The sequence below is a fragment of the Myripristis murdjan genome, chromosome 10, assembly GCF_902150065.1.
Source record: "Myripristis murdjan chromosome 10, fMyrMur1.1, whole genome shotgun sequence".
Lineage (NCBI taxonomy): Eukaryota > Metazoa > Chordata > Actinopteri > Holocentriformes > Holocentridae > Myripristis > Myripristis murdjan.
The window spans coordinates 3,850,701-3,994,879 of NC_043989.1; the positions used below are offsets into that span (position 1 = coordinate 3,850,701).

General features: G+C 41.9%; 2 protein-coding genes across 4 annotated transcripts; both read right to left on the reverse strand.

Annotated features, from left to right (window-relative positions):
• Window positions 1–32,601: 32,601 nt before the first annotated feature.
• On the reverse strand, window positions 32,602–93,910 carry npm1b (nucleophosmin 1b). The gene is made up of 13 exons (XM_030061881.1): window positions 93,826–93,910; window positions 93,458–93,540; window positions 91,823–91,942; window positions 91,435–91,528; window positions 90,434–90,525; window positions 89,528–89,595; window positions 89,008–89,080; window positions 81,551–81,646; window positions 74,740–74,835; window positions 74,584–74,658; window positions 41,434–41,611; window positions 35,634–35,740; window positions 32,602–33,220 (listed from the first exon to the last, which is right to left on the reverse strand). The coding sequence occupies exons 1-13, from the start codon at window positions 93,872–93,874 to the stop codon at window positions 32,942–32,944; spliced, it is 1,410 nt and encodes a 469-aa protein (XP_029917741.1). The 5' UTR covers window positions 93,875–93,910; the 3' UTR covers window positions 32,602–32,941.
• Window positions 93,911–100,152: 6,242 nt separating this feature from the next.
• tlx2 (T cell leukemia homeobox 2) lies at window positions 100,153–113,772 on the reverse strand. Of its 3 annotated transcripts, XM_030062849.1 has the most exons (5): window positions 112,644–113,772; window positions 105,524–105,748; window positions 104,319–104,556; window positions 101,055–101,235; window positions 100,158–100,522 (listed from the first exon to the last, which is right to left on the reverse strand). In XM_030062849.1, the coding sequence occupies exons 1-5, from the start codon at window positions 113,161–113,163 to the stop codon at window positions 100,511–100,513; spliced, it is 1,176 nt and encodes a 391-aa protein (XP_029918709.1). In that variant the 5' UTR covers window positions 113,164–113,772; the 3' UTR covers window positions 100,158–100,510. The 3 variants fall into 3 exon arrangements, with proteins under 3 accessions (XP_029918707.1, XP_029918710.1, XP_029918709.1); XM_030062847.1 differs by having other exon boundaries at window positions 100,153–101,235; XM_030062850.1 differs by lacking the exon at window positions 105,524–105,748 and having other exon boundaries at window positions 100,154–101,235.
• Window positions 113,773–144,179: the final 30,407 nt, after the last annotated feature.

A 144,179-nucleotide genomic window follows, 5' to 3' on the forward strand; every position in this document is an offset into this window, starting at 1 on the left:
TGTCTGTGTTTTATTTAGACGTACATTCCATTTAGAGAAAGGTTTATCATACCTGTCATAGTTTCAGAGCCGTCTCCCTCCCTCATGAAGCCTAATATGCTCACTCTCGTTCCCGGGAGGAGACCACACAGCTCCTTATACAATACGCTGCGCTCCGGCCAAGCCGTCCGATTGGCCGACGGCGCGTTCCAGCCGTGCCGATGATTCCCACAATGCACAGGTATCTGTGTTTTATCAGTGGTGAAAACGGTTGCTACGCTAACTCACGGTAACACCAGAGCTAGTCAGCAATATTTCTTGCTGTACCCCTCCCCCCTTTTTATTTCCTCACCCCGTGTAATTTATACACACTACATTCATTTTTCATTTCTCTTGGAAATTATTGCCATAATTTCACGAGGACTGCCAGTAAATTTCAACACTCCGTTCACTGCATGCCATTTCAGTGAACTGGTTCAGCACCAGCCCACTTTCCGAGGTGCTGCACCCCGTTTTCATTCCCAGGGCGTCAGATACCAGCAGCTTTGTCTCGCCCTGATACTGCGGCTCATACCGACGCCAAACACGCCCGCTGGAGGCCGGAGGGACCCTTTGGCGTCGGCATGAGGCGTGTAAGCCACAGGACATTCACACACGAGAACCGAGTTCGAGACCTTCCATTTTGTTGCCCAAACCGAACCTTTCTCTAACCTTAACCAGGTGGTTTTGTTGCCTAAACCGAACCACGTGAGGCTGACGTGATAAAAGCGAGAAAATCTGCTGGGTCTCATCCTATCACTGCAAAAACTCAAAATCTTACCAAGAATATTTGTCCTATTTCTAGTCAAAATATCTCATTACACTTAAAATAAGACATGATCACCTCAGAAGTAACTTGTTTTTAGACAATTTTCACTTGTTTCAAGTGAATTTTCACTTGAAAATGTGCTTGTTTCATTGGCAATGAAACAAGCAAATATTCTTGGTAAGATTTTGAGTTTTTGCAGTGTAATGTATGTTGGGATCATGGCTGTCTAAGTGACAATAAACAAGCAGCAGAAAACAACAAAAAAACACGTTCACAGCAGAAAACATAAGTAATACAAACTATGATACATTACAAGCCAACAAGACAGTGCAAATTTATCTTTAATATGCATTCAAACTATGAACAGGTTGATCCATGAGTAAGCAGAAGTCCATTATCTTTCCATAGAGATGAGCAGCCAGGGAAAGTCATGTTATTATGAATCCCAGAGGAGTTCTGGGCACTTTGTGGGGCCTGTGCCCATTTGATATAACCATATATCTTGCATTTCTTATCCAGAACTCAGGTGGGATTCAGTGTGTGAGGTCAGTGTGTGAGGATCCACAAGAAAAGTTGGTGACTTTTTAACTTCTCGTGGTGACCGGCCATCTCAAAGATTTTCAAGCTTCTCCACTTTGTTTTTCATGACCAGTAGCTCCTGAGACACTGATCTCTGCTTTCTCTATGGTTTTTGATGGTAACCTCGTACGTCATGTAATTAACTGTTTTCATATTCATTTTTGATTGATGCTGTCCTGTCAATGCCTGCCAAATAGCTAGGTCAGTAAAACAATTTAACGTAATGGCGTGCAGTTTTGGAGCATCTCAAATGTGACCTGTGTGCTGAAAACTCTGCAGCAGCATGAGAGAGGCCGAGCCGGAGCCCGTGGCCAGCGCAGTGAATCATCCGTCCAGCTGCTCGCCGTGCCGAGCCGCCGCCGCCGCTGGAACTTGTGAGCTTTGTGCTGTGATGCAATACGACTTCAAATGAAAGATATAATCCCAGGCAAAAAAAAAAAAAAAAAAAAAAAAAGACTCCAGTTGGTTTGCCATTTCTGTTGTTGATTCTGACACCGGTTGCTATGGTGCTGCTGTTGCTATAGTTACACATGCATCTTGGCCAGGGTCCCGTATGTTCAAAATTGCAATAGAAAATCAAAGGGTATTGATCGCGTGCCAGAGTGCAGCATGGGTACAGCTTGTGCGGAGGAAAAGCATTTCAACTGGCAGTGTTTGCATGCCTCTTGTCAATAGTTGTTTTTAATTTTAAGGCCGTCACCGTGCTGTCGAATTCCTGGATGTCAGTGAAATTCACACCGGGCTTTGATGCAATGACTGTCATTCAAATGGGCCTGGACCTAATGCCGCGGAGTTAAGCCGTGACTTTTTCACATACCAATCCAGCAACAGAAAGCCGAAGATCAGCCCGACAGTGTGCCATTAATTTTGTATCACAGCGTTCTGCTTATCAAAATATTTTGCTCCCACTTTCATCAAAATACTCCAGTAACCTTGGAATCTGTCAAAACATTTCGGGTGCACCGAGTTTACCTGATGGCAGCCGATTCCATCAAAATAGATGTCTAAAATATTCCAACGTCACAGATTAGTGGTTGTTTTGTTAAACAAAGGCGCGTTTGATTCTGAGCAGAGCTCGGCTCTCCACCTCCCAAGCATTACATAAAGCGTGAGCTTCGACTTGGCATGGGCCGCCTGCAGCACGGCGTGATGAGAACATGGCTGAGCAATGCTAAACCTGTGACCCCACTTACACATGTGTCTCCCCCTTCTCTCTTCCACTCTTTCTCTGCTATCGCTTTCCTTCCTCCCTCTCCGTTTTCCTCCTCAGCTGCTCGTCGTGTCTTCTGTTGTTGTTTCAAGCTTTATGTGATCCTGTTTTGCAAAATGCATCATGCAAAGCTCTTCATTTGTAGTGATATTCATTATTAGTAATATTATTTGTAGCAGTGGAAGTAGAAGTAGTGATTGCAGTAGTAGCAATAGTAGTTATGTGCTGCAAAAAAATAAATAAATTAATTAAAAAAAATCCCTCTTAAAGGTGCAAAAATATCCCAGTGTTGACTGAAGTGTGGCTCAGCTTGCAAAAATATGGGGAAAAAAATAATAAGCAGAACATAACTGATTGTGATGATCATGATTTGTTTTTAATTGAGGCTACGTGGTTCTATTTGTCGCCTGGAGTCATTGATAAATTAGTTTCTTCCATATTTTTGACAGCTGAGTGACGAGTGAAAAAAAAAACAGCCTGTGGGATGAGATAATCCCACTTGTTTCCAATGCTAATCAACTTGTTTCCTCAATTTTCTCTTGATACCACTGAGTTGATGTGTGTTATTTCAAGACATTTATACTTATTTAATACTTTTTTATACTTTTTTGGTTCACAAAGAGAAGGTTTTAAGACTCAATGTTAGACTACTGACTTTGACTGACTTAGATTTTTTTTGCTGTGTATTAGTAGTACAATAGTAATAGTTACAGTAGTAGTAGTAATAATACTAATAGTAGTAGTATTGCTGCTATCATCATCAATATTATTGTTTCTATGCCTGTCTCTCTGCTTGCTAAGACTTGCAGCGGCTCTGCAGCGGGTAGCAGCACGTATCGATCCTGCAGCTTCAGATCTGCCTCCTCACAGCTGCTGCATGTTGCACTCTCACCCTCTCACCCTCTCACATCCTCTCACATCCTCCCTGTCCCTCTCCGACCTGTTCGATCACACACAGAGACGCTGCCGTGCTCGCTGATGGCTAATCAAACCCAATCCAAATATCAGCGCTGTCGCCGGCGCTGCTGTCGCTGGGGAGCGATGACGCTCTCGCCCCGCGCTCTTTGCATACTTTCAGTGGAGCGTGGCCAAACGAAGCAGCTATAGTGAGTGATCTCATTTAATGTTGTTTTCAATCACCCACGCGCTTGTAAGTGCTACTCCAAACATGTAAAATACACATGTACCGAGAGGGGAAATTACACACTGGCAGTCGCACAGGGACGAGGACAGAGAAGAGAAAAAAACCTGCACTGGTGTTCAATATTTTAGTTTATTTTAGTTTGAAATCATATCTGCTTGCAGCTGGGAGAAACTAAAGAAACGGCAAAGCTCCAGTGAGGGGCGCTGGGCTGTGGGAAGGTGCTCTTACTCAATCAGTGAGTCAGTCAATTGATCAGTAAATTAGCTGATCAAAAACTGGCTTGTTTCTATACTTTTTTAAGGTGTTAGTAGAGTAGAACTTAGAAATTACAATCATATTTGGCTTTTTGTGCACATTTTTGAAATCAGTTAACTTGAGTATTTTTTGACTGAGGCATTATTTGACTTCATATTTGCAGAAAACAAACCAAGAACTGGTCGGTGTAAAGGTGATGAGCATGAGAAACACGGTAAGGCAAAGTAAGTGAGTGTCACACAGCGTGAACCTGTGTGTGTGTGTGTGTGTGTGTGTGTGTGTGTGATCACGGCGTGGTTTTCCTCTCGGGCGGCCCTGAACACATCGGCAGACGGTTGTGTCGATCTGTGCTTTAACTTCGTTCTTGCGCTTTATTTCATTTTTTAATTTTTTCCCCAAACTCCAAATAAAGCCTGGTTTGACCTCAGTGCACGGAAATGATCATTTGCAACATCTGCTTTGGATTTTAAAGGGGCATTAAACAACACGTGACCTTTATCGACCTCTATTGGTGGCCAGAGGGAACTGCAACAACACGGACAAATCTTCACACTCCGGCAAACCCCTAAAATTGAGATTTTTTTTTTTTGAATGTGCTGCTGACTCTGTATTACTTTTAATACTCCGGGGTTGCATAATAGCCTGGACGGGAAGCTGTGAAGGCGATTAAATAAGTGATGAAGTCAATGCATGACAAGCCAAAACATTCTAGTTTCATCCGTCTCGTGTGGATATTACTCTCCCGTTGCCATGGCTTCCTCCGCTGATGGATAAGTCCCCCATCTTTGCTTTCACCGCACAGTTCAGCGTCCCTGTCAGCTCTCATGATCGTCGGTCTTGTCGGCGAGCGAGTTCACGCTCTCCATCACCATCGAGGGAATGACAGTCTTATATTTCCCGCGGTTCTCCATCAGCCTGGCCTTTATTTTAGCGCCAGCTCCGCCTCCAGCGTACCGGAGTGCAGAATCTGCTTCCCGTTTACACCGTCACACGCCATGCCCGGTGCAGGTGAGTGGTCATGTGACATTTTCAGACAGATATTGATGTGGACAAAGATGATTTTACACTTTTTTTTTGCTGTAAATCGAATACCTCTGGCTATTATGGGGCAGTAAAAAAAAATCTACTTATTGCCCTGAAATTTGATCCCACTAATGCAACACAACCGTCAATCTATGTTGTGTTTTGGGGATATTTTCTTTTTTTTCCGAATTCCTACAGGCAACTGGCCAATCACAGACGATGTGCCGCTTCACCCTGATTTTTCCAGCGGCTGCAAAACGTTGTAGGAGCAGGGCAGCAGCTCATGGACCAGAATGCAATGCAGCAGCAAGTCGCACGACGGTTTGAGCGAAGGACACATCTTTCACTTTTTCTCTGCTGGCAAACTCTCACCGTCTTCTTGTCGGTGTGTTCCTCTCTCCACCTGCACGTACAGCCGGCAGCTGGAGGCGGCACGTTCAGACACATTACGGGGAGCGATGAAAGGCACTCTGGGAAATGTAGGAAATTAGCAACCAAAGCAGAGGTTAGATTAAAAACCAACACTTCAGCACAAAATAGCCTTAGAATGAACATCACAGATTGGTGGGAGGTTGTTTCCCTTCAAATGATCTATTTCTTACTTATGCTCACATTGAGTTTTTTTGTTTACCTCCATATTTCAGCGATTTTTGACCCCTGTACCTGTGAGTGTCCCCTCCCACCCTGCGCCGCAGCTCTGCTCCGCTGCGGGTTTGCGTCGGCGGGGTTAAAACGCGTCTCACCCCAGGTCGAGGCTTCCCCGCCCAGCGGCACGCTCGGTGACAGACTGATCATTGTCTCTGCACCTCTGCAGCCGCCGAGGATTCTTTGGGGATTGAATAAACGCAGGTGAGTTACTGCTTTGACAGCTAAGTGAAATATTCCTATATTGTATAAACATTACATCACCCTCCCTATAAGCTCTAACTGGCAATTGTCCACGAGTTATTAGTTCCCTCCTGCGATGGAGGAACCCTTGGCTTTGTCTCCGAGGCCTGGGTATTCCCCTCCTGAGAAATATTAATGCAGCTTTAGGAGAAAGATGGATATGGTAGGTGGAGAGATAGACAGATGGATAGATGGATAGATTACCTGTGACCTTCTGGCTGCTTAAAGAGGGATGGGAGCGTCTGCTTTACGTTGAAATGAGTACTTTAAAAATGAAAATGCTCATTCCTTACTCACCTGTATGCCAGCTGAAACAGAGGTCAAAACACACAGGCAGGTAGCTAACGTAAGTAATCAATAAAAATGCAGTATGATCCATGTTTTTCAAAGCCGTATGATTGCACTCAAAATGGAAAAGACCTGGATTTGCACTGTTATTAATACAAATCCTCGCCGTAGTCTTTTCTGCACTGAGGTCCTTGGACACTTTCGTCTTTATTTGTATGTCTCACAGGTGATCAGTCAGTGTTCAGGCTGTGAGTCAGTGGCTGTTGTGTGGCGTTGCACCTTAAGCATAGAAATGCAGGCGTTTGGTGTGAGTGAGTGATTTCTGCCACTAGGGGTCTCTCTGGAAATCGATCTGCCCTGACTCAGGCAGACGAACAAAAGAAACAGGCAAAATTATGTTCACGGACAAGGAAAAGCATTAAAGTTTTATTCACATCATTTCATTTTATTCTAATGAAATAGACACAAGTAATGTTAACTAATGTGATGTTAACTTGCTTGTCCTGTGGGCTGCTCGGTTCACTTTGTGCTTTACGGCGTCAGCTTCGGCGACACAACACGCAGCAAACCTCCGTGGATAATCGAGCTCCATCGCGACTGAGCAGCACAAACAGCAACAGAGCGGCTAACCGGCCACAGCAGTTCACCAACGTCCCTCCTCACTTTCGAGTAACCGAGTGACTTGCTGCTTTGGGCTGCTTGATATTGATAAATAATTGATAAATAATCATTGCAGAGTTGTCTCGGTAGTTCACTTGTCGAGTCCTGACTGCAGCGTCCTGGGTTTGAATCTGAGCCTGGCCCTTTGCTGCAGGTCGTCCTGTGTCTCTCTAAAGCAGACAAGCCAAATAAATAATCTTTAAAATAATAATAATAATAATAATCACTGCAGCCCTACGTTGAGATCATCTAAGTCAGGGGTGTCAAACTGGTGCCATGGAGGGCCGAGAGGCTGCAGGTTTTCATTCCAACCAGAAACTCCAGCAGGTGATTTCACTGATCAGCCGACCTCCAAGCAGAGAGGAGGGACCAATCAGTGAAATCACCTGGTGGAGTTTTCGGTTGGATTGAAAACCTGCAGCCTCTCGGCCCTCCATGACACCAGTTTGACACCGCTGATCTAAGTTATGGGAGTGTCTTAAACATTTTGAAGCAGAATGTACAAATTTCTCATTCTGCTAAATGGCAAAAGTTTTCCTAGTTTCAGCTTTTTTGATGGTTTGGGCTGCGATATTTCAATGCACGGCGCTCTGTCAGTCCATGTCCTCTATTAACACGAGGCTGTCGGTGAACATTTTCAGTTTCATGGCGGACGTCACCGACACCCATGTGAACGCTGCATGGATACTGGTGAAACTGATGAAGGCTCCAGATAAAGGACTTCTTGGGTTGATTTTGCTTGAACCCAGGGTGATGGTGCTGTGTGGTCTGAGCTCGGCTGGGAGTGGCTCTCAACAGCAGCACCAGGGTTAATTAAGCTTAATTGGCTCAGGTGTTACCTGTTGTTTAATTAGCCCCTGTCTCCTCATGCAGCAGCGAGCTGGACCTGGAAAGTGTGTGTGCAGAAACTGAATAAAACTAACCAGCAGCCAGCCGTGTTTGTGTCTGAGCAGAACCCACATGTCTCTTGTTACACATGCACATTACAACTGGAGCCGGTGCATCAGTAGCACATCAGAAACCGATTGGAAATTACACTGAATGAGTCATTATTAATATATTTTATTTTGTTTATGCGCCTTATTACATCCATTTTTTTTTTCAGGAAAAAGTAGGTCAAAATCCTTTTAGCTCTCCACAATAAAGGCCACGCATGTCAGTGTCTGTTTTATGTAACTTAATAATGTAAACTCTGAGTACATCTTGAATAACATACGTCTTGTTTTTACTAAAGTGCATGTTTCTCATTGGCCGTGCCTGTGTGTCTGTAGCCGTCGTCTCTCTGAAGCTGTTAAACCGAACGAACACTGAGTGACAGCGCCTGCTAGGTATCACATCTGCCTGCCGGGCCCGATGACAGACAAATAATATTATCACATACAGGATAAGCTCTGTTGAAGACCGAGAAATTTTCTTTTATGACCTCTTGGCACTCTCAAAACATTCCACTTATTTTGTCCCTCCTCCACTCAGCCATAAAATCTGATAAAATAACCAGACTTAAACACTTTGGAAGCGACCTGATGTTGCGATTCTATTTCTGCTGCTGGTGAAAGTCGGATTTCTCCCTTTCTCTTTCTTTTTTTTCTTTTTTTTTGAGGAGGTGGGCTTGAATGTAAACCAGGCTTTTATTAGATTGAGATCATTTGTGGGAAAAGACAAGACGCTGCAGAAGACCACATTCAAAAACAAAAAAGGTCTCAAATCTCTTGTCGCGTCTCCGGCACAAACGACAGAGCCGCGCGAAGACAAAGACATTTCTATAATATTTTCCCTCCCCAGACGGAAGGGGTTGACACACAGACACATCTGCAATGCTTTTCTGACACTGTTAAGTGATACTTTTAACACTGTTATGGTTATACTTATATTTGTGCCAAGGAATCTGTGAGAAAGGATTTCAGCATTCATTCTCATGATAGTTGGATTTAGCTGGAGGAGAACACAGGAGGCTGCCAGTTTTTAAAATATGTATGTATATAGAGTGCATGTTGGATATTAAGCATGATACATTTGCTACAAAGATCTATCTATCTATCTAACAAATTAACACTGCAACAAAAAATCCATTGTATAAGTCACTAATAAATTAAAATTTCACATTTTTTTTCTGGGAACAAGTATTAATATGGTGGAAAAAAGGAAGAATAAGGCAGATCAGCCCACAAAATAACACTTGATTCAAGAAAATGCAGGGAACAAGTTGATTAGCTTTGGAAACCAGTGGGATTATGTCATCCCTCTGGTGGATTTTTTTTTTTTTCTTACATTTTAAAGGTGCATTACGTAAAGGGTGCACTGAAGCGATGACCCTTCAGACCAGGTCAAAGCCCTAAAGTGGACTGCACATTGATTTGAGGGGGCTACAGGAATGAGGGTCCACTTTGTAAAAACAAACAAAAACCTCAGTGTGTTATGTGCACAACAGTATCGGCAAACACTCCTATGACAATCAAAGCTAAGATGCCATTTAAAAATGAAACATTCAACGTGTGCAAAAAGACCACAGGATGTTTTTGGGGTTTTTTTTCCCAGAGAATGGGCTCAGAGATTCGTTTTGTGCTTTCACAGTGTGAGGATGATTTGTAGATTGCTGCATTTTTCATGTTATAAAGTAAAACTGAACAGCTCCAGTCTCTCTAGACTGATTCTGAATCTGTAGGCAAGGGGTAAGATTTTGACATTGGAAGTGTTTTGATTTCCATTGGTTTTATGCTGGTAAACAGTCGGTGTGGGGAGTTAAAGACGCATCGGCCATAATGTCGCCTGAACTGAAGACTTTTACAAAAGGTATCAGTGATGTGTACTGTGTGGAGAAACTTTCGACTCGTGTAATAAAACAAATGGAAACAAGCAGAAATGGAAGCGAACAGCCAGCACCTACACCTGAAGCCCCCAAAAGCTGGCGTGTTCTGAGTTTGAAGTGGCTCCTAAATTAACACATGTGCACTGTGACTTCATGACAAATGATGAATGTGGACCCCGAGGCCTGACCAGCTGAGAACCGCTGCTTTACACCTGTTCCACTCCTGAAGCGAGCGAGCAACAACCCGGCAACATCGCCTCGGAAAGTGTCCTGACAAGATCCGACAACGTCCCGGACGCAAAAACAGGAATCAGCTATCTTGAAAAATGATAGGGTTTTTTTTTTTGCACTTATTTCACCTTTTAATGCCAGATTTCATGTAGCAGAAATGGTTATAACTTTTATACAAGGCATGCATCAAGAGGTTGTTTTTCCACTTCCTGTGTCAAAAACTAATGCAAGGCAGTGTCTTGTTGTGTCTTGAGGAAGAAAACTGTGGTGCAGCCATCAGACATCACACATCTAACAAGCAAAACTGCTTTTCAAAAGACGTTGAAGACAAACCTCAGAACCTTGAAGGTCTTCTGCTGGATTACATTATATTGAGAGGTGTTTCTGATTTTTTGTCCTCCCTGTTTATATACAACGAGGGGGGACAGAATAGTGGAAACAGCTGCCAGTAAAATGCAGTCCACTCCAACAGCAGCACTAACTATGAGCTCAATGCCAAACATAGAAGTGAATGAACACCTCTATTACCGTGACAACAAGAAAAGCTGAGCATTATAGGCAGCAGGAAAGGACACTTTATTGCACAACAGCTGGATTGGATTGGATTGGATTAGATTAGATTATGCAGGTGGAGCTGATAAAGTGGCCACTGAGTGTATAATTTACAGTATATTCAGAATATAGCCAAGCATACACATCACTTAGCTTTGATACATTTTATTTCATGACAGTTTTAAAAGCAAAATAATGATCTGAAGACATTTTGCTTATTCTATTTATACCCAAAGGAAAAGTGAACATGATGAAGTTTTGCTCTTTTAAATTAATGTATTCATATATTCATTCACAGATGAAACGGACTAGAAAAGTGGGAGGAAAGAGTTTTCAGCGTCCTACAGCAATACACACTCAACACACACACAGAGTGTGGGCGCTCTATTAGGCATTGTTATAATTATCGTTACTGAAAGATTTATTGTTGTTGCTTCATTGTTTTTATGTGGTTGGGGTTTCTTTTAGCAGTTGCTAGATAATTATTTTTTTCATTATGATGTAATGTTTTGTGTTATGATGTAATGTTTACTTGTGTGGTAGTGACTAATGGGGACCCAAATAAATAAATGATTAAAAGAATAAATAACTACTAGAAAAGGGCGAGCATGTATCTTTGGAGGGTAACGTTAATTTACTTGAAACCAAAACTTTTGCGTTTTCCACCCAAGCCTCTTTTATTTTTTTCAGGTCCTTGTAACTTCTGCTGGAAACACCAGAGAGGTGGACACTTTTTGGTAAGATAAACTAAATTTGCTTCTACATTCATCTCTATGCAGTATTGACAGCCAATCAGAGCACTTTAAAGGCCCAATACATCTGTGATATGTCGCTGAAATAGAGGCAAAGTGATTGATTTTGATGACCTACAGCTGTCCACTGTTAGTTTGTACATCGTCACTGAAACTACTGGCTGCTATTTTCTTTTTTTCTTTTTTTTTTTGGTGCCTCCCCTGTAAGCAGCATTTGATGGTTGAGTCCACATGGTTCTCCTTGTCAGACTGACTCAGCAGTAGATTATCTGCTTATTCCACAGTTTTGTCACTTGAGCCTGACGGGTCCTCTCTGCAACGTCGTGCACCTTTACCAAAAAACAAGATTTTTTCCCCGCAGCCTAATTAAATTGCACTGGACTGAGGCGGGCTGCGCTCCCACTCATAACCACCGCAGGATCAGCAGGAGTTGCTGTAATCTGATCAAGGATAATCTGGGGATTACCTGTGGGTCATACATCACAACGGTATGAAAACAGTTTCAGTCAACGTCTCGAGCTCCTTCGCTGACAGTGAACACTGCGCAAACAAAAATGCTTCGACAGGCAATTCGTCACAATCTGCGCAGCCTGCACATGACAAAGCATCGACAAATTGCCTTTGAACGGCTTGCTGCAGGTGAAATCCCGGCTCCAGGGGAGAGTTTTTCTCCCCCTCGCTCTCTACCTCGGAGCAATGAATCATTAAAATGTGGCAAATATGGTTTTGCGTCGCTGTTTGGGGCTGATTAATGAGCGTAGCTATATAGTGGCGGTGGAAAGTCCCACACAGACAGGTTTGAAGGTTGCGTCAAGCACCGGAGCCGTGAAGAAAAGCCTCTTCATGTGTGTCCTGGCATTGAGCAGAGGTTGGCTGGCTGAGATGAAATCAGGCTATTATCCTCATGTGAACCTGAAAATTCACTGCAAAGCTCGCTGCTGTCTTTTTGACAGCCTCAGCTCTGCCTCCAGAAACAATAAAATGCTCAATTGGACATTTATATGATCCCCACTCTGGTAGCAGCAGCAGTAGCAGGAGTTGTAGCTCTGGAGCTGATAGCTGGGTTGGCGGTGGTGAAAATAGCTGGAGTAATACTAGCAGTAATATTAGAAGTATTGGTATGGGGTGTTATTACAGTAATACCAGCAGTAATAGCAGGGGGTGTAGTGGTACACTGCAAAAATATCCTTCTTAATAAGTTATGTAGTCATAAATTCAGAGTTACAAGTTCTTTCTTTTTCTTAAAACAAATGAAAAATAAATCTGATCTGATGAGAGGAGTACGGTGTCATATTAGGGCCACTGTGGGGAAAAAAAATTACAGAGAAAAAAAAAATCTCTGAAACGTGGATATTCCCTGAGAGTAAAGTGTTACATTTATGAAAAAATCCTCACAAATTTATGAGAAAAAAAACTTAGAAATTCTGAGATTATAAAGTCACAAATTTTACAAGAAAAAAATCAAAAATTCTGAAATTAAAGTTGTAAATTTGTAAGAAAACAACTCACAAATTTATGAAAAAAAAAAAACCATGGATTAACGGTTCTTCCGATGCTCTTGGATTAAGTAATACAATATTGTGATTCTAGCTCCCCAGCACCGTAAAGCATAGTGGCCTATAGTGGCCCTTATGTGCCGACATAGCTAAGCTCCTTTATTTCCAATGCAGTTTCATTAATTTTTCTAGGAACAAGTATAAATGTCTAGAAACAAAGCAGAATAAGGCAGATGAGCCAGTAGGATCCAGATTAGTGTTGGAAACAAGTGGGATTATCTCATTCACTTGATTTAGGGGGAAAAAAATGTTAAGACTGAATATGAAACTAAACTAGTTAAGATTAAAACCCATTTATGCCCAAATTTTTTTCAAAGGTTTCATGTATATAATTATGTCAGTTGAGTCACTAACAATCATGTTATGTATGTATTTTTTCCATTTTGTACTCTGCTTGGAAGAAAATAGCAGTTTAATGACTGGCAACTATAGTTGCCGGTGGGCACATACCTTGTATCAAGGTCTAAACCAGTAAATCAATGGCTGGTAAGCTGCCAATGTATCTCCTCAGTTTGGCTTGAGCAATTGATCTAAAACTGTACATGGATATGAATTATTGGCCCAGGCAGATAGTGATGGGGTCACCCAATGATCATAGGGTTGCCGGTTCGAATCCTGGTTCCTCTAAGCTACATGTTGAACAATGGTCAAATCAAATCATGAAATAAAAAAAAGTATTCCAGCAATTTTCTTTATGATAAACAATCTTTATGCTGGAGCTACATGTAAGCTCAAATCTGTTTTAGCACAAAATTGAAGAATAAAATATCAATTCAAAGGTTTAAAACATTAAATAACACTTTGTCAATCCAAAACCTACAAAAAATGTGGGAACAAGTTGGATACATCAAAGCACCAATTGCAGCAAATGTAAACCAATTACAAGAATTTCATAAAGGGTCATTAACATTTTTTAAAAGTCCATAACAAGTTTAAAAAGCACTTAAAAAGTTAGAAATGATAAAGTGCATGTGAAATAGATAAACATCGTATAAAATATAAACATTATGAATTGTAGTTCATGTTAAAACAGTATGGACTTTTTATTTTTCAAACATGACCCAAAACCTCTAAAAACTGATTTTCCTCTTATGTCATCCATGGATATATACATGATTATTCATTTGGTACCTGATTATTATATGAAAAGTGCTAACATTTAGCAGAGGAGGAGACTGGGGGGGACTGGGGAGAGGTCCTGGGGAGAGTGTGTGTGTGTGTGTTAGCTACCAAATGGGGGGATTGGGTCAGGGGGTGGAGGCATTGGTTGGGGTTAGTACTTGTGTATGAAGGGAAAAGCATCTCCAATTGGACAACAGTCTTTTTTTGCCTCAGTTCAATACTAAAGCAAAGTAGGATTGATTATATTAGCAGCGAGCAAGATGAGGTGTGTAAATGTGTCAAAATCTAGGGACATGTGGCTTTTGAACACCAGTGTACTTATATAGTTAGAAAAGGTAATCTAAGAGGATTAAAATGAGCCATTGTACATCATTCTACAATTTAAAATAAGTAATTCATGAGCAATACTGCAAACAGTGTTTTCCCATGGTAGTTACAAGCTATGTGCCCACCGGCAACTATAGTTGCCGCTTGCACAAATTTGCCCATAAACAAAAAACTATTCATCCCAGGTACAAAATTCTTTTTTTGGCTTATTCAAGAGACTTGTATGATTAAATACATATATACATATCAGGGTTGAAAACATCATAATTTAAAGAAAATGAGCTCTTTCTGGGAGGGTTTGCTGCCGCCATGTTCTCGGGAGGAAGGGGCAGGAACTCGATGATGTCATTTGACAGGAAGCACTTGCAAACTTATTTTTTTTTCTTAAAACCTTTGTCTAAGTTGTCTACTATCATATAATTGAAGAAAACTATATGAGTAACATATAGATTTTTTATTTTGAGTAGAAAATGACAGGCATAGACTTCGGCAACTATAGTTGCCGGTGGGCTTAAATGGGTTAAGATTTTTGTTTCCTCTATTGAAACATCATACCGTCTTTCAATAGAAAAACATATACCTGCTGTCTTCCAGTGTTGCTTAAATACCTGTATCTTGTGTAAGTCACCCTGGTGGATAACATGTAAATGCAAAAATGAGAGTGATTTTGACTTGATAATGAGTTATTAAGATGTTGAGACATTTTTTTTTTCTTGTTTTTACAGTGCAGTAGAACAGCAGTGGCAGTGGTAATAGCAGCATTTAGAGTGATAGTGTCTTCTGGGAACCCACATGAAGAGGGAAAGGTCACGTCCACCGTGTTGATGCCAGCTGCTCTCCACACAGAGAAACCACAGCTCCCAGATCAGCTCCCAGATCAGCTCCCAGCTCCGCCACAGGAGAGTTGCAGCGAGGTCACAGCGAGGTCACGGCTCAGCGTCACATCAGCGTCCTGGGTCCCAAACGACGGCTGCTGGAACCCAGACTGCATGGCCGCTTCTTATCTACCAAAACCCTCAGCGGTTTATTTTATTTTTCACCTGTAAGCAGCGTGTGCTCGTCTGTGTTTTATTTAGACATACATTCCATTTAGAGAAAGGTTTATCATACCTGTCATAGTTTCAGAGCCGTCTCCCTCCCTCAAGAAGCCTCATATGCTCGCTCTCGTTCCCGGGGAGAGACCACACAGCTTCTTATACAATACACTGCGCCTCAGCCAAGCCACCTGATTGGCCGACGGCGCGTCAATAATTCCCACAATGCATAGGTACCCTTATGAAAAAAATAACCACATGTGGTTTTGGATTTAACTATTACACATGAAAAAAAAACATGAAAAACACATGTTCCAAAATCACATGTGGTTTATTTCACATGTGGTTTCATGTTGTTTTCACATGTGGGAATTCTAGTTCCAAAGCCAAATCACATGTGAAAATGCTAGTTCCACATGACGTTGTGTTTTTTTTCACATGTGAAAACTGGAAATCACATGTGAAAATATCTAGTTCACATGTGACAGTTTACTTTTCACATGTGGAAAAAATCAATCCTGTGAAAATAACAAATCGCATGTGAGAAGTTCAAGTTCACATGTGAAAAGCAAATCACATGAAAAGTTCAAGATGTGACATTGTTTTCTTTTAACATGTGAAAATGTTAGTTCACATGTGAATATTGCAAATTTTCACATGTGAAAAGGCATATTTCACATGTGTCATTTTGGTAAGGGATTTAACTAATTAAGTTCATTTTGTCTTCTATTGCGATATACAAGGTTTTCTTCTATTCAGACAATTGAAAAGGTGAGCTGTTCGTACCTGTCATCCGACGTATTGCTGACGTGTCATTTATCGATCAGCTGATAAATGACACGTCAGCAATACGTCGGATGACGCTTCTGAGGAAGACTGGAGCCACAGTCGAAACTGTCAAGCAGGTACAAACAGCTCACCTTTTCAATTGTCTGAATAGAAGAAAACCTTGTATATGGTAAGGAATCTGTTCCTTATTGGAAATGAAAGTGGTTGCCGTGCTGACTCATGGTGACAAGGCAATTAGTCAGCATTACTGATTTCTCGGGACTGTTGCTCTTTTTGTACGCAACACTAAAGAAAACATACAATGCTGTTATGAAACATCCCTGCATTATTGTTGCACTCAGTCACATAAAAAAAATACTTTTTGGGGTGTATTTTGTTGTACAATTAAATATTTGTGCTGCAATTTTAACATCTAGACAACATTTTTTTTCTGATGCCTGTGGTCAAAAAAGGAAGCCATTACCAAGACTATTTTTTCCCCCACAAAGTCACAGATAACTTATATTTATTCCAATATGCTACATTTTCATATTCAATTATTTTCATATAAAGATATTACTAATAATCAGTGTTTCCCTGCAGAATTTCATTTTCGTGGAAAACACATTTTGGAGCACAAAACTCTCCAAACTCCAGACTAATGAAATCTAGCTCTGTATTCAGTGTGGTTAGATAAACTCTGGAATACATTAGGTATTTAAATCAATAATTACAAAAAAAAAAAAAAAAAAAAAAAACAGCACTGAGAAATTTAGTTAATGAATTAAAATGTGTCCTTTTTTAATTTGTAATTGTTTTATTTCATCATCACTGGTTTTGTTCAAACTGAAAATTTTCAGGAGCAGTTTGAGGGGAGGGACAAGGAGCATGTGATTTACATATAATCTGCATATAACAGGAGTGTGTTCAGAGGATCATACTATCTTGTTTTCTTTCTTTTCCTTTTTACTACATGAATGCAAGTGGTTAGAGCGCACTGAAAAAAAAAAAACTCACTGAAAAAGTACAGACATGAAAATATCTGAAGATTGACATTGAAAAACAAACCAAAATGCAAAAATATCAAAATAAAATTAGATAATAAGACTGTATTATCGTAATTGTGTTTTTCAATGCCAGTGCAGCTTTTTCTAATACAAAAGTTTCAATGAAAAAGTTTCCCTCTTCAGTTCAGGTTTCGCTTTCACTGCCAGATTTTCAACGCCAAAACAATGAAGCCACTTTTCTGGCTCCATACGTATTCTGCCTCCTTTCAACGTATTTATATTTCAAAAATCCCTGAAAAAAGTGAAACTGCAGGGGAAACAAGTGGGATTATCTCACCCCACTGGCCAATTTTTTTCCCCACTCCTTTTAAGCACAACAAAATATCACAGACTAACAGACCAGATATTTTTTGCAGTGTGGAAGTTATTATTAGGAGATGTTGGTCATATTTTTTTTTCTGTGGTTTATCTTATCAGCTGTAGCTGCCATGAAGGAGCAGAGGAACTCCAGGCAAGTTCAAAATGCAAAAATTTAGGAGAAAAAAGAATCTGCCGTTCTTTTCTCTCTCTTACTTGCACTGAAGGTTTACTTGGTCCTTCCTGCAGCATGTTGCGTGAGTTTGCATGACATTTGGCCATTTGAAACCTGTTAAAACAGCCATTCTTGTTTTTGTTCTTGAGAAACTCTGAATATTTTTGCCGATACCTGTTTTGTTCGTCCCACAGCTGCAAACGTGTGTAATAACTGCTGCCCGGTTACAACAGAGGTGCAGCCGCATTATTTGGGAATTTCCCTTGTCGAGGCTTAATATTATGATACAGAATATTATTAAGCCACAAGATTGCTTGGCAGAGTTTGCCTTTGGAAAAGGTAGAGTCAATTTGTCAGATGATTCAGCTGTTACAACAATAAACATTGACATTCCTTTCTTTATCTTGCTATCTAGAGTTTCACACGGCCTGCCAAAATGATCAGGCTTTTTTTTCTGTCTGATATGTTCGTTTACACCCAGGAATATTTAGTGCATTTGGAACATCGTCTGCCAATTTTGCAACTTTATTTTACTGTTGTTTTCATGGCAAATCACTAGATAATCTGGAGAATTGATGCAATACTCTACAGTTTGTTTTTATAATCAGCTTTATAAGCAATCAGGATTTCACATCTTGAGTCAATGATTTTTTTTTTTTTTTTTTTTTCCGGAAATGAATGAGGTCTTGTACAGCGTTCTGACATTCAAACTCCAAACTGCAGAGTACAGCTTATATCTATTTTCTGTGTTACTGTGTTCAAGTAATTTTCCCCCTGAGACATCATGCTCAAAGCTGCACTAGGCGAGATTTTTATTTAAAAGAAAATACATATGCAAAACTAAGGTGTCTCTTTTTATTGTGAACTGTTTAGCTCCATTGAGCCTCTTGTTTCCACTATTTGGGATTTTTTAATGTAAAAATACAGCTGTGGGGCTGAAACAGACAAGAGAATGCCATCTTTACTAATTCATAAGGAGGAGATTGACCTCATTTGTCCAAATGAAATGCTAATGTCGGGTATGGTCACGTCTCCATCCACAAACTCCTGTAAACAGCAGCGAGGAGGCGAATTGCTCCGTCCACAGAAAGCTGGACTCACCAACATGAGGTCTTTTTCCTGTCTTGTCACCTTGATGTCTTTTGACAGGAAGTATCACCAAATTCTGGGTTTGAAAGTCAACAAAATCCAGTCAGTTACCTCTCACGTCCATCTAGAGCCACCAACGTGCAAATGTTCCTGGTGCAAATGATTCAGCGTCCATCTGTTCAACTCTTTAATCCAAGGCAATGGATCTCGAAATCTACTGGGCAGACTGTCATGAAACAGTAAAATTTGGTGAGTAAATTCATAATTCCTAAAGTCAAATTCTTTGGCATTGTGGTGACTTTATGATCTTCGCTCTAGCATCACCTTCAAGCCTAATATTCAACACAACATGTTTTTAAAAGTAATGGATGGATTAACAAGTAGTTTGCTGAACGTACTCATGCTTCCCAGAGGATGAATCCCATCAGTTTTGGTGTCATTATCTTCTTTCCCCTACCGCCACCCTTAGACCAAAATTCAAATCCGATCATTCGAAATCCATTTGGTCAGATTATCATGAAATTTGAAAAAAAAAAAAAATCACCCATGCTCCCCAGAGGATGAACCCTGTCAACTTTAGCGATCTTAATAGCAAACGCAAAATTGGACACAACATGTCACAAAATGTAATTAGTGTAAAGCCATGATAGCTGGTGAGTGCCGTCACGCTCCCCAAAGGAAGACTCCTGTTGATTCCTCTTGACCCTGTTACCTTCTCTGCGTTCACCCAACATGCACCAAATCTACAAGGCGCTAGTGCCACAGCGCCCTTTTGGCACCTGTTGGCCTCTTTACGTTTCCCTTTACAAGTCTTTTAGTTTGATATGAAACCAATATTGATTTCCTTAAAACAAGTGAAAAAAATCAACCAATTTGATGAGATAATCCCACTTGCCTCCAGTGCAGTTTCAGGATTTTATGTGGGAACAAGTATAAATATGTTGAAAAAAGGTTGCATGTGCCCAATAGTAGCAGGAAAATGACCCCTGACTCAAGAAAATTCTGGAAAAAGTTGGCAAGCATCGGAAACAAGTGGGACTATCTGATCCAACTGGTCGTTTTTTCGCTTGACTGAAGAAAAACACGATTATAACACTGCATATGAAACTGAATGACTTAAGATGGAGATATTTCACAGTGCAGTGTGCTCGTATCTTATCTCTAAGTTTTGTTTTTCTTCATCCAGGATCAATACCTGCAGATAAATCATTCCTGTGTTTTCGTGGCGTTGGCAGCCCCGCTCTGTCGCGGCCTCCCAGGCTCCTCTGGCTGTCCGGAGAGTTACTGGCGGTCGGTGTCGTTGTGATCGGTGGCGTTGATACGTTTCATTAGGAGGAAACTCGAGCCGCTCGTATCTCTGCCTCACCTTCACAGAGGCTCCTGTGAGCGTGCAAGACAACAAAGGCTGCAGGCTCCTTTGTGGGGTACACTCAGGACCGGTTCAGTTTACTGTAAACACACTGGCAGGGGCATCGCAGGGGTCACGTGTGTGTTTGTGTGTGTGTGTGAGGGAGTGTGTGTGGAGGCCTTTGTCAGGGTGCTTTCATGGCGTTAGGTTGCAGTTGGTGATGGAGAGTGAAAAGGGAGAGACAAGGTGCACTCACAACTGCCATTTTACCTTTCTGCCAACCAGCAAATACGTTGAATGCTGGTGTTTCTGCACCAAAAATACATTTCATATCAATATTTAGATTGATATGCAATGTGGTAGAGCCTGCATCAATGTCACGTAGCCATTAACACTACTTTAACTACTTGACCAGTTAGACTATGGCTTTTTGTGGACCGCCACCAGCAGTGACATTCCTCTAGAAACAGAGGAATGCACTTTGCACCTCCTGTCTGGTCAACAGAGGTGAAGTGTGATGTGTCCGTCTATAATAATTTAAAAAATGATCCTAAAGCACTTCCCTCCTTAGGAAAAATAGATCCTGTGTCTTTACTTTGAGGCGACACCCCGCCCTCTTCCAGGTGTAACAAAATAAACAGTGCTCATTACATAAACAGGGTTATGTAATGAAATAGGAAATATCTGTTTTCATCTTCCTGTCCATAACAATAAAATCAAATAGAGTGCTTCAATGTAAGATAGCAATAAGGAAAAAATTGACACTTCCTTTTCATTAAATCAATCAATCAATAAATAGATCCTTAGATTACTAGTCTTCCAAATGGAGTATGACAATTATTTTATTTTTACTATGGACCCTTTTTTTCCTTTTTTTTTTTCTTTTTTTTTTTTGTATTGAAGCTGCAATTCCTGTTTTTTTTTTTTTTTTTTTTTAATATTCTGTATCTTTAAACATGTTGTTTAAACTGATAAACATGTTTCCTCCAGAATTATAGTCTCATCAGGAGCCTCATTTAGACCATCACACAAAACTAAAACTGCACTCTGCACCCCCCTCCCCCCCAGCAGATTTTATCACTTGCATGAAAAAAAAAAAAAAAACGAGGAACATAAGATTAAACAACATATTAAGATATTTTTTCTTTTCTTTTTTTTTTCTTTTTCTTTTTTTTTTTTGCAGTGGGATGGCTTTAGTTTCTCGTTACTTTGCAGAAGCAGCTTTTCCATGCAAAACAGCAAATGTGCAAACCAGCCAACAGGATGTGGACTCAGAGCTGCAACATTGAAAATACCTCTTCACAATGACTACTTTTACTTGTTATTCTGCATTTTACTGATAATGTTTGTGTACTTTTACTTAAGTTTAACATTTTGAATGCATGTAACTTAAAGGATTTCAGGACGTGCTCCACCACGGCCTAAATGTTACGGGAGTTTAAAGAGGAAGTTAGTTAATTGTTGGCTGACTGGTTAGTTAGCAGGCGTTCACCTTCAGGAAGATTTATTTGGTGTCTGTCTTTTGTCACCTTGACCCTCAGCCGTTGTACAAACATGAGCGCTCCTCTGCGAAGAATGGGATTAAGTGAGCCTCTGCATGTGTGTGTGTGTGTGTGTGTGTGCGTGAGGTTTTTTTTCCCTTCCTAAACGGGGGTCGAACAGTCAACTGGGTGGTGAGAGAACGATTTTTCAGGGACTTTGATTTGCCCGTGAGGAAGCTGGCAGGTATGCTTTCAAAGTCCAGTAGTCTGCGGCACCAGCAGAGCGCCACAAAGGAGCTAATCCGCCTGATCGCGGCCAGCGCAAACACATTAGCCACACAACATCAACACGGCACTCAAGAGCCCCATTGACAAATCCACTCAGCTTCCTCAATGAAACCCGGCGGGTGGAGGTTTTCTTAGTGGCGCTGGGAGAATCGTAACAGCTGCAAAGTGCAAGATTATTCAGAATTAAAATAACGTTATTTTTTAGATTTGGTCCATGTGTGTCTTTATGTGATCCTTTGTGTGCATTTTCCAGTTTGCTGTGGTGTGTCATGTGGGCGGGGCTAAAGTGTGCTGCCAAAAGCTGCTTATTTTAGCTTTAATTAATGGTGCAATTTGCGGTCTACTGCTGAAATAATCTGGAATTACATTATTTATTGCAGAAGACTGTCAATTTTAAGACTTTGTAGGACACCGTGTACTAAATACTAAAACATTGTGTGTGTGTGTGTGTGTGTGTGTGTGTGTGTGTGTGTGTAAACATATACAGCAAATTAATATCCTTAAATATCTGTCTTTAAGTTACTTAGTCTCATATTCAGCCAATCTTGTTTATATCTGCCAGATAATCCCACAATCCCAATCATGCAAGTGAAACTGCACTGGACACAAGTGGGATTATCTCACTGGCAGGTTTTTTTCCCACTTGTTTTGAGAAAAGCAAGATTATTAGACTGAATGTGAGACTGAATAATAAGTTAAATATTTTTGCAGCATGCTGTGTGTGTGTGTGTGTGTGTGTGATCTAGGTATTGCTAATGTTGTGGGGACATAAATCTATTTACACAGTCATGTTGTGGGGACTCGCCTCCCTTATGGGGACAAAAAGCAAGTCCCCATAAGTGAAAATCATCAAATTTTAGGGTGAAGACTTGATTTAAAGGTAAGATAACTTTAGGGTTAGGTTAAGGTTAGGGTTAGGGTTAGGTTAAGATAAATCTCCAGGAAATGAATGTAAGTCAATGTAATGTCCTCTGAAGTGATGGAAACACGACTGTGTGTGTGTGTGTGTGTGTGTGTGTGTATCAGAGCAACAGATTAGAGGCAGTTGCTGTGCATCGAAAAGCAACAGGACAAATTTGTCCCTGGAGCTTCTCTCTTCCTCTCAGCTCATGCGGACTGCTCTCGTCTTTTCATCTCATCTGCTTGTTCGTCGGCGCGGTGAAGATGTCTGCGGACATTTCCCACCGGCGGCCAATCACGCGCCAGCACCGCCACATGTCCCGCCTGCTGCTGCGCCACCATTGGCACCACACCTAGCAATCAGCCTGCCCAAGTCAGGCCATTGAAAAGTAGAACGGCGATGCGGGTGCTGGTGGCGTGAACGCAGAATTAGTGTGGACCTGTTGAAAGGCTGTCGTCCCGGGCACAAAGGGGAGCGGGCAGCGGGCCCTCGGGCCCCTGCGAGGGCTGTGGGCTCCGAGCGAGAGCCCCGTGGACTCCCAGCTGTTCTATGCAACATGCTGAACAGTAGGGGGTCGCCCTGTGTTTGTTTAAAACTAACAGGAGTCCCATTAAAGCCCTGACTCCCCTCATTTAGGACTGCCATGGGGACACAAAGGACAGCCCTGGGAAGCGGCACGTTGCAAGGGACACCAATTACCGAGGCGAGGACACAGGCCAGCTTGTTCGTGCTCAGGGACATGTCAACTCGTTGGATGACCCCCTCCGTCAAACCCATTGACCAGAGCGCACGGAGAGGCATCTTAATTGGTGTTGGGCAAACAGATTTTGTCACAAAGTTGCAAAGGAAGCTAAGTAGCTGAATGTTCACATTGTCCAACCCCTGACCTGAGCTTCGGGGGCCATTCTGAGACATCATTATGCTCCATTACTTTGAGTAATCGTCTCAGACTCGTCCTTTACCGCAGCGGGGAATCCATGACAGCAATTAAAAGCAATATTCTGGCAATAACGGCGGCGTAAATAAAAAGTGAGCCCTTTTCTCTGTGTCCAGTGATATGATAGTGGCGAGGGGTAAGATTTGGCAGAGGAAATGGCTGGTGGGGTCTTTGGGGCGCACCAAGTTCAGGTTGTTGTCCGGGCTTTCCGTCCCCCGCGTCCTCCGGGGCCTCCTCTTCTTTGCCCCAACCTGTCCCCCCTCCCCTTCAGCGCCGTCCCCTCGCTGGACCCCCGGAGCCCCCGCACTTCCCTCCCTCTCTGCCTCTTTCATTCTGCTTTAAAAGGGGATTTTGTTAGCGGGAATCACTTGACATCATTAGTTTTGGAGAGCGGCCACCATGGCAGGGTTGCTTGTCTTGGCTTATGAAAACATATGTCAGATTAGCGGTGGAGGACCTCAGGTGAAAGGTCCAGGGTTTTTCTTTTGCTTTTGTTTCCCTGGCCTCGGTGGCTACTGTTTTTCCTCTCGTCCTCTTTCCCTCCCTTTCACCAGCTCTCCCTCTCTCTCTCTCTCTCTCTCTCCCCTGACTGCAGACCTACATTAAATAGTATTTGGACGTAATTCTTTGGGTTTGTTTGAAGCTGATTGGCGAGCGGGATGGGTGGAGTTTGGCACAGTTTGGGCAGTAGAGCGGCACAGGGTGCACGTCACACTTCGGGGAAGCAAATCAGACCCATTTCAAACCATTTCTTACAGATTTGTGATTTCGACTCCGGGATTGTAGTTTATTATGGGGTCTTAAAGGGATGCGTCACCCATAATGCATCATTCTTGCATCAAGTGCTCACTGTGTGCTGCCTTCAATCCCTGATGAAGGAAGTTTCCTCTCAAGATTCAATTTGTATTCCAGAAACTCTTATCAGCTTTGGTCCAGTGGGGAAAAAATGGGTTCATAATTTCAAAATTCTGCAAGATTTGAGCAAAAACACACACTTTTATTGTTCAGTATGATGAGTGTGAGCTTTTTAAACGGGACTTTTGACACTGTTTTGCTGTTGTGAAGCCCATTTCTATCCGCGACTGGATCAGACATTAGTTTGGTTTTTGGAATATGAATTTACCAAGAAGGCTTTCTTCATCAGTGTTTGAAAGTAGCACATTCTGAGTTCAAAAATAGCGCATTATGTTTGACGTGTCCCTTTAACATTCAGTTCCTCTGGTCAATCTCCAATAATAATTTTTATTTTTTTCTGAAGACTACATGTCCAATAAATGCTCAGGTTTATTGTACTGGTTGATTTGTAGTTTGTGAAAATGGACCACAAATAGGGCTAGACATCTTTAAGGATTACACAAGTCCAGGTTTATTCTCACATCACACAGGCTAATCCAGGAGCGACTCTGCTAATCTCAAATTCTCATAGATTATGGCTGAAGTCTTCTAGTCGGACTGAGGAAGCAATTTGACATAATTTTGAATTCTGCTGACTTTCCATGAGACCTTGTTGTTATTTTTAACATTAGCATTGATTGAATAATTATTTTATCAATTGAAAACATAATAAAAGATTAACTGACAGTGGAAATGATCATCAGTTGTAGCCCTGTTCCTACCTCTACCACTGTTACCTCTGATATTATTACTACTGCTGCTACTTGCATCACTATTAAAATGAGTTTATCTAATCTTAATTTAGCCGGAGTGGCGCTGAGATTAAAAATAACTGTTTAAAGATAGACCAGGGGCAACATGGAATAAGGCTGGCCTTTTGTTTTCTCATGTTTTCTCATTGGACTAAGCGCTTCTGTGAGGCTGAGGCTTAGTTTGGGTTTTTACGCCAGACTTTTTCTACCTTGTAGACTTTTTTGAAGCCAGCGAGGCTCTCTGCACACTTTACAACATGGCTGGTTTTCGAAAATATTTTGAAAAATGTAAACCTCTTAAAGCTTACATCAAAACTGGTGTCTAGTCTTTCAAAAACTGATAACATTAAATGGAAAAAATGTTTTCCTCCTCTGCATCCTTTATTTGTGCACTTCTTGTCACATCAGTGCAGTGGAGTGTACATATATATATATTTCCCTTCTGGCATCTTGACAGCTTGCGAGTCGCTTCAGGATTTGATTTCTTCTACTTCAGCTGTTTAGATATGCAAAACCGCTTTGCTCTTACTTTGCATTTTAGTGTCTTCACGGAGACGAGCTGAGGCAGTATCCTTACAGCGAGTGAATACCAGAAAATGTAGAATTACTTCCAAGTGCCAGGGCTAATTAATTTGTTTTGCATCATCAATAATTGAAACTGAACGGTGTTATCCCTCTGGTGGCCCGAGCAGATGAGCACAAACACCGGGAAGCACCAGAGGCTGTTTTCGGGTCCTGGTCTGGTCGACGAGCCGCCATGAGCCAAACCTCGTTAACCCAAATAAGAAATGGAAAAGGTGACGATTAGACCAGCGGGAGCACAAAAACATCACCGAGATGCAGGAAAACTTGCTTGTAAGGGTGACCACCTTCCATTTTTATTTATTTCTTTTTTTAAATATTTATGTATTTTTAACTTTTTTTTTTTTTTTTACATTTTACCGTTGCACTCCTGGGTGTTTTATGCCCAGCCCAGCTCTTGATAAACTGCTCAGAGAGAAATCACAGAAAGTGACAACACACAAACTTTCATCCTGCCACAGGATTAAATGTTAATATTTACCATCTTTGTCAGATTTTCTGAATAATTTCTTCTTTACATACAATTTTCAGCACAGATTTTACATCGAGTGCCACCTCACTCTGTAAATTATCCTGCTCAATATCATTTTTCTTTCTTTTTTTGAATTTTAAAGTCACTTTTTGTCTCGTTTTATTTTGAAACACTGCAGTACACTCTTCACATAAAGATTTATTGACTGATTGTTTGATTGACTGATTGATTGACTGATTGATCTGGTATGCTCAGGAGAGCAAAGCAAACATTAAAAATGATTTTCAGGTACTATTTGATTCCGTCGCTCATGTCCTCTCTCTCTCTCTCTCTCTCTCTCTCACACACACACACACATACACACTCTGTGCTGTATCTTGGTGTTGTTTGTCTGTTTGATGCTTTTACGCAAATAAGAGAATAAAAAGAAGCTCATCTACCTCTGTGACAGATTTATGGCAGCCCAGTGGCAGTGATGATCACACAGATCACAGCCGAGCGGAAATAAATAAACAGAGAATTAAAGAGGAGGGTAAGAGATGAAGGGAGCGATAATGAGAGACGCAGCGGCTGAGCCTCGTTCACCTGAACTCGCCGGTGACGCCGCTCTCAGAGTCACGGCGGCGTCATCCGCCTGCTGTCAACAAACGCGTCCACGTTAGCCACGAGGAGACGAAATCTGCAATTAATTCTTGGCATTTGTTTTAACCTGCAAGCCCTCCCCCCACCCCCCACCCCCCACCCCCCGGGCGGGTGGAGTTTACGGGATCAGGGGTGTTCGGATGCCAGGTGAGTTTCCGCTCACACAGAGAGGCAAAACTAATTAGACGCTGCTTGATTGTCCAAACTTTCTGGCATTCATTTTGGCATTTATGTAATAAACACACATGAATCTGCCACCTCGGCGAGACAAAACAAACCTACTTTGTCCATGTCTGACCACGGCGAAAAAATAAATAAATAAATAAATAAAATAAAATAAACTGATTCATGTTCAGCGCTTTAATCCTTTAAAAGCTCCTGGTGATTTCACAGTCAGGGGAAGGCGTCACAACTTAAAAATTTGGCCTTGATAGAGTCATGGGGCTTTTGCGCATTGGTGGGAAAATGCTGATTAATTGTGTCGTAGCCCTGTGAGAAAGTACGCCCAGCGCAAAGCACTAATTACGGGCTCTGGCTGCCCGGGAGAAAAAAAGGGGGCAAAACTCTCAACAAAGGCTCATCTCATATCTCAAGACAATGAGGAGCCCAAAGAATAGGAGAAAGGAGAAGTTAATGAGCTGTGTCACCTGGCATCTGTTGATGCTGGGACAAGGCCTGACCAGTGTGTGTGTGTGTGTGTGTGTGTGTGTGTGTGTGTTGGAGAGAGAGGGGTTTCATGTGTGTGTACATGTATTCAAAGTGGCTGAAGTCCCTGCAGAGCTCCTCTCTCCTGCTGTGACGCTCGCTGACAAACTGACCCCTTTTCGCTGCTTAAATCAAATTTAAAGTGGATTTTTTTTTTTTTTTTTTAAATTCAAAGCTCATTGCTGTTGTGTTTCTGCACCGCGCTTCCCAGAGATCACCTGTCAATCAAACAGCGTGGGCGGGGCTTGGGTTTCCTGTCGATGGAGTTTCGTCTTGTCTTTGTCTGTTGAGTTGCGGTGGCTCAGGCTCACCGCGCCGCTCTTCTTCTTCTTCTTCTTCTTCTTCTCCTGTTTATCTCAAACCAACTGGACATGTAAAATGCATCACTTCATCATCATGCATCACGTCAGACGCTGCGGTTTAGAGCCGTGAACCGCTGCTAGCGCCGCCGTCCTTTTCAGTTTTGCAGACAGACTCCAGAATTTGTTCTCCTGCGATGTCGTTTTCACGTTTTTCTACCCAAAAAAATTTGACCAAACCTCAAAATCTGCTTGTTTACTGTGAAAAACAAAGAAACTCTGAGCCCTGTTTCAGAATACTAAACAAAATACGACATATCAAAAGTGTGTTTTAGTAAAAGTATAAGAGTCGTAAATCTTCTAAAGGTAGCAACGTCAGACCTCCCATTTCCTCCCCGCTCTTTCTCGGTGCCGAAACTTTGAGTCCATCCACGAACAATTGATCAAGTGTGATTTTGATTTACCATTTTAATAATTTATCAAGTAGAATCCCAAACATTTGCTGATTCCACATTCAGTAAGATGCTGAGATTGTCTTACCTTAAAATTAATACTTTTTTTTTTTTGTCTTCTAGTCGGACTGATGAAGCAATTTGAAGACATAATTTTGAATTCTGCTGACTTTCCATGAGACTTTGTTGTTATTTTTAACCTTAGCATTGATTAAATGATTATTTTATCAATTGAAAACATAATAAACGATTAACTGACAGTGGAAATAATCATCAGTTGTAACCCTGTTCCTACTTCTAGTACAATTACTAGTACTACTACTGTTACCTCTGATATTATTACTACTGCTGCTACTTGCATCACTGTTAAAATGAGTTTATCTAATCTTAATTTAGCCGGAGTGGCGCTGAGATTAAAAATAACTGTTTAAAGATAGACCAGGGGCAACATGGAATAAGGCTGGCCTTTTTTCTTTTTTCTATTCTTGTCTTTTCTTGTCTTTTTTTTTTTTTTTTTTGACCCATATTCACAACACATGATGACATCAGGAGGAGAACAGAGGAGGTCTGGCTTTCCAGAAACAGGCCATACAGTAAGCACATTTGTAATCCTGTAAAAACAGCGCTCAGCCGCGTGTGCTCAGAAATACTCTGGGGATCACAGTGTTTGCCCTGTGGATTTCACCGTCGTAAAAACAGGCGACCAGTCAACTGTGGTTTAGCATTTACCAGGAGCGAGACGGGCGGCCGCGCCGTGTTTTGACAGTAAATGACGTGACGTGAGGCTGCATTTAATGACACGAGCTCATATTCTCGCTCAGACTCTTTATTATGTTTGGCTCTGGAGTTTCTTCACTGACCCGACGGACAATTTAGGCGACATCCAGAGAGACAAAAGTTGTTTCACGTCTCGAATAGAACAAGTTTCTGTCGACAGGGCTGATTGCTAAGTGTGTGGTTGCTGATCCCGAGGCCAAAGAAGCACTTTTGGTCGTTCCACTGAAATTTGTTTAACTTCTCGTCGGACCACAAGGTTTTTCTCTGCATTGACACGCCGCTCTCAGGTCATACTGTATCCAGCGGCGTGCTGGGATTTCTAATAATAGAATATAAACTACTTGGCAAGGAGGACTGCATTTAAAGACCCCCCCTCGCCCTCCCCCTCCTCTGGAAAGGGGCTGGGCTTTGCAAAAAGGGAATTTCTATGTTTCATTTTGAAGCTGTTGGTCCAGTTCCAAGAGCATCCAGCCTCCAATGATCAAAGGTTACCTCAGAGAAAAGCCTGGCGGGAGGCTTATGCAAAAATGTCTTCGCCTTATTGCGGATCGGGGCGACACGTTTGAAACCATCGGCGCTCGTTTCAATGTCAATATACCCCAGACGCAGTTCGGCTGTGCTTGGTCAACTTTGAAGTATGTGGCATGGGAAGAAAGAGGGCGTCTCGCTCGCATAAATAGAATTGGTGAGGGTTTTGATTGAATCCGTCTACCTTAAACAATAAAAAAAAAAAAAAAAAAAAGTCCTCGACGGGTATCGCGAGACGGGCAGCCGCTTTATTTCCAGCATGTTTGATCGAATCGGTTCCTGCCAGGACTCGTTTAAATCGATTTTTCTTTTTTTTTTTTTGGGGGGAGGGGGGGTTTGTTTGATTGATGAAGAGAAACGGTGTGGATCTCCTGCAGACGCCTCACCTTCTCCCTGCAGGATCCCGAGCGCCGAATCAGAGGGTCACCCATCACGCTTCACCTTTTAAAAGCAGCTCCGACGTCGGCGTCCCGTGACGGAGCAGCGACTTCACGACGCTCTGTTGTGGGTGGCGAGCGGCGCGCCCGTGGGGGGGGGCGGGCGGGCGGGCGGGGGGCGTCCGATAGCATCGCTAGGAATTTAAACACAAGTATCCTCTCTCTTTTTTTTTTCACCCACAACCACCATCTTTCAGTCTGACGGCTGCTGTAAACATCATTCCAGCGCGCAGCATTATGAGACACACTACTCCACATTCCTGCAGCCTCTTCGGAGACGGAAAAATGTCTGAAATATTCGACGTGGGGACGGAGGGAGATTCACATCAAAGCCGCTCCGCGCGCTAAGTGCTGCAGACGTGAGGTGTGAAGCTCAGATCGGCCGCGCTCTAATACATTATCTTAACTTTTAATGTTTTTTTTTTCTTCTTTTGGTGCCGTTACCCACAACAACACAGGCTGCATCAGGAGGTTTATGATGTTTATGATGTGATAATTCACCCAAATATGTGAAGTTTTGACCCGGAAACAAAGCAAAGAAAAGACAAGTAGGAAAACACAAACAAATCTTCACTTTTAGTTTGTGTGAGAAGGAATAAAAAAAAAAAAAAAGCCCTCAGAGATGTCGTCGCCGTGCGGCTTTCTCGATTTAAAATCGACTGACCTTAGAAGCAGCGCTCACACTTGGGCTTTGTATATAAAAATGCATACCTTGGCAGTATGCGCAGAAGGGAATGTACTCTATGTGCAACCAATCGCTACCTGCCGCATTACTCTTTTAGGCATTAACACCGCACATCATCAGATTCCAGTCTGAGTCGGGAGATAGAGGATATTTTCTTGCCGTGCATGAGTGAAGACATAAAATAGCTCTCTTTTGTTTTTAAATATAGTCCTCATTTTATTAACAGAGGCCAAATAAAACTCATCACATTGTATTTACAAAGGGAGGCAATAAATATCTTAATAATAGTCATAAAATTATTTTTTGCTTACATTTGTTTTAAAAAAAAAAAAAAAAAAAAAATCAATAAATGTGTCATGTTGTTAGTAGCAACTCATACAAAAACCCGCCGTTAGACAGGTGAATATATACTACTGGTGAAGAGAGGCTGGAGTTTGTCGTCAGAAACAGAGGAGCGGGCAGAAGCACGCGGGGCGCTGAAATCTTCCCTGAATCCTGGATCAACTGCTCGTCTTGGGGGTTTTTGAGGAGAAGTCTCAATTGTCGAACGTGGAATTATTCAGCGATTTAAAGGGAGGGCGAGCTATTCCTGTCCTTGAATCACACTGTCAACACAGCGCAGGGCGTGGCGAGGCGAGGCGAGGCGAGGCGAGGCGAGGCGAGGCGAGGCGGGCGGGCGGTTTCCCCCCCGGAAAGCATCCCGAGGCTTTCGATTTTCCTTTCTCTTTCTCTTTTTCTTTCTCAAGCTCCGGTTCCGGCGAGGGCGCACGGACGGAGCGAAGCCTGAAGATGATTTCGGGGCGAAAGCGCAGAATAAAGAGAGAGAAAGAGAGAGAGAGAGAGAGAGAGAGAGAGAGGCCGTGGAGATAAATTAAACCTGGCAGCTTCTGTGAAAGTCAAGACTAGGCGGGGGGGGGCGGGGGGGGTCAACACAAGAACAAGGAGGTAGAGGAAGTCTTCATCACCAACCCCGAAATATTAGCTAGCTCACACTCAAAAGAATCACAGGATCCTTTTTTTTTTTTTTTTTCATTTCCTGGAACGACGTTAACACTTGCAAACCATTTGAAAACATGTCCAGTAGTGATTCATACTCTGAGAGGAGAAGGGGGGGGGGGGGGGGGGGGGGGGGGGCGGGCGGGGGGTAGAAAAGGGGGATTAACATCCATCTCCCAATGTGATGAAGTTGGAAGACAGTGTGGAATTATGAATCACATCAAACTCCGCGCTGTTGTGTTTTTTTTTCTTTTCTTTTCTTTCCTTTTTTTTTTTTTTTTTTTTTTTTTTTTTTTCCTTTCTCGAGTGTTTAAACAAGACGACGACCACGGCTGATGCCCGACTAGTCAAAGCATGTCGTGTTTTCGCTGAATCATACGCCGCGTGAAAATGTCAAGGAGATCACACGGCGCTCGGAGGGTTCAGCGTGTTCCATCCACGGGTGAAGCCGAAGGTGGAGAGACATTGGGAATGAAAGAGAGAGAGAGATAGGAGAGAGAGAGAGAGAGCTGTCAAATATTGCACTCAAAGCTACACAGTCGTCTTGGCGGGGCGGCGTCACCTGCGACCGCCACCTCTCTCCTCCTCGCTCTGCGTCTCCACGGTGTCTGATTCCAGTGGAAAGTATGGGATCCGCGTTGTCAGGGGCAACACAAACAAAAACCGACAGGTATTCCAATAAAACTCTAGCCGGCTGATTTTTATAACGTTGCGTCAGCTCCTGCTTCAGCCGCCCCCCTCCCCTACCTCTACCCCTACCCCTCCCTCCCTCCCTGCCCCCCCATTGTCAAAAAAAAAAAAAAAAAAAAAAAAGAAGAAGAAGAAAGGTATGCCTTCAGCTTGCGGTTCAAACGTAGCTGAGAACGCCGGCGACGAGAAGTCTCTCAGAGGTCCTTTAGTTTATCCAGTATAAATAACATGACAGACACGAGAGCACAATGACATTAAACCCAGGAGAATCCAAGAGGTGGGAGATATTCAGTCGTCCTGAAATACAAAAATAAAACATCTTTGACTCTTTTTTTTTTTTTTTTACTGTTTTGTTCTTTTCTTTTTTTTGAGTGTGTGAAGTCTTTTAAGGTGATTCTTTTAAGACAAGGAGCTTGAGATTTTTTTTTTTTCCATGGAAAATAGTGCTGCGTCCCCTCGGTCCCGTCAGTTCCTTTTGGGGTTGGGTTTTAATCGCCGAGCCCTTCGTGTCCGCTTAGTTACTGTGGTGTAACGAAACTCCTCCAGCGGGTCCATCTTGCCCTTCGGGCGGCGCTTCATGAAGTGGACTTCCTGTTGCGTCTGCGTGGTCCGCGAGCCTTTCTTGGGCCGGCCCTTCCGGTTGAAGCCGAGGTACCATCCTTTGTACTTGGCCGACACCAGAGCCGTGTAGTTGTTCTCCAAGAATTCCTCGACAAAGACGCACTCCTGCTTCCGTCCGTCAGGCTACAAGGAGGCAGAGAAACCACGTTAGTATAAAGATGTGGGGCTTTTCCCACCGCGCCATGAGCGTGGCACGTTTTTCTTTTGGTTTGGTGCACCGTTCATGTTTACGACGGCGTACCGGGGCCACTGCAGGGCGAAAAAAAATACGGAGCCGGGGGAGGAAGGGTTAAATTAAAGTGGTAAATTTGTGAGAAAAAAAAACTTGGATATTCTCTGATATTAAAGCCGTGAATTTACAACAAAAAAAACTTGGATATTTTCTGAGATTAAAGCGGTAAATTTACAAGAAACAAATTTATGGGGAAAAAAACCCCAAAAATTCTGACATTGTAAAGTCAAAAATTTGCGACAAAAAACAGAGAAATTCTAAGATTCAAGTCGCAAATTTACGAGAAACAAAAACTTGGATATTGTCTGAGATTAAAGTGGTAAATTTACCAGAAAAATTACTTGGATATTCTCTGATATTAAAGTCGTAAATGTACGAGAAAAAACTCATGACTTCATGAGAAAAACAACTCAAAAAAATTTTGACATTATAAACTCAAAATTTGCGAGAAAAAAAGCGAAGAAATTCTGAGATTAAAGTCGCAGATTTACGAGAAACAAAAACTTGAATATTCTCTGAGATTAAAGTGGTAAATTTACGAGAAAAAGGTCCCACTTTTATAAAGAAAAACTCAAAAATTCTAATTCTAATAAAATTCTAAGCTTATGAAGTCACACATTTGCAAGAAAAACCCCAAAATTGAGATCGAAGTCGTAAAAGAAAAACTTTTTCTGACTTTTTTTTTTTAATAAATTTGTGACTTTAATCTCAGAGTTTTTTTCTCAGAATATTACCCCCCCCCCACACTTTTATAAAGAAAAACTCAAAAATTCTAATTCTAATAAAATTCTAAGCTTATGAAGTCACACATTTGCAAGAAAAACCCCAAAATTGAGATCGAAGTCGTACAAGAAAAACTATTTTTCTGACTTTTTTTTTTTTTTTTTTAATAAATTTGTGACTTTAATCTCAGAGTTTTTTTCTCAGAATATCCCCCCCACCCCCCATCCCCCCCACCCCACCCCTCCGGATTTTTTGGTTCAAACTGAATGATCCGTCTCCACATTACGTGATGCAACAACATCATGATTCAACAGGAAACGCATCACATCGAGGAGGTTTGGATGCCACGTCATGAGGTCTTTCAGTGGAACTGGATCTCACAGATTTTCACATTTGAAAAGATTAAAGTTGAGCAGGTAAATTAACTTTGTGTTCGGTTGAGTTCAGGTTCATCTGGTTAAAACTTTAGATAAAGTCGGGGTAAGGACTGTTATGTGAGAAAAACCTAGTGTTGGGGTTAGAGAATTTCACAAACTTAAGATTTCACAAAGTGGATCTCACAAATTTTCACATTTGAACAGGTTAAACAGTTAAGGTTGAGCCAGTAAAGTGAATTTGCATGAGGTGGAGTTTAAGTTTTGGCGGCTAAAACTTTGGAAAAGGTCGGTGGACGGATTTGGTCGTTACATAAGAAAACTGATGGTCACGGTCAGGAATTAAGAAAGAAAAATTAAATCAAAGTAGAAAACATCAATAACAATCAACAAGCTGGGAATTGAACCTGACTTCCTAACTAAATTCTGGCCGAAGCCGTGCAAAATCTTCGAGGGGTTTCATTTATTCTCTCCAGTTTCGCTGCGCTCTCAAACTAATTCCCACCATCACTCACGGCGGGAAAACCACCGACATCATTTTAATGGAGCCTAGAAGAGAACGTTTTTTTTTTTTCTCTCCTTCTCCTTCTTCTTCTTCTTCTTAAACAAATGAGGCCCCAGCAACTAAAACTCAAAAATGCATGTTCCTAACAGATGATCACGACGAGAGAGGGAAAGCGAGTGTGAGCTGCGGCCCCGCGGACGCTGTCAGCCCGAGTTATTAATGCAGCACAATCACACATGTGCCTCGCCGAGTGTGTGTGTGTGTGTGTGTGCGCGTTTGCAGATATTAACTGGTTTTCCACGTCGAGGCGGTCATCCACACAGCCGCATGCAGTCATCCTGCGCTCGCGGCCACCTGGTGCGACTAAGTGATATAATTGCAATGGCATTTCTCCTAAGTGACCATTAGTCTCTCAATGCATTGTGGTGATTGCAGCCTGTAATTGACTGATCGAGTGTCAAAGGAGTAAGCAGATTACGTAATGGAAGAATGGCTGTGAGTTATCAAAGGGGTTTTGTTAGGGGGCGCACAGAAAACAGCAGGCGAAAGGCAGATCTGAGGCTGCGCTCGCTGCAGCTCCGATTAAGAGATCCCTCCGAAATATTCATTTTCATGGAGAAGTCCTATCTGTAAAAATGTCGAGCTTTGTGCTGAGCTTTTCTTGTCTTTTCCCAGCCCCCTAGTACGGAGACAGATACTTACCCTTCCAACTATTTTGCCCTTCTCGTTCATGCAAATGTAATGCTCGCTCTCTTTTCCTTTTATTCGGATGTGGCTCCCGAAGGTTTCCGTCTCGACGACGAGGAGAGCTGAAAGGCAAAAGAAAAAAGAAAAAGGATGATTTCATTAACTTCCAGGCAGATAACCCAATCCAGTTCTCTTTTTTTTCAGGGGGTGTTACATTCATTATGAAACCTCTAATTTCTGCAAGTTTTTTAGCATCTCCATAATCAATAAAAAAAAATCACCACAGAAACAAAAAAAAAATCAATGAATTTTTCCAGGTATTGAGGTGATATTTCATGGACACGGTCCACCTCAACCATGAGCTGTCTGGATGTTTGCTTTCACCACTGGCATCAAGGATTTTCTCTGTGATTTTTAATATTAATTACAAACCGTCAAAAAAAAAAAAAAAAAAAAAAATCTGATCTAAAAAGTTAGATTCAGGCTTAAATAACATTATGAAAGCATAATTTTCTGTTGAAACTGCATGTGATTGATGGTGGCTGCCCCTTCAAGATGTGTGCACTTCAACAAACTGTAATCCAAAGTGTAATATGACTTCGCTATTAGTATGATGTGCACCACAACAATCAGTCCGGCCTGACGCAGCACTAATCCGCATCGCCGCATTTTTCCGCACACCCTCCCCCCCTCCGTCCCGTCATGACCTTAACCCCTGCGAGGTCACCTTTGTTTCTGCTCGCCCCCTCGCGAGCCCGAAAAAAAAAAAAGATCTGCCAAACATTTGTGGAGCGGTTACGAGCCCCTCAGGATTGGGTTTCAAGTTCCCTTTAGTCTGTGCTCACTCAATCAAAAAGTTAAGATGATCCATTTGTTTAACACACTGGGCCATTCAGTAGCGCTCAAGGGAGCAGAGGAAGAAAAGGCAAAGGGGGTGCAGCTACCCCCCCTCCGTGAAAAAAAAAAAAAAAAAAAATCCTCCTTCAATCCGACCTGGAGAGAAAAGTGGGCAGGAAACGTGTCTGAACGGGAAAACCGAGCGGGAAGAAGCTCTATCATGATGTGGATTTTAGCATCGAAAATAATAAAATAAGGGCTAAAATAATTTGATTGGCTATTTTCTTGCAGGATTTTCTTGCTGGTTTGCCGAGGAAACTAATTACTTTTCCTCACGTTAATGCCATTGAGTGGCTTTTTTGTGCACTTGGAGTATTTTTTTTTTTAAGTCAGTCATTTCACCTTTACTTCAGTTCAGTTGCTGCCTGAGTCACTATGACAGATTGTGGAACCTTTCACAATAAAAGCTCAGTCAGCAGAGATGAAAAGGGGGAACCTGCTTCTGCTTTGTTGCTTCTACTTTCTGTCATTTCCCAAATTTCACAATAAAAGCTGAACCATGAAAAACTGCACTTGCATCTGGGATTTCATATCGTATAATGTCATGATATGGCATAAGTGATGTCTTGTCCTGGTTGTAAAGGCTGCATTATAATGAAGAAATGCAATTTTCTGAACTGATTAGACTGATATTATTTTTATTTTTTATCAAAATTTTTATTATTGTATTATCTCTCCCTGCTTGGTCATCACATCGGCATTACTGGTGATTATTTAGTAAAAATTTCTCATCTGTATCTTATGAATGCACCAAAGTCATTCCTACAATATCATCGCCATATTGATATCGAGGTTTTTGGTCAAAGATATTGTGATGTTTGATTTTGTCCCCATCGCCCAGCCCTAATTTAAACTCAAAAATGTGGAATAAGAAATAAAAAAAATCAATCAACCCTTGGCAATTTCGCGCAATGCCCCTTTAAAAAGCATGTAGTGTGCAGCGGATTCTCTCCTCCTTTTCTAACTGCATGGAAAAGATCCCAGCTAACACAGTTACTGCAGTCACATACCAGCAGAGGAACAGTACTTCTACTTCTACTGCAGTCAAATACCAGCAGAGGAACAGTACTTCTACTTCTACTGCAGTCAGATACCAGCAGAGGAACAGTACTTCTACTTCTACTGCAGTCAGATACCAGCAGAGGAACAGTACTTCTACTGGAGGTACAGTTTGTAGTACTCTTTCCACCGCTGCTGGTTTGTTGGGACAGTGGATGTAGGAAAATGCAGGCGGGGACGTTTTGAAAGTTCAGATATTTCGATTCAGAGCAGCAGTGATTTGACGGCAGCTTGGCCTTTCCACTGTCAGCTGGTTTTTGCAGCGGCACCAAAAATTCAACCTCAGGTATGAAGTCTCGCCCCAGAACATCAGATAATGCAACATTTCCCCGCCAAAGTTGTTCTTTGTCCGCGACCCTGTCCAAACCCTATCTTTACTCTCCTGAAATAAACCCGTTGATGGTTTGATCCTTGAAAAACTAATGCGCTGGCAGCGACGGGCTTCAGCAAACTTAATTAGATACTTGAGTCATCGTTCCCCTGAAACACAAACACCGGGTGGAATCTCTCTGTCATCAATACCACTAACGAGTGGCGCTCCGTTTACAAAGGAGGCAATGTGGTACTTTTATTTACAGTGTAAGCACTTCAAAAACCATAATCCACATAATCCGCAGCCCTAAAAAAAAAAAACACAGTAAATGTATGAACAGCGCAGGGGAATAATCTCTTGGAAGCCGCCTGAGTGCAGGAGTCGTGCAGACGGCTCAGCGCTTTTGGTGCAAAAGTGAAATAACATAAGTGTCGCTCTTTGGAAAAGTTTCTCCGGCTGGTTTCTGGGTTTATCAGAGCCGCAGCCACAAACTAAAACCTGACGCTACATTTCCTGGAAAACCAGCCTCATGACTTTCTGACACTATTTTTTTTTTTTTTTTTATTTGTATTTTTGATTTAAATCAGCCTTTTCTCTCAGCCTAACTCACTGAAGGCACCCAGGATAGTTTGTGACCACTGGTGGCGCTATTGTGCACCAGGTCCTCCTAATGTTGACATGATGTGTTGTTCCAGCAGGGGGCGACATTTTACACTCGCTCATGTAAACTATGCAACTTTCAAAATAGTACAAAATAAGGATTTGCAAAGGCAGAACATACATGCAACATATTTACTGAGCCTCAAAGCCGCATGTAGTGTGTTATAGTGAGAAAAACTTTTATGCAATCATAAGGAAAACTACATGAGTTATCTTTAATATCCATGTTGGAAATTTTTTAAAAAAATCTTTACGAGCTGAGGTGAGCACAAATCTGAATTTTTAAAGTCGGTCAAAAAGTTGAATTTTTGAGGCCAAATCACCAAGTTTTTGATAAAATGCTCTTTTCAGTCGTCAGTCACAAGAGCTTTCCAGTCACCATGACGTCCAGAAGGGTTTTTATGAAACCTGATAAAATGAGAGATTTCTTGTGACTAACCACGAAAAATAATAAAACACCTGAAATAGCTGCATCTCAAAAAAAAAAACTACAAGAAAATTTGTTTTATCGAACGTTTGGTAATGTAGGATTTAAAATGAGCTGAATTTAAAGAATGTTTGCTGGCATAAATCTAATATCTGGTATCTTAAATTAATGTTAAACTTACATAAAAATGCAACTTTACTTTTTGTGTGTGTTTAAAAAAAAAAAAAAAGTATCCCAGTGAAAGCATGAAATATATGAGAAAACAAAAATTTAGATTTTGGTATATAGCCGCATCTTGAACGCTCTGACAGAAAATTTTCCAACTCTTACGGAAAAAATAAAAAATAAAAAATTTCCTTAGCATGCCACATTTAGTAGCTGGTCATTCCTGGGGTCCCTTTATATCACTGAGGCATCTCTCAGTGCAAAGTGAAACTGTATGATGCCTGATCAATACTTGGACATGAATGGGTATCTCCGCTGGTTTTTGTCCTGCTCAGCTGCCGTAGAAGGAACATGTACACAGAGGAGACTGAGGATGAGCAGCAGCTGCATCTCCTTTCCTCTGGACGTTGTTTTCCTCCTTGTCGAGGAATCATCGGTGCGATATGAACGACATTTATCGACCTCGGTCAGAAACGCTGCTTTTCCTCCACACTGCAGCCTTTATCAGAGTAAAAGCCTCTGCAGAGACCCGCCATCTGCTCCTGGGCAACAGGCAGCGATTACGACGGATTGTTCTGGATGTATTCTGGTAATTAATATGCTACACCACCACCGAAGAAGAATGATGACACACACACACACACACACACACACTGATACGGAGTGGCTGACCTCAGCCGTCACAAAGCTGCTGGCCGGCGCGATGTATTTCCTCTGCGGTGGTTTGTGTTTGTTCGCTGTAAAGCTGCGCTGACTGTGTGGATTAGTGCGAGGGGAAGAGAGAGAGAGAGAGAGAGAGGGAGAGAGAAGAGAGAGAGAGAGAGAGAGGGAGAGAGTATCTTCCTGAGCATGAAGCATGTTAGTGAGTGTAAAGGAGTTCACAGGTGCCAGGTACTGCAGCTGGATGGGTTAGGAGGAGGAGATGGAGAACCGGGGGGGCGGCGGCAGGGGTAAAGTTGGCAAGGCCTCATGGGAAAAATTGGATCTGCTTCCACTCAAGCTCTAACAAGCAGTGAGGAAACTTCGCCTCGGCGCATCTGTGACTGAACACACTCACTCGAAGGCATCCGAGCCCGGGCGTTTCAGAGCCGTGAGTCAGCTGAAAACCAGGAGGAAAAAAAAAAAAAAAAAAAAAAAAAAAAAAACCCTCTGCAGGACGCCGCGCGCCGCAAACCCCCGCCGCTTCCCGCCCGCGCCGCCGCTTTACCTCGCCGACGTTTGATTTCGACCGCGGTGATCGAAATAATTCAGAGGGCAGAGTTAAGACGATTTGAGGTGACAGCGTGCGAAGCGGCGGATCTGAAAAGGTCAAATAAAACCGCACCCGTCACATACAATCAGCATGGTTTTGCAAATACTTCACAATAATCATTATTCTGCTTTTTTTTTTTTTTTTTTCCTGGGAGTTTTACCACCAAGTTGCCAAAGCATTTAGCATGTGTGTGTTTTGAGTGTTTGCATTGTTTTTTCCCCACGGCTGGACGAACCAAACCACCCCGACCGGGAGAGCAACTCTTTTATATGCAAATGCACATCAGTAACCATTTTCTATGGTGCCATAAGTGACAGATTATACTAATAAAGTGGTTAAACACTTAATCTGACTCAGTGGATTTGGATTTTAAGGGGGATTCAGCTGAAATTTGAGTCTAGGTTGTAGTTCAGGGAAGAAAAATTTTATGTTTTATGGTCTGAGTTGCACTTTCAATATAAAAAACTACCATTATATGACGTTATTGATGTGCTTTGCCTCATATGGACAGTCATATCCCCATTCTAGTGGATGACGGCGTGTTTATAGATGCGGCGATGCAGTTCAGGTTGCATCCTCCTGATATTAAAAGGTCATGACATCAGGCTCACAGGGCAAACGAAATCCCAACGTAAGGCGCTCTAGCTTGGGCCACGTTAGGTATTCATGAAAAAAAAAACAAACAAAAAAAAAAAATCACATCACCGGGCTAAAAATAAAATAAAAAGCAATAAGCGCAGAGACTGACTCAGGATGCCCGAGTCCTGCGGTCAACGTCCACCTCAAAGTCGACCATTTCCAAACACTTTCATCCTCCCCAAACAGAAGCTGCTCACCATCCACTCTCTCACCAGCCAAGCACGAATGGAAACTAGAAATCGCCTCCAAACCGACGACTGGTGACTGACCAAACTGCTAGAGAGAGAAAAAAAAAAAAAAGCCAAACTTCATCAGCGTTTGGTGGCCGCTGGTGATTTCCCCGCCTTGCCGACACAACGGCTAGCTAAAGCGTGTGGTGTGATGCACAGGAATCCTCCCGTACCGTACTTGCCCCCATCGTCTCCGTTGGCGTTGATCTTCTTCCCCAGGATCTGCACGTGCTTCCCGGTGGTTCGGCTGTACAGCTGGTAGATCCGGATCTGCTTCCGACTCAGGTCGTCCGGATTCCTCGTGTGGTTCTCGATGTAAAACCTGAAATCAGCCGAGCTCTGCTGAGATTCCTGCATGGGGGGGGGAGCGAGACGAGAGGAAGCAGAGAAAGACACGAGATGGAGACAGATGGACCGGAAGAAAAAGAGAGAGAGAGAGAGAGGAGGGGGAGAGGGAGAGAGGAGAAGGTTGAAAGAGAAAGAGAGAGCGAGATCATCATGGCACAGGTGTTGATAGTAATGTGTGCTGCAGTTTTTATGGGCCATGTGTCAAGACGTTCTGCTCCAGGGCTGAAAAACCGAGATAACAACCTGAGAATTGGAGCCGCGGCGCTTTGGAGTTGCTTTTTCCTGCTTTTCGAGCGGCGCATTTCATCAGGACTGCCCCTAACCAGCTGCAGGACCGTGTTCTCGGTGCAGCCATCGGAGTCCAAAATCTCACAGGACAAGTGCAAAGCCTTCTGTTCATACGCCGCTGCACGCTCTGCATCGAGACAGCGGCGTGCTCCGCGCCCGGGGGCGATATTGGGAAACCAGCACTCCATTTCCACAAGCAAGCAAGCCACTAGCAATTATACACCTGAAGCATCCAGACCTGTTGCACTATCATCAAACAAATATCTGCCCGCGGGCCAAGTATGGTCCATAAATTAGGAGACGCAGCGGGTGGAAGACATGACAGCGACGGCAAGAGGATTCTCGCGCCACGAAAACACTCTTGCAGGAGGAATTTTTTTTTAAATCAAATTGCACAAACCCGTCTTCCACAGCTCACTGGCCCCGATTCCCGTGGCGTTTACGAGTCACCTTAGACCCGACGTGAAACGGGGGGGGGGGATCGCGACCGTGTCACCCAACAAGGGGAAACGTATACTTTCAGAAGCCCTGGAATCTCGGTTCGAGCCAAGATCCCGTTTCCCCAGCTGTATGGTGTGGTAATTGCACAGTAATGGCTTTTTATGTGGCTGTTCTCAGGTGGCTAATTATATACACATTACATACCCCGACTCCTTGTTATTCTAACCTCAGCAAATTAATGACGTTTAGCGAACACGATGGGAAATTATGGTCACGGCAGAACAAGTCCTGAAACAAACGCCGTGTGCGGATCTGACGCAGATCCTGTCGCGGCTCCTGCTCAGCCCGGCATCATGCAACACATCGACATCCAGGACACACGCCTGCAGTGTCGGGACAGTTGCAGGAAATCAGAAATCTTCACACCACGAATCAAAGCCTGGATATCCAAAAGGCTTTACCTGCTGATAATGTGCAAATTTTCAGCGTTGATACAGATTTCAAGACATCAAAACATCCTGAAACCTTCAAAGTGATAGACTTTAACAATAGCTTTACTCGTCTAAAGGCATTTTTTGCAAGAAAACTGATTGCACATGATCAAACTCTATGTAGAAAAGCAGATTGCACATTTGTATCACATTGAAAATGTTGAAAAACTAACATTTCCGAGGATTTTAAAGCAGGAGAATCCAGAGATTTCTCAGCCCAGCAAATATCTGGATGGAAAAGCTCCTTGTTTGAGCAACAGCAGCCACATTTACCCTGCGTAACCTCTGCGTGCGGTGCAACATGTGCCAAACCAACACAGCACAGCCGTGCCAGCGCTGCCATACGTCGCTCTCTGACAGCCGAGCCGAGCCGAGCCAAGCTTTCTCTGAACGCGTCATGACGAGGCTCCCCTGTTCCCTCCCAGCGACCGACTGAACCACGTTTTCACGGCAAAGGAGACAGCAACGTCAGATCCGGTGTACCGGTAAGGTTAACGCGGCGCGGCACGCTCCAACAAACCGTTTGTCATCTTCAACACGTGTGAGGGAGCAGGCGAAGATGTCACCCTGTAACCTATAACGACACCCACCGACAAAACTTGTGAATGTGCATCATGACTTTCAGGTGTTCGATCAGCGACCGGTGAACAGCATCAACACCCAACGACAATCTGTTTGGGTTTTGTCCCGGAACATATTGGAAACCAAGTTTTGCAAACCAGAAATCTCCATATTTAGCAAATTGTTGAGTCACTGGTATTGATCAACAGCCTAATCCGATCTGTTATGGTCATTTTGTGCTATACGGCAGTAAAAACCGAACTTTTTTTGAAATTATAAAGCAATTTTTTGACATTTTCATGCAAAGAGAGAAACATTTTGCTAATTGCCGACTGATTCAGCCTGCACAGGAAATGATGTGGCTCAACTGTCTTAAACTGGAATAAACTGGCTGGTTAGGATGAGCAGCGACAGCGATAGAAAAGAGCGCCACCTACAGAAACGCAAACTTCAAAAAACCCAAAGAGAAAGATGTCAAAGGTCTAAAGACAAAAAAAAAAAAAAAAACACAGATTAGCTCTGTAATACATTCTGCACAGTTCAGTGTTGAGGCGGCAGCGACGTGTGCGTCACACGCCAGACGCCAACGTGCTGAAAACAGCAGGTCCTTCCTCAGAGTCGAACGTCAGCAGCGGTTCAGTCGCATCTTTTGTCAAAACTCTTAAGACGAACCTCAAAGCTGACAAGCCAAAAAAAAAAGAAAGAAAAAAAAATACACAACAAAACCGAGGCCTAACGGGGCTGCTGAGGGATTTATCCCAGATCTCCCCATCTCTAAACAAACATAAAGGTGTGTTTGGTAGACAGTTGCATTTCGCGTCAGGGAAAAGGCAAGCCTAAGCACATGGCTGAGGTGAGCGCAAACGACAACATTTTTTTTTTTTTTTTTTTTTTATCAAGCTGTCTCCTCTCTTCAAAGCCACAGGATGAAAATGGATATGTTTGAAACTTCAAAAGTCTGGCGCTTGTCTTCGCCGAGGAAGCTCAGCCCTCACATGCATCTGAGATACACCTTGCTATCTGCTCGACACACACACACACACACACACAGACAGGGACACACACACACACACAAAGGGATAGACACACACTCTCACACGCTGGCATTGCATTCAAAAGGAACTTCCAATTGTGGTTGCTTCTGTTGTTTTTCCTCATGAAATCACAACCACAGCATGACATGTACGAGCCATTACCCACACAAAGCAGCGCCGTGAATCAGAGCAGGCCAACAACACAGACAGGGAATGTGACAGAAGCACATTAAAGGGCAATTTCTGCATTTTTTCTGGAGATTTTCAGATTGGTTTTGGGTCCTGACAGCAATCCAAGAGCTAATATGTGTGTCCTTTGCTGCCCTCTTTGAGGCCTGACTGACTCTGACGTTGCCGGGACTCATAAAGCACACATGTATATCACACATAAAAATTAAAAAATAAATAAATAAATAAATCATCAGTCCTCTGAATGTGAGTGTTTTAACCCCTGCGACTTCACATCATGAACACGGTCCTGCGTGCAGCTGACAGGCTCGACATCTCGCCGTTGTTTGTGCCAGCTCCACTGGAATAATCAGAGCACACAGCCTTACATAATGCAGCCGCATTTTGGAGGTTTATTGGCTATTGATCTGTTTGGGAGATTCTTAAAAAGTCCTGGAAACATTTAAAAAAAAAAAAAATGATTCCAGGAGTGGGGAACCCTTGCTTTTTTGGCCTGAGAGCTAATCTTTCCCTGAATGGGACGAGGTGAACCATCAGACCGAGAGGTGAAGCAAGTAACACCAGAATTAAGCCAGAATTAAAATATATGCATTTCATAAAAGTATATAAAATACATTGAATACACATACACATACAAAATATATTACACACACACACACACACACACACACACACACACACACAAACAGAGTACATTAAATTCATGCCAAAATGAAGTTACCATCTATATATCAGTGTGCTCTGACAATATTCAGGAAGCACCGATTAAAATATACATGAATCTGTCTGTTTAAAAAAAATAACTAAAAAATAAAAATACAATGTTTTGTTGGTAATTATGAGATTCTGATGAGGGAAAAAAGGCATCACAAAGGTGAATATGAGATCAAATATTTTGCAGAGCTGTGGCTGCTTTATTTATTTAAGTTGAAGTGTTTGGGAGAAGACTTTAGGGGGGAAAAAAATCAGCTGCAGGGTTTCTGATTCAGCACGTCATATATTAGGCCTACAAACTGATTATCGACTTTATGAATATCTGGCTGAAGGAGCATTTTCTCTGCAGCATATTTGAATCATAGCGCACAGCAAATTAGCTGAGCCCATGTCTGCAAATCATTATTATTTAAAGCGCGACTCAGCTCATAAAACTGAGGCAACAAGTGGCAAAGGAAGCCATCTGTTGGGAGAGCGAGCCTTAACGCGGTGGATCAAAATTAATATTCTGCTCTCTTGGAATAAAATACAAAACGTGCGATCTGAAGGGAAATCTGGATTTTTATTTTTATTTTTTAAACAAACTTTTGAAAAAAATACCACTGTGCATTAAATTTTCAATGCAGAGGCTAGTCTGGGTTAAATTATTCACTGCTCATCTGACTGGGATTTCTCCCAACGAAAAACTCTTATATATTTTATATATTTTTATATTTTTATGCGGATTTATAGAGTGTGTAGCCTCCGTTAGTGAGTTTATAGTGACCTCATCGCATGCTGAGCCATCTTTATCTCGTATGGTAACACTACAGGATTTCTATAATATTACTACAGAGACAGACAGAGAGTTTCTCGTATTTAAGGCTATTTGACCTCCAGTGGAACCACTTTAATATTTCCGTATGACATTATTACATATTTTGGTAGCACACCACATTTATTACAGGATTACTATTTTTTTTTTTCATGAGGATTATAAAGGTTGTTATTAGTATTAATTTAATGTCTTTCCGCTTAATGGGCCACTGATAATAAAAGATCCTACCCATCATCATCCGACACACACACACACACACACACACACACACACACACACACAGCAGACCTGATAAAACTGCACCGTCACACACACACACACACACACACACACGTAGGAATTGAACGTGAGAGTAAACATACCTGTAGCTGGAAATAGAGTACCAGAAAATGTAAACACCTAAGTGGGAGAGTGAGGGGGGGGAGAGAGAGGGAGAGAGAGAGGGAGACGGAGAGGGGGAGAGGGAGAGAGAGAGGGAGAGAGAAAAGGGAGGAGGGGGAGTGAATCACAGGCAATTAACATGAAGCATAAACGCAGCCTACCTGGATGACAGCAATGCGCAAATATGAAGCTTTTGGCGACTTCTATTGGTAAGAATGCATGTTTTTGTGCAAGGGCAAGCGGGAGATGTGGAACACTTACAGGTATATGAACCTTGAAGGCAGGAGAGACATCTTGACTTGCCGAAATACACCTGAAATACACCTGTTTCCACAGATTTAGAGCCCCAGGAAAGGTTGGAGAAACCCCCCCTCTCTCTCTCCCCAGCGCGGCTTTTACGCACACCACTCCGGGGGTAAGTAGTAGCTTGAATCCCAGTGTAAGGATAGATCACTGGAGAGCAGCAAAGTCACGGAGTGCAACATTAGGTGCTTCCTTGTTGAGGGGGAAATTATCCAGAAGATTGATTTTTTTTTTTTTCAACTCCCTCTCTCTCTCAGTCTCCTCCGATCCGACCCCCGAAATCCCGGAAAGTCTCCTTAAATCAGTGCCAATCGTGGACAGGATTCAATATTCGACCCCCTAAAAAATGCCCCTGCTTAGAAAAATCCTCCAGGCTTTGCGCACCTCTAGTTTTCTCCAATCCCAGCCCCGCTGCTCCAAAGATCACAGGCTCCTCAACTCCGTCCGTATACCTGCGGGGGATATCTACACCTTGCATGGGTCATTTTTATTCTACCAAGTGCTGCAGAGGAGGAAAAGCGGTGGAGAAAAACGCCGTTCAAACCAACCAGCCAGCCAGCTCGAGAAAGAGAGCGAAAAACTTATCCAGAGATACAAAAGTTGCGTTTCAGAAAAAAAAAAAAAAAAAAGAAGAAGAAGAACAGTGGTTTTTAGAAAATCGCAGCAGCAGCGGATCCTTGGAGAGGTTTGGGGGGCTGATGGCGCAGCAGTGCCTGTCAGTGGTGTTTGTGCGTCTGCGGCTTGAGATTTGGGCACAGTGAGGCTTTTTTGTTGTTGGTGGGTGGAAACATGTCAGCGGTTTGCACCTGATAGGGTAATCTTGGAGAGACCATCAGTTTCGAGAGGGTTTTTTCCTGGGCAAAGGGCTGCGCAGGGGAGAAGTAAAATAAGGAGCTGAAGAGGAGTTTCTTTCTCTTTTCTTTTCTGTTTTTTTATTAAAATTATTACTATTATTATTATTTTTCGGGTAGCCTACTATTTGTTTTTTTCTAACACGGAGGAGGATTTAATTGTTGTGGACTTGGTGGATGCGGACGCAAAGACAATTTATGTTTAAGGAACTTCAACTTCATGAAGGCTTGGAAATGATGTGCGCGAGTCGTATTAATTTATTTATTTATGCTTAACGAGAGCAGTAGTAGACCATTTAGTTTACTTATGTAGACATTTCATTTTATCGATATGAATAATCGAACAATTATTTGCATTGTACTTATTGTTATTATTAGGCTATTAGTAGCAGTTGGCAAGCATTCAAGGGTTAATATTATTATCACAGTCGGTCACTGATAATAAAAATGAATAGCTGTGTTGTAACAGCTGGAGAAACAGCTTCTGTGTCTTATTTGTGCTTTTTAAACTGTCGGCTGCTGCAGTTTTGTGGATTGGCCTCGGCTCTCCCAGACACCATTGAAATGCAGGTTGTTGTCGACCTCGATTTTTTTTTTTTTTTCTTTTTTCTTTTTTTTCTCCAGTAATGTGCTATAACTTATCCTGCATTTAAATGAAAGAGAGGTGCGAATGTGTTTACAAGCGCCTCAGAAGTGAGCCCACATCCCTCCTGCCATTAAAAAAAAAAACCCTTTGTGGTTCGTCTTTATTGTCCCATTAAAACGGGCTCTTCCACATTCAGCGCCTATTGATATTCAAACTGATTGGATACATCATTTCCCATGGGGATTTCAAAAGGCCTCACCCAGTGAAGAAAGTGGTAAATAAAAGCTGCTTGTAGGCTGTGAGCTCTGGCAATCACCACAAATAAACCAAAATCAATTATATTGTCAGGAAAGTATTAATTTGCGGTTTTAATTTGAAAATCCTGCCCTCATGTAACTTCTCAGTGCCTGCCATGAGCCATATGATGAATTCACATCACAGAGTCGACCTAAAAAAAAAAAAAAAAAAAAGTGGATAAACTCTGTTGTGCTAATAACAAGGTAGGCAAAGTGGGTTTATTTGGGTTTACCCTCCATTACATCCCTGGCTGTCTGCCTAACAAGGAGGCTTTGTCCTGTCAGTTACAGTGCAGTTTAATAATCCCTGAAACACAAGCGAGGCCTAATGGAGGCCTGCATGGCATGTTGTCATTTACAGCTTGATTAATTTCCCCCACTGGTCTCCCTTAAGGAAAGAAAACAAATTCACAGCAAATAGTAATTATAAATATGTATACATTTCTTTAAGCATACAGCGCCTTGAGCCTGCCTGATCAAATGAGGCGCACGCTTGCTGCTGCTTACCACCAATAAACAGCAAAGATGTCCTTGCAAATCCAAAATGAGGGCGCCTGACAACTGATTAAACGCAGTAGAATGATAAACAGCAATTATCCCGCTGACAGTGATGGAGGCTGTGTGGTGGAGTCACTCAGCGCCTCCCGAGCACTTGTTTGTGACAGTCCTCTCGGAGCGTGACTGTAAATCCACAGCGGTGGTGAGAAAAGAGAGAGCAGCGGTCTTGGATGTGGCCACCTGTGATTTCAAAACAAAGACGAGGCGGCGTGTCTGTCCGCTCGTGACAGGAACGCAGGACCCGTTTTCTAAAGTGACTTTTAACACACACATACACACACACACACACTCACCCCTCCTTCCATCTAGTGTGGGGAATTAATACCAGCCACAAGCCAAATTGTGGGTAAAAGTTTGGCTGGGGCTGCTACACTTGTCTGCGATCATACTGGCAGCCAACCAGCCAGGATCTGAAGGACCAGATTGACTCTGAAAATGCAAAATGACTTTCCAGCATCACTTGTATCTAATAACGCTGGTAAAGAAATGGCAACCAGGCGAGCCAAACTCTTAAAATGAGTTTAGGACTGAGTTTAATGTCTGTCATATGTCTTGTAGTGTCCTTTTGCGAGGTCAAATTGTTTTTTTTGTTTTTTTTTTAACATGTTTTCATGTTTCTGCAGCAACAAGCACCTGTGCCTTTGCTTTACATGCCATTGATTTCCATCTAAAGTGAAGGGAATCGGTGGAAACAAGACAGATCTCCTCGCAGGAGAACAATAAAGAATCTATCTATCTAATTGGGCCATAAACAAAATGTCACATCTGCATGACTCATTGCAGGCTTTTAGAGAAAAAGGGCAATTTCTCTCCGTCGGTAAGGACAGATGTAGCCTAACAAGGTGGTTTTCAGTCAAAAGGGTTGGTGGTATTGCACCTGGCTTATTAAAACTACTCAAAACAATTCTAAAATTGCACGGTGTCGCAACCAAATGCCGGCCGCCATTGGTTGAGCATAACAAGGGTGAGCATTATGAATGGGGAAAGCTGTTTCACAGTCCAGTTTCTGAGGATAAGGGGGTGGTGGCCGGGGGGGGGGGCACCCACTCAAGAGTCGGGATAAGGTTACCCACAGAGATTAGCCGACAAGAGCGAGGGAGTGAGAAAAACAAGCCAGCAAGTTAAAGGTCTTAGTTTACCTGGCTCGCCTGTCTTTGGAGGCCAATGAAAGCGCTTAGAAACCGCAGGTTCGTACGCGGCGCCTCAAGTGATTCTCTGCGGCCTCGTTTTGTCAATTCTCGTTTCAGTTTTGGCCGACGAAAACAAATTGAACTGATAACTCGAGAGCGGCGAAGTGGTGAATAATGCCACTTGACGACTCCCAGACCCTCTTTTCAAGCCTTTGAATTTGAACCTCGCCGCGTCCGTGCAGCTATGCGTGTCTGTCTGCGGCGACGGGACTGTGGGAATGTCACCGAGGATATCTCATTGAAGTTGAAGAAGGCGGCGTCTGAGGGCGGACCGGCGCTCGGCGGTTCAAAGGGCCCTAGCAGGCATTTAAGGCCTGACAAAAGAACTTGGCAGATCAGTAAGTGAAGCCCAATGTACTACATTAGTGTCAGGACCCCCTCCGCGTCCCTCCCACTTTGCACTTTCATCTCTGACACGGACATATCGACTTAAAGGAAAGGAGGGGTGCCGGGGGGGGGTGGAAGAGGGGGTGGGGGTTTACGTGGGGGGGTGTCCCATTGAATTCCCAAGGTGAGGGGATAAATGCACGAGGGTGACCACTGATTCACATAAGCCACCCAGCAGCTTTAAAAAAAAAAAAAAAAAAAAAAAATGGAAGTCACAGGCCAACAAGCGCGTGAAGACCCAAACGGGACGGCCCTCTTCCTCTCATCTCGCTGAAATCAGCCTCACCCCATTAGTATATGGACACACACACACACACACACACACACACCTCCTCTTTTCACACTGTTGGCTTTGCCCTCCTCCGGGCTACTGAAGTCCAACGGCTAACATGGGCTTGTTGGGGTCCGGGTCGCAACGGGGTCGCGACACCTTGACATCGCGGAGGTGACAGAGAGAGGAGCCAGCAACCGGCCCGCTACCTCCGAGACCTTTCAAGTATCACCTGAAGGAGGGGGGGAAAAAAAAGCGGGAAGTGTTTTAGTAATTTGTCCCCCGTCACACGTTGTTTGCATGGAGTCATTAAGGGCCATTTAGGTTTTGCCTTGAAGGGAGAGAGAGAGAGAGGGGCGGCGGGGGGGGGGGCCAGAGAATGTGGGTGCGGGCGCTCTCGGGGAGAGAGGCCGTGGGAGTGGAGGGTGAAAATTAAAGCGTCGCTCTTCAACAAATCATCTCTGAGCACCGCGGTACACACCAAAAGTATTAACATTTCCATTAAGTTCAGTCGCCCGGCTTGACGTTAATGATGATTTGCTCCCTCTCGGCCCATCGGGGAGTTTTAAGGTTGTCCAAAAACATAAACAAAAGCACGGGGTCTCTGGTCGCCGCTTGCCAACACATGCAATAGTTTTCATGGGACCGCATGCGTTTTTGAACACCTCACCGGGCTATTCCTGCTCGGACGGATTCTTTGGCCGTTACTCAGCGCAAAAAAACTGCCAAAAAGTGTCACGATGCTACAGTCGAATAACGACACGCCGACAGAACCCATGCGCTCCAACACTTTTGGCCCATGTTTGACAGATAAATGTCAACTCCCTTGGACGGGCAGCGGTAATCATAAAGCCTCATTTCTGTTCTCAGAGCCTCGCTGAACAATATGAGTTAATGACATAATAAGCCGTCAGAGCTGGGCGGACTGGCGGTGAAAGTTTTGGGAAGCAAAATGATGTAAGTGTTTTTTTGTCAGCTCTTTAATTTTTTTTTTCCCCTCCTTGAATTTGTACGACCCCGTAATTGTTTGTTGGACGGCCGTAATTACCAAATGAAGGGGCTGGTTGTTTGTAATGTGGCATGAAATTGCCGTGAGACTCACAAGCTGACCACACGAAATGCATGAATTTGAAAACGTCTATACGCGTAACCTTATGTTTAATACATTTTCGGCCTCAGAAGGAGAACTTGCAGGCTGCACGGTTCGCGCGAAAAATCACCTGGAAACCAGCTTTGAAAAGGCGATGCTCTGGAATCAAAGGCGTCTGGTGGCCCACCAAGCGCGTGACCCGGGATCGACCCGCGCAATTTGATGAGGACTTTGATTCCAAGTCATTACCGCCATGTTTGGGGTGAGAAGGTATAAAGTGAGTGTTCAAAGGCAAAAGCTGTCAGGGGAAACGCTCGGCTGATTATCGCGCCGTCTGAAAAAGCACTTCCTCAGGTGCAGCCGCTCGGCCTCACCCACACTCAGGACGGCCTCATCTTGTGCACTTTTATCAGATTTGGCGGCATTTTAATCATAAATGGGTTATTTCGAATATGGTGGGAGACTCGCACTATTAAAAAATACACATCACGATCCAATTATAGTCCTGAGCCGATGCAGGAGGTTTGTGTTGTATTTGTATTTGAAAACTTTCCATCACAAAACTTAAAGATTGTCATTGTAGAGTTGGTGACCGCAAACGAAAATGTGTGTCAGCTCTTGAGAAGTGATTAGAGATGGAAGCGATTCCAACTTTCCATAGACGGGCCGCTTGCTTCTGTTGTTCAGCTTGAATTTCAAACTTCAGCTTCGATCTGTCACTTCCTGTGGGAAAAGGAAGTGTACATACCCAGCGCCAGAATTTGATTTTGGCATATAGGGCAAATCCACGGAGGCATGCTTGTGGCTGATGGGATGGAAATCTCCTTTATTGATGGCTCAAAGATGAAAGCAAAAACTCTTGTGGTGCCTAACGGGGTCAAGGCAAAGATTCAAGATTCAAGATTCAAGATTCAAGATTTATTCGTCACATGCATGAATGTACAGGTACAGCAGCAGTGAAATGTAATTGCAACAGCACTGTGCAAGTAAAAAAATAAATAAATAAAAAATAAAAAAATAAAAAATAATAACGATAATAACAATAAAAAATCATTTAAAAAAATAAAATAAAAATAATAAAAAATAAATAAATAAAATAAAATAAAATAAAATAAAAATAAAATAGAAAGAATATATGACAAGGGCAGATTCATAATAAACTTTTAGGTAAAATTAGGACGTGCTCTGGGTTTGAAACTTGGCTCGATAAAAACAACCAAACTCTAAAGTAAGGCTTGCAGTTGGTGTGCCGTACCAGCCACTACCGCTCCCAGAGCGCCGCCTGATGATTGAAAGCTTAACAATAAGTTGTATTGCAATGCAGCTGCTGCATAGAAGTTCTCTTGTTTTGTTTTTTTTTGTTTTTTTTCCAGCCACTAGAAGTCCAACAGCAGTGGGAGCAGAGTCTCTCCTTGCACAGAGAGCTAGCCTGAACCTGCAGGTCCACTCAACCTAATGGCTGAGCCCAATCCATTCCCCTGTCTAGCACCTCTTCAGAGGCCGCTCGCCCCTTTGTTCTGACAATACACAAACGACCATTCAAATGGAGGGACTCTGTAATCAGTGAAATACTAGCCTGTGGGCTTTGTAGAATAGAAAAAAAGGGAGGGAGAGAGAGAGCAACTTATAGAAAAGAGAGAGAGAGAGAGAGAGAGGGAGAAAATCCATCCATGACCAATCAGCTCTAACTACCTGTCTGGCTTTTTAGCTGCAGATGTTATTTGAAAAAGAGGGGAAAAATGTGCCCGTTCCAGATGTAAGATGTACAAAGAGAAGGCAGGCTGGTACCTCCACCCACCGAGAGAAAGGCCGGAGCCCTCCACACCCAGCCAGCTTTGATAGGGCCGGTGTTGTTTTGGCCGTTGCCTGTGTACGGCACTTCCTTCAAAGAAACACGCAACACATGGCATCACTTTATGCCGCTCTCAGAGAGTGTCAAAGATAAACGAAAATATGATTAATGCGCGCTCGCGCTGTCCATGCATGGGGAGATCTCACTGGAAATTTGGCATCGGGTCTTTACCTGGGAGTTTCTTCATCGTCTGTGCGAGTGTAATAAATGTTTTGACGCTGGATGTTGTAGAGTAGGAGCTCTTTTTTCATGTCAAAGACCTTCAGATAGAAACTCTGTAGACCGTGGACCTGCTGTGATAAGAATCCACCAAACATCATGAGGGAGGACTCTTCTCGTTTGATATGGGTTTGTCTGAAACATATGACTTCATACACATTTAATTTCATGCAGATATGATTTTATACGGAATTACATTACCACGCATACTGTAGGTGGAACGTACAGTGAAGTCCAAGGACAAAATAGACATCAATATGCATTCACTGGTGCCTTTTTTAATGAGTGAATGACGGAAATTAAATTAATTTTGCTGAAATCATAAAATAAGTTACCAAGAGAGATATAAAAAATGGTCACTAAATGCATGAGCTGTACTTGCCTGTTCTCCTCTCATGAGAACCATTTTTATTTCCTATGTGCCTTGTAGCCCCGCATGTCCTCCTACCTGTGCAGGGGAGGACACACAGTTACTGTAAGTGGGAGGTGGAGGTGGAGGTGGGGGTCCAAATGCCCCATTTAGAAGATAAATCCTCTATCTCTGCTTTATGGATGTGCCGTTTACACAGATAGCCAAGCCGTTTCTCTTGTTAACGTGGTTTTTATGTGTGCTTTAACACCAGAACGAGGCTCCAAGCCAGGATTCAGCAAGACGGATGTGCACAGAGCACAATAACATGTTTCGGTATCATTTTAAAATTTAGTAGGGATACAAGCTGCTTGGTTCCTTCATGAACAACGTCGCCTTCACCTGCTGGGTAGAAGGTAAGATTTCTCACCTGTGAAGTCCTAGTTAGCTAGCCTGACCTGTTTTTTTTTTTTTTATCATTTTCACCACATTTTTCCTGTACATCATGCAACCAACGGTAACAGATGTCAAAAGATTTTTATAAATGCGCCTCGATAAAATGGTAAAAGTCATCTCAAGTCAGAATCTTCCGTATCAAAGTTATTTCTGAGGCTCCGTCTTTGTTATTATGACTTGAGGTGGCGCTCATTTGGTTTTTCAAAAGCATCGGCAACTTAAAACTTTGCTGTGTGTTTTTGGAGCCGTATGTCCAAGAAGCTTGTACTATCCATATAGTAGATACTGGAATCAAAGGATTCAGGATTTGTGAGCATGAAACAGTTTGGATCATCCCGTCTCGGAGCCAAATGCCACCCACGCTTCAACGGTAAGGTGATCTTGTGTTTTGCTCTCATCGGTGACCACACTTTGTCATGAAGACGCCTCACGAATGAATCTGACTCGGCCTGACGTCTGTGCATGTGCCTCTTTGGCTTCCCGCTCCGTTTCCTGCAGAAATCCAGACAATACGCAGAGCCAATCACGTCGGCAGCAGACGGAGAGGGCAACCAATCACGGCGGCTGTCACACACCATTTTGCTGTAAATGGGTTCATTCATCTTGATAAAAGCTTGCAGGGAAGATGCTACAGGGGCAGGAGAAAGGTTTTGTTGGGGTTTTGAGTGCTGCGGGTGCCCCCCCACTCCCCACCCCCGCCCCTGCGCTAAGTGAGACAACATGTGAGGTGCATAACTTCCTCGCAGAGCTCGGGGGCTACAGTCATTACAGATAAGATTTTTTTTGAAGTGTTGGGGACTGACAAATTGCCTTGTCGAACGCCATTGGCTCGACTGAGGCGTGTTTGTCAAATATCTGGTAAACCTGCTGCCTGAGGCTGCCACACCGACCTGGGAGAGACGAGGGGGAAGAATTGTTTTGGGAGGCAAAGTGAAATTTATCTTCAGTAATGCAGCTGCAAAAATAATAATAATAAAAAAAAAAAACAGTGCATGGTCACCACATGAACAGATTAACAGTATAAAATGATACTACAATACTAACTTGTTATGCTTTATATACAGTTATTTTCATGGTGGTTGCCTGTTTTATACTTATGCTTAATAACAATGAACGCTCAACTACAGAGCTCTTGCAGCCATATTGGTGCTCGTCAGCCAAGCCAGCTGGAACGAACAGAAATGATTAATTACATCTCAGAGATGACACATTTAAATGATCCCTATTAGAGGAACCCTATTCATTGTGAAGCTCCCATGACCAGACCTGGAGCGCCACCATCAGGCCAAACTATCAATTTGTGAACATGATAATTAATTATCAATCGATTAGTTGCCATTAAGAATTTAACCGACTAAAAATGTATTAACCGACAATGTGTGTTTTGTGTGCTATTTCTTCGGCGTTTACAAGTTTTAACTTTTGTACCACAAGAGGGCGTACTTCACCTCTGCGGCTCAGAAAAACTACTGGCTCTACAAAGGAAGACGTGGTCAGCGGGAAGTGGTGATGCAAGATGAACAGGGCAACGCAGTGGGAGCCTTACACTGTAAAAATAAAAGGACAATGCTCAATATAAAGATTGCGACACTGTCTTAGATTATGGGCAACATGGTGGACAGTGGGGGCTGGGCGATATGCACAAAATCAAATATCACGATATCTTTGACTCCTCAATCTCGATATTGGGACAATGATGTATGGAAGAGTGTTGGTGCTTTCATAAGATAACCATAAGAGATTTTTGCTAAACCATCATCAGTAATGTGGATATGATAACTCAGCATGTAAAGACAAATAATAAAACAGCTAAAACAGTCAAATAAGTTCATGAAAATTGCATTTCTTTACTGTATCGCAGCCTTTAAAACCAGGAAAAGACATCATTTACACCATATCACGATATTACAACATCTGAAATCCCAAACAATACCTAGTTTCACATCACAGTATCAATAAGATACTGATATATCACCTAGCCCCGGTGGACAGGTAGGGATTTTGTAAGTTACTGAACTAATGAATCAATGTGCCGCCTAACAAACGTGCTGCTAGAATTGTTGAAATAAAGCTTAAACCGAGAAAAAGATGCGTATTTTGTACCATATTAATTATTAATGTAGTGATAATGTTAACTAATGTTTGCAAACTGCAACAGAGGATGTGTTATGTGCATTGCATTGTGGGATAGCTTTAGGACTGAATCATGTCATTGTTGGGGGTCAGCCACATCTGATCACCTACAGTCCCCTGTTGGAGGCCAAATAAATAAAATAAATACTTTAATACTTTATTTCTGCAGATTTTTACCATTTGTTTATTTTCCGTTAAATTGTTGTTGATAGACATGGTTAGTCGCTGTATATCAAAATGAACATGAGCTGCTTTGCCTTTAAATCAGCCACCTTGCTGGTTAGTTCGCTAACAAAGCCAATAATCAGCTGTTTGTTGACGCTGACTCAGCCGACTCCCGCCACAGCTCAGACGAGACGCTCTGCTGTGGCACGGGAAGCTGCATTTGGGAGCAATTCCCCTTTACTGGACCATCACTACACTGACCTACACCCCACCTCGCAATGATATATTTGAGATGCCTCTCTTTTTCCAGCCTCATTGTTATATATTTGGCTATTATTTTGTACTCAGCCAATTCTCTAATGGCTCTCCATGTGGATGCTGAGAGATTTGTGACACAACTACAAAGCCTATTAGACTAAAAGCTTGTAGTAGTTTGAAAAATGGTGAGCAAACTCAATTTCACCAATAAAAAGCTATGCGGAGTGCTCTGAGTTCAAGTGGGTTTACCTTCCGCTAAGTCACTGTGTCTCCCTGCATCTTATCCCGAATTCAAAATGACTGAATTATACTTATGCAGAAGAAATGTACAGGAATTGTTTGGGTCCAGTTGTGCAATACAACAACATGCAGGACAGGATGGAAATGCATGGGACAAGGCTTTAGTTGCATTGTGCATAAAGACTTGTGCAGACATAATTTGTGCAAAATCATGCAAACCACATGAGGTAATAATAGAATAAACAATAACAGTAGTGAGGTTACACTAAGTTCACTTTCTTCCCACTTACCTCAAAGTAAATTCACTCACATGCATGCGCACTGTTAGTTAACACCTCTCCTTGTGGGTCTTTATTATGCAGAATTATTTTCTCTGACAACACAGTGATAGAGGTTAGACGTCAGAAATTTGTAAAAACAAACATTACGTTGCACCAAATGGCAAATCAGTGGAGATTTTTGGATTGCATGTTGTCCTCAGACAGAAAAATCCAGGCCATATTATGCCATTTTTGCCCTGTAATCATAACCTCGGCGGCTGTCTGAAGCTTTCACTACTTTGGTAAAGTAGCTTCCCAGCTAAATGACTTCTTAGAAAGACTAATAAGTTCAGAAAGTCAACTTGTTTGTGGAACGCCTCTCTAGGCAAGACATTTTTGAGGGAGTGTAACGCTCTCTGCCAACATTTAGGTACACGGCTCATAGCAAACGAAGGGCTCTTTTCCAAAACAATGACACTGGTATAATCTCTGACGAATGTGTGGGAGAGAAAGCTGCGAAACAAAGCCCAGGTGAGTCCCCTTTCACAACACTTGAGCCCTAAAAACTCCCCCAGATCCGAGCCGAGTAACTTTCCCAAATGCCTCTCCTCTACGTCGGGGGAAAAAAGCTCTGAGTTTTGTGGGCAGAGGAATGCAGCTCACATCTTTGCCATAGCCAGCCGTAGAGGTAATGCGCTCGCGTGTTGGCGCTTGTCGAGGTGAGCGCACCTCCCTCTTCTGTATTAATAACCGCATGTCCTATTGCCGTACCAACTGGGCTGTGTTTTACTGGGCCAGGGTTTGCTTACGGGAAGATAGATGATGAACTCCCCCACCTCTTCCTCTAATTTAGACAATTACTTCCCCCGATGTCTGTTTCGCTGAAGTGTTCCCAATCCCTGAATGAACAACACCTCTCCCCCCTTTTTTCCCCGCATATTCCCGTTGCCAAGAGCAGACTTCAGCAAAAAAAAGGAAAGAAAGAATAAAGGATAAAAAAATTGTATGACACATTGGGAGGATTTCATCTGAAGGTGAGAACGTATGCAGTAAGCGGAGCAGTCACGATAGGCGTATCCACGTTATTCACAACATTTGGATGAAAATCATACAACAAACACTCTTCATACGGTTCATAGTAGTGATATAGAGTTCATAAGAAAAGTCAGCCCTACTCTAAGTCTTTTTTTAGGTGAAGAAAAATGTTTACATAAGCGCATCATCCGTGACATTTGACTCGCACATAGAAGGAATTGTTATTAAGATACAGTCAACTGTCAAAATTGCGCCGTGAAAGAGAAAATCACCGATGATGACAATGATGGCTTCCTTTCCGTCTAATATAAACATACCAGCATGATCACTTTTTCCCCCCGGGGCGAAGTCATTGTTCCAGTTCCATTCTGAAAGCTCTCCGTGAATGCCTGAAATGTTCCCTTGATATTTTTTCCCCTCGCTCGTTTATTTGCTTGTATCCAGGTGATGTGCCAACCTGTCACATCAAGCACAAGCGCTCCTATTTCCTCAAAGCAAAGGTCAAAACAATCGTCACGGCAGGGAAGTGTGTGTGTGTGTGTGTGTGTGGGGCGTGGGGGGGTTGGAAGGTGATAGTGCTTTTACTCTGACATGCTAACCGTAAAACTAACCCAGGAAACGGATATGGTCAACAGTGTGTGCACATTCAAATATGCCTGTCAGCGAGAGTTTGAGCTCTTGGCAGGTACAGCGGGACCAGAGTTTGATGGAACGAGCGCGGGCCCTCCGCCACGAGGGAACGCGAGCGGCGGGGGAACGAGGTCTGCGCGGTTTCAGCCCGAGGTTGGCGCTGCAGGAAAGGTCATGAGGTCGCCAAAGTCAACAGGGTTCCTCCTCAGGGTAGCATGGATCTACCCTCCATATTTCATGGCAGTAATCAAATTTGACATTTTGGCCTTTGCACTAGAGAAAAGGCTCATCAAAATCAATATGAATCTTCCTTTGGGGAGCATGATTGGGGAGTATGGAGTAAGATAAAGTGATATCTTGACACTTTTGCCTGAGAGTGTCACTAGAGGAAAGGTCTAAGCAGTCAGGGTTCATCCTCTGGGGAGCATGAACGTGCTCACCAAATTTGATGGCAATTCACCCATTTGATTGTGAGAATTTGACAGATTCGAAAAACGTGATGTGAGGAAATGTGATGATGACCACAAAACAGACGGGCTTCATTCCCTGTGAGCCATGAATATGCTCCATGAAGCCGTTCGTCCAAAATGACCCGTCTGGCCATGAGGGGGTCTCCTCTCTCTGTGCTCCCTCTCAAGATTTCTTCCAGTTTTTTCCTCGGCCGCCATGAGGATTAAATCCAGGGGTGTCGTCCTAAAGCCCTTTGAGACTGTAAACAGTGATGCATTAACTTGAATTTGATATATGTTACCTTGTTGAAAAATATTGAACAGACCGACAGACTGGCAGAAATATATTCCTGTTTTATCAGCTTAAATCACAAAAATGAGGTTATCCTCTTTTACCAAGACCCAGTAGATTTGCCAGATTTGTCCACATTAATTTTATGCAGGTCGGGTTGCTGGCAGGAAATGTCAATGCACATTTGGTAGTAAATCAAAACCACCACTGGCACTAAGTGGCTCCCATCAGCAGCTGGAAAAGGTTTTGTAGAAGGAAACAGTTTCCTCTGATGAATTTGATTCGGAGTGGCGTAAAAATGAAGGGCTGACATGACTTTGTTTCCTGTCCTTTCGTCAGTCCTGAGGCCTCTGATGTGCTCTGAATTATTACGGTGGCCGAGAACATCGCTGCAAATAAAAAAAAAAAAAATGATGTAAACAAAAAAAAACGCTGCAAATAAAAAAGAAAAATGCTGCGTTGCAAATAAAAAAAAGCAACGATGCAAACAAAAAAAGCCAAAACAGAAGTGAACTACCATGAATTATTATTGCTGATGCACAGGTGTTTTTTTATGTGAGAGAAGAAGAAGAAGACGAAAAAGACGACGCGAAACAAGAAGAAAAACGAAGTTAAAAGTTGCTGTTTAAACAGAAGTTGTACTGCATTAACTGCAGTAGCCATGTGTTTTCTATTTTTCATGGCAGATTTTTTAAGCAATAAGCCCCGAAAAGCCGTGGGTTACAGTGATTTTACAACGGCTGAGGGGCGTTCTAAAATGTAAAATCGCCGTTGTAAAATCACTCAAGGGACTTAATGCTTTTATAAAACGGTTACCCAACATATAGCCCATAAAACAAACACACAAGAAAAAAAATCAATAATTTATTGGTAATAATGCAACAATAAAACTGAGAACTATTCATTCTTCCACCAAGCGAGATAGAGTGGACAGAATGGTTGCCAAGCAACACAGACACTAAGATCGCTTTTTGGTCTAGCGCCATCATCATGTCACATCAGGCTATTTGGGCTCGTTAATGTTGAATTGGATATTTCCATTAATAGTGCAATCGTTGATTTTGCTTTTTTTTTATTTGCAACGTGTTTTTCTTTTTTATTTGCATCATTTTTTTTTATTTGCATTGTTTTTTTTGTTTTTTTATTTGCAGTGATGGCGGTTCTGGGCCACCGTAAATTATGAATACTGACTACCGCCCCCTCTTGGTAGGGACGGTATGTAGAACGTGCTGCATGTCAAGCATAAGCTGTATCTGTGTGGTGCGTTCAGGGACAATTTGTAGCAGGAGACGTGAGGTGACTGACATCACTGCTCTGTGCTATTTCTCTGAGGTCAGTTTGGTGTGTTGTTTACTAAACCAGCCGCAAGTGATTGCTCCATCCAAAGGAAGCTGGACTTTGATGTCCCTTGTGGCCACCAAAGTGTGCAGATCACTGGCGCAGCTTTAAAAGGGATCGATGATTTTCAATATCTGGCTTGCAACGACAAAATTTTACTTTCCAAACCAACATTCATTTATTAAGAGCGCATTAACAGATATTAAACTCGGCTCATGCTTGTGAAGTGATGCAAACTGTTTCGCCATACTAAATGCACAGATGTGATGAAAAATAATGCAGCCCTTGGGGTTGTGAGGAAAAAAAGGGAACTGGCTACAGGCCTGCAGAGGCACTACCTTGCATGCTGACTTCAGTAAAAGCGCTGTGACTATGGAAGTAAAGCCTAGACACAAGTTGTTGATCTCAGATTTCATTTTACTCATTATAACTGAACTTTTCCTCATGTCTGAAATACTTAAGTAAAAGCTGCAGCTGAGGCTTAAAAATACTCAAAAACTCTCAAAAGTGGCATCACGTCAAAAGACACAGCAGTCAGGACAGTTTTAACTAGTTTCCTCGTCACTTCTGCCTTCAGCGATGGGATTTTGAGTCGTTCTGGAAATGCAGGCAGGGCTGTTGTGAGAAGTGTGTGATTTAGTCACTCTGACATTAGTGCTTGCATTCCCTGCAGGCAGTTTAAAGAACAGTGTAGGCTGAGATTGCATAATCCCTGCCTCAGATACATGGAAAAGAATGCCTGCTCTCGGAGACTGATGTACTGACACTTCCAAGAAGTTTGGAGACAAGTGTGAGGAGTCACACTCTTGGCAGCAACGCCGCTGATTGTATCAAATAGAAATTTGTAGCTTAATTGATACTAGTTGATAAAAAGTCATACAAACACAGGAACAAGCAAGCTTTTCAAAAACACTAATTAGGCGACCTGTGTTTGAGTTTGTAAGTGTTTTATCAGTGTGTGGGTTTGTTTCTCCAAGTGTGTATCAGCGGATCAACAGATTTACAGGTTTTCTTTGATTCTCACAAACAGCAGGTAAACCACAACGTGTTTAATCTTTGACCTGAATGTGACTGCTTGAATTAAAGGTGCACTATGCAAAAAATTTCCAAGGGTTGACTGAAGTGAGGACCCTTCAAAAACCTGAAAGAAACACAAACCACTCACTGGACCAACTAACTTTTAGATTACAGGTATATATATTCCACATTTTTTGGCAGCTGAATCTAAAGGTTGTCACTTCAGCTGCACCACAGCTTAAATTTCGCAGCGTGCACCTTTAAAGCCTATTTCAATCACATTTCCCTCATTTTGGATCTCAAACCCAGGGGCGCCGTATATGGGGGAAAAGTTAGGACAATTCCAAAGGCCCTTGCCTGACAGGGGCCCAAAAAAATAGGTAAAAACTAATATAAAATTATTAAACCATCATCGAGTAAATTTTTTTTTTTTGTTTTCATGGGGCCCAAAATTCCTGGCGGTGCCCATGCTCAAACCTAAAATGAGCTTGATTTGAAACGGCACCTAAGAAAAGAAAAACATTTTTAAACCCTCTTTTCATTTCTTGACGATGTAATTTTTTAGAGTGTGCATTGCAGAATTCATTTCTTTGCTTCTTTTTCTAGTCGACAGTTAGTTTGCCACTACTTGCACCTCATGTGGACATTAAACTGAAATGATACTTAAACTTTTACTGCCTCTCCTGGCAAACCAAGGACCTACAAGCTGAGTGATTCTGGAGGTCCTAGGGTCTTTGAAAATCCTGATTTTGATGTTTTTGGATAAGAAATTTCCAACAGCAATGTTTTTTTTTTCAGATACTCAGTATCAAAATGTTTATTTTTATACTTAAAAGTCCCAAAAAGCACCAACGGTCAGTGTTTCCCCCACAACTGCATCCTTGGCCGGCTCTCGTGGTCCGCCGTGGCTGCACACGCTGAGTGCACTAAACATTAAGACCATCTGCTGTCTCCATAAAAGCGACTGACCAGGTGAATCCAGGTGAAAGCCATAACTTCTTATTGATTTCATCCGCTACAGTACATCCACTACAACCGTGAGGCGCAGGAGGCAGATTAAAGAGGGTTTTGTAAGCCCTGAGTAATGCCTTGTGTAAAACGGGGTGGAAATAATTAGAATTACGTTGGTTACGCGAGGGTGGAAGCAACAAATTAAACGGCTAAGCTCGCAAAGACGAGAGATGGACGGAGTGTGCAGAATCCGCTCCTAATGCATCCTCTAAAGCTCACGCTGCACTTTATTTATACGTTTATTTATAAGTTATAAGTTTATTTGTAAGTCTTTTTGTGTTTTGTTTCGAGTCCAAACACTCCTGATGTCCATTTTGCATGATTTGGAAATGATCATTCCTTTTTGACGACTCAACATTAATAACAGCGCCTCTTGTTGTGCAGGATATTTTTGTCATGTCTTCACCAGCTGAAGTTAATGTAATGTGTGTTTTGTGCACATTTTGCAGCCTATTTCAGTCCACCTGCATTCTGGATCCAAAACTGCTTTGAAGTCCCTCAGGAATTATGAGAGGGCGGTTCAGAGATTTTTTTTTTCAGAGGCAGGGAGGGGGGGCAGGGATGATCCTGCTCAGCATTAGCAGGTGGGTAAATTAGCCTCCTAGCACGAACACAGCAGGGGAAGATCGCTGCGCTTACATGAATGAAGCATATCACCGCTGCATACACTGCAAAAATGCAAAATCTTACCAAGATTATTTGTCTTATTTCAAGTCAAAAATGTCTTATTTCTAGTCAAAATATCTCATTACACTTAAAGTAAGACATGATCACCTCAGAAGTAAGTTGTTTTTAGACAATTTTCACTTGTTTCAAGTGAAAATTCACTTGAAATAAGTGAAAATTTCCTTGTTTCATTGGCAAAATTTGCCAGTGGAAAAAGTGAAAATTCACTTGAAATGAGTGAAAATTAGCTAGAAACAAGAAACAGATTTTGCCAATGAAACAAGCAAATTTTCACTTGTTTCAAGCAAATTTTCACTTGAAACAAGAGACAATTGTCTAAAAACAAGTTACTTCTGAGGTGATCATGTCTTATTTTAAGTGTAATGAGATATTTTGACTAGAAATAAGACATTTTTGACTTGAAATAAGACAAATAATCTTGGTAAGATTTTGACTTTTTGCAGTGTAGGTAAGAAAAACAGAAACATCGACTTCAAGTGCCTGCAAACAAAACGGGACAAAAAGCCTCAAACAGCAGAGATCGCTCCCATGACTTTATTCCATCTTCAAAGTCTTCCAGTGCAAAAAAGAGAATTGCATGGCAGCATAAAAACAGACATACAGGTGCAAATACTCACTGCTGACTCAGGAAGTTGCAAAAGATGACTATGAAACTAGACTATGAAACAAGATTTGATTTCATTTCATTTAACTAATTGGCTGTTTGATTTGAGCTAATTATTGCCCACACGGTACCCACTCAACTCCTAGCTGGCCTGGAAGGGGCCATTCCATCTTTCCTCTTTTGGCTTCAGAGTTTTTTGGGGGGGCAGCCTTTTCTTGCCCTCTGTAAGAGTTCCTTGAACCTGATCTGGACTAAATTACTCATAATCCCGCATTTTTGGAGGCCAAAAGAGCAAAGCGCAATCAATTACAGTCACTTACGAGAACCGAGACGCTGCCCTTGAGCATTTAGATTTGAGGCACGGGTACGTCCATCATGTCACCCGAAACCAGAAAACATCACAAAACATGAGAAACACGCGAGCCGACGCGCAGGCTGCATTCTCCGCCACCTCAAACCCACATTCAGCACGAAATCTGCACAAACACCGGGCCGCAGTCGCACTCTCTTGTCGTCTTTTACGTCAGCGAGGTGGCACACTCCCAGCCACGCCTGCATTTATTCACTATCTCCATGTGTAACTGACGACTCCTCTTGATCCAGATTGAATAATGTGTCACAGAGAGTGTAATCTGCATGCATAGAGATTCTGACGATCATTATTTCTCCTTTTTGTGATGCTTTTCTGGTTTCAGGTGACACGCCGTGATGGATTCCAGTAATTCCGGCGAATGCAAATGCAACCCACCATCATAGTTTGATGGGGTTTTTTTTTTTTGCGAGTCAGCGGGCCAAATTGAATTCCTGTTCAAAGGAAACCAAAGAGCGAAGTTCAAGGAAAATGTATTCGACGGTGCTGCAGCTGACCACAAGATGCTTCGTCAGGATGTTAATGCGGCAGATGGCTGTGCGGGCTGGATTTACACAGCACAAACTGCCTGTCCTGTGCTGCACAAGCACACACACACACACACACACACACACAGGTAGAAGAGTTTGTTCTCAGAAGATAGAGATCTCGGCGGCTGTGCACAGACTGAAAGAGAGTCAACACGACGTCAGCGCTCTGTCCCGAACCGCAAAACCTACATTTCAGCATTTAGTCTCGTCTTTCGGTGTGAAAATCTTGTTTTTTCTCCAAACACGGTAAAAATATCTGCCAGTGGGACGAGAAAATCCCAACATATTTTCTTGGATCAAGTATCATTTTCGTGATCCCAAGGCCTTTTTCTGCCTGGTTTCAACTTTTTTATACTGAAATATCTGAAACAAGTGAAGCTCGGCGTCAGAGACTTCAGGTTGTGAAGAGTTTACTGGTGCCGTCAACCTGGACAGGTGCAGCCTGACAAGCTGATCGATCATTTTGACATCTCTCAATGGCAGAGGACAGAGAGTCTCCAGCCACGGCAAACCTGCCTGTTTTAGAGGTTTACCACACTCAACCGTGTGCATCAATTCAAAAAACATGACAAATTTCAGCTTAAATATAATAAATCTAAACGCGTCTGCCTCACTTTTACCTTTTGCTGTTTTTCAGCGCCTGTCTGCACGTCTGCCCCAACATCTTTACGTTTGCATTTTGCATGAAAGCAGGAATCAAATCCAACCCTGCAAGTGTCAGCGGCACACTCTCTCCCCTCAGGTACAACACAGGGCAACGTCTTGGCCTATCTCTCTCTCTCTTTTTGGAGTGTGTGTGTGTGTGTGTGTGTGTGTGTGTGTGTAGTCACATTTTAGTGTGTGTCAATATCTCCAGGCTGCTTTAGTCAAACCCTGGCCTGGAATTCAAGTCAACCACAAAGGGGGGATTTCCACGTGCCTCTCGGTCGTCTGTTTGGAACATAAAACCGTGCGTCATCCCGCCGCTGCATCCGCTAGTGCGCCTCACTTCCTATTGGCTACGGGGCAAAAGCTCCTCTGACTGTGGGTGCTGCTGGTGAAGTAATGCCTGACTCACACTTCAGGTAAAGGGTGATCAATTCGTCTCGTTACGGAGTCTCGCCTGGACATCAGTGCCCCCCAGTGGTGGCAGCAAAGATGGATGGGTGTTGGAATTAAAAAAAAAAGAGGACATATGGATTTTATTGAGGGGACCGCGGCGGTGAAATGATGCAGGCTGAAATCCACACATCGACACATTCCTCTCTTCCTCCTACATTTAATGAGCAGAAGCCAGCTGACAAGGAGGCTGTGAACAAAACCATACAGTATACAGGTTCTGTTGCGACATGTTTAAGGAAAATGAGCAGAGTCATCCGGGCCTACAGCTTGACATGAAGTTTTCTACAGGCGCAAAACAAGCATGTGAGGAAATTAAACTCTCAGCCCTGTTGCTTTAATCGCTCGTCCTAACATCGCGTTGCCAGAAAACATTCAGACACATGTTTGATATTACGGCTCACTTGGTTGCGCCATCAGTCATCCTTAATGTCTGCTTTAATTACCGCTTTGTGTCGCTAAATGAGATCTTTGAGCGATGCACTCGGATGAGCAACATGTGACGGACAACGCGTCGGCGTATCTACCCTGGCATTAACACTCTGCGCTCGCCTTCTAATCTAGAGGAAAGAATGTGTGACTCAAAATCGGTTGGGATTCACTTTATTCAGGTAAATGTTACACTTAAGTAAAAAAAAAAAACAAAAAACAAAAAAAAGTCAAGGAAGGATGTCAAACTAAACAAAAGATCCACCATGAGCAGTCACGCTTGAGAAAAATCAAGAAACTTTGACTAAAAGAAGGTGAAATACACACTTTCTTCCAAAAATATCATGAGACCCTCCCCCGTGACATCATGGGCCTTTAAAAAAAAAAAAAAAAAAAAAGCTTTGCATCTACTAAAAGCAACAAAGACTTAACTACAATATAGAATCACAATAGTCCATAAGAATCTACTGATACAGCAAATGTTTGTCTTTTTTGTTTTGGGGGTTTATTTGACTTTTAACCTTTCAGATGCAGGACAATGCAAAATGAGAAATTAAACATCTGAAAACAACATCTGATATGAAAGTCACATTTAGAGGCAGTTACTTCCTTTTCCTGATGACGATACACTGTGACTCGAAAACATGTGGACAGACAGAAATAATAAATAGAATAATAAATGGGACTTCTATAATTATCCTAATAAAACCACCGAATAAAAAGGAAAAGAGTTCAGACTTTAAGTGAGTTTGAGGTGACACAATCTCTTTTAAAGCAAATGACAGGGGAAAAAAACAACAAAAAAAAAAACAACATGTATCAAGACATTAAGATCAGAATCTCTTTCAGTTGGACATGTTCAAGTACGGGCACCAAAATTATTCAATATAGAGAGAAAAAACAAACAAAAATATGGCTAAAGATACCATAAAACAATGTTAAAGTATGTGACAATGTCTTAAAAAGCTTGAAAGGGGAATTACCCCGGACATAAAAACCCTTCCGTACCGAAACATCGTCTCGGTCAAGTCATTAGCGAGGGCGGATTTAGCATTAACATAAAAAATATAAATCTAAAGCTGCCATGACGGTAAATACAAGTAAGAGAAGTATTTACAAAGAAAAAAGTTCACAATTCATACTAACAGTCTGTCAGATACAGGGGACATACGGAAAAAAAAAAAAAACTAGATTCATAAACGTGAACTACGCTGAAACCATGAGGACGTTTTTAGGGTTTTATTTTTTTTTATTTTTAAATACAGATTCAGGATTCGCGGGAGCTGCTAGTTTTACAGTTAATCCACTGTCAAAATAACGGGAACACAACAGGAAGCTGCAGTCGGTCTGTGCCAAGTGCTGAGCGATCCGATCCCGCCGACTCAAAAATCCCCATTAAGCACAGGAAGCCCTGCCTCACCGGTTGCTACGGCAACAGAGTGGCGCTCGTAAAGCGTTATGGGATGACGGTGTGCTCCTGAGATAATCTGAGCGTGAGTTTTCTGGGCTAACGTGCATGGGTCCCGTAATGCTGATGTACTTTTTTTTTTTTTTTTTGATATATGCATATATTTGACATTTTAACATGATGCGATATAATCTTATTTTCTCTCATATTAACCCTGATGTCATTTTTCTGATGTATTGTATCATGAGAGAAGATTATCAGTGGTCAAAATTGTCTTATAATCCTGTTTCAGATGCATCAAAATGCACCTCAAGCTTCACTGCCAGTCTTTAATTTAACCTGCGAGCTAGTCAGCAATCTATTTTCACACAGGTTTTGATCCTGTGTATGTATTAATTAGATGAATGTTTTCAGTAAATGAACCTGCATTGGTAAACATGTTATAAAAGCCCAAACACCCTTGAGGATGTTATTTCATACCATATTCATATCATCTGTTTGTTCACTGTCATAACCTCAATAATCACAATATCACTGATATTTTTTTCACATTTTCACATGCAGGTTTAGTTCTGTTGAGTTGCAACAGTGTTGAAATTGTCTCGTTTTAATGTTCACATTTTAATGCTCAGACGCTCTGTTTGTATGTTGAGTGTGTTCCACCTTTAATGCTTTCTGGTAAAAATGTTGGTGAGGCCAATGAGTGAGTTTTAGTGAATGTACATTTTCACTGGGAATTCAAGACAACTCAGGGAGAGCTGACGATACACACTGTGCATTTTTTGGGTGGAGTGCTCCTTTAAAGGGCTGATACTGTGCTTAACAGGTTTCAGCGCTGTGACCGCTCCAAGTCATTAAAAAATAATAACCCTATCAGCTAAACGTTCAGCTAAATTTCTATGGAAATCATCATGAATATTTTTTTTTTGTTGTTGTTCTTATCACATAAACGTTTCAAAACAAGGAGAAAATTGAAACACACACTCACTCCTGTTTTCCAGGTCAAAATGCAAAACTTTTCCAGATTCGCAGCTGAAGCGAGGCTGAAGACAGACAAGCGGATCTCACCGCCGTTCTGCTGTTTCTGTTGTCGTTTAGTTTCTCTAATCAAATCCACTTGTGTTTCTGTTTTGTCATCTTGATTTTTTCTTTTCTTTTCTTTTTTTTTTTTTTGCGATGTTTTCTTTCTTTTTAGGCTAGATGTCCTAACATGCAGACTCATTGATTTGCATCACTGCAAAAGCCTTATTTCACCACATTTAGCCACTTCCATCTACATTTCTACATGTGTTTTTTTTTTTTTTTTTTTTTAATCTACTGTACAGAGGCTTGGTGACTCAAGGCTCGGTGTAATGAAACAGGCATTACAAGCTGAGATGCTAATTTCACAGCCGTAACCTCACATCCACCAGCAAATTTCATTACAGTAAGCACAGAATGATTAAGCCAGGCAAATTACAATACAGTACAAGTCGCAAAGGCGTTTGGCGAACTGAAAACGCTACGAAAAGTAGGGCCGAAACTAAGTTAATATTGAAGTTTGCAGTAATAATACAGCGCCACCGTCTGACAACTGCTGAGCGTCATCACTGTTTCATGATGGACTGTGAAGACTGAAAGGACCTCACCTGAACATGACCGACAGTTTGAAGATGAAAAAAAACAACAAAAAAAAACACTGATTGTTAAGTTGATGTTTTCTGTTGGGTTTATGAAGTTCTCCTCTAAAACTCATCTGGTTGAAGAAAACAGCAATGATGGCGGTAAAATGTTAAAACCCCCGGGGGACGCTGTGTTGTATTTTTCGGCCGCTGGGTCGATCCCCGTGTGAAATCAGAGCCGTCACATACCAACTGTTCAGATTCATACAGAATGGGATTCACCTGTTTACGGCGGAGCTATTTAAAGGCACATTCTGCAATATCTCCTATTGCATAATTAACTCAAAAACAAACAAACAACAAACAAACGAAAGCCAAAAACGTCTGAATCGATGCACCGTCTGCATTTGCCAAAATCTGCGATCACCCGGTCACGCTCAGCGGTGCCGACGGGACAAAGGCTGAGTAGGAAACCTCGCCGACTGTGCCTTTAAACTCCTCGCAGGATGCAAAAACATACAAGTGATTAAGAGTGCGACAGGTGTGTGTTACTTCTTATCAGTCTTCAGTGTTTGCACAAAGCTCCAGAGTTCCTTGACCACCTGAGGAAGGTGAGGAGGGGATGAGGAGGGAGAGGGAGAGGGAGCGAAAGAGCGAGAGAATGAAAGACAGAGACTAATTATACAGCATCCAAATGATGTGCTATACAGCATGAGAGACACATGACTCACTTTTACTACAACGTGCTTTTGTGCGTCTCGCCTGTGGGAACAGTGAGTTTAGACGGAGCTGCTGGGGTACGACGAGGGGTTGGGTGGGGGCAGCAGTACATACCAGAGTATATGACTAGGTGCTCCGGGTCTGACAGATCTCAGCCTTGGCTGATGAAACCAAAGCACTTCCACAGATGTTTCTACACACTGGGATCAACAAGCTCTCCCCACCCTGACTCCACCCCCACTCCCTTCCCCTGTCCAGCCGGTCCTCGCTCCGCTCTGAAGAGCTTTCACCTGCTCGCAGCCGCGCAGTTGACATTTTAACATCGAAACGCAATCACTAATGCATGTTGGAGCGGCCTGGCTCAAGCTGCGCGGCTGCAAACGAGATCATTTTTATGTCATGGAACCAAATACAAAAGCATCCACGCGCTTCAGTGTTTGGCCACAATTTTTATTTGGATAAACTATCTCAAAAGGTAACAGGTCCCAGACAGTAACACATTACACTGCAAAAAAACTCCATGTTAAGTCATTTAGTCTCACATTCAGTCTTAAAAATTTTATTTTTCTCAAAATAAAATAGAAAAAATGCCAGTGCAATTACATAATCCCCCTAGTTTCTAATGCTCATCAACTTGTTTCCAGAATTTTCTTGAATTAGGATTCATTTTGTTGATCCTATTGGGTTGATCTGCCTTATTCTGCCTTGTTTCAACAGATTTATACTTGATCCCATGAAAATTCCTGAAACAAGTGAAACTGCTGTGGAAACAAGGGAGATTATCTCATCCCACTGACAGAACTGCACACTTGCTTTAAGAAACGCAAGATTTTATCACTGAAAATGAGCCTAAATTGAGATTTTTTTTTTTTTTTTTTTTTTTGCAGTGTACCATATGACACACTTTTAAGGATCAGGTTTAGTCTATAGAAATAGTTTAAAGCAGTTGTAGCTGATGTTGTGTAACTGTGCAGGGACTGGGGTTGTTTGTCTGAAATGGCTGGAGGTATTAGAAAAAGCTTTCAAATCTGCATTGAGAGAAATTTTCTTGCAGGCTGGTCAGAGGCCTTGAATGTCAGAGAGACTGGTACCATGCGCATACCTCCAGTCCCTTCATTAAAGCTACAAAAGACACAGTTGTGAGAGAGCGGACCAGTAAATCAGCGGGAAAGAGTTTGCCTTGGCAGGTCTACTCCCATTCCATCTCTAAAGAGTCCACTGACGCAAAATGAACATAATTCATAGCGTAGGCGCTGTGCTGCAGAGCGGCGTGGAGCATGCTGGACAGTGTAAGGTGGAAGGACAACATCAGGAACAATGGTGCATTCCTTGGAATCTACAACCGCAGTGAGGTATTAGCTCTTAAAGCTAAAAAACGGCGGTTGACGCAGACACGCCCGTGGCTACCAACACTTAGCGCCTGGAATATTTCTAGAAACATGACAGGAAGTGATTGCTCCTGGCCGAGTGTTTGTGGGACTAAATACAGAGATGTAAAAAGCGCGAAAAGCAGGAAATGAATCAGATGTGTCCATAAGAGGTTATAGCCTAAAAAAGAAAGAAAAAAAAAAATCACAGCACTCGAAAAACCACATGGACCACGAGTCTGCAGGTTGCAACCAAAACACTGCAGCAGGTCCTCCTCTCAGATTAAGTCAATCCTAATCTCCTGAAATCGCCTGGTTTAGTGTTTTTGGTCGGACCCTCGGCTGCGTTCATGAGAGGCGAGAACCTCGTTTCCGTTACGTTTCCGACATCCATTCTCAGGGAGTCTGCAGGTTCAGGCATGTTGGATTTAAGACTTTTCAAGACTTTTCTGATGCCCGCTCAGAATGAAATTTGAGACGAATATCACAACAACATTCGCATTTTTTGTCCAAACGTTAACTGAGACATAAAGATGACGGAATAAGCTCTAATTCACACTGAGGAGCCTGAACTGTGACCTCGTATTCATCACTTTGAACAGAACTCAACCACGTGTCAAAAACGGGGTTATTCAACCAATTTTCAAGGACATGAGAAATAGCATTTGTTGGTCCAGCTGGTTAGCCAGTGAGAGAGATTATTTTTCTGTGTGTTGCGCGTTGAACGTTCCCAGGAAACACAATGCCGTTGCGACTGATTCCACTGATTATGACACCGAAATCTCAAATCTTTCATCACTGATTCTTTTTTTTTAGGATTTCACCGTGCAACAACAGAAAATAAATCATTAAACTTATTTTCCAGGTCTGCGGCATTTTGAAGTCCTTTGAGAGACAGGTTTAACACATTTTAAAGCCAATAAAGGACTTAAATTTACCAATTAAAGACTTTTTAAGGAGCTTCCTAATCTCAGAGCATTTGAGTGGTTGAGCTCAAAACAAACAAACAAAAAAGAAATGCCTGGAGTAAATTTGTGTTTGTTTGGCTGCTCTTACAACATTAGAGTTGGAGAATATGGGCTGCACCTCTTCTTCCAAAAGCCCTAGAAGAGATATTAATTTTAAAAGGACATGTTGCTAGCTGCCTACTGATATTAGCAATAGAACCTGACATTTAGCATGACATTTTCAAATCTGCAAATGCAAATAATTGCACAATGTCACAACACACGGCTATGAAACTGAAATATTATCAAGGGCACACTGACTTGCTGAGCATTTTTACCATCTACACCGTGTAGACCATCCAATTATCAATGTCTTGCTGTACTTGTGTACTTAATTGGAACATGTTGTTATTTACTGCTCTGTGTTCATTATAAATATTGCCATGTTGCTTATTTTGGTTATTGACATCACAGAAAATTGTAGGAATTATGAGTTTGAGGACTGTTTTTGTGGATTTTTCCAACTTGAAAGTCAGAAACCTATCATATCTCACCTCTGATGAACGCAGCGTAAATACTCGCAGGCGGTTTTCCTGTATTGGCTGTTGGACATTTGTTTATCTCACGTGAGCGGTCGTGACTTTCACGTATTTCTGTTATACCTCTTAGCTTTGTTTTTACAACCTGACAGGATTCAGGTCTTATTTACACCGTTTTCTGTAAGTCGTGAAGACAGACCACAATGGGTTCACTGCCATTCGACACTTTGAGCTGTCTTTACTGGAGGAGAAGTGATGTCATTCATCTGTCACAGCAGCCCCCCCACCGTCCTCCTCTACGCCCCACCCGGGAGAGATGGAGCCAAAAAGATCCCAGTTAATGAAAAAAACACTCCAACAAATGAAAAGGGGCTGACTTGGTTTTAGCTCTTGGTGCTCACAACGCTCTGACAACGGCAACAACAGTGGAAAAAAAGAAAACAACGCCCTGCCAACAGCTACACATAATAAAAATAAACAACATATATATATATTTTTACACGTTTAAGCCTAATTTACTTACTTTTTTATCTGCAATTTTAAAAGAACTTCTTGCGAAATTTTCAAACTTCTGCTCTGTCTTCGGTAGTGGTTTTCCCTGATGAGGAAAGACACAATATCATCAGCTTAATTATATATCAGACATATAATAATTTACAAATGAAGATGACAGCTTTACCTCTTTGGCTGCAGACGACAACTTGGTCTTTATTTCAGACAAAGAGGGCGATTTGGATGGCCCAGCCTCGGCCTTGTCTTTTCCTGGGGTTGATGTCTAGAATTTGAAAAAAATATATTGGTCAGATAAGAAAGACTGATCAATGAGATAAATGGATAAAGAAAGAGATGAGCAGAGCGACAGACAGATACAACGATAACTGTTCACCGTGTTTAACATTTCTGCTGTGTGACCATTTCAGCATTTTCTACACAGAGGCTATACTTTAAAAACTGTATTTTATTATTCCTTACAGGTAAACGTCCACCACTTAGTTATCTCTTTGTTTCCAAATTGGCTGTGATATGTGGATGTGCTGAAACAAGTCCAATTCAATTCAAACCCAAATCCCTTTACCATTAATCTCCAGTAAAAACAAAGTGGAAGCAAACAGCTTTGTTTATCTCACTGAAGAACTACTTCCCTGTATAACTACAGCAAGCAGGTTGACTAAAATTGATCTTCTGTTCTTTGAGATGCTTAAAAAAAACACAGTGCCTTCTGGGGCTGTAATGATTTGCCACTGAAATCATAAATAAGAGCAACCATGATGAGCACAATGTGAAATTACTTGATTTTTGAGTCAGTTCGTATTTTTTCAAATCAAACCATGAAACTAACTGATAAAAACTGAGGTACAAACAAAACCATGAAAAGGTAGACCACCACATCCCCATTCCTCTTTGTACACGCATGTACCAAACAGAGAAATGTAATATGTTTCTGAGCTTTGCTATTTTAGAGCAAAACAGAAAAAGTAAACTTGCCATCCCGAACATATATTTCAGACTTATGTGAAACACTGCACTGGGGCTATAAGTCTGTGCAACGAGTGGAAGATCTAGACCATAAATGGTGTATATCTGCCTCTAAGTCCACTGGGATTTCTCTGGAATCAAACTGGTGATGAGCTGGTCCAGTGACCAGCAGGCCAGCCTGGGACAGGAACTGGGCTGCAGCCCTTTCGTGACCTATTTAGTCTGGTGCTGTGTTAACATGCTTGGCGTGGGCAACCAGCTGGACGGAGATAAAAGCAGAAAAAAGGACAACAAATTCTACCCTAATTACACCACCTTTTTACAAATACATCGGGTACAAATTATCCTTTTATTGTTTCCAAGCAGGAGAGGGCAAGCCCAGACTCTACGTTGAGCAAGAGGGATTGTTTGTCAAGAGAACAAAAAAAAAAAAAAAGAAAAAAAGTGTTTTGTTTTTCCAGTGGTGGCAAATCCTAACCACTGAGGCTGAAGAGAAAACATTCACTCTTATCAAGAGGCAGCTAATGTTCTCATTTTCATTTATTGACGACATCTACACCTGTACAGATGTCAAGTGATAATTACTTCCGCAAAGAAAAAACAGCACCGTCTTCTGCTGGGTGTGTTTAAGCAACAGGCAGGACTAAAACCTGTCTGACACTGTCGCAGGGCACGAGTCAAACACACACCACGGGACAGTTTGTGGTGGCCTGGCGGTTTGTGGTGGTTTGACGTGCGGAGAGCGGCGCGTGTTTGTGCAGAGGAAGCCGGCTGCACGAACGCAGCACCGGCAGGACTGAGGCCGTGTCCAGACGTGGGCAGCCACAGGTCCTCAATTAGGAAGTGTCTGAATGTGACACCACAACACATTCACTCACAGTCACACACACACACAAACACACAAACACACACACACTCACACAGAGACACACACACACGCCATACACTGTGGCGGCATGTTACACAAGCTGTGGAGCTTGTCCCTACATGCAAGGCCACGCTGGAATCCAGTGAAATTGCAGGGTTTCATTGATAGCCAGACACACATTTGAAACAGGAGAGGAGAGACTTATTGTGGAAGTTTTTTACCCGGCGACTGAGAAAACACAACGGCCGCAGCATCAAAAAGGCTGGCTGTCCACTGATTTTTTTTTTTTTTTGGAGGGGTCCTGTTCTCTTGATGACTATTTCTGCATTAAAACCCTACACTGCTCTGGTAAACTGTGGCTCAGCAGCTGCCGAAATTAAAAGATCTCCCCTTTACATAAATGCACTGCAGGTACAAGTGTCATCCAAATGGGAAATGTTACAAGAAATACTACATCTGAGTGTTAATCAGGTATTTTAGGCCAAAACAAGGACGATTCTCAGTGTTACCGAGGTCCCTGTCTTTGAAACTGTATGTCTGTTCACGAAAAAAAAAACAAAAAAACTGTATGTCTATGTCATTGTTTAAAAAGGACTCGACCAAATTCAGTTCCTGCTTTGGATCATAAACCTACACTTGACTTTGTTCATGTTCTTGTTAACATATGCTCGTGTGCAAATAAAGTAAACAAGGCTGCCTGATTCCACAGATGGCTAAACAGGCATACATACATTATATCCTCAGCCCTTGAGCCAAGTATGACAGCATTTGAAACCAGGTTAGGACTTGAAACGGTTAAAACAAATGTTGAAAAAAGCCAGAGGAAGAAATCCTCTGTCTTTCCAGTTTGAATGCAATCATCTGTCTCTGTCCCCAAGAGATCAGCATTTTATAGCTCAGATCAAAAGGTATAAAATGAAGAAAACATTCACGCACATACACCCCCTCACCCCTACAAAAAAAAAAAAAAAAAAAAAAAAAGAGCACATATGCTGCTGGCTCCTGGCCAGGCGAATGCACTACGTATTTATTATTTGGGGGCGGCTCTGTACTTCCAAAGGACAGCTGTGGACCTGAAACAGCTGATAAACAGACAAAGCCAGCAAGCTTTTTCATCTGGGCCAGACACTGATTACAGATGCCACGGGACATGGAACTTAATCACTAGCACGCTATCATTTGATGCAATCGCTCCTCTCCAATCCACTGCAAACACATGGTTGTGACACCTCTGCTCACCAAGTCTGTCCGGGCCTGGTAATTGTCACTTTGCTGGAATGAGGGCTTTTGGGGCCCCACGAAAAGGGGATGGAAAAAAACGACAATGTCAGTGATAAAACTGCGACTCCAACTGTGACTCTGTGGGTAAAGAAACCGAACGAGCTGATGAGGAAAGCTGGGATCTGCTCTGGAAACCCCTCCAGCTGGTTGTTGGGAGAGGGATGCTGCACAAACGGCTCAACATGACGGACAACACTTCACATCCCCTGCACGACCTGCTGCTCAGACAGCACACCGTTTTGCTGTAATAAGCACCGCTACAGAAAGTCAGTCCTGCAATCCACAATAATAATATATAATGAGTCCCCTCTGTGCTGCAAGGGGAGACTTATCCTATGAGAGGCAACACAAAAAGCACATTACAGCTTTAGTCTGTTATTTTATCTAGGAGTATTTTATTTTAGCCAGTGGTATAGGACTTTATCTATCAAACTTTCTGCACGTCAACCGACTTGAAGTGTTGACTCACAGTTAAAAGGAAACTGGAAACAAACAGGTAAGCCAGAGCCCAAAACAGGTAGGCAGGGCACCTGTTGAAACACGTGTCAGTCGGTCGCTTAAAAAACAATGCCTGACACTCTTTTTTCGGGAGAAGCCCGGGTGAAGTGGTTAACAAGTTTACGAGCGCGGCGTCCGCTCCGAGGCATCGGCCTCTCCAAGATCCGCCGAGCACAAAAGGCTCGCCAGCTGCGAGAGACGACGACGTTACTTCAGATCAGCACAATTTCGAGTTAGCCGGTTCTCATGTCGAGCCTGTTATGCAAGTAGGTGTAGCTACATGCAGGGATGTGAGAGGTGAGAAATTCAGTATTGGCAGCGGATCTGACAAGCCAATCTAATGACCAGTCACCTGCACTTAGGAGAGAGAGGGAGAGAGAAAAAAAGACACCCACACCCGCTTCCTCGCTCCTCAGGGGCATCTGGAAGCACAAGCTGCACCAGACATCAAACGCTGGTAATGAGAGCAATTGGGAGAAGGTGTGTCCAGGAAGTGAGGGGTGTGAAGAGGTTGTCGGGAGGGAACAGTTGTTGTGGAGAAGGGGAGAGGAGTGTGAGGTGAGGGAGGGGAGGGGATGAGGAGGGGGGGGCGGTCGAGGCTCCACGGCCCTGGGAGTCAAACTGGCGGAGCGGTTTCGGCGGTTCAGCTGCCCATCGGCTAATCCCCCGGAGCATTTCCACAGCCACTGTGTTATGTCTGGACGGCGGCCATTGCAGAATTAGCTGCTCTCTCTCTCTCTCTCTCTCTCTCCCACACGGCAAGAACGCGGCGCCTGAGGGGAATCACTTTCTCGCCTCAGGTGTTTGTCGATCTGGCGGATTAACGTTTAACATCACAAAAAAAAAAAGTCCCACAGAGATCTGTTTCAAGACGGCAGACGAGACGTGACGATTTGTGCGCTCAAAGTGTGACATCCTGAACAGAATTACTGACGGGGCAACCGGGGCTCGCACCCCCAGATCACCAGGGAACCCCGATCACCCGAAGGCATCGATCACTTGTCTGGTTATTTTTGCGGTTATGTATTCATCCTCCATGCAAAGTCGACTCATTAAACAACGTGCAGGCCCAGGCGAATCCTCTCAGCGACGGCACCCAAACGCGGCCTGTTTCATCTCCTCTTTAATCCCTTTAAAATTTGTGCCATTCAATCATGATGTGGGGCTTATCTGGGTGTACTGTCACTGCATAATGAAGAGACAGACACCGAATGGGAGAAAATACAGGCAAAAACTGAGGAATTGTCTCATCACAGACACTGATATCTTAATGAGTCAGGTAAAGTTAGGCTAACTACACTGCTAAACTCTACATGATCATTTTGCATGAATGTGTATAGAAAACACAGGAACTTTGGCATTTTAAGAGTCAAAAAAGGTCTGCTTTATCACAAATTTGCAGTAGATCTTTTTTTCAACGCGCCGCAGGAAGAGGGAAGAGAACGATTTCCACATTTGCATTTCTTTCAGGGGATGCTTTTTGAGTTATTGACAAATATAAAGAGCCTGTCTAGTTCAATTTGTGTGTGTATTCATCATTCCATTCAGCTTGACTGTGGTGGAGCTCGCGCCCCAGGGCTCCACGGTCCTGTGATCCGGCCCTGGTGAAATCAAACATTCAGCCAGCAGCCAGAGATTACATGCCAATACACAGCACCTTATCTAAACTGAGTTTCTGTCCAAGTCAGTTCATCATAGTAGCCTGATTCATCAAACATGCAAACTGGCAGAAAAGACTGCAGATTTAGTTGTGTGTGTGTGTGTGCATGTGTGTGTGTGTGTGTCACAGGGGATCGGAGGGCTTCAGAGGTGGGCTGCAACTCAAGACGGCGGGGTCGGCCCGAGGGGTCACAGGTTTAAACCTCGCCCCAGGAAACCTGTTTGGAGGTCAGGTGTGTTTGCTCAAAGAAAGGCAGAGTTCAAGCCTTGGGTTTTGAGAGGCGGCAGTCCAAGACATTCCACCGGAGAAATTAACTATCAGCTCCAGCTAATTGCAACGTGCATTTATCGCATTCTTGGGCAGTGAATGGTAAGGCTCTCCGAGGTTTCCTGACAGGTTTTAATAGCGAAAGCCAATACACACAAGCTGCAGTGTTAGCGCGGTCAGAGATGCCCTGCGCACAGCGGTTATCTTCTCAGGCTCGCGTCTGAGCGGGAATCACTTCACATAAAAAGATGAAAGCAACTCACGAAATTGCAAGCCTTCAGCGCTGTTTCATTACATCCTTCTGTGTGTGTAATGCTTTTTTTTCTCTTCTTCTTTTTTCTTTTCTTTTTTTTTTTTTTTGGGAGAGCAACAACGGTGCCAGGTTGAACAAAGCATTTCGCCCCCGGGCTTCATCAGATTTGCATACGTAAGAAGTTGCACAGGTTCATGCCCTCGGGGTTCCCCGTGTTTGTCAAATGTAAAACTGACTTTTCCATGACTCCACAGGACCTAAACGCTGAACTTCCCATATAAATCTAACATGATGCTTTTTTTTTTTCCTTTACAGAAACTCTTATTTTTTTATTCTTAGGAAGAAGTGAAGACAATGTGAACACAATGTAAAATAAAGATTATTTTTAGTAACTAGTCACTGATCATTTACATTCAAAATGTTCATGATACTCCATAATCTAACCAGAATTCATTAAATTCCCTCATGTTCACTGTCTGGAACAAACTTTTCAAAGTGCCATGACCATCCAGGAAATGCCCCGTGTGAACTATTGAAGGATGCGGATTTATGAAAACATGTTTTAAATTTTAATTATGTTTCCAGCAAGAGTGACTTTCTTTTCTATTATTAATCTGTTAACCAATATGTTAAAAAACAAAAATAAAAAAACAATATCCAGCCATCCAGCTCGCTTTTTGTTTGTGAGCCTATGATTAATGGGTTGTGGAATTCCAAAGAGCCCCGACGCCACAGTTCAGAGCGGTGGGTCTCAACCTGGGGTTCGGGGACCCCGAGGGGTCCTTGAGGTGGTTCCAGGGGGTCCCGAGAAAAATGGAGTTTATTTTAATTTCACTATTATTTCACTGATTTGAAGTTGGCCCTATGAAAGAATGTTTAGAAATGACTGATTTGTTCATGGGTTTCACACTCTGCACTGTTAATCTGCTAATCTACAGTACAGACACTTATGGAATAACTTAATTCTATCACATGGGGATCCCTGAGATTAGATCTTATCAAATTCAGGTCCAAAGCCTGATGTGAATCCATCTGGGGGGCCTTGACACCAAAAAGGTTTAGAGACACAGTGATGCCTTCTTTGGGTGGCTGCCCCCCTTCAGCCACAGCCGTTTTACCACAAAGACAGCATGTAAGAAAATTAAAATAAGTAAATAAACGGAGCAGGTGACAGAGCTTTTGCCTACCTTGCTCTGCGGTTTGACGGCTGATCCTCCCGGTTTTCCTGCAGCGCCGTTTTGTTTCACGGCGCTCTTGGGCTTCTTCACTGAGGACTCGGGGATCTGAGAGAGAAAAGAAACACAACCAGAGGTTTTTGTTAACCCACCATGACAAAGCTGAGGTTTGCAAAACATTACACACGTTTAAAAAAAAAAAAAAAAAAAAAAAAAACCTGCATCCTTGTTTCAAAAGCTCAGAAGATCAGGCAAATCACTGTGAAGAGAAGATGAATTGTACTTATTTTATTTTTTTCTCTTTTAATTTATGACTGTTTCTTTATTCACTGCCGATACTGACTGAGAAACAGTATTTCGTTCTCTATGTGTATGCAAATGAACGCTGAAATGACAATAAAAAAAAATCTTGAAAATCTTGAATCTTGAACAGAAGCCAGACATGGTGGCAGTGTTTCAACAGGGGGCGCCATACTGCAGTTAGAAATATCAGCTGAAGTTATGATCACAACACAAATACTGATGATTAATATTCACCGATCTGTCTCGTGCTCCGGCTTCAGTTCTTCCCAGTGAATTAGAGAGTTTATTGATCGTTTGCCCACTTCTTTGATCATCTTATGTTTTAATTTGTATTTGTATCCTTTATTTTCTGTTAAGCATTTAGCAGCAAACCCATTTTTAGGAGCATTTCATACGTAATTTTTTTTTTTGGCATCGCTGAAGAACGAACATTACCATCAGTGATGGGGAAAAATCTTTTAAGAAAAATAACGGCATAACTGAGGAAGAGGAGTCCTGATGTAAAGAATTTGTGATTTTAGCGATTTTGTTCTGATAAAGTATCTAAATTGATGTTTCTTTAAGCCTGCAAATAGGGCTGAATCATATCGTAACCAAAAAAAAAAAAAAAAACTTTACATTGCAATTATTTTGACTGATGATATAATTGAGATACAATTTGCGCTTTCAGTTGGAAAGACAACCTTTGCACTGAAGAAACATGTTTGATTAAGTCTTGAGAATACAATTTGGGAGCCAGTGAATCCCTGTAGCGCCACGATACTTTATTAATGCCATTTTGTCACATTTTACCTTCATCAAAAAATGTCAGCCTCTGCGATTTGCAATATTGCACTTGGATATATTCCGAATTCAGTAATATTTTGATTAACTGTTTAGTGTTGGGTGTGGGTGGTGATTTCTCTCTGATCAGTTTCTTATTGCTCGATGACCCCCTGTTGGTCTCCACAGTGCAGGCCTTCCTCACAGGTTTCCATTGCTCCCAGTCACCTGTGTAATTACCTTGTAATAGCTCAGGCAAGGAACAGCATTTACTGAACACTAACGTCTTCCTCGCAATCTCTGGCATTCGCTCTGGAATGGGCAAGAACTGTAATTGCCTGTGTTGACATAACTGGTACAAGGCAATTACACATGTAATTTCCTCGAGCGATGCCTGGGTAATGGAAGGCTGCCCCAACGAGGTGGCGAGGCTTGTTTTGAAGCGGAGAAACGTTCTTACACTAAAGTCAGATCTCAATCAAGGTGAGAAAACCATAGAAACTGTACAAACTCCTCACAGATGTACTTTCATGCAGATTAAATGACGTGCCGCTGTCATCAGATTGAGGATCACTTTGATTTTTGAGAAGAGGTGGATTTTTTTTTTTTTTAAATAACTTTTTTTCCTGTTATCTCCATGAAAAATAGCCGAGCCAATCCCCTTTGGGTGCCAAGTGTAATAACGACAGCAGAAAAATGATGTTGTCTTGGTCATATGGGAGGAGAAATATTTAAACTACATTCATGCAGAGGCTCTTACACTAAATTCCCAGTCAAAACTATTTTTTAGATGACTGTACTGACCTGTAAAAGAGGTCAATAACAAAAAATGTTGTGTTTTTTTTGTACCTGCACTTATCACCTTTATTTCAATCACTACTCAAATACAAAATGTGCCTTTTTGTTTTGACTTGACGCGTCTGCTCAAATAGCAGCCACGCCAGCTGTTTTGCTTTCTGTGCAGCGCTGTGTTTTGCTGCCAGGGCACCAAAATAATGACAGTTATCTTATTTGACTGATGTGAGGTTTTACTTCTTCTCATAGCAACGCAGACAAAGTTTTGATGCGAGCGTTCAAACACAAGTCACCTGCAGGTCACACGCCCCGGGATGCAATTTTATAACAACGGTCCACATCAGAAAACGGAAAAAATAAAATCTGCTCCCGTAAAACTGTCAACCTAAGCTTCGCAGATCAGATCTGGAATAAGATTCAGCGACAGAATTCTGCACTTCTCGCCTCTCATATTTTCATAAACATATTTTAGTGTACTGTTTAGAAGGAAAACAAGAAAGGTGATGAAAAAGGCACCTTTTTCTTCCAACTTGAAAATCAGCGACTGCCCTCTCCTCGCAGTGCATCTATTCAACCAGATGCAGAGGCCAAAATATGAAATATTACCGTTATAGTTAGAAGTCACAAGGAAAAACGCTGGTGTAGCTAAGGGATATGATGAACAGAAAAACTTAAAAGATAACTGTTTAAGGATCAAAAAACAGCTGCTAGTATAAGTGTTAGTATGTACTGATCGCTTCTTCAACACGCACGTAAATAATATCGGATGTGCCGGTTCTTCTCCTTTTATGCCAGCTTTCAGTTTCCTAGTTGAATGTACAAATGCTCCTGCTCTTTGTATCTGACTAAATGTGGTTACCTCTCACCACTGCAATACCGCACTCACTAGCATAAAGTTAAAAAAAAAAAAAAAAAAATCAAAGTTGGTTGCTTCCACCCTGCTGCTTTGCGGGCAGCTTTGCATCGCGGGCCATCTCAGCCCGCTTCGCACTGTGAATCACTCGCAGACAGCAGACAATGAACGCAGCGTGGAGCTCGGTCCAAATTTTTCGCGTGCAGCGGAGCATCACCACCGAGCTTGAGCCGCTCGGAGGAGGAGAAGAGTTTAAAATTAGTTTTCACGACGGCGAGGGCCTAAAGATTAGACACGTCGCTCCGCTCCGTCGATGTGCACTTCATGTTCTCTGTGGTGTAGAACAAGACGAGCAGAGGGGGTGAAGAAAAGGATTAAGGTCACGGCCGCTGGTGCTGGTTGGGGTGGATGAGTTGGAGGAGAAGAGAACAGAATAAATCAACAGGTGACAGAAATGCTCAGCTGTCATCTGACCCCGAGGCGAGGACCGGCACTCACGTCGCAGGTATGTGCATCTGCCCCGCTTTGATCTTTTGCCTGGCACAGTTTGCACTTGGATGCCGTGTTTAAAAAAAAAAAAAAAGAGAGAGAGAGAGAGGAAAAAAAAAGAAAAGAAAGAAAGAAAAATCACAAACAGACACGCACGTAAAAATGAGGCAGACATACTCACGCACTCGCACACTTGCAAGCGATTGGGCCAGCACGCAAAACAAGTGTTCAAAGGAGGAGGCCAGGTGCAAAAGGGAAATGGCACGAGAGGCGATAAAAAAGGAGCAATGATATTAACAGTGGGATGACAGAAGGACAAAGATATGCAGGAGTTACACAAAAACAGGGGAGGATGTTTCCCACAACGAGCTCGCATGTACGCGTGCATGTGTGTGTATGCATCGAAGTGTGTGTGTATACAAAGCAGATATGTATGTATATGTTTGCAAGCACACATCTGTTTATGTATATGCCTGCATCTGGGTAGGTTCATGTGCAAACAAGTGTGTGTGTGTGTGTGTGTGTGTATGCATCTATAACCGTGTGTGTGCATGTATAACATAACCTACATCCAGCGCCGTCTCGCTGGTGAGACGGTGAGAATCCAAGTAGATTACAGAGGAGAAATCCGATCATTACGCCACGCAGACCCTGTGTTTTACTCTCGGAAAACAGGTGGGTGCAGGAGGGAACAGGATGAAAAAGTTCCATGTTTTGTCTCAGACAAAATGGTGGACGGTCAGCGAGTGCAGAAATGGGAAGGGCTGGGAGCTTTTCAAATGACACCGCACTGTAGTGAACTTGTGAAGACATAAGAGGACTGGGGGCCGATTACAAGTGAGACCGGCAGTGATACCGCAGCAGCACCTTGGCTGGCCTGCCACCTGCTGGACGACTGAGAGAACTGGAGACGCTGCAAAGTTACTGTGAGAACGACTGGAGTCTGGATACCTGCCCAAACTTTTAGTTTAATTTGTAAAGTGACGCAGAAAAAAAGTTATTAAAAAAAAACATAAAGACTTGCCAAGCTTGGCTTCCGTGTATATAAGAAAGAAAAAAAAAATAAATTAAATTAGAATTTACCATGTCCAGGGCTTTCCAAACTTTTTTTTTTTTAAAAAAGCTACGACTCGCATATTGAGGGACTATTTGTCTTGAGACACATCACTTATTTTGTGAGGTAAAATAAAGCTATCAAAGCACTTAAATCCATCATTTGGGTGAGCAAATTATTTTTCTGCTAGATGGCTCCCACCCTCTGCACAATGAATTTCAGCCCCTTCCATCAGGGCGCAGATATAAACTGCCAGCCTGTAAGACAAAGAGATATAGAGAGAGTTGCAGCCAGGGCTTCTCACTGGCTGCAACCCAAATCTACCTCCGGGTATAAATAAAGTTACCTTACCTTACCAATATCCACTCAGTGTCTGTTTGATCAGCTCCACCTGTCCAGTCTAATGCAGTTCAGCGCCACAATAAATTCTACCTTTTAACAAAGTTTATCATGTTCAGTTTGTGTTGACACCGTGGAGAACGTGTCAGTTTGATTCTGTGTTTATTATTGAGGTTGTAGTTTGCAGAGGTCTCTTACTGGACTACGTTATCCTGAGAGGTGTTTCTAATTTTTTGTCCTCCCTATTTATAAACATGAGGTGGAACAGAATAGTAGAAACAGCTGGACTGCATAGTAATTCAGTCCAGTCCAACAGCAGCACTAACTATGAGCTCAGAGCCAAACATAGACGTGAATGAACACCTCTGTTACCGTGACAACCTGAGCATTACAGGCAGCAGGAAAGGAAACTTTAAGGCACAACAGTTGGATTGGATTGGATTGTACAGGTGGACCTGATAAAGTTTTCCATTCAATATGAGCAAATCAGTAAAAACATATTATTATTTGTTGGCCATTACATGTCAGTGAATCCGATGTTACCACATGCCAACTTTTACAGGCAGAGAATAAACCATCAGGTCCTTGTCAGGCTACAAAGCCATAATCAATATATCAATCATCCTTCTTTCTATATTTTGGACAGTGATCCCTTCTATTGTTTTTATCCAGAATATCAGCTGCTCTTAGTTTTTAAAATTTTGCCATGCTGTCAGGAAGCTATGAAGGCTGCCTATGAATGACATCATTGTTAGTGGTGTTTTATGGGCTTAATGGACGTAGAAATTGTGTCTAAATTGTATGATTTAAAAAAAGTACACTTTGAGAAATGAGTGCACTGACACAGCCTTCCCATGACGCACCTGTCTCTATGCCGGGACCCACAGTTTGAAAATCACTGAGCAACTGAAATATAAAACAACAATTCAAGCTCATCACCTGCTCTTTCAACAATGAGGAATCACTGATCACACCCACTTACATCGAGACACACCTAAATTTTTTTGGCCTGCTAGTGCGGTCTGGCAAAAACAAGCGACACAAAACACACCGAGCATGAATGCAAATTTCTAATTTGTGCACATAACAATCCCAAATGGCTTTTATAAAATAATCTCGGCACCCAAGGCCAAGGTCTTATGGTAAATACATGCAGCGCAGCGACTGCAAGTTGAGACAGCGCAGCCGCCGGCACTGCTGAACTCCGTCCACAAGAATATTTGAATGACTTTTTATAAACAAATCAGCACAGATTCCAACGGGGAAAAAAAAATCACAAGTTTTTATGCAAATTTTGCCCACCGGGTCTGAAAGAACAAGTCAGAATGTCAGTCACATCATCATCGAATTTGAAAAGACACATCCGACCGGTGTTGGGAAATATTTACCAGCGAATGATGATGGAAAGAAATCACTAACACAGGGTTAGACCAGGATAAGACCCATTTGTTTGGGTTGTCCCTTGATAAGACACATTGTTTAAGTGGTAAAACACAGACCCCGTCTCCACCTGGTATTAACATCCATCCTGAGAAACCTGATCACCAGCTGACACCTCTTCGTACAGGTGTAAACAGCAGCAATGCCCGTCTTGGAAACTGATCGCTCAGCCCACATTCGGAGGCCTGGGACGCTTTTGTCCACATCGCATCAGAGGTGTAAGAAGGACCGCCTGCTAACCCGCTGTCCTCTTGTCCAGCCCAACACCCCGACACCAGCCAGACCATCACTTTTCCAACAGAAAAAATATCTGAGCTGACTCTGAACGGTCTGCTGATGGATCAAATACAAACTGAAGTGCAGGTCGGCTATAAAGCAGCTGCTTAATGAGTAAAAACTCCCCTTAATAAGACATGAGCTCCCCTAAAAACATGATGCAAGAAACTTTGGGAGTCTCTAAAATAAATAATGACAGTATACGGGGATTTTTGTTCCATATACAATTTGGAGGCTGCAGTCATTCTCAAATTTCAAGCCCTGCCGCGATTAAACACAATCTCCCTAACCGTAGACGCGATGGAGTTACTATAGGAATACTACAGAAATATTGCAGGCCGCAATGTGGATGGTTGCAGTTACTACAGGAATATTACAGAAATATTACGGGTTGATTTATCCACCTAAGTGGAGAACCGGACCCTCTCCGATCCGCTGTGGCTGAACGTGATCAGGTCGAGCTGTAACTGATGTGAAATACGTCTTCAGTGATTGACAGCTGCATTAAAGCGAGGCTGGAGTGAGCGAGGATGTCTCTTGTTTAATATCTGCTGTCTGTTAAATGCCATTTTATGTTGATTTTCTCTCTAGAAGGAGGACTAGCGAGGTAAGAATTTCATTGTACACTCTCGCTCTCTCTCTGAAATGATACGTGTTTATTTGCATATAGAGCTGGAAACTGAGATCCGATCGCAGGCGGGCAGGCGAGGTGCATGTGGAGACGAGCTGTCCGCTTGTGTTTGGATCACCAAAGACGCATTTTAATACCAGGTGTGAACAGAGCCGTATACTCACACCGCTTTTTCTTGGCTTTTAAAAGTAATCTGGCCATTTGAATCTGAGCTTTGAGGCAGTTCATGTGAGGTCTGAACTTGCACAACACTGCAGGTAAAACAGATATGAAGCTCAATGAGACTTCTACCTGGTTACGTTAAAATCAGTTCTTCAGTTTCCTACGTCTGTCTTACTGTGAAATATTCATGTTCAAAAGTTGTTGAGCGCATGGATTTCATCACCCCCCGCTGTCTCTGGCTCAGCTTTATTTACAGTCATTTTCTGTTTGTGTTTTTGCAGTACTTTCTAAATATTACTGCACTGATCACTTTTCCCTCACAGGGATCATCAAGATTTCAACTAATCTACAGACAAAATGCTTACTTTTTTGGGCGTTTTTATGGAATTCTTCTGAATCTTGACATCATCTTCATCACTGTCATCGTCCTCATCATCACTAGAAATAAAAGCACAAGGGGAACCAACTGAGGTTAATGGAAAGGATGTAATGTGTTACAGCTGGGAAGTCTTAAAGAATTCATGGAAAAGTGTTGAATTAAAAAAAAAAAAAAAGCAAATGTAACTTTCTCTGGAGATTTTATGTTACTCAGATTTTAGGCAAAGAAACTTAAATTATGAACACATGTCGAGGCTTTAAAAGGTTCAGGTTTATCACATCTCTGAGCACCTGAAGTGTCCTTTTAACCATTTTATAATAGTTTAACTTGTGTTGTGTAAAGTTTTTTAATGCTTCAAGTGTCTAAACTGCACAGACTTTCCAAGAAATTAAATTATGTGACCTGTGTAGCTATTAAACACATACATTTTATTGTTTAGTATTCAAAAAAATGAGGGCAGATCGCACACGTGAAGGGAATAAATCCAGTATAAATGCAAAGCGTACCCATCATCGTCATCGCTGTCTTCTTCATCATCATCATCATCATCATCTGAGTCCATCTTCAGCTTTTTCTGCAAGACACGATGTATAAAAAACAGGCCACAAGTTAAAGCCCAGCCTCAATGATCATGCAGGGTTTTTTTAATTTAATCTAACACTGATAGACATGTACTGATATTGATATACATGCAGTTTTCAAGCTAAACTGGCTGAATTATTGGTCTCATATGCTGATTTTTTTGTGACAGCACGTCATCTCTGTGCTCTGTTTACTCCGTGTGAGGAGACGACATGGAAATTGTTTCCATGTCAAATAAGGAGAAATTTTCTTTTATTCAATACGGGAACAATTTTCACACTGAGAAGGAGGAGGGCTCGTGGCTAAAGAAAAATAACAATAATAAACTTTATTTACAGAGGCGCTTTCCAAAACTACTTCACAGCAGGATATAAATATGGACCAAAACATAAAAACCAAGCAATAAAGGTAAAACCCAAAAGTTGTGCCATACTTAAAGAGGGAGAGACGACACAAACAATTGGCATTAAATAAAACAAAGTACATATTAAAAAACGATAATATAATCACAAATCCCTTTCAAAAATGGAGTTACAAAGTGCTGAATGTATTATGAGAAGATCAAGCTGAAAAGTATTGCGCATAAAGTCATATAAAGCAAGATAAAAGTTATAAATTTATGACACCAAAATTAAAGACAGAAGCCAAGTCATGAATATGGCAATAATGAAGTCACATCTTATTTCAGATTTAAACGATGAGACAGACCTAATAAAACATTAAAATAAAATATTCCATATTAAATGAGGCGAATATCACCTGAGGCAGGCTTTGAGATGGAAGCAAGAAAAATGTCTAAATGACGTGACAGAAGAGGCTGAGGTCGTTACCAGAGCAGGCTTCTTCCCGCTCATCAGGCCCGCCGGCCTCTTCACCGGCGACGTGTTGTTCTCCTCCTCTTCGTCGTCGGAGTCCTTCATGCCTGCAAAGTGACCGCAGGTTAGAGCGTGGCGGCGAAGACCGCACTCGTCAGCACTTCTGCACACGTCTGAACACAAATTTGTGACTTATAAAAATGATTTATCTCACGCCTTTGTGATGTTCTGGCCAGCAGAATTAGGTTCATACAAAACATTAAATTCTGTGATTTATCTAGATCTAATTAATGTTAACAACAATAATGAGAGTAATAAAGGTCATGAGTAAAAGTAGGAACAGTAGAAATGATAATAGAACTATGTGTGATAACAGTAGTAGCAGCTTTAGCTGTCAAATTCAATAAAATGTCAACTTCACAACATGTTTGACTGTGATTCCTCCATCCGTTCCCCCCAAAAACAGGCAGTTTGAGCGTCTTAAAGGAACAGTTCGCCCAAAAATGACATTTACCAGGGTGTGGAGACATTTAATGCATACCTGCTGGTTTATTTTTAGAGGTGTAAAGAGGAGATATGGAGAGTTAACTGACTCTCTCTGGTGGCTGTATGACCTTCAACACTGCTGCAACTAAGGGCTATTATAATTGTCGAGCGCTGTGTTATTTTAACTAAAGGATTTTAACTAAAGGATTCATTATTTAGTGTATAAAGTGTCAAAAAATAATGACAGATGCTCATGGGAAGTTTGCAGAGTGCAGAGTGATGTCTTTAAATTGCTTCCTTAGTCTGACCAGCAGCCAAAAAAATTTTTAAGAAATTTTATAATGATACGATCTGAAAAAAGGATCTTAGCATCTTGGTGACCTTACTGAAGCTGGAATCACACAATATTAATTAATTATCAAAATTATAATGGATTATGTCCCATGTGGCACTGTATGCACGAAGTTGTGGTAGTATCAGCAACAGTGGTAGTAACCGTAGTAACATTTGCAGTAGTAGGGTGTACTCACTAACAAAATGCTGCCCGCTGATGTACACCGGCCCGGAGCCGGACTGGAGACGGAAAGTTACAGGAGGGGTGATTTCAAATCCACCTAAACTCATCTGAAGGAAGGCAAGAGAAAAACACAACCACAAAACAAGTAAAGACAACATCTAGAACCGCTGTTGTTTTTTGTTTTTTGCATCCACTGACAGGGCACTGAACTTCCCTCCCTCACCACTGCTAATCTAGGAATTTACATTTAATCCAGTGTTGTACTACTTGAAAGCTGCAGCAGGTTATAAAATGTCAATGTCTGCCCACAAACAAACAAAAATACCCCCACAATCAAAGTAATGGCACTAATCTGATCTTTGTGTTCATTATGGTTGTTGTTATTGACAGTGCTGACTCACAGACGGGAGGACGGACGGCTTCAGGGCAACCAGTGGCACCTTGGTTGTCTTCCCATCATATGTGAGGCCTTCAATCTCCACCATGTGGAACTTATCCTCCGCCTCGGCCCCCAAGCACACCTGAAACACCGACACACACACACAGATGTTCAAAATAAAACTCACAGTAATGTCTCTCTCTCTCTCTCTCTCTCATGGGTGAACATGCATTTGTAATTTTAAGTGCAGCAAAAGTGAAAATTAAGCATTCTTCAGAAAACAACATAATAACACCAACTGGGTGTAGAAAACAAGAGTTACTTCACAAAATATCATACTGATCTGAACAGACCAATCACTGTCGTACACTAACTCTAAGCCCAAATTTGATATCATCCATTTTGTTTCCTTCTGAGATATTAATATCACTAGATGATAAGGATTTATCATTCAGGCCTGGTCTAAATTACAGCAAAAATTTCATATACCTAAAAAGTTCTAGATCCCAAAACTGCATACAAATTGTATTATGTTGCTCAAATGCACAAATCCATAGACAGACGGATATACACTACTCACAAAAAGTTAGGGATATTCGGCTTTCGGGTGAAATTTCAGGATGAACCTAAAATGCATTATAACCTTTACAGCTGAACTTAATGTGGCCTTCTGTAAACTTTTGAATGCACATGTCCAACTGTTCAGTGTTTCAGTACTTTTTGCACAAGTTGCTGTTCTCTAACAAGGAGTTTAACGGCAAAATTCACATCAGGTGTTTGATGGTCCAGCTCATCGAGGTCGTATCATTAGGGAACGGCTGCTGGAGACTGGGGTACCTCAAATGGAGTGGCCTGCACTTTCTCCAGACCTGAATCCCATAGAAAACCTATGGGATCAGCTGAGTCGCCGTGTAGAGGCTCGGAGCTCTGTACCCCAGAACCTCAATGTCCTGAGGGCCGCCCTTCAAGAAGAGTGGGATGCCATGCCTCAGCAGACAATAAGTCGACTTGTGAACAGCATGAGACGTCGTTGTCAAGCTGTAATTGATGCTCAAGGGCACATGACAAGTTATTGACCCTGACATTTTTTGTTGTGGTATATCCACCACTGTTGTTGGCTTTTGTTTCAAGAAATTGTTTGAGATGAGGAAATCACCAGTGCATGCTTCTACTTAAATGCCCTACTTTCATGATATAATATCACTGTAGCGTGAACTTTTGACATTTTCCGTAAATTTCACCCGAAAGCCGAATATCCCTAACTTTTTGTGAGTAGTGTATATTGCTCAAATGACACATTAACACACAAAGAGAGCAGAAACATGCATCTGAAACACGTCTGTGAGTTTCATTATTTTTACTCAACCGCTGAAACTGCGTGTGCACAGAAGCCTAGATCAACTTTAATATAATAAAGTATAAAACACATTTTTTTTCACATATTTCATAGACACATACACACATTCAGTCTTGAATCTATGCTGCTCAACTGCACAAAGCGACACAAAGATAAACAGATAGATAAACAGATAGATAAACAGATATATAGATGGATTTTGTGTCTCCACATGCACATTAGTACACACAGAGAGCAGCATGCATCTGAATCGTGCTCGTGAGCTGCACCGCTGTAACGGGGCTCGTGCTGTTTCCTTACGGCTTTGAGTGACAGCTGCTGCTCCGTATCATCGTCCTCTACGTCAACTTTGAACTCCTTTTTGTCCGATTTGAGCGTACAACCTGGGGTGGAAAACGAGACGTGCGGCGTGTAAATTAACCACATTGGCACACCGAAGCGTGTAAACACAGACAGACACACACAAACTGTGGCTTTAATCTGAGCTAACTTTGGCGCTGCTAGCTAACAAAAGGGCTGGGCTGGCGCGAGTGGGAGGTGAGCGGCTTAGCTCGCTGTTTCTCTGCAAAGGTCGAGAAATAAAAACATGTGTACGACAACATGTTGACATATCTGATTGTGCGAACGGACATTTGTTGTTTTTAGCTTGGTTGAAAAGGCGAGCTCACCAAACAAGTACATTTGTGGTCTGCTCAAATCTGAGATGTCGTCCTCCATCTTTGTCGTGGGTGGCTACACTTCCGTAAACTGCTGTGACGGATGCGCCGGAGAGCCAATGGGAGCAGCGGAAAGGCCGACGGGGTTCCAGGGTGGGCGGGGTCAAAGGCAAGCAAAACACTATGGCGTGTTTCACTGTAATTCCACTGGATGGCGCTGTTGAACAGGGTTTGAAGTTGGTGTGTCGGCTTCCAACAGTGTGTGTGTGTGTGTGTGTGTGTGTGTGTGTGTGTGTGTGTGTGTGTGTGTGTGTGTGTGTGTGTGTGTGTGTGTGTGTGTGTGTGTGTGATGGAGAACCACCTTGAGCCATAATAGACTTCCATCACTGCTTTTTAGTCGGTGAAGCCCTACAGCCTGAATTTACTATAAGCTGGAGGCCATTCAAGCGTCTGTTAGTGTCTTTTTTTCATGAAGCGCTTTAATAAGTTCCTCACATAAGCATCAAATTGAGATTAGGACGTCCCCCCCTGATGTCCACTTCTAAATGTGTTGTTTGAACTAAATGAAAAAGGCCTTTGGCCAATGATATTAAAAATCTGGCCCGGGGGGCTTTTGCTGTCCAGAAGAGTCTTCTGTGGTTCTTAAAAATATTGATAATAAAATGGAGGGCCGTGGCAAGCTCAGTTATCACAGAGAAAAAAAATGTGTAATGCATATTCATGGAACAAAAGCTTAGATCAACTTTAATATAATAGAATATAGAATATGATTTTTTTTTTTCAATGCATTAAAAATCTCCACCTTAACATGGTACAGGCTCATAATCAGTCTTAAAATCTTGTTTTTCTTGAGGTAGGAGTCCTCTGTGGTTTAAAAAAAAAAATGAAAATAAAATGCAGAGCTGTGGCAAGCACATTAATTAAAGGGAGAAAAACTACAGTGAAATAATCCGGACTACATGTGTAATGAATAGTCATGGCACAAAAGCTTGGATCAACTTTAATGTAATAGAATATAAATAATAACAGATCTTTTTTTTTTTTTTTTTTTTTCAATTTCACAGACATATGCACAACAAACTTCCACCTTAATAAGCCGGTAGTGTTAAATTTAGACTTAAAATCTTGTTTTTCTTCAAAGACATGAGAAAACCCGCCAGAAGGATGAGATAATCCCACTCATTTCCTGTTCAGTTTCACTTGTGTCCAGATTTTTTTCTGGGATTAAGTGTAAATATGCAGAAAATGACACTTGATTCAAGAAAATACTGGAGAAAAGTTAATTAGTGTTGGGAGCAAGCAGGATTATCTCAGCCCACTGGCAGATTTTTTTTTTCCTTTTGGATATAAAACAAGATTTTAACACTGATTATGAGAATAAATGGCTTGTTAAGATAGAGATTTTTATTGTATTGTAGCCTAGCCCCCCTGTGAGCTGGAGGCAGAGCATGCTACTATTCAAATTATCAATTTTGGTGCAATGGCAGATATATATGCCTATAATGATTTTACTAAATGTTTTTTTTTACTGTATTAATCTCATGAATACACAGTAGTGCTAGCTGACATCAGCCTCATGTCAGTCTGTGAGAGTCAGACAGGTTAAGAATCCCTGCCGTGGGCTACGGCACTCAAACTGCTCCTGATTTCCTCTCACTCTAAGTGGTGCGTCATTAATTTTATGACACTCTTTCGATGCCCGGAGGGAACTCCTCCATGCTCTTGTCCTGCTCCACCACAGCTTAAACCGAGTCCCTCAAGAGTCCCTGCACGGCCCTGCACCCTGCTCACTGATCTGCCTCAGTAATTATCTTCAACTGAGAGTGAAGTGACCCCATTAAAACAGAGTAAAGTGTCCATCCAGGCTCTCTTGTCAGGGTGGTGAGGCTCCAAACCTTGCACCCCGTACTATGATTTGATTTTAATGGTGGCAAGCTATGATTTTAAACTTATTCTACTGTTGCACTCACTCTAATTTGTGCAGGATTGGAGTATCTGTCTGCAAAATCTATGTGTAAAACAGCAGCCGCCATGTAACTTTCCTAAACCAAATAATTGCATCACACTGTGAAGGTAACTGGCCCCTATCTGCAGGTGTTGAGTCACAGAGCTGCTGGTGTTACCCAGAAGGAATGATTCGTCTTCATGCATGCCTGAGCGTTCAGGAGGGTTTTTTAATGTGTCGCAAACCGCCTGGACGTATCTGCAGATCAGTTCTCACAGTCGATGCTGCACAGGAGCTCAGTCAGCGTGTTTACTTTGGCACTTGGTCACATTCAGTTGTTTCATTACTCACCACTCACCTTCCTCCTGTTACAGTTCAGTCTGCTTCATAGGTAGATTTATATGCTTGTGTGTGAATTTGCATGTGTGCAAGGGTACGTGCGCGTGTGCATGTGAGCGCGTGTTTATGTGTGAAACATGGAGGCGCGTCACGTCAGCAGGTTGGCCTCGCCGCCGCGTCGAGGTCATGCCGTCAGACTGCAGACTGACAGCTTCACTCTTCACCTCGCTCATCTGCATGCCTGTGGCTTTGGTGAGTAAATAAAAAAAAGCTTACTGCTCTGCATGAGATGAAAGGTACTTTGTTAAAATGGTTATATCTAAAACATAAAAGTATCACTTCTAGAAAATGGGTTATTTCCAATCCTCTGTCACACAAATTCATACTGTAAGTGCAAACAAAGATTTACTTAAAGAGCCCTGATTATAAGAAGTCAACCTTTCCTCTATTTACAGTATGTACATCTAGATGTTTAGTTAAGACAATGTAGACAATTAAATTTGTACTTTTGTGGTCAGATTTAAAGTTATTACATTTTGAAAAATACATTTTTTTTTCACCAAAGGGAATTTGACACAAACCATCAGGAAATGCATCACAGCTGACCTCGGTCCTGATTGGCTCCCCTCAATACACATTTTACCGAAATCTGTCCAATCAGGCCTGTTTGCACCAAATGCACCGCCTCCCCTCGTCAGGTTCACCTCATTGTTCAGTTTCAGAAGGAGTCGCTGCTTTTGGCCAATCAGAGACCAGTATTGTGAGGAAGCAGCCATCATTCATTCAGTTTAGTTAAATTATTCCAACTTTTAACTGAGATACTTTTATTTATTAAACATCCTGAGGAATGTAACCAGGTGGGAAACAAGATTAGGAAAATTTAGGAATATGGAACCTTTAAATGTCAGAGTGGCGTTATGATCAGTGAATTTATTTGTATCCCCTTGTTACACTCACATTGAAAAAGTCATAATGTAAATTTAGTATGTTTTTCCCTGTTAAGTGCTAAATTACTAAGCTGTTATCTTGGTTGATGCTAGTTTTGATGTGTCATGTGTTAAAGTGTTTCCATCCAATAGAACAAAATTAGTTTATCACCTTTAAACGTCAACTTTTTCACAAATCAAAAGCTCAACTCCATGTAGAAACCTGTTTACATATTCATTTCGGATCTAAAGTCAGATGTAAGTGTATAAGTACAAATTTTCAATACGTCAATATGTCCTATATTGGGGGAATATGTACAGGAATGTTTACATTAACAGCTACACACTCGGGCTGTTTCCAAGTTGCACTGCAGTTAGAAATCGCTATTTTGCATGAAGTGGCCTGCACTGTACAAGAAACCCAAACTAACAGGCTGCAGCGCTGTTTGAGAGTGAAGAACCGCAAAAGGCTTTTGTTAACAAAGCCTCACATGTCAGCACATTAGCAATGCTCTAATAGATTCTGGCAGAGGAAGGCAGTGGATTGCTTTTTGTGAGATCTAGTGGCTGGAGCAGCTGTCATAGCCTGAAAATGGTTGTTAAGACTTTGGCCTGATACTGTTACATCTGGGATCCAGGAAACCCTTCAGCGGTGCTTTCCAAGAGACAATTTCAGTGTCTCACTGAGGCTCATTGAAGCCTATTATTAAGGTGATCATGTGCCGACGGACCACAGATAGACTTGAACCATAATAAATAAACTAGTTAAATAAAAATAAGACAAAATAAACCAGGGTGTTCAGCATAATTGGTTGCGCTTAATTTGGATACCGACAAGACATCCGATCTCATCTTCAGTGGTCAAATCTTGTTTTTCTTGAAACAAGGTAAAAAAAAAAAAATCTGCCACTGGGATGAGATAATCCCATTTGTTTCAAGAATTTTATTGAATCAAGTGTCATTTTCTTGATCCAAGTTGGCTGTGCTGCCTGATTCTGCCTTATTTCAGCATATTTATAGGAAAACAAGTGAAACAGCACTGGAAACAACTGGGATTATATCAGCCCACTCTCCACTGAAGAAAAGTAAGACTTTAACAACTGAGTATGAGACTCCGTGACTTAAAGTGCATATTGTTTTGCACTTTATAGTCCAATAGCTTACTGACTACAAAGTGCCACTTAATGTGCAGTCAGTTTCAGATTATTCAAAAGTGTGAAAAGTAGTCTCTGGGCATCCATCCTGGGTTACTACTAATCCTCGGTTTGAGTTTAGGATTAGAAATAGATTTAGTTCTAGATTACATGAAGTAGTTGAATAGTACAGACATTTTAGCTTTTTTGTTTTGTTTTGGTCACTTGATAGTTGAGTGATGAGGTGGATAATAAAGTCTGTGTTTTTGGTGAATTGGCCATTTAATACCCGCCATTTGGTGGAAGTCTTCCAGATTGAATTACATCTTAGTCGCTTTAGTTTGGGTGACTGCTGCGGGATCTGACCCTCAAACTGTGCTGTGAAGCTATCGCGGCTCCCAGACTGTGACTGGAGTGTTTACTGCCTTTTGCAAGAATGGAAACAACTGATAGCGGCGGGCTGAACGTGACACAGAGCATAACAGCCTATGTGATGTGTAGTATATAGAGCCCTGTTCAAAACAAAGTGCTTGATAGGAAGTCTGATATACACCCCGAGCCTCCCGCTCTTGTTCGTCTTGTGTGGTGACATTTTATTGGATAAGGACGGGACTGTTTGAGGGGGAGGAGGGGAGGAGGGGTGAGAACCAAACACAGAGCCATGACAAGAGAGGAGGGAGAGAAAAAAAAGTCTTTAAGCACCTGTAGTAAAACACAATGCACCGTTTTGAAAACAGTAAAGGGAGGAATTTTTGCAAAATGGGCCAAGTCACGTCTTCATGGCATCCGAGACAGAGAGATGAAAGCAGCGGGGGACGTGGTTCGGGCAGAGGAAATGGGGGTTGAGTAGGCGTCACCTGGAGAACCGCCTGCTATTGACAGGATCCCAACCAGGCAAGACGCCCTCTAAACTGACTAAACATAGCGCCTGAAGTTTAAAAGCGGAGGGGAGGGGAGGGGTGGATGCGCTTGCAGACAGCTGTTTCGAACCAGATCATCAAGGCTGGAGCGGGCAGACGCCGCTGATATCCCAGCAAAGGTACACGATGTTTACCCAGGAGTTTGCGACACCCTACTCTGTCACAAGGCGTATGCCAGGTATTTGTCAGCAGGTACAGCCAAGACTAACAGGAGGCCAGCACGCACCATCCAGCTGAGGTGATCTCCTGTGGGCGGGAGGGGCGGGGCAGCGAGGCCGAATTCATGTGAAGCCTGCGGTGTGCCGACGGATCATTTACGAGCAAGGAACCTGCAGATCGCCGTCGACGGCGTGTTTACTGAGCATCTAGATAGGACGGCTTTGTTATGACTTAGGCGATAAGCATTCTTATGATAGTGTGGATGTGATGATAGTCTATGTTTACAGCTGTCTGGTGTCTAGGTGGCCAAATTTTACAGACAACACCAATATCCACAAAAAAAAAACAAAAAAAAAACAATGGCCTGGTGTAGCTGTGTGGTTAGCACCGCCTAAAAATAAAGGTTTATTTAGTTTGCTTGTGGGTTGTGAGTTTAATGGTTTTCAGTGGAGGCATTACACTGAAATTGCTACGGAAAAAAAAAAAGGCTGTTGCAATTCAGATGTTTGAATTGTAACGTGCGCTTTCTCTTGTGCTCTCATTCTAATTTGAGTTGGCATCTGTTTTCAAACCTTTTATTTATCCAGGGAAGGTTTTGCTGAGCACGCTTGCTGTTTTTCAGCAACACCCTGCTTTCACACTCACACCTGGGAGCTGTAGTCATCAGTTTTATGGATAAAAAAAGATATTACGGTGTCCTTGTGATACAATTCAATGGTATCTTACCTTGGGGTGGTTTGAAACTTTAATGTGTAATCATAGCGTAATCCCATGCCTCGCTAAAATCCTAATGCGTTCTTTTATGGTTTTCATAATGGTGACAAGGAGCGGGGCGGCGCGTGAGAGAATCCACAGGACACAGCAAGACAAGACACAAGAGGAAAAGAGAGATGTTTGTCATCTTTTCAAAAAGTCACAATATCATTTAATATAAAACACCTTGAAATTGAACACATGAGGATTCCATGGGCAGGAATTCCACCAATCGACTACCACTTGCAAACTGCGATCGGGGAGGAGGTCCACCTCGACGGCAGGCGACTTCAATGGTACTTCCGAGTGCACACAGAAAAGGTTTGAAACATGCATTTACTACATTGTACAAAGTCAAAAGCGAAAAAAGGAGGTCAATTTTTTGCCGTTCGGCAGAGAGTCAGAGTCTCTGCCGCCTCTTGAGAGCTCCAGAGGCAACAGGGGGACAGTCTTGATAGTTGGGCATCTATAGAGGTGTCCATTTGTTTCCTGGCACTTATGGATAAAGCGCCCTCTCCTCTTTTAGACCGACAGCTGAAGGGAAAGTGGAAATCTTGTGTAAGGCAGGAAAATGACTCAACAGACTTTTTAAGATAACTATTTAAGATAACAGCTGCAGACTGATTGCTTAATTTCGACTTTGACAAACGGCAATCGGCAATCTCAGCGGGCCCAAACGCGCGGCTCCGATGGTGCGAAGTCCGCGCCCAGTGTTTTTGTGGGTCTTGGCAGTAAATGATAGCTGTCTCTACACTTCTCCCCCACATGCTGGTTACGATCAATGAATGAGGAAACACCATGTCCATTCAAATCTTTTCCAAAGCCAACATCATTTTCCTGTTTCTATGACAATCCCATAATGGTGCTGCGTTTCTGAACGTCAGACACAATTAGACTGAAGAAACAGGCTCCTCCCATTTGTCCATTTATACTGATGACACTCTGATAAACATTTCATCCCCTGCTGTCTCTCTCACTCATTACACACACACCCACACACACACACACACACACACACATGCACACAGTATCACACCACAGATGCCACGGAGGTGACGGAGGTCACCTTATTGTCTTCTGCCCAGGGCTGCAGGTTCTGCAGGGCGTACAGGGAGGAGTTGTGCAGGCAGAGCGGGTCCTGCTGCAGAGGCTGGCTCAACGTCTTCTGGAAAGCTTCCTGTTGAAGCTGCAGCATCAGCCGGTTGGCCTGCTGCCTCTCAGCCTCTCTCTCCTCCGCAGTCTGCCTCCTGAACAAAGGGGGGAGGCAAACAGGACAGGGCAGGATTTGAGAACTTTCCTTGTAAAGATGCATATCATTAGACATCAGCTTGAGGATCACGACAGCACAGATCCCCATGTTAACAAGCCTCTGAGTCTCAGATTCAGTGTTAAAATCCTTAGGTAAAAAAAAAAAAAATCTGGCAGAGGAAGATAATCCCACGTATTTCCAACACTAATCAACTTGTTTCCAGAACTGTCTTGAATCATATCATTTTCTTGGACTGATCTGCTTTATTCTCCTTTGTTTCAACATATTTATACTTGTCTCCAGTGAAATTCCTGAAATAAGTGAAACTGTATTGGAAACAAGGGATTATTTCATCCCACTGGCAGATTTTTTCACTTTTTTTAAGACAAAAAAAGCTTGTAAGACAAAAGCTTGTAAATGAGAAAACATGACTGCTGCATATTTTTGGTTTGGTCCGACTCTGGTAGCCAGCATATAAACACAGATTATCCTCTCTAAAATGTCATTTCCACCATTTAAAAACCAAGCCCTCCTTAAATAATCAATAAGCATAGTTGTACTACTACTAGCAACAATATGCAACTTATATGACATTGTAATAACAAGGAATGCATATTTAATACATTATCAGTATATTATGTTTGGGGTATATAGTGTTGACTGTCTGCATGGCTGGTTGTGGCTGCCAAGGTGAGGAAAGAGAAGCACAGAGAAGTCAAACCAACAACAACAAAGCAAAGTGAGAGACACAAAGCTGCCTCCTAAACACGGCGAACATCAGCTTTGCCTTTTTTTTTTTTTTTTTTTTTTTTCAAACTGCGACTCGGCTCCGTTCACCATCTGCCTCCCGGTCGCCCACAGTGGCTTTCCAGATGCCGTTCACCTCGGCCTCGGGCTAGATGCTGGATCAAGGTAGACAGCTCATCGAGATGAGTGACAGGTGTTGGGGCGGGACCTCGACCAACGGTGGGGGGAGGAGGAGGAGGGCAGGACTAACAATATACACCCTGCCTCAAGGTGAAAACTGGGATATTGTAGCTTTAAAAATCAGATACACAGATGTGCAGAGAATGACTTGACCTTTTTTAAGAGCGGTTAGAAATAAGAAAATGAATGTGTGTAGGAAATTTGCCAGGAAAAAAAACATTAGCTTACTAGATGACTGTGTATTAATATTTGTTTAGTTCTTCACACAGGTACAGGATTGTGCTTAGGAAAAAAAAACTTGAAAAGAAAAGTGCAGGAGAGGTTTGAACAATGTCAAAAGTTGTCAAATTGGATAAACAGTAAATAAATAAGTCTCAATAAGCCTTGTGCTGCACTTTCATCTTGATTCAACATTAATGAAATGCTGAAATGGTTGAGCTTAATTAGTAATTTTGATGTTTTTGCTTCCTTTACACCTGCAGTTGTTTGCATGGTGAATATTTTGTGTGAAATAATCCTTTTTCAGTGACACACAATGAGGGCTGAGGAGCAGCTCTTCCTGTTCCGGTTGCCTCTTTAGAAAATGCTGTTGTGTTGCGCGGCGGCTCATGTAAATGCGTTATTAGACGTTGTTGACTGCTGTCAAATTAGCTAGACAACACAGAGCCGTGCGTGTGTGCAGCCCAGGTGGAAACACACCTCTAAAATACTCTTTCATGCACGCCATCCTCCATCCATTAGCCACACATTATTGTTAACAGCATTATCATAATCCGATTCGCCGGCTGTTGATTTGATCATGCTCTTGTTACGAGCGTTGCCGTCACGCAAAGACATCCCTCATGCTCAGCCTATCAGGTGCACACGACGGGGGAAACGGCATAAATCTCTGCAAAAATAGGAAATCAGAGACGCAGCTTAGCCAATTCCCTTGTTATTCATGACGTGCCGTTCGGTCTTGGCTTCGGCCCGGCTCCTCGTTTGGTTTGCTCTTGTTTATTTTGAGCAAATTCATTTTTATCCCATCTTCACCTGGGTGGGAGGTTATTGTTACAGCCTGTCTGCATTTGGAGCGAAGAGAAAAGGTTTGTGAAAGGATTCAAAGACGAAAAGAGAAAAATCGAATCGTCGGCTTTTGATGCAATAAAAGAGAGGGGAAATATTGTTATATTCTGTAAAAAGGGACTGTCAAACCAAATTCCATTATTCCATGTTTCCCCAAGACAAAGAAGCTTTGGCCTCCCTCTGTGAAAACAATGAAATAATTGTTTCCCGTAGTTGTTACCCGGCCAGGTGAAACAACAGCAGTTTGAAGTGATTTAAGTGTGCATTAAATTTAAAAAACTAATTCAAGGAAACTTTAAGACCATTAAAACACAATAACCTGCAGGTGATTTGGCTGTTTTTAATATGCTTTTGAATTATGTGCACTGTCTCCTTAAGTAAGGGCAGGACATTATAATTTGATTTCCCACTCATTTACTTCAAAATGGCTGTAAACAACAGTTACAATGAAGTGGAGGGTGTGTGTGTGTGTGTGTGTGTGTGTGTGTGTGTGTGTGTGTGTGTGTTTTCGTCTATGGACTTGGCAGTCAATTCCTCTTGTGAGTGTTTTGGTATTGCTTTGGACAGCAAGTTTCTAAAAAGCCTTTTAGGAGGCTCGAGTAATTGTGCTTGGTCAAGTGAACTGGCCACAACTGGTCGCTAAGCTAAGCAAAATAGGTGTTGTGTTGTACAACGCTTCGGATGCTCCGGCTGCAGTCCGTCCCACTTTTGTTTAGAGGAAAACATCAGTAATCATTTCCTATCCGCAAGCAAAATCCAGACACATTCACTGTTGGGGATTTACGGCACGATCAGGGTTAGTGAGGAAAAACGGGATCGGTGGCTGTTTTGAGTTCACGCCCACCCACATAAAGACAAAAATCCTCTGGAAATAAAAACACCAAGGCCTCTTTGATTTGCTTAAACAAACCGCGTGAGGGGAGAAAAAGTGAGGAAAATCTGCCAAATGAAAGCGGGAACGACAACAGGGGCGAGTTTATCTTTCAATCTGACGCTTTGGCTTTATTGTTGTGCACTTTCACACCAACTGAACACACACACACACACACACACAGGTGAAATGAGCCGAGCGCGCCGCCGGAGCCCTACCGCCATTTTGTCCGCCTGTTCTGGAACCAGGTTTTGACTTGTGCGTCCGTCATCTTCAGGGCCTTGGCCAGGGTGGCGCGCTCGGCGGACGCCAGGTACTTCTGCCGGTGGAAGCGCTTCTCCAGCTCGCAGATCTGCACTCGGCTGAAAGAGGTGCGGGGCTTTTTCCTCTTGGGTGGCGTCCGGTTCTGGTAAGGGTGGCCGATGCGACGGGTCACGGAGAAGGGCGAGAGAGCAGCTGAAACAGAGATGATAAAAACGGGAATTGGGTTCATGATTATTCCGTTTGATGATTTAAAAAGCCCAAAATGTGTAATAAGTTAAGTTAAAGTTTCTTGAGAACCCCAAATAACTATTTACGGTTTGAAAGGGCTTTGCAGACCCACAATTTTACAAAAAACAGAACAGGACGACAGCCCCTGACTTAATCCTCATCCAGTCGAAGACATTAAGGAGGTACCAAGACTTAATAAAGCAACAAAATGTGCACATTATTCTTAAAATGCTGTCAGGAGGCAGGGTTAGTGTTAGCATTAAGGTTAAGGTCGGGCTCAGCATCAGGCTTAGGCTCAGCTTGGATTAAGGGATGTTAGGCATTAGTGTAGGGATTAAGATTCTTGTTTTTTTAGATTAAGATGGTTATTTTCACTTCTAAACTGGACTGATGAGAGATGAGTGCTTCAAAATGCTTTGTTTGTATATGCTCACACTATAAACACAGTTGTACTTTACAGTCCTATTTATCCGTCAGATAAATGTATTGGCCAATGACCAGAAAGAACTAACATGCCTCAACTGAAATGCATACATACAGTTTACTTGCATGAATTTGAAAATCTAGCAGCCCTGGTTCAGTCCGTAAAGTAGGTCTAGGAAAAGTCTATTAAGGACATTCTTAAAATTGCAAGTGTCACATCTGAATTTCTAAACATATCACTCATTTGACAGCAGCTGGCCACTCTAGTGTTAAAAAACTGCCCACACATTGGATTTCATATTAGAACACAAGTACAAACCAACATTTTAATGTCTCTTTAACAGAAATGAAAAAAAAAAAAAAAAAATCACTGTCCTAGAGAAATAAACAAAAAAGCTTTGGTTTGCATTATCAGTCATGATGAGCACAAGTCAAGAGGGATGCAGTTAAAATGAGCCATGAAGTTCGGGGGGGTCAGGGGTCGGGAGGAGAGGAGAGGGTGACTCACCTGGGCAAGCCCCCTTTGGGAAAGGATATTCTGCTAGAAGGCCACTGCCACTGTCTCGCAGGTGAGCGAGCTCGGGGTAATAGCATTTTGCTAATGTCTCCACAGTGCTCCAGACAGGGACCCTGCCGATGTCTCCCTTGGGGAGCGGACAGAGACCTGGCAGGGGCCCGGCGGCCCCCGGCCCCCCCGCGGCCTCTGCTGCTCGGCTCTCCTCTGCCTGCTCCCCTAAAGGAAAGGGAGACACAGTGAGGTCCCACATCTGGAGCACAGCAGCCGGACGGGCACCGACGCACAGCAGCTAATCGAATGAGGGATGAAGCCTGAAAGCTGCAGAGACTCTATTGTAATGTTATTTGCTGCTATTCTGTCAGGTAATCACCAGAGGAGGTTTACTCCTGGACGACATACAAAACATTTGAAGGAGTGGGGTTAGACTAAACTGTCAGGCCAACATGGACCTATTGATAAAAACTGGATATCAGCCAATCAGTGCCACGTTCAGAGGTTTATACCTACGTTAAAACACTTAACTGGAGACATTTAGTTTCACATGATGGTTTAAATGCTCTGTCAGAGGCTTTTCCTCCCTGCTACAGTAAATTCATAGGGGAAACACAGAATCTTTGGGAATATTTGTCATGATAATTTAAAATTTAGAGATACTGAACATCAGCACACAACATCTTATAGTGGAAGCTGCAGCCCTTAAAAATCCATATCGGCCTTTAAAAGCCTACATCAGTCAAACTGAACACAAGCTTTCACAAAATCATTGATAAAGCAAAATCAGGGTAATGATGTTATATTTAAAGGATAGTGCACATTGCAAGTCTTTGGATAATCCTCTATATGTTAGACATACTGAATGAGGCACATATTTGAACAAGGTATTGAAATATGTAAATTACACATTTTATATGTAGTTAGTCTGCATTATGTGTTTCTTTCAGCTGCATCTCAGCGTCTGACTTCAGTGGTTCACTTTCACATATCATTGCATCTGGGTATTAATAACAACTTATCTTCTGCATCATAAAATATCTATGAATCCTGTCTATTTTGTCAGCCATGGGTAAACAGAAGATCGATAAATGTAACAAGATCAGTTTTGGCCATAGATCCACTCCCCAGCCACATTCTCAGTCTGACCCAGAATGGAAATTTCCAACAACAAGAAGAAAACAGTTTTTCCCCTCTCTCGTTCCTCCCCAGCAAGCTGTTTTGCCTGCTGTCTTACAGGGTGTTTATTGGTTTTTGTTTTGTCACAGAGCTCACCAGAAGCCAAAATGAATATGAAAACATCTGCATAGGTGTCCCCCGAGGGCCACATGCGACTGCGCTCCGAGTTTCAGCGACCTGAAAATTCATTTGCCACGCAGACAATGACAATTTGGATGGAAAATGGAACATGAAGCTATTATGCACTCGACAATCATTTCCAGGGACCCGCCGACGTCCCCTGATAGTGCTGAGCAGGAGTGACAAATTGAGGTGTACAAAAGCAAATGATTTGTAAAGAGGAATTGCTCCACAGTGCAATTACATAAGGTCACATAAAGTTAACATTACCTGAGTACAAATTAGCAACAGATTTAGTGTCTAAAATGAAAAATCACTATAATCTCCCTCTGATATTCCTATAGGGACTCACTGTATAGTTATGTCTGTGGTACTCAATAGTGAGTTAATGGCCACATTATGGTGCATGGTTTTTCTTTTAATCTCCCATGGTTATCATTATAATATTCTTACAATATTCCAGTAAAGACTTCTGGTGTGTCTGAGTTTATAGTGACCTTATCGCACTTAGTGGTATTTGTATTTCCTATGGTATCACTCTAATACTCCTATAGGGACGTATAGTGTGTCCATGGTGTTTAATCACAAGTTCATAGTGGCTTAATTCCGACGATATCCCTGTAATATTCCTTGAGGGGCTTCTAGTGCCTCCCTGGTACTCAAAAGTGGATTTATCATGAGCTTATCATATCATACTTTATGATATTTTTGTCTTGTATGATGCTCCTGCAATATCCCTATGGTGACGTATAGTTTTACTGTGATATTTCTGTTTTATCCTTCTAAAAATTGTCATTGGATTACTGTTGTTCTTTTTTCATTAGGGAAGTCATGGCGTCTCTTTGCCCAAAAATATATGTCCGGGTCACATGCTGAGATCAAGCAGGTCTGCTGTTGCTCCCAGCAGCAGGCCTGGCTAACAGATAATACTGCATTAGATGGCTATTTCAGGCCATCTGTGGGCTAACTAATGGACCAGGCACATACAAGCACGTTCAGAGGCAACCCAAGTGGAGCGGCCTGAGCTGCTGCACAACAACAGGACACTGTGAACCTGCCAAACACAGGAAAGCTTGGCCGTGCGCAACGTGCAAATGCTGATAAATCTAAAATACAGTTACACTAGTCGTACTGTGCCAGTCACATTTAATACTTGGAGTGCCTCAGACCATTCAAGCCTCAGATATGTCTTCAGATTTATGCATTAATACTGTTATTATGAGCATGAGTTATATATGGGGTACTGTAATGTTAAAATTTCCATATAATCTGGTGAACTTTAAAACCAATATCCAACTGGGGCACTTCCCTCTTCTGTTAGGCTGCTATTAAAACTCCTGGAAAAAAAAAAGTTCCTTATAATATTCCTGAAAAATCCCTGCAGGGGTTATAGCGTGTCAGTGGTATTCAATAGTAAGCTTATTGTGACCTTATGGTAGTTTTATTATTATTATTATTATTTCTTATTATTTTATTTCATTTTATTTCTTATTGTATGATTTCATTTCCTGTGGTATCACTTAAATACTCCTATATTGTGGCTATAGTACTCAATAGCTTAGAGTGACCTGATTGTTGTGCATGGTTTATATTCCTATAATATTATAGGAATATCATAGAGGGTAAAATAGCAGGTAAAAATACCATAAAGTACAATAGGGTCACTATAAACTCACAACTGATTACCATAGCAAGTCCCTATTTGAATATTATAGAATTGTTATTGTGACAATATTATAGTGCCTTATGGAATATTTAATATCTTACGGTATCACTATAATATTTCTATAATAATCAGACATAAGAACAAATGTTGTGATGACTGCCCAGAAAAAAACAGGCTAAAAATAAATAAAGTTTCTCTAAAAATGTTATTCACTTCCATAATGAGAAAAATAATTGGCCATTTGGTGCATAAAATTATTCTGGGAGGCAGTTACAGGCTAAAGCCAACGCCTGCCAGTGGAAACCCTAACCTGAGCCAGGTAAGAGACAGGATTGTGTTCTACAGTCTGAGCCACATCGGACCACATATTACATTTCAAAAGGGAGGAAATCTTGTTTCGTGGAGGGAAAAAAATAGGAAATCAAAAAAACATTGCAAAACATCACCCACGATGGAGTTTTTTTTTCCTTCCCTGACAAAGGAAATGGGTGAGAATACTAAATCTGCTGCCTAGGTAATACAATTTAGCATAAGCATATCAAAAAATAAAATGCTACCGTGGAGAATTTGTTTCCCATAATAAAACCACTTATACTTAATAACACTTCACAGTGACAGCGCCTCCCTTCCCCACTGCGGATATTACCTTTGTAGCAATCTAATAAATATATCCGTGAAGGTTTCTAAAGGGGATATTGAAATATAACATGAACATATATTGCTATTTATTACGCTATGCGGGACAAAGCAAAGGAGAGGATGGTGTGTGGTGTCGCTCTGAGAGTCAGGGCCGCAGAAAGAGACGCTGCTTTTCTGAGCCGCTGCCGTCCAGACCGGGAGGGAGACATTTACTGGCCGAGGAAATAAGTTGATTAGATTTTAATAGTGCAATATTACTGCGTGGTTGATAAAGGTAGGCTAAACATGTTGCAGCATGGCTCTGGTTTTCCTCTGGTGAAATAAGAAGCCAATAGTTCCCCCATTATTTTAAATTAGGCCTATTATTACATTTATTATAACAGTAATAATAATTATTAGCATCATCATCATCGTCATTATTACTATTATTAATAGTAGTAATAGTAGTAGTAGTAGTCATAGAAGTAGCAGTCGTAGTGGTAGAACTCTTATTATTATCATTATTGCCAGTGTCATCGTTATTGTCAGACTTGTAGTCGTATTCATTTTTCCGCTATTAAATTTATTACTTGCGTTGTACAGACATAATAGTGGGCTGGGATTTTTATTTATTTATTTATTTTATTTATTTATTTAATTAACTTATTTATTTATTTATATTTAATATCTCAGCTATTTACACTTTGCACTTTTGCCCTTTGCCTGTAAAACACATTTTCTTAATAAATTGTTATGTAAATAAAATTGTTTATTGATGTTGCTGTTTTCATTATCGAGCTCTCCATACCGTCATTGTTGCCTTGCAGTGAAGAGGATTAAAAAAAAAGAAAAAAAGCTGCATTTACTTTTAAATAAAAATCTTACAAAACACTTGGCCTACATTTTGTTAAATTATAGAATATTTATTATAATATTTTAGACCTGCATAAGGTTTAACTTGGCTAACCATCGCGCGCCTTTGCACTGCATGGAAATTAATAAAATAATTAAATAAAAAAAAATAAAAGGCTAATTGGAAGACTTCATATCATGGGTCAAAAACGTCCAGTGTGAATAAAAAGAGAGTATGACTTCTAAGATGCTGATAATTCATAAGACACCAAACTTGCTCATATAATAGAAAAATCCATTCTGAACATAGCAGCATGCCGTAAATACGATGTGTCATCCTATGAAAGGAGTAAAAAAAAAAAAAAAAAATCTGCCGTGTAAATAATCCAAATCCCCTCATTGCCTCCTGAATCCTTGAATCCTTGAAGGAAAACTGTTGAATTTTTAGAGATACAGATGCATGCTGCACATCTCTAAAGCTCTGTGCAACACATTCCCTCCTCTGCCTCAGCTTCAGGTCTGAAAGCAAAGAGAAAATCGAAAAACACTGAAGAAATTGAAAGATTTAAAACGGCAGGCTAGCCATTGTGATAGATGATAGTCCATTTGATTTACGGCCTTTTATAGGAAACAGACCGGGCTAAATATGGAGAGTGTGTGTGTGCGCGATGCTGAGCTTGGCTGATCAATACAGTGGAAAGACATAGACTGTGAAATAATTACAGCGACACAAAGCTGAGAGAAATTAAACGAGAGGCCCTTGGTGACTATGAGTAAAATTGATAAGCCTATTTACACTGTATCTTTTTGCAGTTGACATATCGTCCCCCAGTATTTAATAATTAATGCGCCAGAAAGAACGGAATGGTGAATATTTAATGCGGGCTGGGGGAGGGGGGGCTATGATGTTCTTCATTTTCATCTTCATAACGGTGAGGTCATGTGAAAAGACCCACGGAGCCCAAAAGCAGAGAGGAGTGCGGGCTTTTCTGCAGCACAGAGCTAAGCTCAATGAAATATGGCGGTGGCACTGAGAGAATGAACATAATCCACGACGGCTGAGCTTCACGTTCCTGCTGTCCCTCAAGAACAAGATGCAATTTTATTTTATTTTATTTTATTTTTTTATTTTATGGAGGCAAAGGGATGGCAGGCTGAAATAAAGCAGCAAAGCCCTCGGTCAACATAAAACACTGATTAGAAAAAAAAAAAAAAAAAAAAACTGCAGCACACACAGAGCAGACCCCGGGTTTAATAAACTAAAAAGCTGGGTTGTTGATGGTTTTTTGTTGTTGTTGTTGTTGTTGTTTTTTGGCACAGACTGCGGCGACATATTAATAATTTGTGTGCATGTATAACCCAAAAAGTGATGCATGTGAGTACGTGGCCATTATAAAGCGTTGCCCTATATCCTGTCACCGGTCTGGATTATGTAACGCAGATTATAATCTATAGGCCAGCGCTGGGAATAAAGGATGAGCGGAAGCCTGCCAGCCTGCATCCTATAATTTCGATGCTACAATTTTATTAAAGAAAAACAGTTTCTATTTTTCCTCCTCTTTTTTTTTTTTTTTTTTTAAAGTATTGTCCTAGCATTTATGGCACTAATTAAAATACAAAAACAGGTGCTGGTTTTGTTTTTCCACCACATCATAACAATACAGACACACCAAACTGGATATTTTACTAATATTATATCTGTATGAATGTTTCCAAGTCCAGTCTTCATCAGTCCAGTGAAAGAGAACAAATGAATGTGAGCTCTATACTATATATGAAGATAGTGTGTTATAATGCAGGTTATTAATGCAAAACCTTTTTTTAGTTGCTACATTATTCAGGCATTGCCGTGATGTTTTGTACGAGCAACACTGTATAAAAAATAAAAACATTATGGTTATTACTGAAATGTGGAGAAAATAATTTGCTTATAATAAAATTATATTTAATTTAATTCTAGTACGTTAACAGCAACAACAATAATAAAATAATAATGATAATAATGATGATGATAATAATAATCATAATGATAATGATAATAACAGCTGTTGTTGTCGTTGTTATGATTTTCCAGTGCTATTTTTGCTATTGCCCTGCCATAGTCTATTTTTATAAACGTCATCTTCCTGTTTTCTCAATTGGCCTGCAGAAGAAAAAAAATCATCCTTGTGAGAAAAAAAATGGGGAACGTCGTTATCCGTCATGCGCTGTAAATGGAGAGTGATGGTCCAATACTGATTCATCAGCATGTCCATGTCAATTTCTCCAGTCGTTTATCAGGCTTCCCCTCCACGATAATAAAACTGACTTTGTGTGCATACGATTCGTTATAGATCACAACCTAAGGATGAAATCAGCTGCACTTTATCGAGCTATTATTTCACACTTATGCTCCACGGCCCCCAGAGTCTGAGTTTTAACCACAAATGCCTCGTTTTAGGAAAATTCACTCCTCTGGTAATGTGCTCACAGGCAATGGAGAGAATACCCAACAGTATCATGTCTTTTCTACCACATAGGAGTTCAGGGGAGTATTTGGTTTAATTCATGAGGGTCTGAAATGCAGTTATTAATGCATGGGAGACAATATAGCTAACAGTCTGTCTACTTTAATGGGAAACACAAATTACAGGTGTGTTTTCACGCCTGGGGAAGCAGGGGCACATAGCAGGGAAACTCTTTTACCTGTTAGTCTGTCCTTGGCAAACCTCCTACTGCTCTCCATCCAGGGGAAGGTGAAGTTTGCCGCATTCCCCATCCCCATACCGGGCACCGCCGTCACTGCGGGGATGCCAGGACCGATGCCCGGCGGATGCGTCGGAGGGGGCGGATGCGGCGCGGCGGCGGCAGGCGGCGGCGGAGGCGGCATGGGTCTGTGCGCCGGTACCCGAATCACCCCTCCTGCGCTGCCCGAGTTCACGTTAACGTTCATGTTCATGTTCATGCTGACATTCATGTTCATGTTGACGTTGTAGGAGCCGGCCAGCCCCGCCGCCGCCATGGAGCAGGCCGGGTTGTAGACGCTGTTGTACCCGTTGGTGTAGACGTTGGAGGCCAGCGCGTAATCCGGGTCTCCGGTCCGGTTGGGCAGCATGCAGCCGCTGGACTGGTCCGAACTGTTCAGGATCTGGTCGATCCCGAAGCTGATGGGTTCATGCTGCTGCTGGTGAGTCTGGTTCACCTCCTCGATCCCGGTGTGTTCCATGTTTTGTCGGTGTGGTTGTGTTTGTTATTTTTATCAGTGCTCAGATAATTTTTCATATATTATAATTCAGGACTTGGGAAAGTAAGAGTTTATATGGTGTAATACAGAGCTGTTTTTGTTTTCAAGCATCGACGCAGGCCTATTCTATTCCCAGCAAACCAACGCGTCCAAAGCTATCCAAAATCTTGCCATTATTTTTGTCCAGCAGCGGGATCGGGTGTTTCCTACATGAAATGCCTATCCGTCGGGCTAAGGAAAAACGTATCCATCGTTAAAAGCGTGCTCTTTCCCAGTGAATATGACATAAGGCAGCGTAGCCCAAAAAAGCGAAGATGCCAAGCGGTTATCCTGATGACTTACAGACAAAAATCCGAAATTTTCTGAGGAGGGAGTTCTCTGGAGAGGCTTGATGTGCTTTGTTCGCCTACTCTTGCAGAGACGATCCATACGCAGAGGGCATGGTAGGATACCCAACCCCGTCGTATCAAAAACAACAAACAAGAGGGGAAAAAATAAAAGACTCAAAATGAAGTGTTAACCTCGCAAACGCGGATATTAATTGGAGGTGAGAGCGACAGATAGCTCTGTTGTGCTGAATGGTGAAGTGCGTTTCAGCAGGTGAGGCAGTACTCTGCGTAAAAGCTGCCATTCGGTCATCCAGCACCCCCCACACCCCCTCCCCTCCCGGTAGGACAGTTGTTTTGCTCCCATCTCTTAAAGAAGCCGCAGCTCCCTTTTTTTCTGCAGCTTGTCCAGTATTAAACATGAGGCTTTTTTTTTTTTTTTAGTTTTTTACTTTATCAGTGGCTCTACAGCACCAGGCCAGGGGTGTCCAAACAGTTTCATGTCAGTGTCCCTCTATTTATTAAAGGTTACTGCAAACAAATACACATTTTGGCAACTTTAGTTTCATGTTGTAGTTTTAAAATTAAATTTTAAATTTTTGGGGTTGAGAAATTAGGCTGTTCCAGGCGGCTCCAGTTGTTTAAACGTTTTTTCTAGACATTAGTGCAAAACGCTGATATCAGTCATACTGCAGAATAATCAAGAAAATTACACCCTAATCAAGCAAATAATTCTATTTCCACTGTAAACAAATGCAATAATTGTAGCCTATATAGAATATTTTTCACTTGGTCAAAAATACTCATAAATGGCTTGTTAAAACTGATATTTTTTGCAGCAGCTATTTGTTAATGTTTTGAAGATGAAGGGGTTTTTGTTTGGCTGATTTGGTGCAGAAACGTGGCTGTTTTTCTCTGCAGTTGTTCAGGTAAGAAGTAGACAAGGTGTAAATGGGGGTTTGGGGCGTGTTGGTGATGCGTTGAGTTAAAGGTTCCCAAAGCCTCAATGTTATGATCCCTGCATATGAGGCTCTTTGTGATGAAGTGTTGTCTCAGGAGCTCCCTATCAGAGCGTTCTACTGCTGGATATGACACCTGCTGTAATAGCAACTGTCAGGTGGAAAGTTCATTTTCCTATCTTTTTTTTTTTTAATCAGTGTAGTCATTCACATATCTCCTCTCCAATGTAAGAAATCTTAATTTGCTGTGGACCAAGCGAATCTCGCTCAAGGGCCTCTAGAGGTCCCTGGACCCCAGTTTGGGAAGCTCTGCTTTAGCATCAACCCTGATCAGTGGCACAACTTCTTCATTAGAGGCGAATGTAGGACGTGAAATGAAATGGCAGCCTGCAGACCATGCAAAATGAACCTTAATGTCAGACCCCAACAGTTAAAGGCAAAGCAGGCTGCCCTGCAGGAGACAACACACCGGCCTATTAGTGTAGGCTCATTTATTTAAGAAATACTCTGCTGCATTGCTGCGCACGATTAAGCACAAATTAGGTTAAACTGTGTAGAGTGGGCCTGATTCAAAGGCACTGATTGTAGGCTAATGCATCACTGCAAAGTACTGAAATGTAAATTCGACATCAGTAATATTTAGCTTATAGGAAACACTGAATATCCAAGAGTAAAGAATTTATGCCATTTAAGCCAACAGGCAGATAGATAGATAGATAGATAGATAGATAGATAGATAGATAGATAGATAGTAAACATCTAAACAGCAGCTCGAGTCAGATCATGAAGCCCAATGTGAAGCTCGGCGTCGCTGATTTGCACAAATTATTTAACCTTTCTCCGCCCGAAGCGACGACGTGGATCGCCAGGGTCTCAATTCAATAAAAATGAAAAATGGCTCATAATAAAACCGCGACACGGGGAAAAACGAATTTAATATATCACCGTTTTATTACGCACTTATTTCACTTTCCGTGCGAATAAAGATATCTCTCAACTGCACAAGGTGGCTAGAGGGAAGCATAAAAATCAATTGTGTGAATTCAAGGCCATATCAATAACGGGGCCGGGACGAGAACGGGGCAAGTGTAGCCTGCTATTAGGTCTGTTTATATTTACGCGTCTTATAATAAAATGAATAGGGACGAGAGGATGCACTGAGGCTGCGTCTCCGCCTCAGAGCCGCTCACTGACAAGGTAATTGGCCGTTTATGCAAATCCACGAAGACTTATGGCCAGGCTGGCGAAGAAAAAAAAAGAAAAGAAAAAAAACAAAACATCCTCTTCTGGGCAGCACATCTCTAAGCTACCAGTTGGTGATGTAACTTGAATAATTATCTTGTTGGGCTGTTTGTTTTCTTGTTTGTCACCTTTACCAAGCACCTCAAACCCAGATGATGCTCCAGCTTTGTGTCACAGGCCAGGTTCAAACCTCAGGAGAAGGGGGTCTCCACTTTTTCCATGTCAGTGACCCCCAAAAACATACACATTAGACCTGTACTGAGAGCCATATCGTCTATACTGAGTGTGGGAAATCATAGCTGTCTCTATTAAATCATAAATGTCTGTGCCTTCTCACATAGCAAAATTCCCAGACTTAATAAGTGTTCATTTTTTTCTGCGGTGATAATTATTTGCAGTTGATAAATGCTAATTGAAGAGTTGTTTGTCTAATTGTCGAGCTGAAGTGGCTCTGGGGCGACTGTTCAAAATCTAGAGGTGTTAAATTAACCCTTAGTGGTGTGGACATGAGGACAACCTTGCTGCTGGTTTTTACACATCAGCACTGATGCTTTTTGTTCTGTCTATATAGACTTATTTAGGAATCCCCATGTTTTTTCCACGTCAAGAACCCCCAAATATAGCCTATAGATATATAGGCCTATACATATCCATTATAATGTCCACACGGTAAAACCCCTAAAGGAAGTTCATTGGAATCATTGCACAAAGCTATACTCAATTATCTCTAAACAGGTTAACTTGAAATCATGTTTAATGCAAAAGTTATTTTTCCTCTCCTGTTTTTTTCCCCTCCTGTGTCATATCATCCCATTTTCAGATATATGTAAATTATAAAGACTGATTTCATTTAAGAAACCTAACATTCATCAGCCCAAAGTCAAATTGGCAAAGCCTTCTTTTTTATTTAAAATTCAGCTCCCATTTAGCTGTGGGTGATTGTATTTGACAGGGTTCCCCCACATGGCTTTCTGAGGGCCAGCACCGATACCAGGACCAATATTTTATGAACTGAATCAGCTGATAACCAATATTTTTACTACAAATAAAACATTTAAATGTAATAAATTCATTCCAAATAATAATAACGCTACAAAATATTGATAACAACAACAACAACAACAATAATAATAATAATAATAATAATAATAATGCACATTCAAATGAAATTATTACTCAAACATAATCATACAGTTTCAAAATTATTTTTGCATTAATGGAGGAAGAGCTGAGTGATCTTATCCTCACCTTCATCATATTGGTGGTGGACAATGTTTACCTGCCAATATCCTTTTTTTTTTTTTTTTTTTTTTTTTCTTGAAAGGCCGATATCGGCAAACAAATATATTGGTCTAAACCCACATTTGACACCAAAATGACACCTGAAGGAGGAAGCATGGAAATGAAAACGAATCGCCCATAACTTGAGCATTGCCTTGTCATGAGCCGGGCTAAACGTGGATGAAAGGCTTCCTCGGCCGAAGACATGTTGAATACAAATCCAATTCAAAGAGAACGCAAATGGTAAACCTGTAATTGGGTTAAAGCCCTAATTATTAGCAGCGATATAAGGAGCTCTGTTTATTGAACCTGACAACCCGAGCTTCCTCAACCAGTGTCTCTTTTCATTATTCTCACCACGATTAGTCTTCATGAGCTGTATGGAAAAAAAAATTAAAAAAAATAAAAACATGAGGGAGTTGTAAGGTTCAGTCTGGGACTCTTCAACCTGATCTTTGACTGTCTTCCATCTGTCATTTTTGATCATGTCAGCACCTTTTCATTGCACATTTGCTTTTCTGCGCACCGTCTCGCACATGCACAGACTGGGAGTTAAGGGTGTAAAAGGTGCAGGCAACATTTTCCAAATTTTACAGCTGAGCAACACAAAATTAAATGATTTCATTGTTTTCCCTTTAAAAAAAATCACATCAATTTTGCAAAGATTTATAGGTTTTCATGTAAGTCTTTTGGACTTTATCCTTCATTTTAGCTTATGTTTCCATGTGATTATTTAATATTATTTTTAATAGCTTTCCCAAACGAGAAACGACACTTTCCAGCCAACATGTTCCCCTTATGATATCTGAGCAGCTCAGGATGCCTCTCACCTGTAAATCTGCACACGCTGTTTCTGCATGCATTCATTTATTCAGCCATTCGTTTGTTTGATTACCCTCAATATGTTCCCCTGCTGTAATTACCTGTATTATCTTCCACACTCAGTTCTTATGTGCATCCCCCTCCCTGGCTGTTGCAGCGCAGTGACCCAATTTCCCCACGGGGATCATTAAAATTTCATCTAATAAGCTATAGCTGCAAACATGAGGGTATTTTAAGGATTTCTTTCTTTCTTTTTTTTTTCTTTTTTCTTTTTTTTTTAAGAGGTCTGTGACTTATTATGACCTGTCACATGGGTTATTGGTAGCAATAAAAACAGTTACAAAATAGGGCCGAGCAGCAGGCCTGCCAATGGGTTGGGGGGGCAATATTGATATGATTTTGTGCAGGATTGTATAGGCCTAATCAACAAATTTGCTAATACAATCACCCCCCCCCCCACCACCCCCCACCCCCCACCGCCCGATGCACATCACTCCAACCAGCACACACGGCCTACACACACACACACACACACACACACACACACATACACACACACACCATGCACCTCTCTCTCTCTCTCTCTCTCTCTCTCTCTCTCTCTCTCTCTGTCGCTCTCTCTCTCAATATGAAAGCCCCTTGCTGGCTGTGCCCAAAGGCGTTGTCCATGGTTGCCGGCTGTGCGTGATGAATCGTTATCTCCAGGCCATGCTGCTCGTCTGGGTAATAAAGTACCAGCAAAGCGAGGACAAAAGGAATTTGTCACAGTCGCCTCCCCCGTTATATTAGTGGCCTACCGGTTGACGTGCATTTTGTGTCTTTTTGTCCTGGGGCTGTTGGCCTACACACCGAATTTAGGAGGTAAAGGCAAAACAAAAACAGAGAGCGAGCAGTGAGGACAACACGTCCTCTGGAAGACTGCTGTCAAATTATGCAACAACAACAGGCTAATGCCACACTTTCTTTTATTAGTTTATCACTACTGCTGTTACAATAACACGTCATTTTGTAGTTTTCCATCACTTACCTAGCTAAAGCAGGCGCGTGATAAATCTTCAAAGTAGCTCTGTGAGCGCTAATTTACGGTTTGCACATTGATATGAAAGAATGTACAATGGCATCCGTTCCACTGTGTCCTCCAGAGCAGCTGTTACTTTGTTACATGTTGTTACGTTGTTACACTGTTACATTGTTATGTTGTTACACTATTACATTGTTACATCATTATGTTGTTACATTATTACGCTGTCACACTGTTACATCGTTATGTTGTTACACTGTTACTTTGTTACATTGTTTCTTTGTTACACTGTTACGTTGTTAAGTATTTGTGTTGTTATGTTGTTACATTGTTACATTGTCACATTGTTATGTTGTTACATTGTTACAGTGTTACAGTGTCACACTGTTAGATTGTTACATTGTTACAGCTGGGCGTTAGTTTTCGAATGCATGGCAGCCAATCAGAAGTGAGGAGCAGAATCTAATCCTCCTAAGCAATATGGTTATGCTACTGATGATATTAATGCTGATTTTAAAGCATAAAGGAGGGATTATATGAGATTATTACTATTATCAGCATGGCATAGCCTAGTAGTAACTAGCAGACAGGTAGTAGTAGGTCTACTGGTCAGCCTGGTCTTTAGCTAGTAGTGGGCCCACAGCTTGCAATCTTTTATTAACAGCCGAACTGGATCAGCAGCCTGCAGCCTGTAGAGCAACTTAGCTGCAGTGGTGGATGGAGTAATCTAACCCATTAAAAATATGAAATAAAATAAAATAAAATAAATAGGCCTAGATAGATAGATAGATAGATAGATAGATAGATAGATAGATAGATAGATAGATAGATAGATAGATAGATAGATAGATAGATAGACAGATAGATAGATAGACAGACTACATAAAATTATGTCAAAAAGAAGTAGAAGAGGAAGACAACTACAGTGATAATAATAATCACAATAACAATAGTTGGAGGCTTTCTTGTGTTTTGTGTGAACTTTCTCTTTATTATTTTACCAGTAATGCTCAGCAGCGTCGCTCCCTCATGACGCTCGGTGGAAGTGTCCTCAAACACTTGATGGATCTCATGTCAGAAACACACCAGCCTGCAGCCTGTCAGCACGGTTTTCCTTCTGATTCCACCATCATTGTGTCTGTGAGGATGTGAGGACCCCCCACCACCCCCCACACCCACCCCCCAACCACCACCACACACACACACACACACACACACACACACTCACACACACACATGCCGTCAAGGATGTTGGACGTTAAGGTGACGAGCCTGTCATCCTCCCCTCTGCTTTTCTGCTATCGGTGTATTTATTCAGGTTTTCTTCCAGAAAAGCGCGGAGGAGGTGCCACTGGAGCAAAGCCAAATAAAACACAGAGACTGAACAGACAGATTAAAAAAAATAAATAAAAAATGCACTGCACAAGCGGCAGCAACAAATAAGCTGCAACTGAACATGACCAACAGCCTCATCTCCATGAGCCAGCAGGCTCATGGCTTATTTCCAGCTGTTGGAGGAGAATAAAAGGTTCCCTATGCTGCCCTTTACGCGGCCATAATATCTGCTTTTTATATTCCCATTATCAGACAAATAAATATTGTAACCACAAATAACTCACAAACTGATTCCTCAGCCCTTCTAAAACCATCTGTCTTTTGTTGATACGTTCTGTCAGGTTTTTTTATTTTTATTTTTTTACAGTTTATATATTTATTTTTGGCTATTCTTGGCGTGGTGGACGAGTATAACACCACATGCAGCGTCTCAGTCGGGTTAGTTCCATTATCGGACAGACCAAGGCTGTACAGTGCCTCTTAATGATTTTGTTCTTTTCCCAACATCATTTCCATCTTGAAAATATGTTTTGTTGCTGTTGTTGTAGTTTGAGGGTCTGGAACATAAAATGCCCACCAACAACAACCCTACAAAGCCTGGAAAAGCAACCGAGGAGATCAAAAGGACTTTGTAGAGTGAAATATGCGTTCAGTCTTTCATTACAAAAATGGCCATTCTTAAATCTGCTGACTGTTTGTGGGTCATCGTCCAAATTTTGCGGTAAAAAACCCAAACAGGCCAGACAGACTTCCAATAATGGAAGTCTAGCCGGAAGATTGTCCGGTTTACATTAACTCCTGAACTGATTCCAGACCTGTAAGAATAAACGGCCTCTCCAGTCAAGGATGTCGCAGATTAGAGTGATGAAGGCTGTCATCCCTCCTCCTCTCTCGCTCTCTCTCTCTCTGCTTGTCTGAATTCACAGCTGAAACACACTGAAAAAAGGGTCCTTTGGTTCAGGTGTGGGGTTAGCCTTGGATTTGACTTATGTACTAAAGAGCCCTGTGAAATTTTAAAGAAGAACTGAGTTTCAATACTGCTGATTTCGAACTTTTCACATAAGTGTTCCTCACAGCACTGGAGATGGTTCTGATAAGGTATAAAAACTAAAGGACCATTTTCTGTAATTATAGCACATCAGTTTCTGTATTATCAAGGTTCTGCTAAAGCCTCAAGAACCATTTCCTGATGCTGCAGTGAGTGGAACTATACACCCAGCCCAGGAGCTGAATCACCTGGATTCAGGATACAAGAACCCTTTTGTTGTTCTGCAACCTTGAGAACCCCTTTTGCTGAGCTGTGTCACAGGGGTTCTGCAATCTTACCACACCAGGAAGAACCATTTTATGATGCTGAAGTCTACAGAACTATTTTTCTCATGAACACATGTAATCAGCTGTGGTACCAGAACAATATTTTGGTTCTATAGCCTGCAGAACCTTTATTATCAGAGTGTAGAATCACCAGAGGACATGTGGCACAAGCTTAAAGAACCATTTTCAGACAGGATAGCCTGTAGAACTTTTTTTTTTCATCAAAAATGTAGAACCACCAAGACTCAGCTGTGCATGCTACAAGAACTATTTTTAGTTCTAAAGCCTTGAGAACTTTTTTCTCTTTTTTGTATTGGGGTCTGTGGTTCTGCTGTCTTATTGGTCTGAAAGGTGTAATTCTCTGATGTTATAGAACCATTTTTGTTGGGGGTGCAGAATCCCCTGGGTTCTGCTATGGCACAAGAACCAGTCTGTGGTGCTGTAGCCGGTGGAACCAGTTTGCTGTGAGTGTACCACCAAGATGTTGCTATATTGCTAACAAGTCATTTTATGATATAGGATAGTTTATAGAACCATTTTCATTAGATTCAGCAACAAGAACCATTTTGTGGTTTTACAGCGTGTGGAACCATTTATGCTGACAGTGTATCACCAGGGCTCTGCTATCTTAAAGAGCCATTTTTATGATGCTGTGGTCTCAAGAACCATTTTTACTGAGGGTGTGGACTCTCCGGGGTTCCTCTGTCATGACACGAGAACCATCTTGAGGTTCCACGGCCTGGAGATCCCTTTTTGCTGAGAGTGTGGAATTACATTATTCTGCATTTGGAGGGTTTCAGTCCTTGACTCTGCGCCTCCCTCAGGGGAAAACCTGGCGCCTCCTGCCCGGATCAGACGACTAGAAACTGGATGGAGAGGAGAGGAGGAGGAGGAGGGGAAAAAAGTAAAAACAGAATGAAAAAAGAGAGGAAAAACCGCTGAGACGCAGGCTCGGGAGGCTGCAGGATGTCATGTTGCATTGCACTGAGCGGTACAGGCCTCAGAGGCTGCTCAGCCACAACAGGTAATTATCAGTGCTATTTTTAACGAATCATCATCATTATTATTATCATTATTATTATTATTATTATTATTATTATTATTATTATTATTATTACTATTACTATTATTATTATTGTTGTTGTTGTTTTGTTGTTGTTGTTGTTGTTGTTATTATTATTGTTATTGGGGATTTTTGAAGTTTTCTTGTGATGTGTTGGGGAAAAAAATTGATGATTGGTGGGCAAATCTGACAAAAGGCAGCCGCCTAAATAAAACCCATCGTTTCATTAATTCGACATTTAAGATTTCCGAAGTTTATTTTCTCCCCTCAACTTTAAATGCAAGACGATTAATTTTCTTCCTGCCGCTGTTTGCCTCAGATAAACCTATCGATTAGACATCAGTTGGATTCCTAGCCGGGGCTTTATTGAGTAAGTTGGTGAACCTTAAAGTGAATTACAGGAACTGCTCTGCCCCTCCGGTGAACTATTTAGGTGAATCTAATTTACTTTGATAAAGACCATCGATTTTATTTACTCTGATCGCCATTTTCAGCGCGAGCTTTATTGTCGGACTGAAAGAGCAGAGTTTGTGGGAGTTTTGGGGTGAAAAAAGAGAATTTGGATCATAAAATTTAATATATTATTTAAACTGATGACTCACAATAGGATTTGTTATTATTTGACACACATTTAGCATAGATAACATACAGACCTATAATAATAGCCTAATTATTATTATTATGATTATTGTTATTATTATGAGATTTTGCTCATAAAATCAATATACTCTGGGCTCTAAGAGATGCTCTGTCAATTATGCTGGCAATAGAGCAAGTCATATATCCTCAATCAATACAGCAACCAATCAATACATCAATGGACAAATCATCAATGTGGATTTTAATGTGCATTATCTTTTTTTTTTTTTTTTTTTTTTTTTTTTTTTTTGTCTGCAGGAGTCACACAAACCAGCAGCTCCAGCACCGCAGCAGAAACACACAGCACTGGTGGAAGATGCGCAGCTTCATACAGTAAAGTAAAATCCAAGGGAAATGTGAATTATTTCATCATTATGAGTTATTTTCTCTCCCCACAGGGCAACGTGACTAAACATTTTTTTTTAATCCAAAAAATATTTTGTCCTAATGATATTTCTTGGCAGAAAATAGGTCATTCTGAATTGATTCCACATTGTTGTAGCCTAATACTGTAAACGGTGATGCAGTGCTCAATAAAAAGGTGGGTAAACCAGAGTCTCAAGTCGGTGATTATGATAAGGCAATTAGGTTTCACTTATATTTAATTTTACTCGCAGAATTATTCTCACTTTATACGCCATTTTCCTTAAAATACCCCACAATCGTTTAAAATGAACCAGTTTTCTTGCAAATTCCTGTGATAAATCTTGACTAATTTTCTCGCACAAACCTAAAACAACGAGAAATCGGACCAAACAAAGCGAAGGGTAAAAAAAAAAAAAAAAAAAAAAAAAGACTTCAGGTGGGCTCACCCTCCTCTCAGTATCGGACTACAGCCTGTTGTACACATGCGTCGCATTTAAGTGTAATTGCCCATATCATTGGCTTTTGTCTTGTTTACAAAGCGGGCAACAGGAGCGGTAATTTAATTTCCTCCGCCGCATTGAAGAGCCACCAGCCGCCTGTCAAGCCTTGCTCAGGCGCCCCGGCCCCGGGCAGCGAGCAGGAGTGTGGCCGGGGGCGTTTCAGGAGAGAGGCGGAGGGACGAGTGAGCAAGGGAAAGACTGATGGAGAGAGAGAGAGAGAGAGAGAGAGAGAGAGAGAGATGGGGAGAGAACGGGGGGGGTCCTCCTTAGTCCAGACGGCCTCCTCCAAAATAAAAACGGATATGAGTGCTGTCCCAGGACGTGGAGCAGGATAAACCCACCCCGGCTCAGTTTACCCACCTTTCCAGCCTGATGTAAATCAATACATTTTTATTATCCTCGGTCAAATGCTGTAAACCCAAATATCTGCTTGCTCAGTTTTCACATATTTCCTTATTTGCTTACATTAATCACATTTTCATAATGGTTCCACTATTTCAGACATCAATAGTTTTATATTCCATTACATTTAGTTTATACATGCTTATTAATATAGCCTAGAGAGGACCTCTCTATAATTTAGTAACACTCAATTTGAATAAGCAGTGCTGTACAGTAAGTCACTGCATATTTCCCATCAACACAGTCTATTTAATACTGTATGTATCCAAATTGTCTCCATAATGTTAAACTGTTTACATTCTTTTTATTGCTTTAATGTATATGTTTTTTTAAATAATTTTTATTGTTTTAATGCTTATGTTCTTATACTCTGAGTCCATTATCATCATTATTATTACCTATTAATTTCTAGGTCTGGTTTTAAGAAATGCAAAATGGAGATAAATTAGGCTTTTTTTTTTTTTTTTTTTTTCCTTGATGCCATACTGGTTGTTTGCCTTTTGATGATGGGGGTCATGTTGGTTATCCTGCTTTTTATTTACGACAACATAACTGAGTCTATCCAATATTAAGAAAAAAAAAACTTGACTGGAGAGAGAGAGAGAGAGAGAGAGAAAGAGAGAGAGGCCCAATCTGAGGATCATATGGACAAATAAATAAATAAATACATACATACATATAAGGAAATGACATCATCTGTGTAACAATGATCATCATAAAGCAAACAGCCCCAAACATAAACAACAATCACGTTTATTGTCAAAAAAAGAGCTGACTTTCATTTTTCATAGGTTTAGATGCACTAACCCTCCATTAGGCTTCATCTCTGGTTATGAGCATAATATATGAGATTAGCATAATATAATTCTAAAACAGATTATCTACCAAAAACAGCGACTCTTGTAAAATGATGGACAGCAATTAAATATTTCAGCAAACGGCCAGGTTTTAAAGGGCAGTGGGTCACTTAAGTCCTCGGTTGACAAAAGGAAAACACTTTCACAGACTGGATCCCTCTTTATACGTTTGAAAAGAAAAAAAAAAAAACAATCAAATGATGAATTTCAGGCAATATTTCCTTTTTCCAAAATGAATACATATCAGTTTGGAAATGAGCTCTTTATTGGCAGCGTACACATATGAGGAAGTACAATGGAAAATAAAACAAGTATTGCACTGTGTGTGTGGTGTGTGTTTGTGAGAGAGAGAGAGAAAGAAAGGGGGGGTTGTTTGCTAGAGGAGAGCAAAAGGAAAGGAAGGAGGTGGGAGGGAGAGAGAGAGGGAGAGAGTGAGAGGGGAGAGAGAGAGAGAGAGAGAGAGAGAGAGAGAGAGAGAGAGAAGCCAGCCTCTCTAATAATGATGCGCCCTCAGGCCTGATGTGCCATCTCTCTCTCTCTCTCTCTCTCTCTCTCTCCCTCTCTCTCTCTGCCATGCCTTCTCCATCCAATCAAAGCGGCTGGTTGAAGGACAAATGGTGAACCAGCCTCCAAACAACAGCTTCCATACGGGCAGCGCAGTTCCGGGTTTCTAATTACGCCATGATACAATGCAATATTCCATGGCAAATATTCCCACATAAATTCATTTCACAAGCCATTAAAGATACAGCGGGTGAGATCATTTACATCACAGGTCCCAGTACAATACAGCACGACGCAAGCTTTACAGCGCCGCCAAATGTGCCAAGTCCCCCCGGTTGAACGGCAACCTGGTAGGCATTAATCACATAATGTCTCACAAATTAAAGTATTGCTGGGGCCTGACCACCACGGCGTCAGATAAATGCGCTCTATTAGAGGCCCCAAGCTGTGCGGAAAACAATTGATTGCTTGTTTGTGTTTTCATATGGCGTCCGCGAACATGCAGAGTGATGGATGAGAGCCCCGCCGTCATCGGTTGCTTTTAGGTCGATTGCTTTTGGTGTTTTTGTTCCCCCCCTAATAGGAGGAGGAGAGCTGGTCAGTCTGCACACACCTTATATTTTTCTTTATTGAGGCCCAGCGGTGCAGAGGGGGCTGATGGGAGTTGAAACCTGGGCCAATAAGGGTAGATGTTGATTGCAAAGACAGCAGGGTCTTAACTACAGCTACGTTCACAACCGCAGGCCTTCATGCTCAATTTGTAATTGCTGCTCATATTGATTTGTTTTGGATGACTGTTTGTTTCTGTTCCAAGTTGTAAGCTGTTGACAGTACAAATATGAATAGACGCACTTCAGTATGAATTGAAGTGTGCAGGGAAACAATAACAAAAGATATCCAATCCAGTTTTATGTCAAGTACATTTTGTTTAGAGTGTGCGCCTTCAGGTGTCTACCCAAATACCAGTGCAGACACTATCTGACTTTCTGTCCACTGCTGCGTTTTGTTGTTTGCTTAGACAAGCTGCTGTGGCTGCAAGAACTATGACAAGTGACACGTGCATGACATGCGATTTACTGACTGATCTGCACATTCACTGATGTTGCACATGAGTTGCATGCACCTTAGGATCCAGTTCTGTACAAGAAAAATAAAAGTTCTGTCTCCAAGAAAATAAAATGTGACTCTATGTGGCTTTTTGCAGTTCACACAGATCTGTGGCACATGTGAAGGCAAAAATGAGAACTGGATCACTTTTCAGCTGCAGTGTGAATGGATAACCTGTCAAGACTCTGCTGTCTATTACACTTGACTACAACTTCGTACTTTTACCAAGAGTAGCATACAGTTTGGTAGAGTTTGGTGTCTTACGCCGCTTTTCCACTGCATGGTATGGTATGGTTTTCCAGGCAAAAAATTGCGGATGATACCTGGTACTGTTTTTGGTATCACCTCCATCAAGCTGTGATGACACTAAAAGGTGACATGAAAACACTGCAGAGCATTGATTGGTCAGAGAGAACCATCACTGAGCTATTGTGTCATCATTGTGTCATCACATTATCCAAGCTACTTTAGCGGCCACAGTTTTTTTTTTATTCACTGGACAACTCGATTAAATGGCAGCCTGCAAAACCCCACCATGGTCAAGAATGAAGAAAACCATCCCTCCGATATCCCTCATTGTTCCTGCGTGTGTCACGTTGAAGATGGCGTCACGGCAGCTTCATGAGGCGTCGCTGTGATGACCAGCTAGACTGAGGGTTTAATATCGCAGTTGAAAACAAAACTCAGAAAGGTATCTGGTACTAAAAGCAAGTAGAGACGAGCCGAGCTGATACCATGCAGTAGAAACGCTGTACTACCTAAGGACATTTTGAGTGGATACACTAGAAAAAAAATCCAACCTTAGCGTGCAAAAAACACTGAACATGAGACTAAATGACTTGTTAAGATAGAGATTTTTGTTTTTCTGTCCGAGGAGATATGAACCTGTGACGTTCTGGTTGCAGGACAGCCTCTCCATACAATCCAACCTGCTACTGGTAGCTATTGGTAAATACCCACTCGAAACGTAATCACCCACTTAATCCACTGAGACTCATCCAGCTCAGACATGTAGTCTTATTATGTTGAGTGTCTACTGGATTGTTCTGTCTCCAAAGTCTATTTAGTGTGAGATTAATTTATTCCAGTTTGTAGATAATGATTTGACCAGTACTGTAATCATCTACAATGACTTCAAGCTATGGGGCTTAATTCAAAAATGTGTATAAAACAATATTAACATTAAACAAACATAAATAATCACATTCAGTAAGATGTTACCTGTAAGAGAATGGGGTCAAAATGTTTCATCACTTCAACGTATGGAATAGAGACCTTTAATTTCATGCCAGTGTTCATATTGTCAGAAAAGGCGTCTCGTGTTTCAAATCTCATTTTGAAATGAAAATGTCCAGTTCATGTTTGCTTCCTGTTGCTCTCTCTCTCTGTAATGTCATGCTTATTTTTTTTTCTACAGTGGCTATTATTTGGGCTCAGCTTACTGTAATATGTTACATGTGATTTCTTTATTTCATAACCTTACAAAGGAACTACTCATAATGGCTTTTTGTCCTTAGATCGACACCATCTGTTGTTCTAGGGGCTTCAGATTACGTTTGACTGATATCATCTGTCTGAAGTGTCTGTGTAAAAATAAATTGCCAGTAAACCGAATATGTCTTGTTTACTGCCTACATTCTCCTGGTTGAAATACTGTGAAAATACAGCACAAAATGTTTCCTCCATAAGATGCGATGTAGAGAAACGCTTGTGGACATGCATCAAACTATTAAGCGGAGGTAATCAATTCTAATTTGTGAGTCGCTCTGGATAAGAGCATCACCCAAACGCATCAAGTGTAAATGTAAATCTAAGTGATGCGTCAAATGCTGCAGAACCATATCACTGCTTGAACTCTCCCACAACACTAAAAAACAGTTTTACATCAACATCTCTTGGTTCGAAACATTCATTACTTTGTCAAGATGATGCTACTGTGCAAAGTCAAGGTGAAGGCGAGTCTCCAAGAGAATATTTTTGCATTAATTGACGTTTAGTGGGATCAGTCTCATAGGTGCTGACGGCAGGTGCAGCAGCAGAAATGATGAGCATGCCCTCCAATTATTGCCCCTATTTGCCCCTCACACCCCCACCCAACGGTAAATAAAAATGAGGGCACACATGAAGCACAACAACACCAGTATCACCAAAAATCAACAGTATTTACAGCAAAAAATTTTAATGTATGCTTCTTTTTCCATTAAAAGTCCCTATTTTCATATTTCCAATAACTGTTTTATATTACATACTGTGACTTAAAATGGGAATTTATGCCAGAAAATGTACATCAGCCTAAAACTGAGTAAATTATATTTTGCAAACAAACAAAAAGGGGGGTAACGTACATCCCTGCCACAACGGTAAATCTAAAAACCCTCATAACACGATCAAATGGGTAATTGCCCCCCTCCTAAAATGAAATGCTGCTGTTGTACAACAGTTTAACCTGAGAAGGGGGATGTTGGAGAAATAAACTGTGTTTCTGCAGGACGGGACGCAGGATGCATTACCGGCAGCAGGTTTTCATATGGTTGATGCTGAGTCTCGGCTCTCCCGCTGTTAACTGGGTGTTTTATCTTGGGAAAGCGTGCAGCCAAGAGGAGGCCTGGCTGCAACGCCAGCCAAGGCGGCTAATTACATTTTCCATCTCGACAAGAATGGAGGATCCCTTCCTATGTTATTAATCATAATGAGGGGAATATAATAAGCTATCATACATCATGCCGTTGACAGTCGTAGTTTGCCATTTGCAAGCCCAAGCATTCTTCTTGTTTTAATGGCCGTAAACTGAATTAATGTACACAGAGTTCGATGCCCATAATCAATCGTGGATGAGATTTAAGGCCTTTTAGCCTCACCCTCTAAGATTTTGGATGGATATCAAGAATGTTATTGTTCAGGAAAACACTGTGTGTATGTGTGTTGGTGCATGCATGAGTGTGTGTGGGTGCATGCACGTGTGTATATGTGTGTGCATGTGTGTGGGGGTGCTATGCATGCGCGTGCAAATGTGCTTGTGCTCGTGTGTCTCGGATATGGTGTCGAAGGCAGAGTGCAAACACCGCTGAACTGTATTTTTTTCCTCTGTTGTCAACCCTGACATTTCTGAATCAACTAGGGGTTGGTGATTTTATCACTGTGTTTAATAACAGCACGAAAAATGAAAAGATCCTGAAGGTAGCTATACCTCCTGAACGGCTATCTAGAGAGTGAAACAGCTCTGCAATGTAATTTATCGTGACTGAGCCCACTGCCCTCAGGCTTCTCCTTTGAAAAAAAAAAATCTCAGAAACTAACAAATAGGAAATAAAGGCATTTCTCCTCTTAATCCTCCTCACCGCAAGGGTGCAAGACACAGGTTAAGGACTTCACAGCGGTACACAAGCGAGACAGGGTCCAAGTCAGTCTGGTCAGTGTTTCGATAACTTCATCAATCCTGAAACGCAATCAGATACAGTCCAACTCTAAGCTGCTGTTGCCCTCTGGGAGGCTGCGAGAGACATTCATTTTGGCGAGGAGGGGCCACGATCTCCCTTTTGTAATTAAAGAGTACCCAAATAAACTGTTTGGGCTGTGTGTGTGTTACCCCTGAAGTGGAACAGTTAGAAACAAATAAAAGGCTAATGAAGAAATGATTGCTCTCTTACAGGAAGAGGGAAGAGAAGGGACTCTTAAGGCAGCGAGCTGCTTGCATGGAGTGTTCACAGCCCCAAAACAGGCCCTGTGCACAGTGTGTTTGGAATCATTTGTGGGAGGAAAACAAATGTAATGATGAACACAGGTGTGTGTGTGTGAGGTGTGTGTGTGTGTTGTGTGTGTATAAAATAGTACATTATTTAAGATGTTCAGGAGTTGAGATAAGATCGGGCATTGTAGGTGTGCATGCTTGTGTGTTTGTGATTGCATGCTATATTTTGTGTTTGCGTCTTCACATTTCCGCATCTGTTTATGGATTAAAGTGGTGAATCGCTTAAATAAGTTAGACACTCATAAAATTCCCATAATTAAAACTGAGCTCGGCGTTCCCGTAACCCTGAATGCGATCTCAGCTGAACCTTAAGCGAGCGCCTTTTGTTGAATGTTTACTCTTCGTGGCAGATAACTGACGGCAGATCAAGACGTTGAGCCGTTTGCGATGAAAGTTTTGACTACAGAGATGAAAGTTTGTGAATTCCACAGTACAACTCTGTCTCCGGTTACAAAGGGAGGTCAATCCACTTGCGGTGACTAGATTTTAGTGGCGAGGGCGCCGTAGGTGGATGAAAACACAGGCCGCAGACATGCCAGCTATGTCGAGGTTTTGGCGCTCAGCTGTCTTGCCGTGTTAAGGAGCCGGTGTTTGTGGAAAGTCTGTGAAGGCCCATAAGATGAAATTTGTTAATGTGTCATCTAACACAAACTCGATCGCCCGTGGAAAGTGTGTTGCATACCTCTGTGCAGAGCTGTTGCAGAGGCTTGTTGGGGCTATTTGGTGTATCAGCGCTCATCTGAAATGTGATCTTTCACATCTGCGTCTCTCAGCCGTGGCCAGATTCCTGGCTACTGTAACCAAGGGGATTGTTTTGTTCCACGGCAGTGCAACTTCAACGCTCCTTTGACTGTCCACCCATAAAAGTGTCAAGATTGAAATATCTGGATTAAGAATGGGTGAAGTGGCTGCCATTTTCAGCAAGTCATGTGAAATATCTCTGTCGTCGACACCCAGGCTTCCACCAGGAGGAAAATGCATTAGTCCCAATGGAGCGCAGTCCTCTGGAAACCAGATATCACACTTTTATTAAGAAGGACACAAGTTAATTTATGTCAGAGCTTAAATTGAGCCTGGTGCTTTGGCTGGTTCTATGTTAATGACAAGGCAGGTGTTTGGGGGCCAACCAAAGCTATTTTTCTGTTTTTCTGAAAAGGCTCATAAAGTTTTAGCAATGTATCGAGGAAAAAACAAACAAACAACAAGTCATTTAGTCTCATTTCAGTCGTACAATCTTGTTTTTCTTGCGAAGAAATAAAAAATCTGCCAGGTGGGATGAGATAATCCAACTTGTTGCCAGTGCAGTCTCACTTGTTCAGGAATTTTGCAAGTATAAATATATTGAAACAAGGCAGAGTAAGGCAGATCAGCAAGCAGAAAATGACACTTGATTCAAGAAAAATCTGGAAACAAGTTGATTAGCATTGGAAACAAGCAGGATTATCTCATCCCACTGGCAGATTTATTGAACCTTGTTGTAGAAAAACAAAAGTCTTAAGCAGTGATATAAGACATATAAATGAGTGTTAAGTTGGTATTTCTTGCACTCTTGGTGTAAAAGCAGGTTGGGAAGACACTAATCACTTGCGAAGACGGAGATTTTTGCAGTTACAGACGTTATTATCAGTCAAGGTAATGATGTTTGATTGAACAAAAGCCAGAGACACAAATATTACAAGAACAGGCAAGCACACGACTTCAGCGCTTACAAGAGCTACTACAAGAGAGGACAGAGAAGGCAGCCGCACACAACAGCAGAACAGCAGCAGAGTCAGAGAGCGAGCGTGACACTCTTGACTTTGCATGGCTTGTCCGTGCACGCCGAGGGCTCTGCTCATGTCGACGCAATTCCCATCTGCCATTGTCTTGCCAAAGAAGCAGAAGCCTGGAGATCCACAGCCTGAAAAAACAGCAGCGCCCGACGTCTCCCTTCAGCACCCCCCCCCTTCCTCCACCTCCCCGGCCTCACTCGCAACCAATGATCGACGCACTACTCATGGAATGACACTAAAGTAAGGCGAACGGGGTGTCTGGACAGCGTCTCCTGCCTGGATCCTCTGAACTATCGAGCCTCTTGAAACGTTTTGTCGCCATGCCGTCCAGGCTGTGCCATTTTCATTCCATTCCGACTGCTCTGCTCTTCCACCTGTCATCTGCAGTCCGAGCTCGCTGCAGCCGACCTGCTGACAGCTGCTGAACGTGAGGGGATTCACAACGCCACCGTCAGGGGGGAAAGTCTATCTGTCCGTGTGTGTATATTTAGCTGTCATTAAGGTCCCTGTGTTCATGGAGAGCTCTTCATACTGCACGGGCTCAGTTACAAACAACTCACTTTGAGCGGGTAATCTGCGTCTGAGATCAAATGTCTGATATCAACATACTATTAAGTCATGTCAATCAGTAAAGTTGCACAAGGTAATGTCACATCGTGGTGGAAAGATTTGCCCGAAATCCCTGAAACCTGGCTGGTCTGTGGTGCTTTAAACCAAGACTGCAAGAAATATCCAGTTAACACATCGTTTAGTCTTATATTCAGTGTAAACTCTTCTTTTTCTTTAAACCAGTGTAAAAATGGCCCATAGGATGAGATAATCCCACTTGTTTCCAGTGCATGTTTTTCTGGCAACAAGTATAAATATGCTGAAACAAGGCAGAATAAGGCAGATGAGCCCACTGGAATCAAGAAAATAACACCTCATTCAATAAAACTCTGGCAACAAGTTGATTAGAGTTGGAAACAACAAGACAGGTTTATCTTGCCTCGTGCAGCTTTAAGAATGACAAATGCTACTTTGGTGGTAAAATTTAGTGTGGAAGAAAAACCATTCGATCGCAGGGTTTTTCCAAATGTTCCACTTAGGGGTAATTAGATGCAGGATCACAACAAATGTAATGTCTGTTTCTCTGCAGGTGACAGGAAATTATCTTTGACATGGCTCCTCAGTGAAAACACAAAATATAGGAGAACAATAACACGCAACACAGCAAAGTGCATAAAGCACCTCTTTAAGCTCTCCCAGGATTACCACACAGCCTGTAAGCCTCTGGGGTTCAAGGGTAAGTTTTATTACCTCACAAGAGCATGTTTGATTAGACAGACATGAGAGAGGGAGTAAACACAACAAACATGACAAGCTTTTTAGTCATTAACATTTGCCTCGATCAGCAGGGAAATAAGTTTGACCCCATGCAGTTTTATCTGGCTTGTTACTTGTTTGAGGCCTTGATACAGATCTCTGCTTTCAGGATATCTTCTTCACAGGATGTGAGAATGCCCTCAGCCACCATCTCCGAACAGGTGATATATGAGGTTCAAACCATTGAAGTCGATCCATAATAATCCTGGGACAAAGCTGAGAGTGTTTGGAGAAACATAAATACTACCACCATGGCTCTATTTTCAATAAACCTGGCCCACAGTCGTTCAGCCGTCAGCCTATCTCTGATCTTGTGCTTGAGTTGTATTACCCTCAGCTTGATGGATGCTGAGGGGAGATCGGGTTAATGGCCATGACAGTGAAGATGGCAATGTTGATGAAACGTTTCATCTTTCGTGATAAGGCGGAGAACTTCTGCTCCAGCTTTTCCGTCCCTCGCGCAGCAGCTGTGTTGTACAGTGAAGAGAATCACACTTTTCAACACACTCTCAGTGACATGAGAACTCTGAAATGCAGATTACACGTTGTGGATGGGAATAAAGTGGAGATTACATTCCTCCAAACGTTTTTTTGCAAACTGAATCATGAGACAATAGCGTGGATTCGACAGGTAAAATGATTAGCTCATGGGTAAATTTAGCCAACTTTGGAGGGTCGAAGGTTATCAGGATGATTTACCGACATAAACTGATATGATTTACTGGCTGCTGGTGATGCTGCATGGACATTTATCTCCAAAACAATCCCCGTTGTCAGACTAGAGGATAATTGTCCAGGTGAGCCTCTAGCTACATGAATAGCAGTCAACGTGGTCAGGTGATGGATTCTATTTTTAGATTGAAATGTAACCCAAAGCTTATCACTCCCATTAAGCTGACTATAAATCTTGGAACTATTTTGCTCATTGAGCAACACCTCTGTCCACACTGGGGCCTGTTTACATATTACTCCACCTGTCAGTGCTGCTTGCAAAGGGAGTCCCAAGAGGAAAAATGTGCGTAGTAATGCACTTATTTGGTGAACAAAATAGTTCCATTATGTGGTTTATGTCTAATAGAAGCAACAAGCCTTGGAATAATTATCGTTGTTGCATTTTGTTGCGGACGGGCAAAATACTTTGCTTTTTAAAGGTTTTTTGGGGGGTTAAAATGTTAGTGAATGAATGTGATTCTGATGTAACCCTGATGACTGCTATTTATTTAGCGAACTGCTCAATTAGCCACATCTCTGAACAAACTCTGGAGACAAAAGCCAGGTTCGACTTCCCCTTATTAACACTTGTTTATAGACTGGACTGGCTAATCTGGGGAATCTAGATCAGGAGAAAGCAATCCTCACAAAGGAAGTACCCTTATGAAATGAGCAAGCAAAGCCAGCATCCTCTTGCTCTCACATCTCCAGCCTCGGCACATCTAAAAACTCTGAAGAGATAGGGGCCTGAGGAAGGCATTTCAATTGTCTTTTACACATATGACTTATGACTTACTCTAATCCTGTAATCTTCTGTGTGAATGATGGTAGTTAATGGGCTGTGGACGGTAGTTTCTCACTAAGTGCCATCATTCATACGTTTCAAGCCTCAGTGGCTTCGCTTCAACTGCCAGATATGAAATGCTCAACTGAAAATGGTCCAAAGGCAGATTCTCTGAGGGGTGCTTCAAGTATTTTCATTCCTCTACTAGAGGATACATGAGATTATATAGAGAGAGGCTTGTGACAGGTAGGTTGCCAGTTTGAATCCCTGCTGGTAAAATTGACCATGACATTCTTCTGGCTGTAGCTGCTACTGTCAAAGTGTCCTTCAGCAAGAACTGACTTCCAAGACCACTCAAAATCATTTACCAAACCACATAATTAGTTTATTTATCTCATTTTAATTAGGTTTAATGAATTTATTTCTCTTACCTCTTCCATGCATTTCTGTCTCACATAATCACAGGAATATTGTTGGGGTGCTATGACGGCCATGTACTTTTTTACAGCAAAAAAATCTCCATTTTAGCAAGTCATCCAGTCTCATATGCGGTGTTTAAATCTTGTTTTTCTCCAAACAAGTTAAGAAGTTAACAAGTTAAGTGTCATTTTCTTGATCCTAGTGGCTGATCTGCCTTTTTCTGCCTTGTTTCAACACATTTATACTTGCTCCAAGAAAAAGTCCTGAAACAAGTGAAACTGCACTGAAAACAAGTGGGATTATTCACTTTGTTTGAAGGAAAAACAAGATTTTAACACTAAATGTAAGGCTAGTTGACTTGGTAAGACTTGTTATTTTTTTTGCAGTGCAGCTATTTCCAAACCTGTATGATACATGATTATCTTGAATACAACTCATTGGTGTTACAGGATAAGTAAAAGCAGCCGTCTCCTCCCTCAATTACCTCGGTGCTCCCATCGCTCAGCGCCCCGCCTGCACTAATTGAAACAAACAACTAACTTTTTTGCCCATGTAAGCAACATGCGCTCCAAACCAATTGCATCCAATCAGTTTAATTGACACAGGGCTGTGGTGGCGGACTCACACTGATAGTGGCCTCCTGTTTAAAATGAACTCTAAATCTCTGTCCTGCGCTCCACCCTCCACCCTCCCCACTTCCCCAACCCAAAGAGCAAGAGAAAATACACTGCAAAAAATGTTCACCTCAACAAGAGCCTACAGCACTGTTTTTGTTTTAAATAATGTAACAAGTGGTCAGAGAATTTAGTTATTTGGAAACGAGTTCCATATTTGAATAAAACCAACTCACGGATGTAATGATATCCTGAAATAAATCACTGCTTGTTTCAAGATCCCAAATGCAATCACTTTCTGCTGTGCAATCGCTTTGACTGGCCAAGATGGTTGAGTGATTTAAATAATGCATAAGACTGGACAAGACATGGAGACAAAGTGGCCATAACAAACCACAACACTAAAAGAGACTGTCCTCCATCAAAAAAACGACCCCATACAGCGTTTATACTGTAGTTTATTATGATCTATAGTTACGCTTTAAAGTTAAGCGACCTCTAGTGGTCGGGTAAATAACAGCACTGTGGTGTTGTGTTAAGGAAACACCACATAAGGAGGCTGGTGGGGTGGCCGATGGGTCAGTCAACACGTCTTTCATTCAGCACTGTTTGTTTTTAGGTAACTGACATTAGCAAATGTTTTGTGACCTTAACCTTGACCTTTTCCTAACCTTAACCATTACATCAAACCTTTCCTTAACCTTAACAAAAACCTTAACCGAGTATTTTTAATGAACATTAGCTCGCTCAGGAAACAGTCCCGTGGGTCGTATGCACTACAAATTTAGGAAATGCTCCTGTGCATTTGATATGAGGCTTGGAACAAATGACCTGTGTGGTTGGAGGACTTGTTTTCATCAAAAGTTTGCGAACTGTTTAACCGTTATTGGGCCTAGACCTGGACTGGAGTTGGCTATCTTGTGATGCCTGGATATGGTGTCAAAAATAATGAGAGAGAGACAGAGCCCCATGTAATGTCTTAAAACCCGAAGAATTAATTTTATATTGATATGAAAGCTGAAAAGCAAGACAGTCTTAGCATCTTGGTGATCTTAGTGAAGTTGTAATCAGCAAAAATTTGGCATTGTCACTTGATAAACGACTGAAACCACTGGTCAGTTTTTGCAATTGATTAATTTTCCCTCAGTTGACCAATCCATGAATTGATTCTTTCAGCACCAATTATGTTTTTGTTTATTTTTACTTGACAGGTTGCGTTTTGGAAACTCCTCACTTCTTGCAGTGTGTTAGAAGCTGTACAGTTGCTGTCTAAGCAGGCAGATTCTCTAATGAAGCAGCGGGTATCAGCAGATGTGGGTCTATAACTTAATTTCCCCCCCTCAGCTATAGAGCAGATCCTATGGCGTGTAAGTGGTCTTGATGGATGAGCACCACAGCTCGTCATAACCAGCTCCCCAACATCCAGCACCCATCCTCCTCTTCCCTTCAGCCTTATCTCTGCTGCCACAGAATAACCACATCACTGCCATTTTGATAAGTTTACTCACTAAAATTGAAAGTGTCCTGTGTGTGTTAAGAGAGTTTCATGATCCTTTGGCCCTTGGAATCTGTTTAAAACCTGGTATGTAATTTAAAAGTCAAAAATAGGCATATTTATTTTCTTCCTTCATGGAAAATCAATCTTCCGTCATTACAAGAAAGAGGTGACATACTGGTGCCAACCAAGCAAATCAGCCACTTAAATATTTCCCGCAGTACTCTGTGTTATGGTTTAATTTTTTATTCCTTGCTTCCTGCATTCCTGAGCCAACAATAAATCCACCACTAGACCTTTAATCCTTGACATGTTTTTTGGCTCATTGACTGATTCTGTTAGTGACACCTGAAAGCAACACAGCCGGTTTGTCGACTTGCCTGATAAGTGATGAGAACACAACAGCAACAAGGTGATCCACAAGTCCCTGGGAGATCGCAGGCGACTTTATTTATGTAGCACGTTTCATACAGATCAAACATCTAGCACAAAGTGTCTCACACAATAAAACAATAAAACAATACCCCACCCCTAAACAACAACAACAAAAATATTAAAAACAAGAACTGAGGAAGCGCTATGTAAATCTCCTCAATTTGCAATGAGTAAACACCAGAGGCAGGATTAGGACCAATAAGGAACAGGTGAAACTAAAAATAGCAATAAATAAATAAATTCATATGGAATATATAAAAATAACAAGCTATTTTAAAATATCAGTAAGTGATTATGTTAGGTATTTCCATGGGAAGTGGAGGTGGTAGGCGATGTGAGACTTGGTAGGCTGCAGCTAGAAATCACGGTACAGCAGATGGTTTCTCACCCAAAAATGAACATAGCTTAATGGCATTTCATTTTATTTTACTCTATAATTTGACAGCCTATGAAAAAGTAACAGCTCTTTCTTACAAAAAGGTCAGTCTGCTATCTCTTTGGATAATGCTGACAGTCATCATTCAGTAGCGTATGTTAAACTGTTGTGATCTACCTGGAATGTCCATCCATTTTTTATACTCCCTTGTCCCACTCAGGCTTTTGAGGAGGTTGAACCCTATCCCAGCATGCACTGGGAAGAAGGCAGGGAAACACATTTCATTACACGTTTAGACGTCAACTTTGATGCATGTTGACTCTACAATATTCACACTGAATCATTTTGACTACGATGTGAGTCAATATAGAAGTACACATCATCAGCGTACGTGATCGATCTCCACTGCTGTAGTGGTAAAATGGAGCCCTTTCAGTAGTGATATTAATGTGTTTGGACCAAAATCCAAGGAAGAAGAAGAGGAGGAGGAGAATGTGGAATACCAAACCAATTTTTTTTTTTTTTTTTTTTACTTCTGTCATTGAGTTTAGCACCAATGTTGTGTGGATCTACACATCATTTTATGCTGTGTTCCTATTGCTTGGATAGCAGCAGTCACACTGTGAGATGGGTATGTTGAATTTCTGGCACAGTCAGATTTTTGTCCCAGGCTATCTTTAGTTACAAAACTGTGATAATGGCCATCTTTGAACCTCTCTCACTGTGCGAAGTAGGACCACTGCTCTTCCACACTGGTCATCTTTCTTCTACACCGAGGGACAATTTAGAGGATCCAGTTCACATGACCTGTGTGTCTACAGCACCTGGTGGAAGCCCACTCTGGCAGGGATAAATGCAAACCCACAAAACTGGCCATATGAGGGCTGTGTGGACAGTGTTGTTGTCTTTGTTCAGCCCATGTCTCTGTTAAAGCTGATCGACGAGTCAGTCTCCTCAAAAAACCTCGAGTGCTCCTTTTAAGATGACTCTACACACCTCTCTTTTTCTCACACACACACACACAAACACACCACCACCATCACTTCTCTCTATCTCTGACATCATCACAGTGAGGCGTGGACAGTTCTGTTTTGGTTTCTCAGAGAGCCGACTGGGTCTCTGCCATCAATTATGCAGCACCGTTGGAGGGGCTGAGGTTTCTCAGCCAGAGAAGAGGTCACTGAAGTACTCGTCACCCCACTCACACTGACGCTGACTAGTGCCTCTGTCAACATGTTTTTATTCTCCACACACTGATGTTATGGGTTCTGAATAGTACAAATAGCAAAAAACAGCTTCAGGCCACATTTTTAAAGGAATACTCCAATACAAAAAAATGGGCAAAATCTGACTTACCCAGACTGAGACAAGATGTTCAATATCATTTTCAGCTGCTGTAAGATTTTGTTTTTGTTTTGGGTTTTTTTTTCACTTTTATAGTGCAAGGCTAATGACTCCCATAGGCTTCAAGTATTTATGCTAAGCTAACACAAAATGCTACCCAAAGGAATTGAACCACTGAAGTCAGAAAAAGGGTATTTTGTCCATAATGTTGGAGAACTCCTTTAAATTTTGATCTGGATCACCTCAGCTGTGTCCACATTGCAGCTCACTGTTTCCACAACCAGAACAATTTCTTCCCTCACACATGATTTATTTGTATCCATTAAAGGATGTAACCCACATCCCATAATAATATGACCAGGTGGTTATCAGCAGAGTTTTAGTTTCAACACATTTAAGTTCCAGTTTTGACTGAATTGAGGCTTAAGCTTTTTTGTTTGTCTTTCTTTCCATAGCTGTCTCATTGTCCTTCCATGCTAATGCTGTTCAAACAAGCTGACCCCATCATGACAGTTAAACATGTATTTATTGTCATGAATTCAAATTTATTCACACATTTAAGCGTTAAATTATCAGTTACAGGTATACGCTGCCAGCCCTGAGATTCCATGTTGTGATGCAAATCTCCATGTGGTCCAAATACGAATTTTAAAAACTCACCTCCGTGCAGCATGTTGCTGTTCACACCAATCAGAAAACATTAGGTCAATCCAGAATTTGTCAGCAATACCATGACAATAAATATTTATTAATTATTTATACTTGTTTATGTGAGAAGTGGCAGGCTGGCTGAACCACGATAGCTTGAGGGACAAGACACAACAAGGGCCAGAAAGACAGCCAGCAGGGAGACACGTCAAGTCAGTCAAAACACCAAAACCTCTTTCACACAGCATGCCTTGTTCCAGAAATGTTACGGCAGACACAGGCTGTCGAATGTGAACGAGAGCTGCATTGGCCCCAGTCACAAAGTTCAGCTCTGTGAAACCTCCTCTTCAGGATCCGGTAAAAATTGCTGGGAATGTTCCGGCAGTGTGAAAACAAGATGTGAGATTATCGTGTCAAACATGTACATCCGTATGACAAAAAGCGCTTTTGCATGAGAAGAACCAAAAGCAGTTCTGTTTTTGCGCTCTCCTCCCAACAACTTGTAGGTTTGAAGAAGGAAGTGTCTGATAAACTCAGAGCTGCTATCGCTACATGCAGAGTCACAGCCAGATCTGCTGATTTTTATTTAGGTATATTCTGCTATGTCTTCTCTTGTTAACAGGTATTTTTATAGTTTGCAGAAATTTATTGCACGTGCAAAAAGCGAGAAACACTACCCTCTCCAGGCGATGTGGACCCGGTCCTGCACCAGAATCTGCATGTTCAGATGTGACATCCTTTGCCACTGACAGTCAGTGCATGGGTCTTTTTTTGACATTGTATTGGTATCAGTGTCATATTCAGTGCCAGTTCATATTGATATCAGATTTGACTTCTGAAATACCTCTGAACAGTCTTTAAAAAAAAAAAAAAAAAAAAATCAGATATGAGCAGTAACCCTGAATTTAGGATGAAGGTCTGCGGTGTGAGTGTTGCCTTCGAGGCGGCAGAGAGACCTTGTGTGTCACCAGTCAGCACTTAGACACACACACACACAAAGAAACATCTGCACACACAAATTCAAACACACAAACACATATACACACGACACACACAGACCCAAACACACACAACGATGGTATCTATCGTGGGTCTTCTCAGCGTATCCCCTGTCCCTCTGCGGGCTGCAGACGTGGGGAACATGTGGCCAGGCGTCCATCTGGGGTAACCTGAGTAAACACGGGGTGAGGCCGCCATGCGTTGGTGCACTCTGTTGACTGTTTCGACAGACATGTTTTCCCAAAGCAAGAAAAAAAAATACACTAAGAGGGGAGCCTTAAGTCACGGCTCAGTTCACGGCGTTATCTCGCCTCGGGAACCTGAGCTCACTCACTTAAGATCACAGCTACTGGTTAGAGGTGTTTTACTGATATGACTTTCCTCACTGTGTTGGTCTCAGTTTTAGGAATTTAGTTTTACAATCAGAGGTTAGACAGGGATTAAGTTTTAAAAATCTCCATCGCAAGTCATTTAGCTGCAAATTCAGTGTTAAAATTTAGTTTTTCTTCCAACAAGGTAAAAAAAAAAAAAAAAAAAATCTCCCAGTGGGTTAGATAATCCAACTTGTTTCCAGTGCAAATCAGCTTGTCCCAGAACAAACAAACAAACTCTAAAACTACTACACTGGAGGCGAGTGGGATTATCTCATCCTGCTGGTGGATTTTTTAATTTGTTTGGAGAAAAACAAGATTTTAACGCTGAATAATCTGCAACTAAATGACTTGTTGAGGTCGAATTTTGCATGAATTGCTTTCCTTGAAAATCGGTTTTCAGCAGTGCAATTACCAGCTTCTGTATACATGAGTGAGTGAGTGAGTGCATGGCTGAGTTTTGACTGGCTCCTCCACCTCAATTCACCTGCGGTTGCAGTCGCAATCAAAAATGCTAATTACCCGAGCGGCTTAATCAACATTAGAATAATTATGCCATTAGAATACAAGCATGCTGCGATGAGTGTGGGATGATCAGCTCTTGTAAAACATGTGCTGTTGATTTGATTAACATTCAGAATACAAAGATGCCCCCCCGCGCGCACACACACACACACACACACACACACACATACACAAAACACACTCACGCAAAACACAAAACGCTTGACTGATTGAGGGAGTAAGATTTATGGAGCAGGAAGAGGAACAAAGCAGACGTTGGATTTATTTGGAGGGAGTGAGGGAAAAAAATGCAAACTCGCTGCTGCTGCTGCTGCTGCTGCTGCTACTGCTTCAGAAATTTTTCGGGAGCAAGTATTAATCTGTGGAAATAGGACAGATTAAGGCAGATCAGCCCAGTAGGATCAAGAAAATGACACCTCAAGATTCAAGAAAATTCTGGAAATGAGATGATTGGTGTTTGAAACAAGTGGGATTATCTCATTTGATTGACAGACTTTTTTTCACTTGATTTAAAAAAAAAAGCAAGATTTAAGAGTAAATGAGACTAAGTCATCTGATAATATGGATTTTTTTTTTTTTTTACACAGTGAAATGACTTGTTGAAGTGGTTGGCCTGTTCACCCAACAAAGTGAATATGAGCTCTTTTTCACCATAAGAGCACATAAAGTTTGTGGAAGAGACTGAAGGAATTGATTTCCAATTGAACGGGGATCGGGGCGTAGGCACTCAGATTATCATCAATATTTAAGTGAGCAGTGAATTAGTGGTATTTAAGGACTGTTTTGCTGACGTTTTGACCTTAAGTGTCTCGTTTTGGAGACGAGGAGGGGGAGCCAGGTCAATACTGAGACGCACACAAGTCAATTAATGCCGTAAAGTGTGTTTTCTCCTCTTTCTCTGTTCTTCCTGAGTGACAGACTGAACTCTAAACACCATCTGCTAAAAAGTCTCCCTAAACTTGACCCCGTTGCCCCCAGGGGTCGGCTGACCTCGGTGCCACGGGCTACCCAGAGCCATTCAAAAGGAATAAAAGCCTTAACGTCGGTCGAATCGACGTGACACGAGGATTCGCTGATTTATCTGGAGAATCATAACCTGCACTCAGCAACGTCAAAATAAAAGGCACCGAGGCTCACGGCGTCTGCAGGGAGAGGACATTAAAAGCCCATAAATCTGCCAGAGAGGTCCACAAGTGCTCTGTCATTGGTGGTGTTTAAGATGACGGACATGAGGACGAGACAGCACGTTACCCAGAATGCATTCCACACAGGCGTCTGAGTAAGGTGCACTCTCCCCGGCTCGCACGGGGCATTGTTGATTACGCGGGATCTGTTTTTCATCTTTTCCTGCAGTTTGAGCTGAAGTCTCAGACACCCAGAGGCAGCAGACCAGCTTTTAATTACACTGGGAAATGTTTTATTTTTCTTTATTTAAAAGCAGGGAAATAATTCATTGTCTCTTTGATATTGTTTTAGAAAAGGCGCAGACGGCGGATGCTTCATTAAGTGCGCCAATATTTGCATTTTCTCCTCTGGGAGACCTGTGGGGTAGCGATTTTTATATTAACATTAATATACATTTCTTTCATTACTTTTGTTGATGAACGATGAACGTTAAGATACTTTTTCAGGCAAAAACTTTGTTTATTCTGT

What these genes read in the sequence shown, in the direction of transcription:
- npm1b (XM_030061881.1), bottom strand. Translation starts at nt 93,874, where the DNA reads ATGGAGGACGACATCTCAGATTTGAGCAGACCACAAATGTACTTGTTT. An exon ending in TGTCGTCTGCAGCCAAAGAG is followed by an intron (nt 74,659 to 74,739) that starts GTAAAGCTGTCA and finishes TTTCCTCATCAG; the next exon opens with GGAAAACCACTACCGAAGAC. An exon ending in AGACGATGGGGGCAAGTACG is followed by an intron (nt 35,741 to 41,433) that starts GTACGGGAGGAT and finishes TTTGCCTTTCAG; the next exon opens with CTCTCCTCGTCGTCGAGACG.
- tlx2 (XM_030062847.1), bottom strand. Translation starts at nt 113,163, where the DNA reads ATGGAACACACCGGGATCGAGGAGGTGAACCAGACTCACCAGCAGCAG. An exon ending in CCCAAAGGGGGCTTGCCCAG is followed by an intron (nt 104,557 to 105,523) that starts GTGAGTCACCCT and finishes TCTCTGTTTCAG; the next exon opens with CTGCTCTCTCGCCCTTCTCC. An exon ending in AACAGGCGGACAAAATGGCG is followed by an intron (nt 101,236 to 104,318) that starts GTAGGGCTCCGG and finishes CCCTTTGTTCAG; the next exon opens with GAGGCAGACTGCGGAGGAGA.